The following is a 144179-nucleotide window of genomic DNA, read 5'->3' as shown; positions in this document are numbered from 1 at the left end:
TGCTAAGCTTCTAACCCTATCTTTGATTTTGATTTCTATTAGTTTTCTCTTTCTTTCTTTGTGTTTTATAATTTAGGTCATGAGCTAATGGAGGTAAAGCCATAGAGTTCGATGTATTTCATCATGAGATTCAATAATCAACTGGGTTAAATGACAAGATGGGTTAGTATGGTTATTATTATGATAGTCTGGTTCTTGATTAGATGCTACGAATTTGTCTTTATGAAATCTATTGTCAGTCCTCTTTCACTTTTTTGTTAAGAAGACAATGGTATAACTGTAAGTGTATTAAGGATTTTTGTGAGATCCTACTTTGTGTAGGGATTTGATGATACAAAGTGGTCTTCATTCTTTTCAAGTAAAGATTCTACTTCTTGGTTATTATCCTTCGTATTTGGCTCGGTATTAAAGATATTAAAAATGCTTTATCACAGTGAAGTCTTTTCTTAATGATGTTTATAACGAGTCTGTTAGATAGCCTCATAGGCTTTAATTCGGTACTAACCCATAGGAGTTTCTTGTTGGAATTAAAAGTATGTTCACTCTTCATGAAAAGTGTTGATATTCTTATCTACCCACTATCTAGTTAATTTTATATTAAGAGAGATAAAAAATCTTAATTAGTTCTCTAATTCTCTCTGTTAAGGGTGGATGCATCAGAAGTATTGATACACTTGGCAGGTTTTAGTTCCATGTTCAGCTGCTCTTTGATCTTCTGTGTTTTGAGAATAAGCATAATTGTGCTGTCAGTTGCATGCTATCAATGGTTAATTCACTCAAGCGTGAAGTTTATTGTCAGATGGGCAGTTTTTGTCATATGTCACTTCCAAGAACTGAGTTAATGTATTGTATCATTTCTTGCTGATCTATAAATGCAATGTTTTCTTCAAGTTCTACTCACTGCAAACCTTAGTTTTCCAGTAACTTTCTGAGTGTCTCTAGATGATTTTAAACTATGGCTTACTCTGCTGATCAGGTTAGAGTGCTAGATCTAGATGAGGATGTTGAAGAATTTCCTCATATTTTTGTTGCTTTACTTTGTGATAACTTACGTAGTTACTATAAAACCTATGTAAAACATCATCTTAACAGAATCTGGACCATGAACTCTTCAGACTTCAAACTTGCAAAACCTTATATCAAAGGGATGGGTATTCAAAACTTGTTTGTGGTCATGTTTAAGAAGTCTCAAGATAGAGATATTGCTTTTGCTTCTAGGCCTTCTTTGTTGTTTGGTAAGTCGTTTGCAGTGCAGCCATTGAGCAAGCTGGAATCAGTGTTTGATCTGGTCTGGGACACTAAATTAATGTCGGTGCAAGTTGATATACCTACTGATCTTTTGAACAAAGGTAAAGTTCGGGAGGTTTTTGATCAGGTTGGTACATTTGTTGTGGGTGAAACTCCAGCTGGAAATAGTTATGAAGCCAGACTCATGGTTCCTCTTAATTCTCCTTTAACTAGAAAGGTAGTTTTTAACACTAACTGTAAGACTTACTATATGTCTGCTTTTTATCCAAAACTTCCTTTCCGTGCTTGCAAGAGATGCTTTGTTCTTCTCCATGATGATGAAAAGTGTAAGGAAATTCAGTCGAGAATTTATGTCAGAGCACTTCCAGATCCTACTCCGAGAGCTACTCATGTTGTTGTTCCTAATCGAGGAGTGAACTTTGCTGGTGAAAGAAGTGCCAGGGTGGGAAGATCTGCAATTTCTAGTACTGATGCTAGTAATGCCCAAGGGCAATTGATGGTTTTCAAATAGTGATTGTAGTTGTAGTGGTAAAAGGGGTTCTTTTCGAACTTGTGAAGAAAACAATTTTTTTTTAGATTTAATTTAAAAAGGAAAATAAACAAAATAATTCAAACCTTTAGAGAAAATACCAAGACTAGGATTCCACCATTGACCAATTAAATAGTAAATTCTAAATAATATTCTTGCAATTCTATCTTTAAAAATAATTCTAATATTTGCCTCAAATATATTTTTGAAGTAATAATTGTAATCACAAAGTATAAAACATCAAAAGTTTTTAAAACCCAGCATGCTTCATCAAAATAATTCACAACTATTCAATAAAAACTAATATTTCAAATTCAATTCCATGCAAATAATCAAATAATAATATTGCAAATAAATAATAAAATTAGAATTATACCAATCAATATGGACCAATGGCTTCCTCCGTCGTCTCGGCTAATGGGTTTAGCTCCTCATCCCAAAGACACACTCACAAGATGTATTCATGGCTAAATAAGTGTTTTTATTGATGATTATATGATGAAATAGGAATTAGCAACGCTGTAAAAGTGTTACAGCGTCACTGTTACAAATGGTGTAAGTGCTGAGAAGAAACGATAGGACTAAAGTGCTGTAAAAGAAAACGACTGCTGTAAAGAACGATACAAGTCGTGTGCTGTAAACAGCGACACAGCGTTTCTGGTTTTAGACTGTTGAAGAACGACTGCCTTAGCAGGTCTGTTCTTCCTCTTCTTCTTCCTCCTCGAACAGCAGCAGCAGCAGAACTGTTTGGTCTTCAATCGATTCTCCACGGCTCTCCTGGGATCTAAACTCTCTCCTAAGGGTTTCCAAACTTTTCTCACCCTTCTTCTGACTCGAAACAACACTTATATAGCTATCAAACCCCCAAAAATCTCGAGTGAATCCGACTTCTTCTTTCTTCTCTCTTCTCTGCGCTGTTGAGAGAATATCTCTCCTGTCATCTCCCTGTACGCGTTTGTTGGCTATAAACTTTCCCCCAAGACTCTCCCAGGACTTGAATAATACTATATAGAGTCTATCCAGCGTGAGACTCGCCCAAAACTCTCTCAAAAAATCTTTGAAACTTCAACAGAAAGTACGTGTCCCTGTTTGGACTTTGTGTGATTTTTCCGACTTATCCAGCCCAATTGGCTGGGTCTAGACGATTTAAACAGGCCCCTTATGTCTTGTAGAGTCCATACATACCAAATACACCCATTGAATCACTCTAAAACAACTCCAAGATCGAACACAAAATCTGCCAGTTCTTGCATGCATTTTCCCGCCATTTTTTAGTTTGAAACTATGAAGATGACCTCCCCTTATCCAGTTCTGGTATCCCTTTAGCAGCTGCTTGGAAATGGGTCACCCCTTAGTAATTAGGTTACCCCTTAGTAATTAGGTTACCCCTTATCCAAAGTGAGAGTCCGTATAGTAATTTTCTCCCACGAGCGCAAAAACCACTTTTTTAGCCAATTTCGCCGCAAAAGCTTATTTCTCCAGAAATACCTACAGGGACATAAAAAGCCATAATAAGTACATAAATGAGTACTAACACAATATACAATTGGGCTATATTAGACACATAAATGCGTCTATCAAACACCCCCAAACTTATTATTTGCTAGTCCCGAGCAAATCAAAACTACAAAATAAAATCCTAACTCACTGTCGCAGGCATCGTCGATTGCATTTAGCATATGCAATAAGCCTTTAAACCCCTAGGTGGCCCTAGTGGCCGAGTTATAGTCTCGGGTGGGCTTACAAGAGGTATACCCACAAAACCTGTACTCCAGACCTTAGCTATCTACGCAGAACCTTGGAAGGCACTAAAGAATCTCCTTGGTTGGCATACTTATTGACTACAGGAAGAAGTACCCTGATGCGAAATTCCAATTGCTGTACACGAGTTTGCACTCAAGCATACTAAAATTCATATAAAGTGACAGAGCTCTACTCAGATAGTTGCACTATGGACATCATATTCGGAGTCAAAACTAATCACATGGATAGATCAAGAAGATGGATATAGAAAACATAGATGGTTTTGATGTTTACTAAGTGAACGACGTTTCCCATATCTGTCTGAAGGCCTCCGCCAAAATGAACCTATCCTAATGGATTGAGATACCAGTCTGACTAATATCAACACACTGGCATATACAAGGGTACCAGTGGTCGACTTTATTGAATTTATTCCTTTTGGTCAAATGGTCTGGTCTCAATTTTTTTTCATCTTTTTTTTTTTTTTTTTTTCATGGTATCTCAATCACTCTAATTCACCCTAGCATTGGTAACAACTTGAATCGTGGGCCCCACCTATCACTTAGAGAAACATAGTTTAAAAACAAAATAAAATAAAAATAGAAGTGAAAAGGACTCAACGAGATATGGTGAAACTATCATGTTATTTCTAACATCTGAGCTCTGTGCTTTTATGAATAGACTCTTTAGATGTTTCCATCTAATCAGATTGGTTCCTCAAACTCCTACAATCAAAATGCTTCCATCCACTTAGATTAGTTAGTGCAATCCTCAATAGGCATAAATTTCTAGGCTCTGGAGTTTATTTATTGCAAAAAGGTGACAAAAAAAATGTTTCTTCCCCACCCCCAAACTTAAATCTTACATTGTCCTCAATGTTCTAAAGATGAAATTAAAAGCATGAACAAGGAGAAACTATTACCACTGGAGGGAAAAGAAATAAGGAAGGATATTACCGTATCACATGAACGCGGGAGCCTCCCAGGAAACGCTAAATTTATAGTCATTAGCTAGACATAAAATACCTCAAAAAGAATTTTCACCTTCCAAAGTCGTATACCAATAGTCGAAACAATTGTGGGTCCATAAGACCAAATAGAACTGCCACGAATAGGAGACAAATGCTCAAGATTAGAAAAATGAGCAGATAGAGCACAACCTGATCTAAAGTTTCTCGCAAGACAACTGGATTTATCTCGGGTGACCACTTGGGATTCATATGAGTGTCTCGGCAAACAGCTTTATCCGAAAAACGGGTCTCTAATATATGGATTTTTTCCTGGACATTATCAGGAGGATCGGGTTGTGGAGTCTGAATAGACTCATGGAATACCTCACTAGGCTCGAGTCCCAAGATAGGGACTTCTATTGGGGATAATTGACAATCTCTACCCCCAAACTTAGAATTTTGGGTGCCTCTACAATGACTAGTCACAATGTTCCTAATTTCTAGACCACCGGGTTCTTGAAAAAGGTCAATTGCTTTCTCTAAGTCATAATCAGGTGGTTCATCCTCAGCTTGCTTCATATCTTCTATGGTCCACTCTAAGGCTTCCTTATTTTCTTGAAGCACGGTCTCTGGACTACTTTCCTGATCACTATCCAAATCGGAGGCTATAATCACAGGGAAAGACTCGGGTGGGCCTAAAAATGTATAATTAGACTCCAACTCAGGAGGCTCTTTTAAATAAGGTATTAAGATAAACTCAGAAGCTAGTAATGGTTCGAACCTATCTTTCCATATATCAATATCTAACATAGGAACAGAATCCAACAGAGCATTTACTTGTTCAATGTTACTATCATCGTCGAAATCCAGGCTAAAATGGGATAAACAACTCTCCAATGTATTTTCCGGTACGATGTTTGGTAATGACTCCTGAACTAAGGTTCCTATCATGTTCACCTCTTCAATACATGTGCTATCTAGCTCAGAATGTAGCTTGTTTACATTAAAAATATTCAACTCAATAGTCATATTACCAAAAGATAGATTCATAATACCATTTCGACAGTTTATGATCGCATTAGATGTAGCTAAGAATGGGCGACCTAAAATCACAGGTATTTGGTTCTCTGGGTCGGGGACAGGTTGGGTATCTAGGACCACAAAATCCACTGGATAAATAAACTTGTCGACCTCAATAAGAACATCCTCGATCACACCACGAGGGATTTTAACGGACCTATCAGCTAACTGGAGTGTTATCTGGGTAGGTTTCATCTCACCAAGTCCTAGCTTAAGGTACACATGGTATGGCAGTAAGTTCACACTGGCTCCTAAGTCAAGCAACGCTTTCTCAACACGGTACTTACCTATTGTACAAGAAATGGTAGGGGACCCTGGGTCTTTATACTTAGGAGTAGTGGTATTCTGAATAATAGAACTCACATGACTAGCTATGAAGGCTTTCTTCTGGACACTGAGCTTACGCTTTCGCGTACACAAGTCCTTAAGGAACTTGGCATAAGAGGGAATCTGCCTAATTGCATCTAATAATGGAAGGTTGATATTAACCTTCTTAAAAACCTCCAATATATCATTAAAGTTGGACTCCCTCTTAGTCGGAACTAGCAGCTGTGGGAATGGGGCTCTGGGAACAAAGCCGGGCTCAACAGGACCCTCATTGGTCTCCTTGGAGGCTCTATCAGTCTCCTCATTTTCTGGCTCAGCAGGGTGAACTACAGCATGTTCACTATCAGGCATGGCAACCTTGTTGTCAACTTTCTTTCCACTCCTAAGGGTTGTGACAGCATTCACATGATTGTACGATTTCTCTCCTTTTGGGTTGGGATCAGTACGACTAGGGAACCTTCCATCTTCTCTCTCACTTATGAACTTAGCTATTTGTCCTACTTGAAGTTCTAATTTGGCAAGACTCTGGGAATTATTCTTCAATTCTTGCCTAGTTTCTTGTTGAAAGCTCATGTGGTTCTTTGTTAGCATTTCATGGTTATTTGCTAACATAGTGAGAGTATCCTCTAAGGTAGAGATCTTTTTCTCGGAAGTGTTTTGAAACTGGGTTTGACCTGAAGAGTTCTTAAAACCAAAATCTGGGGGAGGCTGAGAATTACTAGACTGGCCTTGATTCTGGCCCTTGGACCAAGAGAAATTAGGATGGTTTCTCCAACCAGGGTTGTAAGTTTCTGAGTATGGGTCAAACTTCTGACGGTTCTCAAACCTAGCATTGTTATAGACAACATGGGCTTGTTCTTCACTAACTTGACCTTCCCAAAATGAATTATCGGGCTCTATTCCACAACTAGAGACTTGAGAGGCTCTATTAGGTTCAACAAGGGACCTATTTTTAGACTGACCCATTTCTAAAGCTTCTAACCTTCTGGACAAAGCAGCAAACTTAGTATCTGACGCAAAACTCGTATCTACCATATTGGTGCTACTTCTATTGACCAAGAGTCTTTTAGGGGGTTCAACACAAGATTCCCACTGTTGGGATTTTTCAGCGATAGCTCCTAAGAAGGTAAAAGCATCATCAGCATTTTTACTAGTGAACTCACCAGCGCACATAGATTCAACCATGGCTTTGGTCGAATAGTCTAAACCATCATAAATAATCTGTACAAGTTTCATATTATCAAATCCATGGTGAGGACACTGAGATAGGAGATCATTGAATCGCTCTAAAAACCTATAAAGAGACTCTCCCTCTTGTTGCACACTAGCACTAATTTTCTGCCTAACAGCTGCAGTTTTATGCTTAGGGTAGAATTTCATATAGAAAGCAGCAATAAGTTCCTGCCATGTTTCAATAGATTCAGATGGTAGATTGTTCAGCCATGTCTTGGCTTTATCTCTCAAGGAAAAAGGAAACATTTTAAGTTTCAAGACTTCATCAGTAAGGTCCTTTATCCTAATTGTCCCACAGATTTCCTCAAAGTCCCTAATATGAAAATAAGGGTTCTCATCATCTTTTCCTAAGAATATAGGGATCATTTGAAGAATACTAGGTTTTATCTCAAAATTAGCCGTAGTGGCTGGCAATTTAATGCATGAAGCTCGGTTGGTCCTAGTTGGGAACATGTAATCTTTCAAAGTTGCCATCGCTGGCACAACAGAAGTACTAGGGGTACTTTCCTCACAAATAGACAGATTCTCAAAACAGAAGTTTCCAAAAACAGGGCTCTCCAAAGAAGAGTCTTCGAGCTCCCTGCTTAATTCAGAAGAACTACTAGGTTTTTCGCTAATCAATCGACCTAGAGTATCTCTTTTCCAAGCCCTAACAAAATCGGGCATACACTAAAAAGAATTCAAAAAGAAATAAAAATCCTAACAGGAAGGTTCTAGCAAACACACAGCAGGCTGACTCGACTTTACCACAGCAAACCTAAAGATTTCTAGCAAACAACAAGCATGATGGCTCCACTTAGATTGTTTCTAGACCAGCTTATAATCCTTCGAAAGGGAATTCGTTACAATTTGAGCAAACCCCTCTGGAATCAATCCGAGTTAAAACAAGTTGAATCGAGGCGAGGGAAGCTCAGTGGAGCTTTGATACCCAAAACCTCACCGATCCAATGCGGCGCAGTCACGCATTCAACTCGCAGTAACCGTCAAGAACTTCAAGGTGTGCTTAAAAGAGTAACCAATATTTTTCGAATGATTGTCCTGTTAAGCTCGATACCCTATAGGTCTCTTTCTAGTCCAAATTTTAGGCTTAGGTTCGCTTTAGGTTTCGTTTTCCTAAGGCGGGCAAGAAGGGAGCGGTGATGAAATCCGAACCCTTATCTTATATGGTCCAGTCCTTGCCCTTTACTAGGAATTTAAAAACAGTCCATATTCAAGTCCTCAACATATATTCACCTTAAGGAGTCCAGTAACCCGCTTGCAGGAGATTCGCGGGTGTTTAGAATTTTACCTCCCGTACCAGACGGGCGAAGAACCGCTGAAGTCGACTCGGGCCACGACTCCTATGCCGTGTGCGAACCCGAGGGGCCGAGACGATATCGTAATCGTCGTCCTTCCCTGCAAACAATTTATATTTAAGGGTACCCTTCCGTAGGGTTTAAAAATAAAAATAAAAATGTCCCAAAATTAATGTCCAAAGTCCATAAAAAAAAATACAAAAAAAAAATGTCTCTCTTTTTATCAAAATAAATAAATAAAATTCTTCTTCTTTCGCTCCTTTAGCTTTGCTTTTCGCTCCCAAACTTTAAGTAAATCACCACAAGCTTTGGCAAAATTGTCTTTCGCTCCAATCTTCAAAAATCTGCAAGGAAACAAAAAAAACCAAAAACGTAAAGAAGAACAAAAATAATAAAAATCTAAAAAAAAAAAATGTTAACTAAACACAGGTCCCCGGCAGCGGCGCCAAAAATTTGATGGTTTTCAAATAGTGATTGTAGTTGTAGTGGTAAAAGGGGTTCTTTTCGAACTTGTGAAGAAAACAATTTTTTTTTAGATTTAATTTAAAAAGGAAAATAAACAAAATAATTCAAACCTTTAGAGAAAATACCAAGACTAGGATTCCACCATTGACCAATTAAATAGTAAATTCTAAATAATATTCTTGCAATTCTATCTTTAAAAATAATTCTAATATTTGCCTCAAATATATTTTTGAAGTAATAATTGTAATCACAAAGTATAAAACATCAAAAGTTTTTAAAACCCAGCATGCTTCATCAAAATAATTCACAACTATTCAATAAAAACTAATATTTCAAATTCAATTCCATGCAAATAATCAAATAATAATATTGCAAATAAATAATAAAATTAGAATTATACCAATCAATATGGACCAATGGCTTCCTCCGTCGTCTCGGCTAATGGGTTTAGCTCCTCATCCCAAAGACACACTCACAAGATGTATTCATGGCTAAATAAGTGTTTTTATTGATGATTATATGATGAAATAGGAATTAGCAACGCTGTAAAAGTGTTACAGCGTCACTGTTACAAATGGTGTAAGTGCTGAGAAGAAACGATAGGACTAAAGTGCTGTAAAAGAAAACGACTGCTGTAAAGAACGATACAAGTCGTGTGCTGTAAACAGCGACACAGCGTTTCTGGTTTTAGACTGTTGAAGAACGACTGCCTTAGCAGGTCTGTTCTTCCTCTTCTTCTTCCTCCTCGAACAGCAGCAGCAGCAGAACTGTTTGGTCTTCAATCGATTCTCCACGGCTCTCCTGGGATCTAAACTCTCTCCTAAGGGTTTCCAAACTTTTCTCACCCTTCTTCTGACTCGAAACAACACTTATATAGCTATCAAACCCCCAAAAATCTCGAGTGAATCCGACTTCTTCTTTCTTCTCTCTTCTCTGCGCTGTTGAGAAAATATCTCTCCTGTCATCTCCCTGTACGCGTTTGTTGGCTATAAACTTTCCCCCAAGACTCTCCCAGGACTTGAATAATACTATATAGAGTCTATCCAGCGTGAGACTCGCCCAAAACTCTCTCAAAAAATCTTTGAAACTTCAACAGAAAGTACGTGTCCCTGTTTGGACTTCGTGTGATTTTTCCGACTTATCCAGCCCAATTGGCTGGGTCTAGACGATTTAAACAGGCCCCTTATGTCTTGTAGAGTCCATACATACCAAATACACCCATTGAATCACTCTAAAACAACTCCAAGATCGAACACAAAATCTGCCAGTTCTTGCATGCATTTTCCCGCCATTTTTTAGTTTGAAACTATGAAGATGACCTCCCCTTATCCAGTTCTGGTATCCCTTTAGCAGCTGCTTGGAAATGGGTCACCCCTTAGTAATTAGGTTACCCCTTAGTAATTAGGTTACCCCTTATCCAAAGTGAGAGTCCGTATAGTAATTTTCTCCCACGAGCGCAAAAACCACTTTTTTAGCCAATTTCGCCGCAAAAGCTTATTTCTCCAGAAATACCTACAGGGACATAAAAAGCCATAATAAGTACATAAATGAGTACTAACACAATATACAATTGGGCTATATTAGACACATAAATGCGTCTATCAGCAATCCAAGCCGCCTGCCTTCTCAGTTTGTCTACAACCTTCATGGGCTCTAGGTAACAGGAATTCGACTCTCTCTTCTCATACTTTTTCCTCTGTGTTGCCAGCTCTCCCTACTTTTTCAATTAGAGAAAACTCTCCTTTGACCATTAGAGAAAGCTCAAATGTTGGAGGCTCATCACCTCGCCCTGCTCCTTTGATGTACTCAAATTTTTTGTCTCCTTTTGATAACTTAACTCATGCACTTGGTGGTACACCTTCTGATAGAAAAGGCAAAAGACCTAGAATTGTTTTTGAATCAACCTTACACTCTACTGCTTCTGGTTATTCTTCTTTTGTTTTCATGCCTACGCCTCATCGTCCTCCTATCTCTTCTTTACCACCTTTTACCCCTCCTTCAGATGTCTCTTTTAATGTTGGAAATATGGGTGAATCCTCTAGTATGGGCTCGTCAGGTGGAAATGTTTAATTGGATACTTCATGTTCCTCCTTTTCTCAGACTGTTGTCTCTTCGGGTTTTGTTTTTGGTTCCTCATCGGATATTAATTACTCTTCGGAAGCTTTTATGCCCCTCAACTCTGAAAGTGTCCTTTTGAGTGATATGTGATAAACACATTTTTGTGTCTACGTTGTCCTTAATTTCATGTATTGTTGGTACTCGATTTTTTGTACTTATTATGGTATTTTATGTGTTTTTAGGTATTTTTGGAAATAAACATTCTTGGAAAAATCGGCTCGAAAAGTCGTCTAAAGCACCAGAAGGAACGTGTTATTCAGACTCTCGCTTGTGGATAAGGGGCGCCCAAATGATAAGGGGTACCCAAAGGATATTTTCACCCAAGCAGCTGATCAGAGACACCCCTCATGGCATCTTCTATTCGCACCCCAGGACCGGATAGGGGGAACCCATCTTCTTCTTCATGGGAAAGATATTTGGCGGGAAAAGAAATCTCAACTGTGTGAGATTCTGGTCATGATAGTATGGGGATATTTGTGTCTTTAAGACATGATTATCTTCTTACCATGATAGTAAGATTTTGTACGAGTCTTGAATGGAAGGAAATCGTATACTTTTGCATATTTTCGAAAACAGGGAAGGAATTATTCACAGAATTAATTGAAGATATTCTCTTCATTATTTGGCTCAATTAAATGAGAAGATTTGGATATACCATACAACTCAGAAGACGTGTGAAAATGGAGAGGAAATATTCCCGTGAAATACTTTTATTAACTGCAAAGATCTTTTGGAGTAATTGAGATGATTGTCGACCTATGTTATGAGTATAATTTCGGTAAGTAAGAATTCGTTGCTCGGACTTGAATAGATTTTAAAACGAAAATATATGTACAAATTTGTCACAAGATGTTCGAGAGGTACTGGGACTAAAGATTCGGCCATTTTTCATTTTCAAGTGGTTCAGAATTTAATTCTAGGCGATTATAGTTCAAAACAAAACAAATATTAACTCTAGTTTATTGCCAAGATAGATTTTATAAAATATTACTTGTATTTCTTAAGCATGGCATATCAAAAATCCCTAGGACTAAGCATACTCCATCAAATGAAATCACAAGTAATTAATTTAAAATCTTAATTCAATTAAAATTAGTGCAAAAAGTAAATAAAAGAATTAATGAAATTACCCCAAGTATGAAGTTTGGCCTCCTCCATCGTCCCAGTGTTGGGTTTTAGCTCATCATAGTAAAAATGCTCTCAAAATAATTATTTATTGCTCAAAAAGTGGTTTACAAATGATGAAAAAGTGTAAAACAATTGAACAGAAAAATCGCAACAGAAATAACTGTTGCAAAGGCGCTATTCAACTGTTACAAGAAGAACGATACAAATGTTATGCTGTTGCAAGACCCAAACTATGACCCACACTACGACCCATTGCTCTGCGTCGTAAACACTGTTGGAGAACGACTGTCTATGCCAGTACGTTCTTCGTGTTCTTGGCCTTCATCAATGGCAGCAGCAGCAGAAACTCAACTCGTGATTTCTTCTTCCTGCGCTCTCCTATCTTCTCCTAACTCTCGACAGCCCTTCCAATCAACCACAGTAGACTATTTATACACAGCAGGACTTCGAATCTCCTCTAATAACTCCAAAAATCTCCGTGATAAATAAAAAATATTTTCACGGGATTATTCCCTTTTTTTTTTTTTCTGATCACGCATCTGCAGCATTCAAAACTTTCCTAAACTCTGTGGATGTGATATATATGATTACCCTGTGAATATATTCTTTCCCTGTTCTCACTTAGAATCGTATCATATCCTCCCTTTAATACGTGCATGAGTCAACTACCTTCCCTGTTTGAGTGAAACAGGCTGTTTGCAATCTAATCCCGTGAAAAAACTCACATAAAATCTCGTCCAATTCTGCTCCACAAAATGCTGCAGACGATAACTAAATTTCCCGCCAATTCGAATTTTCAAATGATCAAGAAGGGTTGCCCCTTAACCAAAGCTGGGGTGTGAATAGCAGATGCCTTGGGGGTGCCCCTTAGTAATTAGGTTACCCCTTATCCAAACCTGGGAGTCCGAATAACACGTGTCCTCCGGGTGCCAAAATCAACTTTTCGAGCCGAGTTTTTCAAAAAATATTTATTTCCAAAAAAATACCTACAAATACATAAAATAACAAAATTAGTACAAAATCGAGTGCCAACAATATATAGTATTGAGATCAAATTAGACACAAAAATGTGTCTATCAACCTAATATTGGCTTCACAGTATAAATAAGAGTGTTTGGGTATCAGTGAGGAGATAGAGAGTTTGGGAGAGTTACATAGCATCACAGAGCCGAAAAATCGAGTTGCAGAGAAAACCATTTCTGCTGGTGCAGAACTGAAGAACACGAAGAACAGACTCACGAAGACAGTCGTTTATCAACAGTGATAACGACACGGAGGCGGGGGTCATAGAAGCTGAACATCGACAGTTGGCTTTTATCGTTTTATGTAACAGTGTTTTGCAACAATTAAAAACGTTGCAAACACCCGATTTTTAATAGTTTTTCTCCAATTCATCATTTGTAAACACTTTGAGCAATGAAATCAACTTTTGAGCGCGTTTCCACAATGATGAGCTAAACCCAATCCTTGGGGCTATGGAGGAATCCGTTGTTTCGGTAAAAGTGATATATTTTTATTAATTAATTACAACAACTCTATTATGATTTTTGCATTGAACTAAAAATTGTTTATATGATTTTGATTAGTTAGGTGTATTTTCTCTTGATAGAATATGCTTGCTTTAGGGTTTTGATATTCTATGCTTGGATTAACATCTATTCTTTTGGAAATCTACATGTCTAGGCAATACTATTAGAATCAATTTGAATGTTGAGTTGCATAATTATTATTTTATTAAATCACTAATATCAACCAATGGTGGAATCCTAGTCCCATTCTCTCCATAATTTTCACAACATCTTTTTAATTTAGGTCGATATTTTTTTTTATTAAAAAATCTAAAAATCCGCTTTCACAAGTCTTGAACGAATCATATTACTAAAACAACTTGAGAACACATCAAATTTTTGGCGCCACCGACGCGGACTTGTCTTTAGGCTAGAGTTTTTAGATTTTTTTTTTAGGTTTTTATTTTTATTTGTTCTTCTTTACGTTTTGGGGTTTTTGTCTTTTTCTTTCAGGTTTTGGAATTTGAAGCGAAAGAAAATTTTGCTAAAGCTTTGGTGAATACTTAAAGACTGGAGTAAAAGGCAAAGCGAAAGGAGCGAAAGAAGAAGATTTTTTTTATATAAAAAAGAGAGAGACATTTTTATTTTGTAGATTTTTATTTTTTTTAGACTTTCTTTTTATTTTGCACTTTATATTTTTGGACTTTGGACTTTAAATTTAGGGACATTATTTTTAAACCCTACAGAAGGGTAGTTTAAATATAAATTGTTTGCAGAGAAGGACGGTGATTACGATATCACCTCGACTCCTCGGGTTCGTACGTGACATAGGAGTCGTGTCCGGAGTCAATTACAAAGGTTCATCCCCCGTCTGGTACGGGAGGTAAGTTTGTCGAAACACTCGCGAATCCCCTGTCAGCGAGTTACTGTCTTCCTTCGTATGCATATATGTTGAGGACTTGAAAACGGCTGCTTTAATTTCCTAGTAAAGGGAAAGGAATGGCCATAGAAGATAAGGGTTCGGATTTCATCACCGTTCTCTTCTTGCCCGCCTTAGGAAAACGACACCAAACGCGAACCTAAGCCTAACATTTTGACTAGAACGAGACCGATAGGGTAACGAGCTTAACAGGAAAGTCATTCAAAAAATATTGGTTACTCTTTTAAGAATACTTCGAAGTTCTTGACGGTTTCTGTAAGTTGAATGCATGACTGCGCCGCCTTGTAATACTGGTGAGGCCTTGGGTATCAAAGCTCCACCGAGCTTCCCTCGCCTCTATTCAACTTACTTTAACTCGGATTGATTCCAGAGGGGTTTGCTTAAATTGTAACGAATTCCCGTTCGAAGGATTAGAATCTGGTCTAGAAACAATCTAAGTGGATCCATCATGCTTTTTGTTTGCTAGAAATCAATAGGTTTGCTGTGGTGGAGTCAGCCTTGTTTGTGTTTGCATAGAACATCCCTTCCTTTTTAGGGCTTTTCTTTTTGATTTTGTTTTTCTATTGTATGCTCGAAGTTTTTAAACGGGCTTGGAAAAGAAACACTCTAGGTCGTTTGATTAGTGAAAAACCTAGTAGTTCTTCTTGTGAAGACGGCGAGCTCGAAGACTCTTCTTTTGAGAGCCCCGTTTTTGGAAACTTCAGTTTTGAGAATATGTCTCTTTGTGAGGAAAGTACCCCTAGTCCTTTGGTAGTGCCAGAAATGGAAACTTTGAAAGCTTTGTCAAACCCAACTAGGACCTCTCGTCCGTCTTGTATCAAGTTAGCTGAAACCGAGGCAAATTATGAACTGAAACCTGGGACTTTACAGATGCTCCCAATGTTTTTAGGGAAGGAGAATGAGAACCCCTATTTTCATGTTAGGTAATTTGAGGAAGTTTGTAGTACTCTGAAAATTAAAAACCTAAGTGATGATGCGTTGAAACTTAGGTTATTCCCCTTTTCCTTAAAAGATAAAGCCAAATCTTGGATGTATAGTTTGGACTCTGAGTCAATTGAAACCTATGACCAACTTACTTCTGCCTTTATACGTAAGTTTTCCCCAAGGCATAAAACATCGTCTATTAGGACACAAATATGTACTTTTGCCCAACAAGAGGGAGAATCTTTATATAGGTACTTAGAAAGGTTCAATGACTTGATATCTCAATGTCCTCATCATGGCTTGGATAAGGTTAGGTTAGTTCAGATCCTCTATGAGGGTTTATATTATTTAACAACAACCATGGTTGAGTCCTTATGCACAGGTGGGTTTGAGAATAAAACTGTTGATAAAGCGATGACATTTTTGAATGAAATCGCCGATAAGACCCAACAATGGTAAAATAGTAGGGAACCCCAGAAACAATTCTTATAAGTAGAGGAAATGTTAATAGAGTAGAAGGATCTTATGAGTCAGATGCCAAAATATCAGCTATAGCCAAAAGGTTATAAGCCTTAGAATTAGGTCATTCTAGTGGTAGTAGTGGAAGAAATGAGCCTTTTTGGGAAGGCCATGCTGTTGAAGAGCAAGCCAATGCTCTTTATAACAACACTAGGTTTGATAACCAACAGAAGTTTGACCCATATTCAGAAACCTATAACCCTGGCTGGAGAAACCATCCAAACCTTTCTTGGTCCAAGGGCCAGAATCAAGGTCAGTCTAGTAATGCTCAGGTTCCCCCAGATTTTGGCTATACTAAGAATCCTTCAGCTCCGGCACAGTTTCAGAACCCTTCGGATAAGAAGATTATGAGTTTAGAAGAGTCTCTTGCTTTGTTAACTCGTAACACTGTGCAGTTTCAGCAATCTGTTGCTCAAGGTTTAAAAGAACATAAGAGAATAGGTCAGGCTAACTCTCAGGCTATTTCTGATTTGAAAACCCAGGTTAGTCAGATGAATGAGACATTGAGAGAAAAAGGAAAGTTTCCTAGTCAACCACAACCCAACCTTAGGGAAGTCCATCAAATATCTTTAGCTGGTGAGAAATCATCAAACCATGTGAACTGGATAACAACCCTTAGGAGTGGTAAAACGGTAGACAATAAGATAGCCATGCCTAGTGGACATGCTGTAGTTTCACCTTCTACTTCCCAAGAGGAGCCCGTAGACTAGGAAACTGAAACAGTTTCTAAGGATTCCCAAGAAATTCCTGATAGGTCTACCTTTGTGCCTAGATCCCCATATCCACATTTGTTAGCCCCAACAAAGAAGGAGTCGACTTTCAATGAGATAATGGAAACATTTAAGCAGGTGAACATCAACATTCCGCTATTAGAAGCAATTAGGCAGATGCCTGCTTATGTGAAGTTCCTTAAAGATCTTTGTACACGAAAGCGTAAGCTTAATGTCCATAAGAAAGCTTTTTTAGCGGGTCAGGTAAGTTTCATTCTTCTGAACCAAACACCCCCTAAGTATAAGGATCCCGGATGCCCCACCATATGTTGTGCGATTGGTAATCACATGGTCGATAAAGCTTTACTTGACTTAGGAGATAGTGTTAACTTACTCCCGTATCATGTATACACCCAGCTAGGTCTTGGTAAGTTGAAACCGACTAAAATGACACTACAATTAGCTGATAGGTCTGTCAAAGTCCCTCGTGGTGTCATAGAGGATGTTCTGATTGATGTTGATAAGTTTATTTATCTTGTGGATTTCTTTGTTCTAGACAACCAGCCTGTTCAGGACCCAAGTCGTCAAATCCCAGTGATTTTAGGTCGCCCATTTTTATCCACAGCTAACGCTGTCATCAACTGCAGGACTGGGCTTATGAACATATCCTTTGGTAATATGACCACTGAACTAAATATCTTTAATGTTACTAGAAAACCTTCTGAGAATGATGATTCAGAAGAAGTGAACATGATTAGCACTTTAGTTCAGGATTTGGTTCAGGATAATTGGCTTGACACTTTACTGGTAGATTCTTTAGATGATTTTGAGGAAACCATTCTCTTAGATCAGATATGTGATCAACCTTTAGAAGAATCTCTTGAGTATTTTAAAGATTCTATGGACCCAGAAATTCAAGCAATAGTTTTAGGTTTTTCTGAGAATAATGATGACCCTAAGTTTGGGGGTAGAGAACTAGAAGAATCTCTTGAGTATTTTAAGGACTCTGAAGATCCGGAAATTCAAGAAATAGTTAGAGGTTTGTCTGTCAACCCTAAGTTCGGGGGTAGTGATGGTTCTTGTGAATGTATCGTATCCCTAATTAGAGTCCCTAACTTGGGACTCGAGCCTTGTACATCTGAGATATTACTTGAGTCTTTTCAGACTCCACAACCCGATCCTCCTGATACTGTCCAGGAGGTAACCCAGGTATTAGAGACCCTTTTTTCGGATGAATATATTTATCGACACACACATATGAAGTTCAATTACGCGTCGCAGATAAACCCAGTTGTCTTGACAGGAACCTTAGACGAGGACGTGCTCCTTCTTTTCATTTTTATGAATCAGTGCAGTTGTCTCATACTGGTGTCAGCTCTATTTGGTCTTATGGACCCACAATTGTTTAGACTATTGATATATGACTTTGGAAGGTGACAATCCTTTTTGAGTTATTTGATGTCTAGCTAAAGACTTTAAATTTATCATTTCCTGGGAGGTACTCATGCTTACGGTAATATCCTTCCTTATTTCTTTTTCCATCCATCAAGTGATAACAGTTTCTTATTGTTCATTCTTTTAATTTCATCTTTAGAACATTGAGGACAATGTTAGATTTAAGTTTGGGGGTGGGGAAGAAACTTTTTGTTAGCTCTTAGCTGCAACAAATAAACTCCAGAGCCTAGAAATTTATGCTTATTAAGGTTGGCACTAACCAATCTAAGTGGATGGGAACATCTTGGTTGTAGGAGTTGAGGAACCAATATGATTAGATGGAAACATCTAAAGAGTCTATTCATAAAAGCACAGAGCTCAGGTGTTAGAATTAAAAAAAACATGGTAGTTTCGCCATATCTCGTTGAATCCTAATCCTTCTGTTTTTATTTTTTAAGTGATTTGGTGGGGCACACGATTCAAGTTGTTACCTTTGCTAGGGTGGAATAGAGTGATTGAGATACCAACAAAAAAAAAAGAGACCAGACCATTAGACCAACCGGAATAAATTCAATAAAGTCGACCACTGGTGCCCTTGTATATGCCAGTTGTGTTGACCTAGAGTTAGGTTTATCGACCACTGGTCCCCTTGTATATGCCAGATGTGTTGATATTAGTTAGGCCGGTATCTCAGTCCATTAGGATAGGTTCACCTTGGCAGAGGCCTTCAGACAGATATGGGAAACATCGTTCACTTTTAACCATCTCTTTATCCATCTTCTTAATTTTTCCATGTGATTGGTTGACTCCGGTTATGATGTACAGAAACTATCTACGTAGAGATCTGTCACTTATATATGAATTTTAGTATGCTGAGTGCAAAATCGTGTACAGTAATTGGAATTTCACATCAGGGTACTTCCTCCTATAGTCAATGATTGTATGCCAACCAAGGAGATTCTTTAGTGCCTTCCAAGGTTCTGCGTAGATAAATAGGGTCTGGAGTAAAGGTTTTGTGGGTACACCTCTGGTAAACCCTCCGGAGACAACACTCCGCCACTAGGGCCACCTAGCAGTTTAACGGCTTGTTGCACGTTCTAAGTGTAGTCATTTTTATTTTCTAGATTTGCTCGAGGACTAGAAAATAATAAGTTTGGGGGTATTTGATAGACACATTTTTGTGTCTACGTTGTCCTTAATTTCATGTATTGTTGGTACTTGATTTTTTGTACTTATTATGGTATTTTATGTGTTTTTAGGTATTTTTGGAAATAAACATTCTTGGAAAAATCGGCTCGAAAAGTCGTCTAAAGCACCGGAAGAAACGTGTTATTCAGACTCTCACTTGTAGATAAGGGGCGCCCAAATGATAAGGGGTACCCAAAGGATATTTGCACCCAAGCAGTTGATCAGAAACACCCCTCATGACATTTGCTATTCGCACCCCAGGACCGGATAGGGGGCACCCATCTTCTTCTTCACGGGAAAGATATTTGGCGGGAAAAGAAATCTCAAGTGTGTGAGATTCTAGTCATGATATTATGGGGATACTTGTGTCTTTCAGACATGATTATCTTCTTACCATGATAGTAAGATTTTGTACGTGTCTTGAATGGAAGGAAATTGTATACTTTTGGATATTTTCGAAAACATGGAAGGAATTATTCACGGAATTAATTGAAGATATTCTCTTCATTATTTGGCTCAATTAAATGAGAAGATTTGGATATACCATACAACTCAGAAGACGTGTGAAAATGGAGAGGAAGTATTCCCGTGAAATACTTTCATTAACTGCAAAGATCTTTTGGAGTAATTGAGATGATTGTCGACCTAAGATTGGCTTCACAGTATAAATAAGAGTGTCTTGGGTATCAGTGAGGAGATAGAGAGTTTGGAGAGTTACAGAGCATGACAGAGCCAAAAATTGAGTTGCAGAGAACACCATTTCTGCTGCTGCAGAACTGAAGAACACGAAGAACAGACTCACGAAGACAGTCGTTTATCAACAGTGATAACGACACAGAGGCGGGGGTTGTAGAAGCTGAATAGCGACAGTTGGCTTTTATCGTTTTATGTAACAATGTTTTGCAACAATTAAAAACGTTGCAAACACCCGATTTTTAATAGTTTTTCTCCAATTCATCATTTTAAACACTTTGAGCAATGAAATCAACTTTTGAGCGCGTTTCCACAATGATGAGCTAAACCCAATCCTTGGGGCTATGGAGGAAGCCGTTGTTTCGGTAAAAGTGATATATTTTTATTAATTAATTACAACAACTCTATTATGATTTTTGCATTGAACTAAAAATTGTTTATATGATTTTGATTAGTTAGGTGTATTTTCTCTTGATAGAATATGCTTGCTTTAGGGTTTTGATATTCTATGCTTGGATTAACATCTATTCTTTTGGAAATCTACATGTCTAGGCAATACTATTAGAATCAATTTGAATGTTGAGTTGCATAATTATTGTTTTATTAAATCACTAATATCAACCAATGGTGGAATATTAGTCCCATTCTCTCCAGAATTTTCACAACATCTTTTTAATTTAGGTCGCTATTTTTATTTATTAAAAAATCTAAAAATCCGCTTTCACAAGTCTTGAACGAATCATATTACTACAACAACTTTAAAATTACATCAATATGGGTCTTAATGATGAATACAAAGATAATGTAATTCTTGAACCAACTCCAATTTCTATGCTACCTCCTGTACCTGTTGTCACCGATGAAGATTTCGAAAAGGAAATTGATCTCATGATGCTAGACTCGGACTCTATGGATGTTGATACCTCTACTGCTCATGACCTAGTAAGTTCATTCTTTGCTCTCCTTTTCTGTTTTAGAAGCTATTTCTGATTTCGCTTTTTATTCAATTCTGTCTTGTTTTTTTCTTACTTGAGTTAATATCTGCTGCTACTGCTTTTTAGAATTAGGATTACATAAAAAAATGAAGTTTACTTGTTGGAACATGAATGGTTGCTGCTCTGATAAAAAATGGTTACACTTATTGAACTTGTTTAAAAAATTCAGACCTACTGCTATATGCCTTATTGAAACCATGGTAGACTCTGATATGGTTAACAAGTACACTCATTTTTTCCTTATGATTCTTGGTATATCATCCCTGCGGTAGGAAAATCGGGAGGAATGGCTCTAGGTTATTTCAAGAACTCAAATATAGAGATTGTAGGTAGTGCTTGCAACATGATCCACATATTATGCGACATCACTCTTGTTATCAAGAATTGTCTCATTTCTTTCATCTATGGTTCGCTTACTTCTCTTGGCATTAGGAATCAATGGAATTATTTGCAGCAGATGAATGATTTGGATAGTAGGCCGTGGTTTTTACTAGGTGATTTCAATTTTATTTTGAATACGTCGGAAAAACTAGGTGGAATTCCTGAAAACTCTTTGGCTCCAGATTTTGTTAGAAACTGCCTTTCTCAGTTAAGAATGAATGAAGTTTTTTCTTTCGGAAATCCTTATACTTGGTGTAATGGAAGGTTTAAGAAGCCAGATGAATTGATTTTTGAAAAACTTGATAGAGAGTTCATGAATGATAAATGGGTTTCGATTCTTCCTCAATCTAGGATCACTAATCTGGGTAGAATTTATTCTGATCATTGTCCTATAATTCTGCAATGTTTCCACAATGTTAAGAGTCTCTCTATTCCTTTTAAATACTTTAAATGCTGGCAATCAAGTCCTGATTTTAAAAATATGATTGCAAATTCTTGGGAAAAGAATAATAGAGGATCTCCAAGTTATATAGTGGTTGGTAAACTTAAAAATCTCAAGCATGATCTTAGTAAATGGAATCTAAACACTTTTGAGCATATCAAAACAACAATCAATAGGTTGAATACTAAAATTGAAAGGCTTCAGACTTTGGTTTATACACCCGATATAGGTAGTTTCATTTTGAATTACTCAAAACAGTTAGACTTTTGGTATGAGATAGAAAACTCTTTCTATAAACAAAAATCAAGGATAGACTACTACACTCAGTATGACAAGAATACAATTTTTTTTCCATAATTCAGTTAAACTCAGAAACATGTATAACACCATCCACACCTTAAGAGATAGTCAAGGAAATTGGTTGGAGAATAGAGAACAAGTCGTGTCTTTGCTTTCAACGCATTTTAAAAGTATTTATACTTCTTCTTCGCCGTGTTCTGCTGACATTGATGATGTTCTTCAAGATATTAAGCCAATTATTACAGCTGATCTCAATGCAAAGCTTGTTGAGATTCCTAGTATTGAGGAAATTCATTCCACTTTTAATAGTATGGCGCTTTGGAAATCCCCGGGGCCAGATGGTTTCCCGGGGTTTTTTTTAGGGATAATTGGGATCTGGTTTCTGCTGAGGTAATTAATCATGTTCAAGGTTTTTTTCGTAGTAAGTTTCTTCTTAAGAAACTTAATCACTCCTTCATTGCTTTGATTCCTAAAGTTAGTAACCCCTCCACTCCAAATGATTTTCGGTCGATTAGTCTAACTAATACAATATACAAGATTATTTCAAAAATTCTTATTAATCGTTTAAAACCCCTTCTAGATTCCTTAATTTCGCCATATCAGTCTGCTTTTATAGCCAATCGTCAAATTCATGATAAAATCATCATAAGTCATGAAATCCTCAATTCTTTTAAAACTAGGAAAAGAAAAAATAACAAAGATGGCTTTATGGCCATTAAGTTGGATTTGTCAAAAGCTTTTGATCGTCTTGAATGGTCTTTCATAATGTCTGTTTTTAAGAAACTTGGTTTTTCGATTGACTGGTGTCAAATGATTTTCCAGTGCATAAGTATTGTCTCTTGTTCTATCTTGGTGAATGGCTCACCAGGAGATGTGTTTTTTCCTACTAGAGGCATTAGGCAGGGAGATTTTTTATCTCCCTATCTTTTCATCATTTGTATGGAAGCTCTTTCCAGCTTTTGTTGAAAGGTGAGAAAGAGAATGTTATTCAAGGTTTCAAATTGAGAAAGGATAGTCCTCCAATCTCTCATTTATGTTTTGCAGATGATTGCATGCTTTTTTTCAAAAGCTTCGCTTACCTATGCTAGAAATATAATGAGAATTATTAACAAATTTGCAAAAGCTTCTGGGCAAGCTATTAATCTAGAAAAATCGGGTTTTTTTACCAGCAGTAAAATGCATCATAAGCATATTAAGATGCTCTCAAAAACTTTAGGAATAAAATTCCTGAGTAGCTCTGAAAAATACCTTGGTACTCCTCTGTTTGTTAAAAGAGATAAAACTAAATCTTTACATTTTCTAATTCAAAAGTTCTATAATAGGCTCAGTAATACTAAAAGATCAAATCTTAATGGGACTGGTAGAACTATGGTTACTAAGCATGTTCTTTCTAGTCTAGTTGTTTACCATATGTCTTTTTTCCCATTTCCTAAAAAAATTACTTCTAAAATTGACTCTATTCAGCGAACTTTCTGGTGGTCTAAAAATAATTCAAGAAGAGGGGGTTACTTTCGTTCTTGGGGGGACATTGGGAAATCAAAACTGAATGGTGGTCTTTGTATCAGAAATACTTATACTACAAACAAAGTTCTTATAGCTAAGCTAGGGTGGAGAATTTGTAAAAACCCTGATCAGTTGGTTGTTATCTTCCTTAAAAACAATTATTTTCCTAATCAGAATATATTAGAAATAGATAAGGCGGCTAATACTCCTTCTTGGATCTGGAAAGGTATAGTAAATAGTTTGGTTTTCCTTAGAGCTAACTTGGTGTACAAGATAAACGATGGTAGCATAACTAGGATTTGGGATCATAATTGGTTGCCTGGTAGCTCTTCTCCTCCTACTTCTACAAATTCTAACTTTGGGAATTATATTTATGTTAGTGAACTTATTGATAGGCAAGTTAATGGATGGAACCTTGATCTTCTTTCTTCTCTGTTTTCGCATGAAGATGTTAAAAATATTAGAAATTTAAAGATAAAGGTCACTATAAAAGATGATATTATGTGGGCTCATACTTTGAATGGTAATTTTACGGTTAAGTTAGCTTATAAAGCTTATATGAATGAATCTTACTCAACTGATGATGCATCTTTCTGGAAAAAAGTTTGGTCCTTAGATTGTTTACCTAAAATAAAATTCTTCGTGTGGAAGATTTTTGCTCACATGCTGCCTGTAAATTCAGTTCTCAAGTTCTATAATACATCTATTGATGACTGTTGTCCGTTGTGTAGAAAAGAAGTGGAAACTGTTATGCATCTTTTTATTCAATGCCCTATTGCTTCTCACATTTGATTTGCTCGTTCCTTTCAACATTTAGTTAATTCTGCTTTTGAATGGATAGATGATATATTTATATCTTGGTTTGAGAATAATTTGGGTAACTCTCCCTATGCTGTGAATTGGCCAAGCATTGGTGAAATAGGTCAATCTGGAAATTAAGGTGTGATGTTGTTTTTAGAAATGATCAGGTGTCTCTTGACAGAACTATAATGGATATTAAGAGATCTTTAAATACCTATATAATTGCTCCCTATTTGTTTAAGATGGATGATATTTCTGTAAATAAGTTTACAATCCAGGATTTCGATTATATCATGTTCATTGATGGGTCTTTCAAATTTTTTGACATGGGTATTGGAATCATGCTTTGTGACAATGAAGGAAGAATAAAAAGGTGCAGACCGGACTTTGGACTGACTTCAAGTGCTTTTGCGGCATAGACAGAGGCGCTAATTTTGGCTTCTTCTTGGGAGGAGAGATGAGTCTTTCTAAAGTCCTTTTTCTAAGTGATTGCCTTCAGTTAATAACCTTTGTGCATGGAGGAAAGGGTGATATAGATTTGAGGTGCTTAGATCTCCTAGAAGATTATCAAATTTCTTTTTCTGCTTGTTTGAACTTTAAAGTAGGTTATGTGAAGCGTATTAAGAATAAGATTGTGGATAGACTTGCTCGTCGAGCTAGGAATGTAAGTTTAAGAAACATATGGAATTCTTCTCCTCAGTTCCTGAACAACGTAATGGGAGAAGATTCCTTAAGTGATATTTGTAATAGTCTTTTTAAGTAATGCTAAATTTGTTTTTCTCAGCAAAAAAAAGATTAATTATGGCTTCTCTTGTGATTAATCTAATTGAGTATTTTTGGATTCAAATTCATATTCGTATGTGATTTGTTGTGTCCAAATAAATCCTTCTTTTCTTTTGAAATTAAGGTCGCTCTTGTTGTTCTTTTGGGAATGACATTTTATGGGGGGAGAGTTCTTAATTGAACTTGTGCTTAATTGCCAAATCTTTGTGGGGAATGCGGCTATGGAATATTATAGGGGTTATCTTGTATCTTTAAATTCCTTGATGAATGCATTTAGCTTCGGCTTTATGATTGCATATAAACAAGTTGATATATGCTTTCTTTTGGTCATGAAATATCTCTTTTGGAAATTTCATTAGGATCCCGTTTTCGTACCTTTGCCAATTTTATTGACAAAAAGGGGGAGAATTAATATGTAGTTCACACTACAAATACATATGGTTTTCGGATCATTATGTAAGGGGGAGTGGTTTCCAAGTGAGATGGAGTATTAACTAAGGGGGAGTGATACATATCACCATAGTATTGTTGTCAAAGTTATGATACAATTGAACTTTGATGCTGTGTAATGATACTATGAAACTGTATAACAATGATCGAGAATTCTGTTTTTTTCCATTGTTATAGCTAAGGATTTTCAACAACGATGATAGTGAACTTACAACCTTTGAGATCATTGGAGTACTTGGAAGTGACGAAGATTTCGAGTAATTTTGAAGATTATACATGTGGAATAGGAGCTACAAAAGTTTATCTATCTTTTTTATATTCCATATGTATTGATTGTTTTGTTACTAAAATTGACAAAGGGGGAGATTGTTAGAGCATTGCTCGGTCGAACTCGCATGCGTTGCTATCTCAATCTTGTTTGTCAATGTTAGTGATCAAAACTATAAGTATTGATTTCTAGTCTGCTATAGCTAAGTCTCGGACTAGGATAGAAAATTTAGTTGAGCTTAAGAACTCCATGGCGGATCATCATACAAGACGAAGAACTACTCGAGGAACTGGTGGAACTTCATCGACAAAAAGGTATGTGAAGACTTGAACTTATCTATCACTCAAAAGTCTATCTACTCTATCTCCTATCTTGAGACAAAATTCGTTTTACTATATAGACTTTGATTATACAAATTTGTTATTTCGAGCTGAGTTTATCTCGCCTATCTATTTCTCGAAATATGTGTTGGTAAGCTTTCACTTTGTCCAATTTCATCTTTACCTAGTGACGAAAGTCATGTTATGTTTCAATCACTTTGTAAATTGCTTTGACGAAAAATGGTTTGTCAATAACAACTATATAACGTCCTCTAAGAATGTTTCAATGATTGAAATGAGAGTTTAGATTATATAACCATTGTTGGATATAAGCATTGTTGTGGAAACACATATATGTATAAGTTCTTATTCCTTGAACCGAAGTTTGCAAACTTTGTTGATCAAGAGAACCGGAACAAGAGCCGTGAGCTCAGTCCGCGAACCCAGTCCGCGAGCTGGCGGAAGTTCTCGACCCGAGAAAATCTGCTGGAGTTTGAAAACTCCTTCCGGGAACTTAAGTCCGTGAACCTAGTCCGCGAACTTGAGTTGGTTGTATCTAAAGACGATTGTTTGTGAACTCATGTTTATATAAACTAAGGAATGTTAATTGCAAACCGTGGATATAAAGTTCATGAACCTTTTCGAGTGAGTCAAATCGTTTTCGCTTCAATTGTGTCTTGTGTAGTTACATAAGATTTCCTTGCAATTGAACAACTCTCTAACTAGTTCATTTGAGTCATTTGAACTAGTTATGGTGAAGAAGAATATGTTGATATGAAAGTGCTCATATGGCTAACCATTTAGTTAACTATTGTTGAACCAACAAATGTACATGTTTGGGTACGGTTACACAAACCTAGAAACGTTCATTTCATTTGTGTGTAACAAGCTAGATTTTCGATCTAACGGTTGAAAGATATTAGCTTGAATCTAATCAGGTTTTCATCTAACGGTGAATATTGAATGCTTTGTTACCAAGCTAACATTGATTGCAAACCCTGATTTAAAATAATATATAAGGGAGAACTCTAGCAATTGGGAAACCTAATTCCCACACCTTACGTGTGATACTAGTTGTGTAAGCTAGAGTCGATTATCCTTTAACCTTTGGTTTCTTCTCTAAAACCAGGTTAACGACTTAAAGACTTCATTGGTATTGTGAAGCCAGACCGATACTACTTTCTCGTAGTTGTGTGATCTGATCTTGATGTTTCTATCGTACGAGTACAATCGCGAAGATTGGCTTGAGATTGATATCTCCGATAGGAAAGATATAAAAGTAGTCACAAATATCTTCTTCTCTTTGTTTGTGATTCCACAATATCTTCTTTTGCCGCGTCGATTAAGATTATTGTGAGGTGATCGATAATACTAGGTTGTTCTTCGGGAATATAAGTCCGGGTTATCAATTGGTTCCTGTTCACCTTGATTTATCAAAAGACGGAACAAAACTCGTAGGTATTTCTGTGGGAGACGGATTTATCTATTATCGTAGACTTTTCTGTGTGATACAGATTTGTTTATTAAAGTCTTCGACTTTGGGTCGTAGCAACTCTTAGTTGTGGGTGAGATCAGCTAAGGAATCAAGTGCGTAGTATCCTGGATCAGAGACGTAAGGAGCGCAACTGTACCTTGGATCAGTGTGAGATTGATTGGGGTTCAACTACAGTCCAGATCGAAGTTAGTTTGTAGTAGGCTAATGTCTTTAGCGGCTTAATATAGTGTGTGTTCAATCTGGACTAGGTCGCGGGGTTTTTCTGCATTTGCGGTTTCCTCGTTAACAAAATTCTAGTGTCTGTGTTATTTCTATTCCGCATTATATTTTGTTATATAATTGAAATATCACAGGTTGTGCGTTAGAATCAATCAATTGGAAATCCAACCTTTAGTTGTTGATTGAGATTGATTGATACTTGAACATTGGTCTTTGGTACAGTTCAAGTGTTTTCTCTTGTATTCAATTAGACTCGTAAATTTCTATTTTGCTTGAGTAAGAATTGAATCGAGAAAGAGAGATATTATAACTCTTTGATATACTGTTATCTAGATTGAGTCTGACTGTCTAGTTGATTCTTTAGAAAGTATATTGGAGTTAGTCCATAAAGATTGCTAAGCGAAATATTGGGTGTGGTTGTTGTACCCCCGCTTTTTCAGACATCGTGATAAACAAGAGCTTTTAGAGACACGGAGTACATGGTTTTGTGAGTCACACATTTTTGGTGATGGGAAGGAAGGTAAATTTCTATTTTCAAAACCTTTTTGGACCTCCGGTTAATCCCTTTTTGGCGCTGGATTATGGGATAAATAACACACGGGTTTTAGGACCAACCAACGAATTTCTCGAATCTAGGAATTACTAGAATTATGTTACAGGCACCTTACTATCGTAAATGAGGGGTACCAAACACCGGTCAGGCAAGTGACGCATAATGATTGCGCATTACAACTTAGTTGGCCAAGTTAGTGAAGCGCAAAGGTCGCGCGTTACTATATAGACTGTAAAGCGCTAAGTGATAGGTTCATTATTTGCACTAGTTAGGTACTCAACTGCTTTGTTTTCTTGGTAGTTTTTGTATCATTATGCTTTGATTTTGTTTATTTTGAGTTTCTTAGGTGTTTGAGGTCATCTTAACCAAAAGAAAGTGAAACTCGTTCAAATCCGGGATTTCTTTACATCATCTTGAAAAGGACGAAAAGACGAAGCCAACGGTGAAAGAATGGAGTCATTCCAACGTCGTATGAAGAAATGATGGGCGATTGAAGCAAGTCAAAGTCGTGAAAATGTACAAGAACGCAGAATTGCTTTTGGCACTCCAGTATACGTTAAGGGGCAGGCAAGCTTTAAAAGAAATTCAACTGTCAGTTTTGCAAAACTGGCAGTTAAACGGAGATTGTTTGAGCAGGACACCAAGGCAGTAAACGGCAGCTGCTTTCATGAAGGGGTCTCGATGATGGTCGTTGCTACTGGCAGACGAGAATGGATTGATTACTGCTGCTGATGGCAGCTGAGAGTTTGAGCAACGGAGAAGAGAATGGCAGCGATGGAATATGATGTTGTAGGTGTTGGCAGTGGTGACGAGAGTTGATGCTGCTGGTTCTTGCGAATCTGCTGCCAATGATGAAAGAAACTGCAGTCGATGTTAGAGATGAATAGAGCCGAGAGGTGCTGGCAGTTAATGGATATTGGAGCTATAAATTGGACAGGGAGAATGAGAAATATGGGAACTAAGAATGAACTGAGTTTGTTTACGGTGGTAAACCCAACCGTATTGGAACTCAGTAAAACTTACGGAGATTGTTAATGAAGAGAAGATGTTGCTTCTCGAGAGAGGTCAGTAAACTATGGTACAGAGTTGCTGTGATCGATGGTGGTGACTGAGACTGAGAGATGCCTCAGTTACTCATGATGGCTAATGGTTGAGGCTCGTGTTTGAGCTGGGAATGGAGTTGGTTAGTGGACTGTGGTTGCAGGCAGACGAAGCTCGAGTTGATGATTGTTTTCTGAGATGAACGGGAAGGAGTCTGCTGCCATTAATGGAGCTGCTAACGTTGATCGATGTTGCTGGTAATCGATAGAGTTGCGGTCTGTTGGGTTGAGTCTGAGAAGAGCACGAGTTTAGGAAACTCAGGAAAAGATGGAGCTTGACACTGAAGCAGAGAAAGTGTTGCTCACAGTTAAGAAGATGAGATGGAGAGTCGAGCTTTATGGAATAATCAGAGAACATGATGCAGTTGACTGTTGCTCGAGACTTTCATGGCAGCAATGGAATAATGAAGATATGGAATGAGTTTAGAAAACTCAAATGTTTAGAGTTTTCACGAAGGGTCCGGCATACGTGAGTGTCTGTTGAGAATAAGATAACTCAGGTGAAAATAATTTTCACGGAAGTGATATCGTGATTCTGACGGGAGGAGAACCAAAATCCAGGGAAAAAAATATTGGGAATTTTAATAAAATGCCACACTTTGCTTTTCCTGTTTAATAAAATGTCACACACGTTAAGTTTATAAAATGCTACACACGTTAAGTTTTCTGTTAAGGCCCACTTGATTAGTCAACTGTAATTGAAAAAATCCAAAACATGTGACATCATTACCAAACTAACCTTCTCAATTTCCTGACAATCTATGGCTGCACAGGACCGACCGACCTATTGAGTCGAACCAATAAACCAACTATATTATTAACCGTTATCTGATAAAATTTTCTAATCGTAGCCCTCTATTTCATCACACATATAATAACTTACCCCTAAACTAAGAGACACTCACTTCATCTTCTCTTCTCGGCTCTCTTTTCCTTTTTTCCTTCTTCTTCTTACAGTCACGACCACCACCAGAATCACCATTTTCTTTTTCCTCTTTCACTGATTACTTCAATTTGTTTGGGAAAGGGGTAAAGCTGTTCCTAATCAGATTTTTTTGGGAAAAAATGGGGAAGATGCTGTTAAGGTTTATTACATAAGGGGTTTTAATTGAAAGGCTGTAAAATCAGAAAGAGGGGTTTCATGATTTCCTGTTAATGGCTAAATTAATTGTGATTTTTAATTTTTTTATAAGAAAATCTTTAAGTGAAATAGATTTGTTTGATTGTTGGATTTGTGTGAATTGTGAAGTTTCATATCGAGAATTTGTGAAGGATTGAGTTTTTGCAGATTGAATTGCCATGGGGGTTTTAGAATTAGGAAGAAGAGAGAAATATTGGTTGGATTTGTTTGAGCAGGAAATGAAGAATTGATGTGGGTCTGTAATGAAATTTCTGTTGCTCATATAAGAACATGAGTTTGATACATGATATTGAATCTAAGATGAAGACAGAAGAAATTTGTGGTTTAAATTGATTTATCTGTGGCAGTCGAAAGAAATGGGTACTTGAGATGAAATTGAGAAGATGGCGGTGCTAGGATTTTGAGGTTGGTTGGCCTAGTGGATGTTGCAGCTGCAGTTTGTATTGAGTCTGTAGTTGAGAAATATGTTGAGATTCAGTAAACAATGAAGAAGAACTGGGATAGATAAATGCCTAGGTTTTAGATACAAATTGCAGCTGCTATTGTCGCAGCGATTGAGAGAAGTTGGAGATGAAATGTTTGAGTTACTGTTGTAGAAATAATGTGTTGATGCTCATAGTGTTGAGGTGATGCTCATAGTGTTGCAATGATGGAGAGATGTGTTGTAGCCTATGTATGACAGATAAGTATAGATTTGCTTTCGAGATGACAAGGAAGTGAAATTGGTGGAAGAATAGAGTTTGCAGAGTTGTAAATGATGATGTTGCACTAAGGTGTTGTTAGTGAAAGTGAGCTGAGAATGACGTTGGATTTACAGAGAAACAGTGTAATGCAGGAGGTGATGCAAGGAATAGGCTGCAATGCTGAGAGATAGCAGTTGCAGAAGCTACATGCAAAGTTCAAAAGAATTTGAGCAGCAAGAATACATCTGCTGGTGAACGCAGGTGCTATACTGGCTTAGTGAAGCACCACTATGATGCAACATCAAATTAGGCGTTGCAATGTTGACTTGGGATTTCACAGCCGATTTCCGTTTGTTTCAACTCTGTATTGAGTCACAAGTTAACTCCCTCTACTCAATCACTTGTTAACTCGTCCTAGTTAAATGATTCAGGGGCTTGAATGTCATTTTATACGGGCAATTTAATGACACGTATGCACTAACGACAATTAACCGTTTTCTCAAAAAAAACAGGATGGAAATAGTCAAATGTGTGGCATTAAATAAATTTTGAAAAAAAAACAGTGGCACTTTCTTAAACATGAAATTGGAAGTGTGGCACTTTATTAAAATCCCCAAAAATATTTCAAGGACACTGATCTATCCGGGAGAAATATGAGAAGCATAAGAAACATACCTTGTCAGTTCCACGGGACTGACATGCAAACAAGTTCAATGGGATGGACTATCCATTCTTGCAAGGGCCCATTTAAGCTTTGTTAACTTTTACTCACGGCCATACTTTGGCAGTGACTATCTTTGGAATTGTGGCGAGTTTTGGAAACCTACCTTGCACATGATTAATGCACAAATACATCATCACTTGGGCACTATATAAGGGATATCTTTTATCTTATAATTTTTTATCTTATACTTTTGGGGAAGAGAAGAAGAAGAGTTAGGGCTTGGAGTTGCGATTGACAATCACGATTCTAGGGTTTGCTTTACCTATTCTCTTATATTTTTCATGGGTTTTGAGAAATCCATGAGTAGCTAAACTCCTCATATTGGTTAAGGATGTAGTCGGATATTATAAACATGTCACTAAATTAATATATTGGTTTTGTTATCTCATTCAAATCATTATTGTCTTGTTCTACGATTTATTATCGCCATGTATGATTGTATGATTGTTTGTTTAAGAGCGCAAATAAATGACCATGAATGCATATCTATTGCTAGACTAGGGTTTTGAGATACGTAATAGTTGATAAACCTTGTCATAAGTAGCATATTGTGATTACCAATTGTATTCAAAACCTTTGTGTGATTGCAAGTAGAAGCTTGACCTATGTTAAATAGTTTACTCGTAGTATTTCTATTGCATGGATTAGTCTAATTCATAGAATTTAAGGCTCTTGGAGGATTAAACCTAATAGCACGTTGCATTAGGTTGTTCGATAAGAAGTATTCACATATTCATCGTTATGGTATGTGATGATATAAGGAATTTACCGGAGTATGCTCTCGATGGGGTACTTTAGGACTCTTGATAATGAATGAGAGTGACAACACCAGTTTTTAGTCGAAGTGCATGTATTATGATTGATGATGATCCCTTAACTAGTATTATCAACTTATTGATTCTCTTTATTCATTCTTTGCTATTATTATTAGTTTAATTATTTTCGACCAAAATCAAAAATCCCCCCAGGTTACTTAAGTTTTCAATTACGAATAACAACCCATATCTCCTTGTGGAACGAATCTGTTCTTATTGTTATACTATTATTTATAATTGTGAAGTGAAAGAACTTAAATTATTTTTGCGTCGGCTGACAACCAACCAAATTTTGGCGCCGCTGCCGGGGAGGCATAACGGATTGTTACTTTGTTATTGATTTCTTATTTTTAGTTTTTAATTTCATTTTTTGAGAATCTTGTTTCAGGTACTTATCTCTGGCATCCAAATGTTGGGATTACCAAATGTGCGAAATTTAAGCTTGCAGAGGAACAGTACTACAAGAACCTCGAAACTCACAGCAAGAAGAGATGGTTGGAGGAACAAACAACAATAACACTGGTAACCAGGGAAACCAGGGAAATGACGTTGCTCCACCACCTCCACCTCCCAAGAGGACACTCAAAGATCTGACATCCCCATCGTTTGATCAACAAAAGTTGTGTGTCAACTTGGAAGATTCAATTGAGCTAAAATCTCAGTTGATTCATTGGTTACCGAAGTTCAAAGGACTTCCAGGAGACGATCCAAATCGTCATTTACTACTGTTTCAACATAGGTTGACAAGTTTGAAGCCAACTAAAACTGATCAAGGAGGAGCTTTACTGACAGCTTTTCCATTCTCTTTGATTGATTCTGAAGAAGAATAATTTTATGGTCTTCCACCTGGAAGTATCACAACTTGGAACGAGATGCAGAGAGAATATTTAGAAAAGTACTTTCCCGCCTCTAAAGCAACAACTATTCGTAAAGCAATTAGTGGGATTGAACAAATTACTGGTGAGACTCTTTACGACTACTGGGAACCGTACAAGAAGTGTTAGCAAGCTGCCCACATCATAAAATCTCTGAGAAACTCATAGTGCAGTATTTTTACGATGGTTTGCTCAAATCCAAGAGAAATCTTATTGATGCAGCTATTGGTGGTGCTTTGACAAACAAAACCATTGACGAAGCGACAAAATTGATCGAGAATATGGATGTAAACACGCAGCAATTCAACACAAGAGGTATGTCAATGAGTCGAAAGGTTAATGAGGTTACTTCTTCACCGCACTTAGAACATAGGATTGGTAATATGGAGAAGATGATACAACAAATGGCCTCAGTAATCATTCCTTCTTACGAGGAAGAAGCTGAACAAGTCAATGCAGTATTCTCGAATCAGCAGAGACAACGGTATGATCCCTACTCCAACACTTACAATCCAGTATGGAGAGATCATGTAAAGACCCGCAAGTTTGTCAGCGCTAATAGACTAGTCAAGGGACGTCTTAGTCGCTAATTACTCGATTAATGTAACTCGAACGTCAACTAATAGAAATTAATCTAACAACGATTTAGATATGAAACTAGTATCGTTAGATAAATCTCGAAAAGTTATGCGAAATTGGCTACTCGAACGTGTCATTCGGATATCAGACGAAGAAGTTTTCGTCGGATAATTATGAAGGACAAAATAGTAACTTCACAGCTTAACCGTGTGGCTGGCCTTATCTTCAACAGGTGTCTTGGAACTTGGTGTGGTCGTGTCAATATCAAACCGAGAGGATAAACTTGCTCTCTTTCTCTTTTCTTCTTCTTCACTCTTCTTTCTTTCTTCTTTTTCCATTTTCTTTCGGTTGCTGACGATTGTGAGCGAGACTTGAGAATTGTTGAGAGAATCAATCGACGAGGAAGAACTGATGCAGTAGAGGTTACTGGTGTTGATGTATTTTTTAGCAGATTTCGGGTTTCTCAGAGAGATGATTTAAAGTTCGAAATTAGAAATGGATTCACGGGATCTTGCTAGGACTGAAGATGGGGTTTTGTGAGTTTTAGTTATGGAATTGAAGATGAAATCAAATATTTGAGTAATCGATTAATTAGGGTTGCTGTGAGATGAATTTGGAATTGAGATTTTGAGATCGGAAGAGTTAGGGCTCGATTAAGCAGTGATGTTTGTTGGTGTTCCTATTAATTATGAAGAGGAAGATTGAGTCGGTGTTATGAGTCGAGTATTAGGGTTTCTGAGTTTGATTTTGAGACGAATTTGAATGTGGAATTGATGGTCTACAGGATGAATTAGAGATGGGCTTGAATAATATGCTCTAAAGAAGAAGATTATTAAGTCAATTTGGAGTTTCGGTTTCAAAGAAGTTCTCAATCTGAGAAGTCAATGAACTTAGGGTTTCAGGTAAGTTCAGATGAAGATAATCAGGGTTTCTGCAATTGGTTTTGGTATTATGTTGAATTGATGAGTGATTGAGTTATTAAGAGATGAAAAATGAATGGGTATGTTTAATTGACATTGGGGAGATGTTTTGGTAGTGAATTGATGAAGTAAGGGTTGATTCTGGTTTGATTGTGCTTGTACGGAAGTGAGGAGATTGTCATGGATGCTGATTCGATCTTCATGGCCGACTCAGATGAAAAGGTAAGTTGAATTTAAGATTGCAGAGTTGGTTTATTATTAAGTTGTATGTATTGAGTTTGAGTTTGGAATTCGTTGGTTGGGTATGCTGTATATGATTGTGGTGATAACTATGCATGGTTTATGTGGTCTCTTAAATGAAATTGTTGAGATGAGTTTTAGTTGTGGTGAGTTTAGTTTTGGGGATGTTGTTGTGCATATTAGAGGTTGAATGGATGTGTAGTTGAGATTACTCTGTCTTGCAGATGAGTTAGTAGATTGTGGAATTGTGACAGCGGAACTGAAGTAGATGTGGTGATGTTGTGTTGTAATGCAATGTTGTGAATGTGCTGGGTAGAAGTATGAACTGTGCGGCTGAAATGGGAGTGATAGTGAAGTTGCAGAGCTGAGGTGAGATGAACTGAGGCAATTGATATTTGTAGGAATTGAGTCAGTCTGACATATAGATGAAGTGAGTTTTGTCTGAGAGGATGTAACTGGTGGTGTAGAGTATTGTTGTATCTTGAGTTGGGAGAGTAGAAGTTGTATAGGATTAATGTGTAGAATCAGAGTGGGATAGTCTCTTTGAAAGCCTGCTGCTACTGCATTCGCAGGAAAACTTAGTTTACTTTGGTAATTGAAATTCAAATTTGTTTAAGAATGAATATAATTTTAAGTTTGATAGAAGTTCAAATGTTAATGAAATAGAGTTGGAATGAAGCCTTGACAGGGAGGAATAATTATTTAGCTTGAGTTTGGCTTAGTGTATTGTTTCTTGTCATGCACTATTATGGTGCAGTTCAGTCTTAGTGACAGATAACTCAATAAATCCTGATCAACTCGTTGAGTTGACTCATTTCACCATTGACCCTGGACTTTGGCCTTGGACTGAGGTTGACCGTTATATGACTTTGTTGGCTAGACACTGACTATTAGTGACAGTCAATAGACTCAGATGGAGCAGGCTTTGGATTAGTGGGCTTGTTTAGTGAACTTGGGTTTAGAGTTAGTTTTCCTATCTTGATGAATTGGACCCTTATGATCTGATTTAGCCTTTGGCTTATTCTACAAAGTTATAGATATTCATAAGACTTAACTATGGATTATAGAATCAATCTAATTGGATTAGTTAAACCTTTAGATATGCAAGAGATGGATAATAAAGAAGTGTAGAACCATAAATGGGCTTAGAACCATTAGATAGACTTGTATAATTCTTGTGTGAGCCATCTTGGCTAGTTTCTTAGACTTCTTATGTGATTAACAGTTAGTTTGTATTAATAACGATCGATTCAAAGGACGAACCAGTGGATCGTGGATCTCGAGGTAGGCGTGGCTTGTCATCAAAAGAGGTGGGAATTTATATTTAACTCTATTGTGATTATTGTCGTTTTCCTTTACAAAGGTTTATGTTTAACAAATTCATGCATTGTATGGTTGTGCTTTCCATGCATTTGTTTAACTTGAATTACGAAAGTTATGTTATTTCTTTTAATCTTTCCATTGCTTGGAAAGGAATTGTAATGCTTTGTTCGTCTTTATGAATTGTTTGGGAAATGAGAATTTCCATCCGTGGTATATAGGATACTGCTCCTTCATTTATATCTACATAAATTCGAGCTTTTATGCAATCACTAGGTGCGGGACGTGTCAGCATATAGCTATCTAGGTGGGGGACGAGTCACCATTATTATATATTGTTTGGAAGGAGTTAGTTCCATATACATGATTGTTTACCTATGTGAAATTGATTGCGCTTTAGCGTTTAGGGAAAACATGAATTTTTTTCAAATCATTTTTAATGATTACATGAAAGTTAAATGTTAATTCCTGCGGGGCACCCCTTTTAGGGATGATGTGCTCACCCATTACTACTTTCAGTTTCAGAGACAGATAAGAGTTGCGCAGTGGAAGCTTCGAGGAGTTGAGTTCGTTAGTTGGTTAACATTTGCTATGTTTATTATGTTGTATATTGTATTTGTAACCAAATGACTATTGTATATGTATCATTTGAGAGAAGTTTTTGTATATATATATATATATATATATATTTCTGAGCGGGGCTAGTTTTGGGTTAAGTTTTGTAGCAGATTTCTTAATTGAATGTTTAAGTAACTGATTTAAATTTTAGTGCCTCTTATTTAGTTAATCTCTTGGATTAGTCAGCTGCTAGCTTAGGGGGCGCTACAATATTGGTATCAGAGCTCACTATTAGATCTTACATGGGAATAGATTGAAATAGCCAGTGCCAGTTAGTGAAATAGTTTAGTTTAGAACTGGGTTAGGTTGTGAGATAAATCTTAATCACTAAAAACTATCTACAATTAAAAGAATTATTTGATTGATTGATTGTTTGTTTGTAATGAAGTAAAAATTGTATGGTACATCAATAAATTTAGTTGATGAGGATTTGAGAGTAATTGATCTAAATAGTATGAACACGTAGACAATCTAATACTATAAAAATAGTGAGATTAGTATTATTTATAAATCTTGGAAGTCACGTATGAACTTATTAAGCACCTTGACTTACACGTAGGGTCAACAATTTATAATCACATAAATATTAATAATATTGTTGGGACTTAATAATATTCGTAAGAGTAGTTAGAATAATACTTCGATCATCAGTGTTAATAATAAAATATTTTAATAGTAATTATAAATGATAGTAAAATAATAATAACAATAATTTTGATAAAGTAATGTTAGCATTTCTCGATTAGTTACATATTGAACTTAAGCTAACTAAAATTTCAATAAGGATATATAATGGATAAAAATAATAATTATGGTTAAATAATTATGGAAAATGAATAACGCTTGTGTACGATGAAGTTTTATGAACTAAACTAATTAAAAATTAGAGATATATGTTTTATTTCTAAACTAGATAACTAATGTAATGCTTATTAGGCGCTAGACTTAAGAAAACGAGAATATAATATATAAAAATAAAAAGACACTTGTTAGAAATCTTGTACTGAAATTACCTTTCGGCTAACAAATGATCCAGTAAATTTTTCAATGAGGTAGTAATCATAGCATTCAGATACTTAGTGTAATATTAGAATTAAAAGAAATAAATTTGTAATTTGATAGGATCCTTCTTCGTAAATAGATTCAATCATATTTTGAAATGGAAAATTAGTATGACGAACTTAAACTGTTAGAATTTAAATTAGTATCATATTGAGCATAAATTAAATTAAATCTCATTAACAAATATATAACGATAAAATAATGATTATGATTAAATAGCTATGTTCTGCGTTTAAACCTGATAGATAATATAAGACTTATTCGGTAGAATTAAGAACATGAGATCATATAATGCATAAAATAGAGACTAAACTTGTTAACGACCTTATACCCGGATTTTCTTTAGTCCAATAAAACACATGAAGTGATATTTATAGTACATGAATGCTTAGGACAAAATTAGACTAAAAGGAGAATAAATTGCATATGAATAAGATACTTATTAATTAATAATAACATCTAAAGACTATTAAGACATATGCAGACTCAAATATAAATCGTATTAAGTTACCAACGCCTATAATTAACAAGATATAGTATACGGATTCAATCTGAATAAATAAAATATGTTATATCAATTTTTTCATGAAAGTAGAATTATATTTACAAGATTAAGGCTTAATAAAATTAAATTAAGTATCATTAATAAATAATTATTCCAGCCGTATTTTAGTTGCGCTGGTAATCAAATGGGAAAATTTTATAAAACAATAATGAAAATTATAATATAATTAAGACAATAATTTTCGATAAGATAAGCATATTATAATACTGTCTAATACTAATTATTATAAAATTTAGAGTTAGTGTAAATATCATTTGGATAATAATTATATGTTAGTATTGGATTAGAAAAATGAAATTTTTATTAATAATAGAACTTAAGGATTACTTAGCAATAATGAAATAAGCAAATAGACACGTTGAAAATAATAAGAATAACAATAATAGTAACATTTGGATAATGGATATAACATTAAGTTATTCTTAATAGTACATGAATTTAAAAATTATCTAGTTATAATAATATAGTTTCATTTGAAATTAAAATTCGATTTCATTAGAATAAATAATAATAATGATAAAATATATTTTGATGATTAAATTGCTTAAAATGATGTAACCTATTTATATAAATTATGAAGCAAAATTCTTAAGCTAAATTAGTTAAAATAGAATTTAGAGATTGTTTAGTCATAATAAGTTAGCATCTAGTTACTCCAGCACTGGGAAACAGTGAAGGTTGTGTTTTCTCTGTTCGTAGGAAGGCATTGTTGGGCTTGGCCAACCTTGACAGGGCAACTGCATTCAGAGATGACCGATCATAGAAATATACTGTAATTTAATTTATAAAACCAATAGATATAGTTTCACTTAGAAGATTTGTAAGATTCTTCCTTATAAGTAAGACAATCATCTTATTGATAAAAATTAGTGTCAGAAAAATTAGATTTCCTTGTATGATAGTCATTAAAATCAGTATAGTTGAACCTAGAGCCACAAACTTTAGTTGTAGACAGCCATATAGGTTTGTGCTTTGTTTCATGTTGTTTTGCGCTTAAACAAGAGATGGAATTATTCTTTAAGGTGGGGAGTTTTCAAAGACTAGAAGGATGGTTGATTTTCGAGGACGAAAATGAATAAGGTGGGGAGAATGTAAAGACCTGCAAGTTTGTCAACGCTATTAGACTAGTCAAGGGACGTCTTAGTCGCTAATTATTCGATTAGTGTAACTCGAACTAATAGAAATTAATATAACAACGATTTAGATACGAAACTAGTATCGTTAGATAGATCTCGAAAAGTTATGCGAAATTGGCTACTCGAACGTGTCATTCGGATATCAGACGAAGAAGTTATCGTCGGATAATTATGATGGACAAAATAGTAACTTCACAGCTTAACCATGTGGCTGACCTTATCTTCAACAGGTGTCGTGGAACTTAGTGTGGTCGTGTCAACACCAAACCGAGAGGATAAACTCGCTCTCTTTCTCTTTCTTCTTCATTCTTTGTTCTTTTTCCATTTTCTTTTTGTTGCTGACGATTGTGAGCGAGACTTGAGAATTCTGTTGAGAGAATCAATCGACGAGGAAGAACTGATGCAGTAGATTTTACTGGTGTTGACGAAGAGTTGATGGAGGTCTTGATGTATTCTTTAGCAAATTTAGGGTTTCTCAGAGAGATGATTTAAACTTCGAAATTAGAAATGGATTCGCGGGATCTTGCTAGGACTGAAGATGGGGTTTTGTGAGTTTTAGTTATGGAATTGAAGATGAAATCAGATATTTGAGGAATCGATTAATTAGGGTTGCTGTGATATGAATTTGGAATTGAGATTTTGAGATCGGAAGAGTTAGGGCTCGATTAAGCAGTGATGTTTGTTGGTGTTCCTATTAATTATGAAGAGGAAGATTGAGTCGGTGTTATGAGTCGAGTATTAGGGTTTCTGATTTGATTTTGAGACGAATTTGAATGTGGAATTGATGGTCTAAAGGATGAATTAGAGATGGGATTGAATAATATGCTCTAAAGAAGAAGATTATTAAGGCAATTTGGAGTTTCGGTTTTAAAGAAATTCTCAATCTGAGAAGTCAATGAACTTAGGGTTTCGGGTAAGTTCAGATGAAGATAATCAGGGTTTCTGCAATTGGTTTTGGTATTGTGTTGAATTGATGAGTAATTGAGTTGTTAAGAGATGAAGAATGAATGGGTTATGTTTAATCGACATTGGGGAGATGTTTTGGTAGTGAATTGATGAAGTAAGGGTTGATTCTGGTTTGATTGTGCTTGTACGGAAGTGAGGAGATTGTTATGGATGCTGATTCGATCTTCATGGCCGACTCAGATGAAAAGGTAAGTTGAATTTTAGATTGCAGAGTTGGTTTGTTATTAAGTTGTATGTATTGAGTTTGAGTTTGAGTTTGGAATTCTTTGGTTGGGTATGCTGTATATGATTGTGGTGATAACTATGCATGGTTTAGGTGGTGTCTTAAATGAAATTGTTGAGATGAGTTTAGTTGTGGTGGTGATTGTGAATGTAAGAACGGTTGCAGTTAAGTTTTGGTGGAATTACATGGGTCATGAATACATGGTGTGTGTGTGTGTGTGTGTGTGGGGGGGGGGGGGGGGGGGGGGGGGGGGGCTGAGAATGATATATTGCTGATGGATGTTGTTGTGCATATTAGAGGTTGAATGGATGTGTAGTTGAGATTACTCTGTCTTGCAGATGAGTTAGTAGATAGTGGAATTGTGACAGCGGAACTGAAGTAGATGTGGTGATGTTGTGTTGTAATGCAATGTTGTGAATGTGCTGGGTAGAAGTATGAACTGTGCGGCTGAAATGGGAGTGATAGTGAAGTTGCAGAGCTGAGGTGAGATGAACTGAGGCAATTGATATTTGTATAAATTGAGTCAGTCTGACATATAGATGAAGTGAGTTTTGCATGAGAAGATGTAACTAGTGGTGTAGAGTATTGTTGTATCTTGAGTTGGGAGAGTAGAAGTTGTATATGATTGATGTGCAGAATCAGAGTGGGATAGTCTCTTTGAAAGCCTGTTGCTACTGCATTCGCAGGTAAACTTAGTTTACTTTTGTAATTGAAATTCAAAGTTGTTTAAGAATGAATATAATTTTAAGTTTGATAGAAGTTCAAATGTTAATGAATAGAGTTGGAATGAAGCCTTGACAGGAAGGAATAATTGTTTAGCTTGAGTTTGGCTTAGTGTATTGTTTCTTGTCATGCACTATTATGGTGCAGTTCAGTCTTAGTGACTGAGATAACTCAGTAAATCCTGATCAACTCGTTGAGTTGACTCATTTGACCATTGATCCTGGACTTTGACCTTGGACTGACGTTGACCGTTATATGACGTTGTTGACTAGACGTTGATTGTTAGTGACAGTCAATAGACTCAGGTGGAGCAGGCTTTGGATTAGTGGACATGGGTTTAGAGTTAGTTTTCCTATCTTGATGAATTGGACCCTTATGGTCTGATTTAGCCTTTGGCTTATTCTACAAAGTTGTAGATATTCATAAGACTTAACTACGGATTATAGAATCAATCTAATTGGATTAGTTAATCCTTTAGATATGCAAGAGATGAATAATAAAGAAGTGTAGAACCATAAATGGGCTTAGAACCATTAGATGGACTTGTATAATTCTTGTGTGAGACATCTTGGCTAGTTTCTTAGACTTCTTGTGTGATTAACAGTTAGTCTATATTAATAACGATCGATTCAAAGGACGAACCAGTGGATCGTGGATCTCGAGGTAGGCGTGGCTTGTCATCAAAAGAGGTGGGAATGTATATTTAACTCTATTGTGATTATTGTCGTTTTCCTTTACAAAGGTTTATGTTTAACAAATTCATGCATTGTATGGTTGTGCTTTCCATGCATTTGTTTAACTTGAATTACGAAAGTTCTGTTATTTCTTTTAATCTTTCCATTGCTTGGAAAGGAATTGTAATGCTTTGTTCGTCTTTATGAATTGTTTGGGAAATGAGAATTTCCATCCGTGGTATATAGGACACTGCTCCTTCATTTATATCTACATAAATTCGATCTTTTATGCAATCACTAGGTGCGGGACGAGTCACCATATAGCTATCTAGGTGCGGGACGAGTCACCATTATTATATATTGTTTGGAAGGAGTTAGTTCCATATACATGATTGTTTACCTATGTGAAATTGATTGCGCTTTAGCGTTTAGGGAAAACATGAATTGTTTTCAAATTATTTTTAATGATTACATGAAAGTTAAATATTAATTCCTGCGGGGCACCCCTTTTAGGGATGATGTGCTCACCCATTCCCACTTTCGGTTTCAGAGACAGATAAGAGTTGCGCAGCGGAAGCTTCGAGGAGTTGAGTTCGTTATTTGGTTAACATTTGCTATGTTTATTATGTTGTATATTCTATTTGTAACCAAATTACTATTGTAGATGTATCATTTGAGAGAAGTTCTTGTATGTATATATTTCTGAGCGGGGCTAGTTTAGGGTTAAGTTTTGTAGCAGATTTCTTAATTGAATTATTAAGTAACTGATTTAAATTTTAGTGCCTCTTATTTAGTTAATCTCTTGGATTAGTCAGCTGCTAGCTTAGGAGGCGCTGCAGATCATCCCAATTTCTGTTATGCAAACAAGCAAGCATCAGTTCTAGGGCCGGTTTTTAATCGCCTTAGTGGTTTTCAACAACAACAACAACCACAACCAGTGCAGAACTCAGAATCATTAGAGATGCTTGCTATGATGAAGAATATTACCACAATGGTGCAAAAGAATCAACAAACGACTGATGGTGCAATCAAGGAGTTGCAGACACAAATGAGCACCATGGCAGGTAGATTGAACCATTTGGAGACTCAGAATAGTGGGAAACTCCCTTCTCAACCTCTTAACCCAAGAGTTTCTGTCAATGCTGTGATATTGAGAAGTGGTACACGAACTGTGCAACCAGAAGATGCTAAGAAAAGCAAAGACCCCAAGGGGACGGTTTTAGAGAAAGATGTTACTGACTCTTCCCAAACCGATGAGGTATCTAAAATGAACTCTAAACCTCATGTTTCTACTTAAGTTCCCCCTTTACCTTTTCCTTGCAGGTTTGTTAATTCTAAAAAGGTGGAACAAGATAAGGAGATTTTAGATATTTTCAGGAAGATTCATGTGAACATTCTATTCTAGATGCAATTAAACAAGTCCCAAAGTATGCGAGAATTCTTAAGTACTTGTGTACCAATAAACAAAGGTTAACCGATATGAGGTAATGAAAGTGGGGGGAAATGCTTCGGCTATCTTGTAAAAGAAACTCCCACTTAAATGTAAAGATCCCGGTAGTTTTGATATTCCTATTTTTATTGGTAACACTAAGTTTAATAAAGCATTGCTTGCTTTAGGAGCATCAGTAAATGTAATTCCTGCATCTATATATGAGTCTCTCAAGTTAGGTCCCTTGAAAGAAACTGGAATACTTTACAGTTAGCTGACCGTTCTAATGTATACCCTAGAGGTATTATTGAGATGTTCTTGTGCAGGTGAACCAACTAATTTTTCCAGCGGATTTCTGTGTGTTGGAGATGACAGAGGGATCAAGTGACACATCTCTACCTTTGCTTCTTAGTCAACCATTTATAAGCACGGCTAGAACTAAAATTAATGTGCATGATGGTTCGTTGACTATGGAATTTGATGGAGAACTAATACGTTTCAACATTTATGAAACGATGAGATATCCTAGTGATGTCCATTCTTGCTTCTCTGTTGATGTGATTGATAACTTGGCTCAACAGTTATTCAATATGAATGGGGAGGATGTGCTTGAAACCGCGTTAACGACACCCATTGATGGTAGATTTGAGTGCGGAGACGAAATCAAGGAATCCTTAGGCTTTCTCAATTCTTTACAAGAAGTACCACAAAACTCAAATATTTCTTTTATCTCTTTGCCCTGCTCTGATGAAAAATTATTGCCATCTATTTTGTGGGCTCCGAAACTTGAACTGAAGCCTCTTTCTGATCACCTAAAATACATGTATTTGGGTGATAATGAGGAGTTGCCAGTAATAGTTTCGAATGCACTAACTGAATTGCAGGAACAAAGACTTATTCGAGTTTTGAGGGAGTACACACTAGTGGGAAATAGGTTTTTTACTACTTCCTGAGTTTTTATAAAACCACTGTTGTTGGGCAGTAATTACACATAGTTCTGTGATTCCCAGTGGTTTTATAAGAAAAAAAACAAAAAAATTAAACGTTTTTCCTTCACAGTAGTATTATAGATGGGTATTTTTGTAAAAATAATGGTCTCTTGTAAAACCACTGGTGGAGAAAGAAATTTCTATAAAACTTTTTATATTTTCTCTCTCCCACTCTTGTTTTCCTCATCGTTCTAACCTAGCTGAATCGCTAGTTGCGCCTCTCTCTTCTCTATCTTCTTTATCTCCTTCATGGAACCAGAAACTGAAAAATTCAGAAGAAATCACTTCAATCCTTGCTCCTTATCCCAACCCCCTTTCTCCATCTTATCTTCTCCAAAAAACTCAAACTCTCCGATAAACCCAAATTTAACAACAACAGTTTGTTTCTCATGAAGCAAACTCCCTGATTCGCGTATGATTCTTCATCTTCGCTTTCTCTTGTTTAATTTGGATTTGGTTAGATCTAATTTTCTTGTAAGATTCTAGGATTTTCATAAGATAAATCCAATTTGGAGACGATTATTGTAAAAAAATTAGGGATTTATGTGAAATTGGGGATTGTTTTTTGTATCTGGAATTTTGTAGGGATTTTGATTTCTTCGTGTTTTTTAATATACTAAGAACTAAAACTAGTAGATTTAAATTGATCATATTTAATATTTGTGATTTCAGTAATATGGAGGGTCTTACGAAGATAAAATCGATTATTGATTGCTTTTAGGTTACATATATTTTCATAGCTTAAAAACTTTCAATGATTACTGGGTTTCTTTATCTTTTCAATTAGGTTGATGGAACAACCCAAGTCTACATGGGTGAAGCAAAAAGTTGAAATTTCCAAAGAAATTAGATCAGGAAAAAAAGTTTCATGTGAAAAATTAGACCGGGTTAGTCATATTTTTTTGTATATTCAAAATCCAAATTGAATACTTTGTCGTTCAGAGTGAATTTCATGTTTTTTCTGTTGTATAGATACTTAATTATGAAATACTTTTGCTATGCAGAATAGCTTAAATGACATGTTTGGATCCTAGTGGAGCAAAGAAGAGCTTAAACACTTTATGAAGCATATTGTATGAGAAAGACTGGGAAGGTTTGCTGGCTTCTAAAAGTTTATTTCTATGTCCTGGTGAATTGCTTAACATGTTTGTATTCATATCCATTGTTTTTGTGTTGTATGTGTGTGTTCAAACATCTTATATTTCAAGTTAGAAAATAAGGTTGTTTTTTCGCATTATGTCTTATTGGTTCATTTGGATTGTGTCATGAAGTTTAAGAATTTCTCATATGAAGTTGGAAAATGCACAAGAAGCTTGTCAATTGTTTGAGATGATATTGTATACTTTCTAAAATTAATGTGCTAAACTGCAAAGTCCTACTTTGGTCGAGTAATGTCGGACCATAAATAGCTAGATGTAGAGTATCTTTATGTTGAATTCTTAACGAGGAAACCCCAGTTTGAATAAGTTCTTGAAACTCTTTGTAGGAAGTTTTTATTATTACTGAATTCTATTTTTAGTTGTGTTTCTGCTAAAAACTCTTCTTTATTCTACGTTGTGTGTGAATTGAAACCTAGTTTTCATCTTAACTGTTGTTGTGCCATAATGGAGGAATATAATCCATCCTCATTCGACTATTCTTGTAAAAGGTTTTCCAATGTCACAGCATTGGGTTCTGTCCTGCGCATTGCTATGATGTGTTAAGAGGGTCGACCCCAACCAAACTATGTAGTCAAGCTAAGCATCTGGATTATAGTTTGCCTTCCTAGAGATGATATTTATGCATCATATCCTAAAAAATTCTACTGAATTGATCTTTTTCACGACACTCTTGATCTTCTGAAGAGAATCTTAGTTTATCTTGAATTTTGAGCATTTTTCTTTTTGTAGTACGTAAGTGTGAATCAAAGAGAGATTAGTAAAACTATGAATGAATTTGATTGTAGATTGCACCAAAATCCAACCAATATTTTGTCCCTGAAGAAGAAATTCAGATCGGTTCTCTGGTTTCTCATCAACAATGGAAAGTGATAGGAATCTAGGTGAAATTCGTGTTACAGCTCCTTTACAAAGGGGGTAATCATTATGGTTTACATAAAACATCAACATATATATAGGATAAGGCACCTTTCATGTGCGAACAAAATGTATCTTATGCGGTGTTTCTTTAGCAGGACTAGTGACCCTAAAGGACGTTCTACGAAAGGTCATTGGACAACTCAAGAGGTAATTTCATGACACATTAATGTCTATGCTTATTCTGTAAACTTGTACTATATTTGTCTGGCTCAGTTCAAAAACATTTCAAGTAATTTTTTGATTTTTTAACTTTGTCATATGACATTATTATTGTGTCTATGCAGATGAATGTATAAAGGGTTGAACAGATGTACAGTGCCTACGTTGGTGGAAGAAGGTCTTGAATCCATAGATTGTTAAAGGTCCTTGGTCGAAATTCTACATGGAGAAATTTTGCATATTAAGTGCAAAGGATATTGATAAATCCAAAGATGACGTTGTAAGTAATTCAACTGGTATTTGGTTTCTAGATGAACCAGAATTTGAAGTTGTTGCGTATCTGTTCAATAAGTGGGACTCTAAAATTTTGCGTTATGCCCTGTACCAGTTCTATTTGAATATCATGTTACAATTTTCTATTTATCTATTGACTTATAGTATATGCTAGAATTGAGCATTATCTTTTTCCTTTGGTAGAATCTGGATTATACCTATTTGTGGTGGAGTTGCTGCAGTTCTTTTTCCTTGAAATTCATTTCCGTTAGACCCATTGTCATGTTCACTCTTAAATTCTAAGCCTCCCGAGTCCCTGACATGTGAATCATCAACTAAACTTTTATGTTGTTAAGGTTTAAACTCTAACCCCATTTTTTTTGGATAATAAGATAGGTGGTGTTGATAGGAATTTTGTTTCTTATGACTGGAATCTAAGTATTTCACTCATGGTGCATTCTTGGTGGGTGGTTTGATTGATTTTAAAGTACTCAGCCAAAGAAATATCTTGCATTATATTCGCATCAATGCCTTGATGAAATATTTTGTTTATAGTTGCTCTCTAATTTTCATCAGAAGCTTTTCGTTTATCCTCAAGGATTTTGCTGTTTCAATAGGGAATTTTTTTCCTTAGTATGCACTACTTTATTCAGGATATGCACATGCAATGGACTCAGTTGCTCAAAGATGTCTTGTTACTAATCTTGACTTGAGATGGATGGCATAAGTTATTTTCATTTACAGCCAAGTTTGAGCATTGTGGTGTGCTAATGTTCATATGTTTCTTTTGTAGGGTTCTGAAGTTCAACAAGGAATGACATTCTTTGGGTGGTGGAGCTACAACAGAAAGAACAATAGATCTGGTGCAGCTACAAACACCACAGTCTTGCAGTTGGATTATAAAACTTGCATCTTTCACGGATTGTACAAGCCTACCACTACAACAAAAATAGGTATTACCTTACCTACTTAACTTAAAAAATTACAAAAATGTTTGCAAATTTTTAGAAAGGTCCATTGTAGCTCCAATCAAGCTTTAGCAAATACTTATGCCTTGTCCCATGTGAACACTTATTTTGCATAACTTACAATTAAATATCTCGGAATATTTATTCTAATGGTAACAAACCCACGCTCTTGAAGATATTTTAAATGTTAATTTCAAGATCAATTTCTCTCCGCTTAACACTGTTAAATGTGGCTTATATAACCAACCTAATTGCATCATGATTTGTAGCTTGGCTGGCTAATGCATCTAATAGTCTGGTCGATTGTCATTTGCAGTGACCATTTAAAGAACTATGACGCAAAGCATGTTATGTGGAATGAACCAGAATGGGATAGGAGGAGTTATAGCTAGTGGTGAACTGTAACAATAGCTACAACAGTCAAAGCTTGCTGCAAGACAAGCTACATAGAGTCATCGTGGTTAGATGCAAAAGGGAACTTTATCCAATTTCACATTTACCTAGGGTACCTTTCTTCAATATTATTTCTCTTATGTTATATGACGCAGTCTTGAGGGTTGAGTGCTAAACTGTATGAAGATATTTGAAGTATTTTTGAGGTTTAACATTGTTGTTAGTGCTGAAATTTTCATATTATAAACTTTGGGTAATTTAAAGTGACTGAATTTGTACATTGAATATATCATTCAATATAAATCTTTACTTGGGTTTTGTTTTTAATTTTAGTTTTGATGTTACTTTTGATTCAGTTGAATCAAAGCCCTTTTTTTTATTGAATATAATCAAAATAAACTACTGTGAACATCAGTGCTATCACTTAACTGTTGAAGACAGTGGTTCTTAAAGAAATCAAGGAATGTGAGACACAGTCGTTTTGGAAAAAACCACTCCAAAATTAGAGCTGAGGAACACAGTCGTTTTTTGTGATATTACCTCCTGTACTAGCAGTGGTTTAACTTCCATTTTCCACTAGTGACAAAACTGTTATAGGATGGACAATTGATGATATCAAGGGAATAAGCCCATCAACGTGCATGCATAAAATACGTCTTGAGGATGAAGCAAAACCTACAAGGGAGGCACAACGCCGCTTGAATCCTACAATGATGGAATTCGTAAAAAAAGAGATACTAAAGTTATTAGACGTGGGAGTTATCTACCCCATTTCTGATAGTAAATGGGTGAGCCCGGTACAAGTGGTACCAAAGAAGTCGGGCGTCACAGTGGTGCAAAATGATAATAACGAACTTGTCCCAACTCGTGTGCAAACCGATTGGAGGGTTTGTATAGATTACAGAAAACTGAATGCAACCACTAAAAAAGATCATTTTCCTTTACCTTTTATGGATCAAATGTTGGAACGGTTGTCTGGACAATCTCACTACTGTTTTCTTGATGGTTATTCAGGTTACAATCATATTTCTATAGCACCTGAGGATCAAGAGAAAACTACTTTTACTTGTCCGTTCGGAACATTTGCGTATAGAAGGATGTCTTTTGGTTTGTGTAACGCACCCGCTACCTTCCAAAGGTGTATGGTAAGTATCTTTTATGAATATGTCGAAAACGTTATCGAAGTTTTTATGGATGATTTCAATGTGTACGGTGATTCATTTCACTTGTGCTTGGATAACCTTACATTAATTCTTAAACGATGTTTTGAGACTAATCTTGTGCTAAATTGGGAGAAGTGCCATTTTATGGTAACTCATGGCATTGTTTTATGCCATATTATATCTTCTAAAGGATTAGAAGTTGATAAATCTAAGATTGATCTTATTCGTGCTCTAACTCCTCCCACTACGGTGAGGGAAATTCGTTCTTTTCTTGGTCATGCGGGATTTCATCGCAGGTTTATCAAGGACTTTTCCAAGGTTGCAGCACCATTATGCAACCTTTTGCAAAAAGAGGTGGTTTTTAACTTCGATGAGAAGTGTTTGGCGGCATTCAGTCGTTTGAAAGAACTTTTGATAACAGCCCCTATTATGAAACCACCAAATTGGAGTAAGCCATTCGAGCTAATGTGTGATGCTAGTGATTATGCGGTCAGTGTTGTATTAGGCCCGCGTACTGGGAAGTTGCCCCATGCCATTTATTATGCTTTCAGAACGTTGAATGATGCTCAGAAAAATTACACGACTACATAAAAGGAGTTATTAGCAATATTTTTTGCATTGGAAAAATTTCGTTCTTATTTAATTGGTACAAAAGTTGTTGCGTTTTCTGATCATGCAACACTTAGGTACTTACTTGCAAAAAAGGAGGCAAAACCACGACTCATTCGATGGATATTACTCTTACAAGAGTTTGATCTCGAAATTAAAGACAAGAAAGGCATTGAGAATACTGTTGCGGATCACTTGAGTCGTCTTACTGTAGACGAAGAAGCTATCCCGTCGCGTGAAAGCTTCCCAGATGAGCAGCTTTTCTCAATTGCAGTTTCAGAACCATGGTATGCTGATGTTGTCAATTATTTAGTGTGTAAACAAATCCCAAAGAATTTGTCTCGTGCTGAGAGGGACAAACTTAAGATATTATCTTATCAATATATATGGGATGATCCATACCTATGGAAACATTGTGCAGACCAAGTTATACGAAGGTGCGTACTCGAATCTGAATTCAATTCTATCTTGTCTTTTTGCCATTCATATGCTTGTGGAGGACACTTTGGGTCTAAAAGAACCGCACTCAAGGTACTTGAGAGTGGATTCTTTTGGCCGACTTTATTTAAAGATGCATATACATTTTTCACTACTTGTGATCGATGCCAGAGAACGGGGAATCTAGGTGCTAGAAATCAAATGCCACAAACTCCCATACTCTTTGTTGAAATATTTGATGTTTGGGGAATTGATTTTATGGGGCCTTTTGTTAATTCTTTTGGTAAATATTATATCCTTTTAGTTGTTGATTATGTCTCAAAATTGGTGGAAGCTAAGGCCACCCCTACTAATGATTCTAAAGTGGTTAAAGATTTTGTTAAAGAGTATATTTTTGCAAGGTTTGGAACTCCAAGATCCATAGTAAGTGATGGAGGATCGCACTTCCGAAACAAGTTCTTTCAAGGCTTGTTGAAAAAGTACAACATATCTCACAAGATTTCTACAGCATATCATCCACAAACAAATGGGCAAGCAGAAGTTTCTAGTCGAGAAGTGAAGTCTATTTTGGAGAAAACAGTAAATCCTACACGAAAGGATTGGAGTTTACGACTCGATGATGCATTATGGGCGTATAGGACTGCATACAAAACTCCTATCGGGATGTCTTTTTATAGACTTGTGTGCGGTAAATCTTGCCATCTTCCTGTTGAAATCGAGCATAAGTCTTTCTGGGTTATACAAAAATGCAACATGGAAATGGATGGGGCTGGTAATCAACGGAAGCTTCAACTAAGTGAACTGGAAGAAATTCGTAATGATGCGTATGAAAGTTCGCATATTTACAAGGAGAAAACAAAGACTTTTCATGATAAGATGATTTCTAGAAAACACTTCCGTGTTGGACAGAAAGTTTTGCTGTTTAATTCTCGTCTTACTTTATTTCCTGGTAAATTACGTTCTCGTTGGATAGGTCCTTTTTTTGTGCTTCACATTTTTCCTCATGGTGCAGTAGACATTCAAAGTTTAGAAACGGGAAAGGAGCTAAAGGTGAATGGAAATCGATTGAAACCGTACTATGAGACGTTCACATCTGAAGTTGTGAAAGAGATCAACCTTGTTGATGCACTCCCTCTGGAGGAGTAGTAAGGCGAATGCCAAGTCGAGCTAACGACGTTAAACCAAGCGCTAATGGGAGGCAACCCATAGGTTTTGTATCTTAATCCCTTTTATTTTATTTTTTATTATTTTAATATCATATTTTCATCCCCATGTTTAATTTCGTAGAGTCCGGAATCTATTTAGAAGAAAATTTTGACGAATCCCTTTTCGTCAGAAAAATTAAGACTGCGCGTAGTTCAGTCCAGAGACAATAACTGTCATACCGTTTGTCGAAACACTGTTACCTTTTGACACTGTGTAGAAAAGACATAGGCGAACAACGTTTGTGAAATGGTGTTTTTCCAAATTCCTTACCAATTTGTACAGTTTTCGTGTTTAATCTGCTGCTACGTCAGAATTCAGAATTTTCAGTTTTGCACATTGAGGACAATGTGAAGTTTAAGTGTGGGGGAGTATTTTGCATATAGAGTTTTTAGTTTTTTTCCTAGATTTTTCAAAATTTTGTATATATTCGCATAAAACCTACAACTTTTACAGATTTTAGAGTCACTAGCATGCTTCTAGGTATGTTAACATAGAGTTTCTGACCGACATAACTGAACTTGGAAGTGTTAGGAAACTACATTCGGATTTCTTACGAATTGGAGTGTTAAATAATGGATTTAATCATGTCGGTGATTTAAATGAGGTGCAGGGATAAATGCATTATTAGAGATGTTGATCAATCATTAGTGGAGACTACCCATTTTCATATCAACCGAGGCACCATACCAGATTTCATTATAAATGACTAAAGAGCTTTCTTTTGAGTGTGTGTCACCGTACGTTAATTCCGGGTAGAATGGTGAGCTACCCAACCTCCCACCAATAGAGGCACTATTTTGATCTCTTGAGTGCTAATTTTGTCAATCATGAGGGTGACGTCTATAGACGAAAACAACCTTCTTGTAGTTTGATTTGCAGTTAGCACCATTCTCTCTCTCTCGCCAACAACAGGTCCATAGAAACACATCATCATCATCAACAAGCGGACCGACATCAAAATCTACAAGGAAAGTTGAAGACGGTTTGAGGTTTACAAGCAAAAATACAGGGAAGAGAAAATTTCATATCCAAGTAAAGAAACATACAATGGGCAGACTTTATATACATGTTGAAGACTTATTTACAAGAGCGAAGAAAATCAAAAGATGAGAATTATATTGAAGTTTATGATACGAATACAATACAAGTTGTGAAAAAAGACAAGAGAATTATATTATTATCCAATGGCCATAACAATTTCATTATTTATTTTATATTCAGTTTGTAGTTATTTCTCTTGTCAAAAAAAAAAAAAAAAAAAAGACAAGAGAAATTCTTCGTATTATTTTGGTTTGTATTTCTTTTTGTATTCGTTTAATAAAGCCATGGGGAAGAAGAAAAATCTATGAAGAATTTTCAAGCAACAAGGAATTGAAGAGAAAGAGTTACAAATTGTCGAAGTTCTACGAAGTTCAAGAGTTTATCATCAATAGTTGAAGACCGAAGACGAATACCAAGAAGATGAAGAAGACGAGCTGAAGACTACATTTCTATTGGATGCTGTGAGAGTGGTGTTATCATCATTGCAATCAGATGTGAAGGTGGTAAATACTCTCATCCTCTATTTTTAATAATAACGATTGATTTCCTTTCTTAGAGATCATCAGAAATATCCTTGTTTTCCACGATTTTGTGGAGTCTCCAAAAATAATTCGGAAGGTTTCCTTCCCACCATTCAACGTGTGTAGGATTCTCTCTTCATTCCTACTTACACACATGTAAGTCCCATAAAAAAGCCGTCTTATTGAGTGCAATTATCATGAAATCCTTTTAAGTGAGGCAGAAGTCGAGGCGAAATGTTTATTGATCGCTCTCAAACACGCATTCTTTCATTATGGTGTGGTTATTTCTCACTCAAGATTTAAGAATGAATATGTTCTTTGGTATTTCTAACTTCTTATTACTAGCATGCAGAAAATCTATGTCCTCATAGCTCTTTGGATGCTTGGGACGCTGGAACGCTTTGAAGTTGGAGTAGGTTTTGTAGGTATATCTCTCGTAAGCCCTCACGAGACTATAACTCGTCCACTAGGGACACCTAGGGGTTTAAAGGCTTGTTACATATGCTAAATGCAACCGTGTCCTTGGCGATAGGGAGTTGTTGTATTTCATTTTATTTTTGTAGTTTGCTCGAGGACTAGCAAAAGGCAAGTGTGGGGGAATTTGATAGGTGCATTATTTTCACTAGTTAGGTACTCAAATGCATTGTTTTCTTGGTAGTTTTTGTATCATTATGCTTTGATTTTGTTTGTTTTGAGTTTCTTAGGTGTTTGAGGTCATCTTAACCAAAAGGAAGTGAAACTCGTTCAAATCCGGGATTTCTTTACATCACCTTGAATAGGATGAAAAGACGAAGCCAACGACGAAAGAATGGAGTCATTCCAACGTCGTATGAAGAAATGATGGGCGATTGAAGCAAGTCAAAGTCGTGAAAGATGTACAAGAGCGCAAAATTTCTTTTGGCACTCCAGTATACGTTAAGGGGCAAGCAAGCTTTAAAAGAAACTCAACTGTCAGTTTTGCAGAACCAAGGCAGTAAACGGAAGCTGCTTTCATTAAGGGGTCTCGATGATGGTCGGTTCTATTGGCAGACGAGAATGGATTGATTACTGCTGCTGATGGCAGCTGAGAGTTTGAGCAACGGAGAAGAGAATGGCAGCGATGGAATATGATGTTGTAGGTGTTGGCAGTGGTGAGGAGAGTTGATGTTGTTGGTTCTTGCGAATCTGCTGCCAATGATGAATGAAACTGCAGTCGATGTTAGAGATGAATAGAGCCGATAGGTGCTGGCAATTAATGGATATTAGAGCTGCAAATTGGACATAGAGTGAGAAATATGGGAACTAAGAACGAACTGAGTTTGTTTACGGTGGTAAACCCTAATGGCAACTGCAAGATGAAACTTAGCTTATATAAAGACAACTCTATTTATTGATGTTTAGAAAATCTCTCAAAACTAAACACAAGCTCTAATCTTGCTCATATGATCAACCACAACTTTGGTGATCATATATATATAGAACTATGAATTCCTTTTCCTAGTCCTATTACCTTATTACATGTCTTTCCTTTTCTTAGAACTAGATGACTTCTAATTCCCTTAGGATTACATCAATTTCCTAATCTTGTCCTAACCAGCTTGTTAGTGACTTCTATGTTGAAGTTTAACCAACATTCTCCCCGTTAAGCTTCAACCTTACCCGTGAAATATCTTGTACTCCAATCAGTTGTCTCATTTCTTCAAACTTGATCCGAGATAATGCCTTTGTCAATATATCTGCTTTCTGCTCAGTTCCTGGTATGTGTTCAACGTTGATGATCTCCTTCTCGATACATTCTCGTATGAAATGATACCTTTTGTGAATGTGTTTCGTCTTCCCATGAAACACTGGATTTTTAGTGAGTGCAATTGCAGACTTATTATCAATCTTGATGAGAACTTTTTCAGGTTATCTTCCTTTGATTTCACCCAACAGTTCTTGAAGCCATATTGATTGTTTAGCTGCTTCTGTTGCAGCCATAAACTCAGCTTCACAGGATGAGGGCTACAGTGTCTTGCTTCTGTGAACACCATGTAATAGGTTTCCTAGATAAAATATATGACCAGTTGTACCTTTTCCATCATCTTGGTCAATATTATGACTGCTGTCACTATACCCAACAATTCCTTTTGATCCTCCTCGACCATACTTCAATCCACAGCTGATTGTTCCTCTTAGATATCTCAATATTGCTTTATTACATCACCATGAGACTTGCGTGGACTCTGCATATAACGGCTTGCTACTCCCACAGAGAGAAATCTGGTCTTGTGTGTAACAAGTATCTAGGCATCCAACATTTCTTCTATAACTCGTTGGATCAATCTGCTTCTTCTTGTGCCTTTGAAACTTTAAGTCCAAACTCCATTGGTATCTTAGTTGGATTACAAGTTTCAAGTCCTGCTTCTTTCAGAATTCTCCTTGCATAAGCTTCTTGTTTAATCTGAATCCCATCTACTCCTTGATGGACTTCTATGCCAAGGTAATAAGTGAGTTTTCCGAGGTCTGACATCTCAAACTTTGATGACATTTCTCTCTTGAACTCATTGATCACCTTAAGGGAGTTGCCAGTCAAAAATAGATCATCTACATAGACTGCAATCACAAGAAGCGTTCCCTTTTCTTCTCTTCTGTATACTGATGTTTCTTTAGAGCACTTAACAAATCTGATTTCTCTTAAGATTTGATCTAACTTTGTATTCCAGGCTCGAGGAGCTTGTCTTAGACCATATAGAGCTTTTGATAACTTATAAACCTTATGCTCTTGTCCTTTTACTTCAAAACCTTCTGGTTGTTCAACATACACATCTTCTCGCAATTCACCATGTAAGAATGTTGTCTTAACGTCTAAGTGGTGAATTTCCCATGAGTTTGATGCTTCTGCTATTAAGAGACGAATTGTCTCTAGTCTAGCAACTGGTGCGAAAACTTCATCAAAGTCTATGCCTGATTCTTGAACGTATCCCTTAGCTACAAGTCTTGCCTTATATTTGTTAATAGTCCATCAGCATTTTTTATTTTGAAGATCCACTTAAGACCAATCACTTTTACCCCACCTGGCTTATCAACTAGAAACCAAGTCTTGTTTCTGTTGATTGAAATAATTTCTTCTCTACATGCTTGTGTCCATTTAGTCGAGACCTTTGCTTCCTGAAAATTCCTTGGTTCATCATTAACAGAAAGTAGCATAATCTCACATTCTTCTGCAGCTTGAAGAACATAATCCTCCAGATACTGTGGCTTTTGTATCTGTCTTGTTGATTTTCGCAGTGGAATGGGTTGAGTTATTTCATCGATCTTTCTTCTTCTTCTTCTTCTTCTACTTCTTCGTTATTCTCAGTGTTTTCATTATTCTCTTCTTCTTCTTGATTAACATCATTGTTTCCATTGGTATTGATGATTATGGGTCCTTCGCCTTCATCAATTACTTGACCCCATCTCATGTGAAACATTCCTGGATCCCTACTTGGTCCATCATTAGTTTCTTTCCAGTTCCAGTTTGTTTTTTCATCGAATACCACATCTCGACTCACTATTACTCTTTTCGTTGTTGGATTGAATAATCTGTAAGCTTTGGATCCAGGCTCAATTCCTAGATGCACAAGAGTCTGAGATCGATCATCCAGTTTCTTAAGAGTTGCAGAATCAACTTTTGCGTATGCTTTGCAACCAAACACTCTTAAATGATCTATGTTTGGTTTTCTCTTTCGCAAACTTTCATATGGAGTCATGTCTTTCAGAGCTTTCGTAGGTATCCTGTTTATTAGGTATGTGGAGTGTCGTACAGCTTCTCCCCATAGATAATTAGGTACCTGCATAGCTTTAAGAACTTCGTCATCTCCATTAGAGTCGGTTTCTCTCTCCACCACTCCGTTTTGTTGTGTGGTGTAATAGGACCACATAAATCAGCATGAAGAAGCTCTAATGGCTTTGAGGCTCTGAATGTTGTTGCTTTTGGAAAACCTTGACGCGTTTGTTTCCCAACTAAACATGATTCACAGATCCTTGATTCATCATTTATTTGTGGTAGTCCTCGAACCATCTTGTTCTGAGACATTGCCTTTAAATTTCTAAATCTTATGTGTCCTAATCTTGCATGCCACTTCCATGTCTGATCTTCCAGTCTCATATTCAGACACAATGGCCTTCCAATCATGAGACTTATCTTGTAGAGTCTATTCTGTGAGCGTGATACTCTAACTAAAAGTCTTCCACTTGGGTCATGAACCGTTAGATAATCTTGTCGCATTCTAACATCACATCTGACTTCTGTAGCTTGTCCTAAACTTAAAATGTTGCTTTGTAAGTTTGGGATGAAGTAGATGTTTGTAACAAGCTTCTGTTCTCCGGTCTTTCTCTAAAATAGAATTGATCCTTTCCCTTCAATTTCTACAGAAGATCCATCCCCAAACTTCACTTGTCCTTTGATTTTCTCATTGAGTTCAGAAAAGTAGTGTCTCTTACCAGTCATGTGATTGTTGGATCCATTATCTAAATACCAGATTCCTTCTTCTCCATCCTTTGATTCGTAGTTCTTTGGTATTAGTTTCCCTTCGTTTAAGAATACAACTTCGTGCATGAAGAGAGCTGTATCTGCTTCCCTTGTTTCATTCTTGTTTGTTTCTTCCATCTTTTGTATTCTTTCAGGGCATACAGAGGAGAAGTGTCCTGGTTTATCACATCTGTAACAAATAATGTTTGATCTATCCTTCTTTTGTTTCCATTGGTTTTGATCATTCTGACTTGTTGTTCTATCTTGTGAGTTAAACCTTCCTCCCCTTCCTCGGCCTCTGTTTACTCTACCACCTCTTCCACGACCTCTTCCTCTTGTCGTAGAGTTTTGTTGGTAAGAGTTTGTGAACAAGAGTTTTCCTTGAGTTTCTCCATTGTTTTCTTCATCAAGGATTCTCTCTTCATATGCTTTCAATCTTCCAATTATATCTTCATAGCTAGTCTTCTTTAAATCTAAGACTTGTTCGAGAGAAGCTATGATATGAATATACTTGGATCTTGGTAAACTATTGAGAAACTTCTTTACCAGTTTATCTTCATTGATGGATTTTCCAAGTGACGAAGCTTTTGAGGCTATCTCTGATAGCTTTCCTGCAAAGCTATCAATAGTACCAGTGTCTTTCATATTCATTCTTTCAAATTCAGACATTAAGGTTTGCAAACGGGCATCTTTAACTCAATCAGCTCCGAGATGACATGCCTTTATTGCATCCCAAATTTTCTTTGAAATTTCCTGTTCACCAACTTGTAGAACAAGACATTCTGATATTGCTTGAAAGAGTAATCCAATGGCAACATTGTTTTTGTCTGGGTCCAATGTACCAGGATCAATTGTTTCCCAAACTTTGTAGATTTTCATCAGTACCTTCATTCTCATGGCCCATACTGTGTAGTTTGTGGCGTTGAGGATTGGAACTTGTACTGATGGTGGCGTGAACTTTTTTGCACCCACAATGGTGGTTTCGTTTTCCATGGCTCAGAAACAAGCTCTGATACCAATTAATGGCAACTGCAAGATGAAACTTAGCTTATATAAAGACAACTCTCTTTATTGATGTTTAGAAAATCTCTCAAAACTAAACACAAGCTATAATCTTGCTCATATGATCAACCACAACTTTGGTGATCATATATATATAGAACTATGAATTCCTTTTCCTAGTCCTATTACCTTATTACATTCTTTCCTTTTCTTAGAACTAGATAACTTCTAATTCCCTTAGGATTACATCAATTTCCTAATCTTGTCCTAACCAGCTTGTTAGTGACTTCTATGTTGAAGTTTAACCAACAAACCCAACCGTATTGGAACTCAGTAAAACTTACGGAGATTGTTAATGAAGAGAAGATGTTGCTGCTCGAGAGAGGTCAGTAAACTATGGTACAGAGTTGCTGTGATCAATGGTGGTGACTGAGACTGAGAGATGCCTCAGTTACTCATGATGGCTAATGGTTGAAGCTCGTGTTTGAGCTGGGAATGGAGTTGGTTAGTGGACTGTGGTTGCAGGCAGACGAAGCTCGAGCTGATGATTGTTTTCTGAGATGAACGGGAAGGAGTCTGCTGCCAATAATGGAGCTGCTAACGTTGATCGATGTTGCTGGTAATCGATAGAGTTGCGGTCTGTTGGGTTGAGTCTGAGAAGAGCACGAGTTTAGGAAACTCAGGAAAAGATGGAGCTTGACACTGAAGCAGAAAAGGTGTTGCTCACAGTTAAGAAGATGAGATGGAGAGTCGAGCTTTATGGAATAATCAGAGAAGATGATGCAGTTGACTGTTGATCGAGACTTTCATGGCAGCAATGGAATAATGAAGATATGGAATGAGTTTAGAAAACTCAGATGTTTAGAGTTTTCACGAAGGGTCCGGCATACGTGAGTGTCTGTTGAGAATAAGATAACTCGAGTGAAAATAATTTTCACGAAGTGATGTCGTGATTCTGACGGGAGGAGAACCAAAATCCAGGGAAAAAAATATTTCACGGACACTGATCTATCCGGGAGAAATTTGAGAAGCATAAGAAACATACCTTGTCAGTACCAGGGGACTGACAGGAAAACTAGCTCAATGGGCTGGACTATCCATTCTTGCAAGGGCCCATTTAAGTTGTGTTAACTTTTACTCACGGCCAGACTTTGGCAGTGACTATCTTTGGAATTGTGGCGAGTTTTGGAAACCTACCTTGCACAGGATTAATGCACAGATACATCATCACTTGGGCACGATATAAGGGATATCTTTTATCTTATAATTTTTTCTTATACTTTTGGGGAAGAGAAGAAGAAGAGTTAAGGCTTGGAGTTGCGATTGATGATCACGATTTAGGGTTTGCTTTACCTATTCTCTTTTATATTTTTCATGGGTTTTGAGAAATCCATGAGTAGATAAACTCCTCATATTGGTTAAGGATTTAGTCGAATATTATAAACATGTCACTAAATTAATGTATTGGTTTTGTTATCTCATTCAAATCATTATTGTCTTGTTCTACGATTTATTATCGCCATGTATGATTGTATGATTGTTTGTTTAGGAGCGCTACTAAATGACCATGAATGCATATCTATTGCTAGACTAGGGTTTTGAGATACGTAATAGTTGATAAACCTTATCATAAGTAGCATATTGTGATTACCAATTGTATTCAAAACCTTTGTGTGATTGCAAGTAGAAGCTTGACCTATGTTAAATAGTTTACTCGTAGTATTTCTATTGCATGGATTAGTCTAATTCATAGAACTTAAGGCTCTTGGAGGATTAAACCTAATAGCACGTTGCATTAGGTTGTTAGATGAGAAGTATTCACATATTCATCGTTATGGTATGTGATGATATAAGGAATTTACCGGAGTATGCTCTCGATGGGGTACTTTAGGACTCTTGATAATGAATGATTGAGTGACAACACCAGTTTTTAGTCGAAGTGCATGTATTATGATTGATGATGAACCTTTAACCAGTATTCTCAACTTATTGATTCTCTTTATTCATTCTTTACTATTATTATTAGTTTAATTATTTTCGACCAAAATCAAAAATCCCCCAGGTTACTTAAGTTTTCAATTACAAATAACAACCCATATCTCCTTGTGGAACGAATCTGTTCTTATTACTATATTATTATTCATAATTATGAAGTGAAAGAACTGAAATTATTTTTGCGTCGGCTGACAACCGACCACTAAGGTAGCGCTATCCTGAATGTCCAGTAAAGCGCAAGGATTGCGCTTCACTGTAAAGTCAGTGGCAAGTAATGGATCTTATTGGACGACACAATGAAGCTTCATTGAGGGAAAGACAAGGCAAGGCCAAGTTGACGAATGCAACATGCGATGTTGGCATTGAGGCATATCCATGGAATTGAGTTGGCCCGAACTCAAGGATTATGCAAGAGTGTAGAATATCCCGAGAGTTGGCCTATGCATTAGGTCAAGGTTGGTCAAAGCTTGAATAATGCAAACAAGCTAGTAATGCAAGAGTAGCATAGCTATTGTCGATCAAGTTGGATAAGTGGAGCATATGGCACATAAATAACCAGATTGAGCTAAGGAGTTGGTCAATATGATTGAAGAGCAAAGATTGATGTACATTGGCTAGGCAAGAAGACTGCATGCCATGTTGGCCATGCATTGGATGAATGCCAAGTCAGTAATGCGAAACAGTTGTGCAATATAGCTCAAGTGACGGTTAGGAGTTGGTTTTGGATTTACAAGCATGCCAAATGTGTGAGACAAGGGAGAACGGTTATAAAAGGAGTTTATAACCATGTGGGAGTGTTCATAACCACCAAGAACAGGTGTGGCACTAATTGTCTTGACAACACAAAAGGTGGACGTTGAAGTTGGCGGTTATGGAAACTACCTGGACACTTGGCTGTCCAAGGCTTGTGCAAGCGGTTGCACAAAAGTTTTGGCCCGATCTTTAGCATTATAAATAGCCTAGAGATTAATAAGGTTGGTGTTGTTCATTTTGATAGAAGAACCACTAACGTAGAGAGAGTTAGGCATTCACCAAGAGGGTGAATGGACTATTTTGGTCCATGTGATGGACTTGTTTATGTAATCTTCCTTAATGCAATGAAATGGGTTTATTATGTTATATCTTTGTGTTCTTGTGTTGCTGATTTGTGTGAGATTATCAATTGGATTTGATGTATGGCAAACCTCTTATGCTTATGGGGGTATGAAGAGTTAGAGAGAAAGAAGAAAAGACTTCCGTTGCGAAAAGCCTTATGCGTGAAGACAAATGCATACTTTGATGCAAGTATGCAAGGCTGAGTACTTGTGGGTGAAGTTGATTCACTGAACCACATTGTATTACCGGTCATGTCCCATGAAAATTTTAGGCGATTAAATGGGCATGTGACAGCAGGTACCAGAGCCGTGTTTGGGGACACAGTTCTTTATTTTTCTCTCTTTTACTCAAGTTGGTGTCATTTGTTTGTCGAATTCAGTAGTGAAGTATTTGGGTTTCTTTACTATTGAGACTAGAAGAAGTTGGTCTTGTATGGAAAGATCAAGAACTTTAAAGTTTGCAATAGCAACAGGCCATGAAAAGTTCATGGCAAAGGTGCCTGAATTCCAGCCCAAAATGTTAGACAAACGCGCAAGAATCATTGAAAACCGGGTTTTCAAGTGATGGCATGACATAACTTAGGAGTATGCTGACTTTTATAGTGCAAGTCATGTGTTTAAGTCCATGTTTCTAACAAGTATGCGAATATTATGCATTAGAATGCATATATTCGTAGTGTTATCAATAGCGAGTACATTACGTGTTGTAATAGGAACATTCGTGAACTCAAAGATGTTATTGGCATTTGCAGTGGAAATGAGAATTAAAAACCTGTCTATGCGAAAGAATTGAAGGTGTCTCATGGTAGCCAGTTGGATGGAAGAATAAAGTTATCTCTACCTTGGTGGTGATGCAAAGTCTGGTTGCGAACCAGCATTTTTGTGGCAATGTGATGCCATGAAAGAAGAATTGGATGGAGAATTCTTATCTAGCATAAAGCTTATGGAAAAGCTGAAGAAATAAGCGCAAGTTAAGGAAAAACCGATACACCACAATCTTGCGTTTGCTAAGTATTCTTCGTTAATGATAGATGTGCACAAGGAGTGTGCTTGCACCTGGTTTATGAAAGTGGGATCAATATGCTTGGAAAAGGGTGTCCAAAGACCTGTATTTGATCATAACCACAAGCAGATGTTCTTGTCGACTATAAATCAGTATTGCTTGATCACGTATTTTGATTTGCTTGATCAACTTTGTTGGATTCAAGATGATTGTAGCTTCTGTTAGCCATCCTACCAGCTCAAATCCGAGCCTTGTCAAACCTATTTCCTTTGATGATACGTGAAGGGAAGCAAAACCCTAAACCCTAATGTTGATGGTGGTTTTTAGCTTAGGGTTAAAATTGTAAAACCTTACATCTGATATGACGTCACTCTGTAAGGAAACGGATCCATGAGTCTCAACCTCTCCACTGACACACCTATTGAACCGGTACAATATATTTACATGAAATCTATCCAGACTGGACATGTAGCAACCATCCCAGATGACCTGTAAATTTCGGCACCTCGCCAATACAAGACTCAAGCTCCTAGATGAATTGTTCACTAGTATAGATCTTAATGAGTGTATAAGCTCCTAGATGCATTAATCACAAATGCCGGAGCATGCTGAGTACTTTTCTTGTGATATGTTCCCCAGTAGAACCCTTAACATCTGTATGGCATGACGGATTTATGTTCGCTCGCGGCAGAGTAGCATGAACCTCCAAGTACCAAAGCTAAAGCCATTGCACAAAATGCTCAGACGGAAAGCACACTGCATTATGTAGATAAGGATTTTTATGGAAGCATACAAAATCCAGCCAAATATTGTGGTAACTCAACAACAACTCATAAACCCGACTAACTTGCAAAAATTAGGGTTTCGCGCCCCGCGCAGCACACTAGACCCCTTGGTTGAAACTATGTTTATCCAAACTAGCAATTAAATCCGCCACAGCGCACTAAAAGTGTGGCCACGCCCTAGCTTTCCGGACCCACTTCCCATCGACCAATCAGGTCTCTCTAAAGCCGCCACGCGCACTAAAAGGGGAGCCACACCCATGCTTGGCCACTCCCTACTTTCATTGACCAATTAGGTTGTTTCAAACCTGCCACAACCTTAAAATAGGTTGCCATACTAAGTTGGTTTCCCAAAAACCTGCGCCAACATGCCAATCGGCATGCCAAACATGCCAAGCAGCATGCCAAACTCGCTAAGCACGCATGCCAGACGCACATTCCAAGTAGCATGCCAAACTCTCCAAGCGCGCATGCCAGACGCACATACCAATCGGCATGCCAAACATGCCAAGGAGAATGCCAAACTCGCCAAGCGCGCATGCCAGACACACATGCCAATCAGCACGCCAAACATGCCAAGCAGCATGCCAAACTCGCCAAGCGCGCATGCCAGACGCACATGCCAATCGACACGCCAAACATGCCAAGCAGCATGCCAAACTCGCCAAGCGCGCATGCTAGATGCACATGCCAAGCAGCATGCCAAACTCGCCAAGAGCGCATGCCAGACGCACATGCCAATCGGCATGCCAAACATGCCAAGCAGCATGCCAAACTCGCCAAGAGCGCATGCCAGACATACATGCCAATCGGCATGCCATACATGCTAATTAGGGTTTCAGCATGATAAACCCTAATTTAGACAAAATTGCCAGGCGCCGACGGAAGGTAGCCATAATTAACGGCTATCCTCCCTCATGAGATGCAATCTCAGCCATCCAAGTTTGCTACTGAGCTGACAGACTTGTGGAAACTTTCAGGCGACCGCCTAAAACTAATGTCCATGGCTACGTCAGGTGCCACTTGCATTACCAAGCCACTGGCATGCACGAGTCATGCCAGCCATGCCGCATTGCCACTGGCGTGCACCAAAACGCCACTGCGGCATCTTCAGGCGCCAACACAAGGTAGCCACAATCAACGGCTACCCTTATTTCATAAGATGCGATCTCAGCCATCGAAGTTCGTCACCAAGTCGACAAGCTTATGGCAAGTTTTAGGCGACCAGCCGAGACGAGCCTAATAGCATCACATGCTATTTACCTGCGGCAAGCCTCTCAATTTCAACTTGCCACACGTAGCAAAGTGCTACATGTTTTCCACGAAAACACCTGAGACATCAAAACATGTCACAAACTGGGGGATACTCATCAGGGTATTGGTCTGGCGGTTTACAGCGTGCAGCATGCAATATGCCCGTTACAAGAAAGTGTCATGAAGCGAGGCGGTTAGTAATGGAAAGAAGTAATGGTGAAACGTTTCCTTCATTATGGAAACATCAATTCCAGGCGTTACCCGTTACTCTTTTCTTCAACCACTCAACGGTTTTCACTTCCTACGAGACCAAGGTACGTTTTATTGCGACTTGTATAAATAGGTCTCACCTATTTCCACCAGACACAAGTTTTGGTCAGGAGAACAATACCACATCCAGAATTCATATGACAACTTTTCATTCAGCTAGTCAGTCCAATTTTTTGATACAAGTCGCAAAACACCCACATCTCCAAAATAAACTATTCTGGTCTCAACACTTTCTTCGCTTCCATCCCTAAGACTAACCCTTCTCCTTCACTTTGTGACTGAAGCAAGCTTGGAACAGCCATTTCTTGTCTTAGGCCAGGATTGTACAGATTGATCTCTCGAATCAAAAGTACTCTCGTGCAATACATTGTTTAATTTTTAGACTAAGTTTCTCACCCACTCACACGAAATTACCAAAATCAGCATAAACGGTTTTCACCCACAAACAATTAGCGACCGCAGTGGGAGATTAATCTCTCGGTTACAATATCAACTTCGAATTCCAAGTTTCATTCTTCAACCCGGATATCAAGATGGTAGAATCAAACGACGCAGGGTTCAAAGGCTCAGTTTTCAGTTATTACACAATGAGGAATGACTGGGGACTTCTCACAGTCACAACGGCGTCACCCATAAAACTCAGACTTACGCCCGGAGGATCCATTTTGTCGGGAGGCCCTAAAAGCGAGTAAGTCTTGTTAGAAAAAGTACATAATCTACTACTTCAAGTTTTCACGTTGATAATAGAAACCGATAGCCATGTTACCCCCAAAATTTTATCCTATACTTTCTAGCGTCATACAACATTCACGGTTCCATGACTCTCCTGGAATATTCATGCTACTAACAGTCATGACCAAAACGGCATTATTCTAAAATTCATTCCAAAGAATAATCCAAAACTCTCATAGATAACAATTATCTATCAATCCAAAAATATCAAACCATAAACTAGGCGTTTCGTTTGCCTTTCAAAAATAAAAACCTAAGCACAGGAAGTTCAGAAGACAAGAGATATTCAAGGAAAATCATTTAGCAACTGCTTGCTCTTCTTGGAGAGAGCCTCCTTCGCGCTTTGGAGGGCCGCCCGTTTCAGCTTCAACTTTCTGGACAACCTTTCGATTTCTGCTTCTTGTTGATTGATCACATCTGTGGAGGGGCCTTCAGTCGCATCATCCTGTAACTTTTGGATCTCGGAAAAACCCTCAACAAACCAGGGAGCGTTGAACTAAAGTTTACGTACATGTCCTGGTGAAACTTCCAGCTCGAGATTACATCCTCGGAAACGGTGTGGCCAGTCACATTGCACATGTCGTCAATCAAAGATAAGGCTTCTTCCACGCGCTTGACTAGTGCGAACAGGCTAGTGATATTCTTGGTTGTGGCGATATGTCTGTACCTTTCCCATATCTTAGTGTATAATTTCGCATATTTCCTGGCACACTGAAGCCTCCAATCAGCACATGATCTGGAAAAGGAACCAAATATGGAGGAGCAAAAATGGCGCCCGCAACTGAATATGTGACCGGCAGAGGATTCCTGACTATAATTGCGCCAACGGTCGCCGAAGTACTTTGCACCATCTGGGTTGCAGCGACATCTTCAACCTCCATTTCCAAATCACCAGCAGGCGCGGCTTCCACGGTTGGGGTCAAAGCTACATCCTCACCGTGACGAGTCTCCACCTCAGAGCCATATTCAGAAACGCTTCCTCCCTGCGATATTACGGTTAGTTTCGTTTAAAAAAAATAAGAAAGAGAGAGGAGAATAATGCGGAAAGTTACCGTCTCATTCGCGGACTCGCTGGAGGAAGACTCAGCGCTACTTTCAGAAGTACTTCCATCATCACCGCTGGATACCGAACGCTCCTCTTCTCTGGATCCTTCTTCATCTTCAGGAAACTTAGAGGCCGACTTCTGACTGTGCGCGAGTCTGGCAAAGGGGTTCATGTTGTCAAGACCCTGAGTTGTGAAAGAAAAGAAGAAAATATATTCAGCGACGAAACAGAAGATTTGTGTGAACCTGTCAAATCAAAAGGAGCCATGCATACCCGTATGTTGGAAGAAATGAAAGTCACGAGAACTGACGAATCCGACTGAAAACTACCCGCACGGTTTTTAGACCTTTGCTCCTTTTCCTGGGGACTGTCCACATCCGGGCTGGGAGATTTCCGCTTAGACGTAGGAATCTCCCTCAACGATGGATGTTTCGCTAAAACCGCAGGAGAAGGCTTGCCAAGAGGATCTTTCACCACGTCATTCATAAATCCATGGATGGCGAGAAACTCATCCTGCCAGAACATATTGTATTTGGAGATCGTTTATGGGCTCCGTTCTGAGAGCAGGAAAGGTAGGCTTCTACTCGGCGCAAGAACACTGGCATCAAGAGAAGCTGACAACAATTCTTTCGGAGCCGCCGACTGACGAATAAACGAGACTCCTTGGTCAAAACCCATATGCCGAGAAGCCCTGTCAATATTATAAGGAATCGCCTCATAAGATCCCCTAAATAAAGATGGCACGTGTCCAGGTATACAGCTCCGCATGAATATGATTTCTCCAACGCTCATATTCTCTCCAGCAGAAAGAAAAGTCATATTTGGAGCATCAGCAAAAGTGTTCGACTGAACTATGGACGCATGGACCGGAGCCCAAGGACGGAAGCTAACTGCATATGCATTGCCAATTAAGTCGACGAGATTTTATCCAAATTTCGGACGCTTGTTCAACCAGCGGAGTATCCTGGAACCACCATAGGATTCAGGAAGTGAAGCCAGTGGCTTGGGAGCATAATTTTTGAAATGCTCCCATAACCACGTTTGAAGAAAGGTGATGTGGACATACGAGTCTACTTTCATGTAACCGTTAGAAGCATACATATCCGCGGCCAAGTGATCCAGATGGGTATATAAATATCCAAGATACAAACTACCGATAGGGAGGACGACACTTTTTTCCAATTTGATAGCCAGTTTATGAGCTCATGTATTATCTCTTTCTTGCCGGAACCGTCATCAAGAATATCTCTAGATAACCACAGAGCCAGAAATGCCGCAACGTGGAGTGTACTGTTCATTTGATCCGGCTCTGAGTCTTTCGAGAACCATTCAGACACCCACCAACTGTAGAAGCACTTCGTTTCGTAATCTTTACGAACAAACCCTTCCTACTTAACAACAAGAGTGACGCGCATTTCTTCTTCTTCATCAGACAAGGTGATGTCAAGATTCCCTGTTATTCGAAGATTCAGCAGGACGGCTACACTCTCTAAAGAAATAGTCATTTCGTCCCACCTACATATGGTCGTATGAGTGTCCGGACACCATCTGGAGATTAAAGCGACCAAACCCACGATGTCCTTCCTGATTTGAAGTGTTGCAGAAGCCGTGACCGCATTGATGATTTGCGCCCTGGTCAAACTGTCTCTTACGCAGTCTTGACTTATCATGAACTGCATTCATTCATAAAAAGAACGCAATGGACTCTGAAAAGCCCTGAAGTATATAGGAGAAGCAGGATACTCATTTTCTGAAGACAAAATCGTATCATGCACCCTGGCCGAACAGATGGGGTGTCTCCTTCATTTTTTGAACCACCCAGAAGGATAGCCACATATTTGGGATGGTTTCTCTTAACTGTGGCGGACCTTGTAAAAAATTCGTCGCTCATGTTGGGCTTGGATTTGCTAACGTTTTTCGACATGGCGGCGGGACTATCTTTAGATGACATCCTAACAAAATTTTCTTATGCTGCTTTTGCCTTCAAAATAACTACAACGGAGCAAAACGAAGAAAAGTTACTAAAAAAAGAGGAGAGTGCATGAATCCTACTTTATCACCGGCGGAGAATCTATTTTGGTTACATGCCAATTTATTTTGGTCACAAGTCATAGCACACATGGCCAAAAGGAACACGCATAACCGAAGGAATGGGGACTAATGCTCGCTTCAACAAGCCGTATTTTTCCGCGGAAAACACGCCCTTATCCAGAGCCGTGTCTAGCAACAGGAGATGTGCTCTCGGTAAAAGAGAAGAGTGCATCCCACCACGGAAGTTATGATCACGACCGCAAAAGAAAAGGGAAACCCTAAAGCTAGGTTTTCATGGGAAAAAAATTAATAGCAGTCATCCGCCCGTGCATGCCTACTTTGCGTAATATTCATTTTCTTCGTTACTAATGAGGTGACTAACATTACTGCGGTACTACTGATAAAGGGGCATCATTCATACTGAAGCATTTCTACAAACTTACGGAAGATATGCCTGCTAGGGTTTACACCAACACAAAAGAATGAGCTAAAGAAGAAAAGCTGGAATATGCTCGCCTGCTTCATTCCTACCGCTCTGCCAATAACACCAAGATATGGAAATAAAACCAATAATACGATGTAAAGAGGAGGGGTGACACCTTTTATAGGCATGTCACCTTTTGGAGTTCGAATAGGGGACGTTTTCTTATTTTTGGGCCGTGCATGGAAAGAGGCAACCGGACCCGTGCACGGCCAAGCCAAACCAACAACTCCGCGTCCCAAGCCGAGCCAACAGTTTCGTGTCCTAAGCGTGCCAAGACAGCGCCACGGCCAAGCGAAGATAGCACACGGCCAAACCAAGCTAACAACGCCATCTTAGCCGTTCAAAACAGCGCCATCTTAGCCAAGCCAGCAGCGCCATCTTATCCGTTCAAAGTCACACCATCTCCGCACTTCCGTGACCAAGCCAACGATGCCATCTTAGCCGTTCAAAAAATCACCATCTTAACCAAGCCAATGGCGCCATCTTAGTCGTTTGAAGCCGCACCATCTCCGCACTTCCGTGACCAAGCCAACGACGCCATCTTAGCCGTTCAAAGCAGCACCATCTTCACCAAGCCAACATCGCCATCTTAGCCGTTCAAAGCAGCACCATCTCCACCAACCCAAAACCGGCGCCAATAGTCTGCGTTCCAATCCAATCCCGCCAGCAGTCCGCGTCCCATCCATCAGTCTGCTCTATGTCCAACGCCAGCAGTCCGTGTCCTAGCCAACAATACGCTCCATAACCAGTGCCATCTATCCTTCTGAGCCAGCCAGTGCACGTTCCGCGGACCAGGATGCAGTGCCACTTCTGCCGATCAGCAATCCAAAGCTGCAACGTTGATGTCAACACCCATGGCCTAGCCGAATTTATGTAAAGCCACCAATGAAAGGGTCACAGATTCCCCAGGCCTCTCGAGAAAGGTTAGACAAATATTCTTGAAAATCTCTTCATGAATTGTCGTTTCGATTTTATCCTTGTCCATCACCATCTTATGCTTACCCCGCAACAATGCCACTGTTCCGAGCTAAACAGGGGACTTAAAATTGATGGTGGTTTTTAGCTTAGGGTTAAAATTGTAAAACCTTACATCTTATGTGACATCACTTTGTAAGAAAACGGAGCCATGAGTGTCAATCTCTCCACTGGCACACCTATTGAACCGGTTCAATATATTTACATGAAATTTATCCAGACTGGACATGTAGCAACCATCCCAGATGACCTGTAAATTTCGGCACCTCGCCAATACAAGACTCAAGCTCCTAGAAGAATTGTTCACTAGTATAAAGCCTAGTGAGTGTATAAGCTCCTAGATGCATTACTCACAAATGTCGGAGCCTGCTGAGTACTTTTCTTGTGCTATGTTCCCCAGTAGAATCCTTAACATCGGTATGGCATGACGGATTTATGTTCGCTCGCAGCAGAGTAGCATGAACCTCCAAGTACCAAAGCTAAGGCCATTGCACAAAATGCTCAGATGGAAAGCACACTGCATTCTGTAGATAAGGATTTTTATGGCAGCATACAAAATTGAAAAAGCGGGGGTCTAACAACACCATCCAATATTTCGCTTAGCAATCTGTATGGACAAACTCGAATATACTTTTAAGAGAATCAACAAGACTCAATCAATTAAAGTATATCAACGAGTTTATCAAGCAGGAACTGTGAGTTCTAATCAAATACAAGGAATAACTTGGATAGTACCGAAGACCAATATCCAAGGATCAATCAATGACAATCAACAACCAAAGGTTGGATTACTCTAATTGATGATCTAACGCACAACCTGTATTATTTCAATTATAAAGATAAACAATATAATGCGGAAAATGAAATAACACAGACACCTGAAATTTTGTTAACGAGGAAACCGCAAATGCAGAAAATCCACGGGACCTAGTCCGGATTGAACACACATTGTATTAAGCCGCTACAGACACTAGCCTACTCCAAGCTAACTTCGGACTGGACTGTAGTTGAACCCCAATCAATCTCCCACTGATCCAAGGTACAATTATGCTCCTACCCCTCTGATCCCAGCATGATACTGCTCACTTGATTCCCTTAGATGATCTTACCCACAACTAAGAGTTGCTACGATCCAAAATCGCAGGCTTTGACAATAAAGAAATCTGTCTCACACAGACAAGTTTATCAAAGGATCAATCTGTCCCCACAGATAAACCCTAAAGGTTTTGTTCCGTCTTTTGATAATAATCAAGGTGAACAGGAACCAATTGATAATCCGGTCTTATATTCCCGAAGAAAAGCCTAGAGTTATCAATCACCTCACAACAATCTTAATCGTATGGTAGCAAAATAAGATGTTGCGGAATCAAAAACGATGAGAAGAAGATGTTTGTGATTACTTTTTATATCTTTCCTATTGGAGATATCAATATCAATCCAATCAATTTGATTGTACTCGTACGATAGAAGATGCAAGATTAGATCACACAACTACGATAAAAGTAGTATCGGTCTGGCTTCACAACCCCAATGAAGTCTTTAAGTCGTTAACCTAGTTTTAGAAGAAGAAAACCAAATGTTAAAGGAGAATTGACTCTAGTACGCAAACTAGTATCACACGTAAGGTGTGGGGATTAGTTTTGCACAATACTAGATGTCTCCTTTATATATTCTTTCAAATTAGGGTTTGCAATCAATGTTAGCTTAGTAACAAAGCATTCAATATTCATCGTTAGATGAAAACCTGATTTAGATTCAAGCTAATATTTCTCAATCGTTAGATCGAAAACTGAGCTTGTTACACACACTTGACAATGCATGCTTCTAGGTTTTTTAACCGTACCCAAACGTATACACTTGATGGTTCAACAATAGTTAACCAATTGGTTAGCCATATGAGCATTTCATATCAACCATGTTCTTCTTCACCGTAACTAGTTCAAATGACTTCAAATGAACTAGTTAGAGAGTTTTTCAATTGCAAGGAAATCTTATGTACTACACAAGACACAATTGAAGCAAATATGATTTGTTCACTTGAATCGGTTCATGAACTTTTATAGCCAAGGTTTGCAAACTGCATTCCTTAGTTTTTTTAAGTTTAAGTTCAGAAATCATCTTCAGATATATAACCTTCTCAAGTTCGCAGACTCTGTTCGCGGACTTAAGTTACCGGTCTGAGTTTACAAATTCCAGGAGAAATTCTCGGGTATGAGAACTTCGCCGGTTCGCGGACTGAGTTCTCGGACTTAGCTTCACGCAAGTAGTTTGTCAACTCTAGCAGAAATTTTCGGGTTTGAGAACTTCGGCAGTTCGCGGACTGGCTTCACGGACTTGGCTCACGCCATTCTTCCGGTTCTCTTGATCAACAAAGTTCGCAAACTTTGGTTCAAGGAATATGACTTATACATAAATGTGTTTCCACAACAATGCTTATGTCCACCATTGGTTATGTAATCTAAACTCTCATTTCAATCATAAACATTCTTAGAGGACGTTATATAGTTGTTATTCACAAACCATTTCTCGCCAAAGCAATTTTCAAAGTGATTGAAACATATCATGACTTTCGTCACTAGGTAAAGATAAACTTGATCGAAGCGAAACGCTTACCAACACATATTTCGAGATATAGATAGGCGAGGTATACTAGGCTTAAAATAAAAAATGTGTATAATCAAAGTCTATATATATAGAGCATACGACTTCTTGTCTCAAAGAGTAGGAAATAGAGTAGATAGACTTTTGAGTGACAGATAAGTTCAAGTCTTCATATACCTTTCTGTCGAGAATTTCCACCGGTTCCTTGAGTAGTTCTTCTTCTTGTATGATGAATCTACATGAATTCCTTGAGCTCAACTACACTTTCTATCCTAGTCTGAGACTTAGCTATAATAGACTAGAAATCAAGACTTATAATTTTGATCACTAACATTGAAAAACATGCTTGAGATAGCAACGCATGCGAGTTCGACCGAGCAATGCTCTAACAAAAATCCAGCCAACTATTGTGATAACTCACAAACAACTCATAAACCCGACTAACTTGCAAAAATTAGGGTTTCGCGCCCAGCGCAACACACTAGACCCCTTGGTTGAAACTATGCTTAGCCAAACTATGCAATTAAATCCTCCACAGCGCACTGGAAGTGTGGCCACGCCCTAGCTTGCCGGACCCACTTCCCATCGACCAATCAGGTCTCTCTAACGCCTCCGCGCGCACTAAAAGGGGAACCACGCCCATGCTTGGCCGGCCCCCGACTTTCATTCACCAATTAGGTTGCTCCAAACCCGCCGCAGCCTTAAAAGAGGTTTCCATACTAATTTGGTGTCCCAAAAAACCGCGCCAACATGCAAAGCAGCATGCCAAACTCGCCAAGCGCGCATGCCAGACGCACATGCCAAGCCGCATGCCAAACTCGCCAAGCGCGCATGCCAGATGCACATGCCAATCGGCACACCAAACATTCCAAGCAGCATGCCAAACTCGCCAAGCGCGCATGCCAGACGCACATGCCAATCGGCACCCCAAACATGCCAAGCAGAATGCCAAACTCGCCAAGCGCGCATGCCATACGTACATGCCAATCGGCATGCCAAACATGCCAAGCAGCATGCCAAACTCGCCAAGCGCCCATGCCAGACGCACATACCAATCGACATGCCAAATATTCCAAGCAGCATGCCAAACTCGCCAAGCGCGCATGCCAGACGCACATGCCAATCGGCATGCCATACATGCTAATTAGGGTTTTGACATGCTAAACCCTAATTTAGACAAAATTTCCAGGCGCAGACGGAAGGTATCCATAATCAACGGCTATCCTCCCTCATGAGATGCAATCTTAGCCATCCAAGTTCGCTATAGAGGTGAAAGAATTGTGGCAACTTTCAGACGACCGCATAAAACTAATGGCCATGGCTACGCCAGGCGCCACTTGTACCACCGTGCCACTGGCATGCACGAGCCATGCCAGCCATGCCGCATTGCCACTGGCGTGCACCAAAACGCCACTGCGCCATCTTCAGTCGCCAACACAAGGTATCCACAATCAACGGCTACCCTTATTTCATAAGATGCGATCTCATCCATCCAAGTTCGCCACCAATCCGGCAAGCTTGTGGAAAGTTTAAGGCGACCAGCCGAGACGAGCCTAATAGCATCACATGCTATTTACCTGCGGCAAGCCTCTCAATTTCAACTTTCCACACGTAGCAAAGTGCTACATGTTTTCCAAGAAAATACTTAATACATCAAAACATGTCACAAACTGGGGGATACTCATCAGGGTATTGGTCTGGCGGTTTACATCGTGCGGCGTGTAATACACCTGTTACAATAAAGTGTCATGAAGCGAGGCGGTTAGTAATGGCAAGAAGTAATGGTGAAACGTATCCTTCATTATGGAAACATCAATTCCAGGCGTTATCCGTTACTCTTTTCTTCCACCACTCAACCGTTTTCACTTCCTACGAGACCAGGGTACATTTTATTGCGACTTGTATAAATAGGTCTGACCTATTTCCACCAGACACAAATTTTGGTCAGGAGAACAACACCACATCCAGAAGTCATCTAAAAGTTTTTCATTCAGCTAGTCAGTCTAACTTTCTGATAGAAGTCGCAAAACACCCACATCTCCAGAATCAACTATTTTGGTCTCAACACTTTCTTCGCTTCCCTCCCTAAGACCAACCCTTCTCCTTCACTTTGTGACCGAAGCAAGCCTGGAACGACCATTTCTTGGTTTAGGCCAGGATTGTACAGATTGATCTCTCGAATCAAAAGTACTCCCGTGCAGTACATTGTTTAGGGTTTAGACTAAGTTTTTCACCCACTCACACGAAATTACCAAAATCAGCAGAAACGGTTTTCATCCACAAACACCTACCACCATTGATTTATCAACCTTACCAAACCCTACTCTCAATGAGGGAGAGCCGGCTCCGGAAATACCTACAGATCTGTTTCCAGAGGAATGCAAGCGTTTTCAACACAGTCTCATTGCGAGACTTGATTTCACAGGCTTGAAATTCAACGAAATTAAAAAACCCCTAATGGAGCAGTGGAAGTTTTCTTCCACTCAATGCAGTTTTATTCCGATGAGTAAAGGTTTTTTCATTGTTAGGTTAACAACTGAATCAGACAAGGAGATGATTTTTGGTTCAAAATGGATCGTAAATCAACGGCAGTTGAGGATAATTGACTGGTATCCGGGATTCAACCAAGAAAAACAGCGAACGTCCCATGCTGCTACATGGGTAAGATTTCCGGGACTTCACATGGAACTATGGACTGAACTATCTCTGTTGGCAATGAGGAAGGCTCTCGAAACTCCAATAGTGGTATATCAAAGAACTCTCGATCTTGAGTATGGCCATTTTGCTGTTGTGCTTGTTGATATAGATTATGCAAAACATATACCAGAACGTATCCGTCTTTCGGCAGGAGGAAGGAAGTTTTGTCAATACATACATATACCTTTATATCCTAAATTATGTTCAATGTGCAATATCATTGGACATGTAGATGATGAGTGCAAAAGGAAAGCTGCAAAATCGCATGTTGTGAAAATGCCTACTAAAGAAGATGATCACCAGTTGGTACATGTTGAGAAACAGCCTGAAACTACTGTGCATTCAAAACAAGTTTGGCAACTTGTGAAGAATAAAAAGTCAGGAACTAACGGACCTGAGAAAACTATTGATGTGGTAAGTGATGAGGTGCATGCTGATAGACACATTTTTATGTCTAATTTGATCTCAATACTATATATTGTTGGCACTCGATTTCGTATTTATTATGGTGTTTTGTGTATTTGTAGGTATTTTTGGGAAATAAACATTTTTGGAAAATTCGGCTCGAAAAGTTGCTAAAGACATCTCCGGAGGACATTTGCTAAAGGGACCCTCAGTTGGATAAGGGGCACCTAGACGATAAGGGGCACCTACCTGCTATCAGCGCCCCATCAGAGGATAAGGGGATGACAACTTCAACAATTCAAATATCAAATTTGGCGGGAAAGTTTTGGCAGCAAAGTTCAGACTTAGGGTTTGATTTTCGGAAAGATTTAGAGAGACTCAATCGTCAATTTTGGTTGGGATGGAATTCTTAAGGTTGAACATGGGAGGTGTAAGTCTTCGATTTGATCAGAAATGGTCGGATCACTGAGTTCCATGAAAACAGAGGCGAGAAGAATATGTTCCAGCTGCGTAAATATCTGGACACAATTTCGATGAGATTTTCTTGGTGTTTCTCACGGGCTTGGACTGGAATTTTCCTGTTGCGGTCAAATAGGCTAGCTAATGGACTTGACGCACAAAAATAAAATAAGATGATTCTCATGCGGATTCGATAAAACAGGGAAGTTTTTGTATGTCGGGTCTGTGGTATATGTTAGGCAATTACGTGGAATGGGTGAATCAATATTATCCCTAGGATTCGTTTCTGTATGGTTGGAGAGTGTGGATTGAATTCATAAAACGCGTGAAGGAGATTCAGTGAGATAAAAAGGGGAATAAAAAGATATTCATCTCGGTAACGTGCAGAGAAGGAAAATGGAAGATTTCTCGGGATTGGATTGTGTTGTTGTGTATATATAGCCTGTTGGAAGTTCGAGCAGAGGTTATCGGGAGTTGGGGGACCGAACGGATGGTTTGGAGGAGCTGCAGAGCAAAAATAAATAGTTGCAATTGTGTTCATCATCAACAGGAACGAGGAAGAAGAAGGCCAGAACCGTCGCCTAATATTTCAAACTCAATATCTTTGTAACAGTTTTGCAACAATTATTCATGTTAGCATTTTCTCTGTAACACTGAACTCTGTAACAGTGGATTATATAACAACTATATGTGTTACAGATTCTCTTCTTCAATAAAAACACCTATTTAAGCCATGATTAAATATTTTGAGCGTGTTTCTACCATGAAGAGCTAAACCCCAACACCGGGATGACGGAGGAAGCCAATTTTCATACGTTGGTAATTATACTTAATTCTTATATGACTTTTGCACTAATTAAAATTGAATTATGATTTTGATTAATTAGTTGTCATCTCATTTGATGGGTCATGCTTGCTTAGATGTTTTGATGTCCCATGCTTAGGATTTACAACTAATATTTTGAGAATCCTCCTTGACAAAAATAAGAGTCCATGCCTTTGTTGAGTTATAATTGTTAAAAGAATTAATATTTAAACCTTATGTTATGAGTTTGGTGGAATTCTAAGTCCCAGTTTCTCCGATATTGCTATCATCTTTTTGTATATATTTATTAGAATTAATATTTAAGTCTAGAACCCAGTCTTATCAAGTCCGAGTTGAAAAAACTCTTTTTACCACTATCTACAAACTACTTCAGTTTTTGGCGCCGCCGACGCGGACTGTATATAGACTAGGTTTTAGATTTTTTTTAGTTTTCACTAGAATTGTTCTTATTATTTTTATTTTTTCTATTTTACGTCTTTGGATATTTTTCTTGTATCTTTGGTGTGCAGATTTTTGAAATTAAAAGTGGAAAGTGGAATAAGCAGTCAAACAGGTAAGTATCCAAGATCTTATTTTTGTTCCTTTTTGTAAATATTTATCTTTGGAAATATTCTGATTTTTTTAGATATATATATATTTAATTTGTACAGAATTAGATTAGGTTTCTTTTTATTTGTAAATATTTTACTATATTTATTTTTATCAAAAAAAAAAGAAAAAAGAAACACGTTGCACACACCAATTGCATCGTCAGACTACCGAGTTTAGGAAAACTCGTGGATTAGTAAGCTGAACCCATGCCTTGGGCCTTATGGGAGTTACCAGCTGAAAGTCCACAAACCTCAGCCTCGTACCTTTGGGTATATTTTGTTGTAGGTAACCTGAGCCTACCCAATTTAGTCGACCCTGCATTTGCATGTGCACCAAAAATAAGATGTCGAATTGGTATTTTAAAGACCAACATAATGATTATCGACCAAAATTTCAACATGGGCATCATTCTTTTTATGACCATAATGTGGATAGTGTTTGGGAGCACCGAGATTTTCAAGGTTATGGTCCATAACATAGTGATCCCAATTACTATTCGCATGCGTACTGGTCTTCCGAGCAAGAAAATAAGGAATATCATAGTACTAGTTACTCGTCTTTAGACGACTTAATTAAACAGTCAAAAACTAGTCCTTCTTATGATCCTTATGTTCCTATTTTCCTCTAGAAGAGTCTCTCAAGATCATTCTGGTCATATTCTTCCTCTAGAAGAGTCTCTCAAGATACTGCTATCTGAAAATACAAATAGATTTGCGTTAGAGACGAACGAAATAATTGCTCGAAATAAACTTAATTTTCAATACAGTGTTCCCAATACCACCCTTGAAAATGAGGAGAGTTATAATTCACCTAATCAAGATGATGAGGTTAGAATTAGAAACACTACTTTAGATAAGGTTCGACCATCTTCATATTATTATGATAGTGAGGATAATGCTGATGAAGAATCTGAAATATATAGGCATATTGATCAAGAATTCACTACTCCATTGAACTCCATGATGGAAACATTATTTCTAGTTCAAATCCAAATAATTTTAATAATTATTCACCTATTCAAAAGGACGAGGATTTGACTAGGGATATCCCCGTTTTAGACGATGTAGTATTTCCTTTTGATTAAGAAGCCGATAATGGTTTAGAGGAACGAGTTTATTCTGAGAATAATATTCTAGAGTCTACAACATTCTTAGACGAAGAAGATGAACTCGTAGTGATTTTAAATATGTGTGAGGATGCATCACCTAAGCATAACCTACAAGAAGCAATTGACCATTTTCAGGGTTCTGATGATCTAGAAATTAGGGAAATTGTAGCTAGTCTATCTAGAGACACCCAAATCTCTAAGTTTTAGGGTGATTATCATTCTCCATGTGCTTTATCTTTAGCTTTTACAAAGATTCCTAACTTGGGACTTGATATATGTGCCTCAACCATTGTGCCAGATTACCTTCATACTAGCTCTCCAGAACCTAATGATGTCCAGGAAGAAGTTCAGTTGATAGAAACCCATCCTCTGGTTGATGTGGTTTACCCAGGCTATAATACCCAGAGTAATTTTGTTTTCCCACCAAAAAATTTTCTTCCAAATGTGGGAACGTATAAGTTTCAAATGTGTCAGTTATTAAGTTTCGAGACTAAACCTAAACACTTTAGGAAAATAGAAATGACACATTTGCTTAAGAATGACCACCACTTTCATTGTGGTCAACTGTTTGAGTCAAATATGATTGACTATGAGAATCCTCAATTATTCAGGTTATTATTATGTGCTTCTAAATTATTATTTGAGTATTTGCAGACTTTACAACCTGATATTTCGGATCTTACTTATGAGGAGGTGCAACACATAATTTTTTTTATTTAGACCCCTTTATTGAACCTGAACCACAACTATATGTAGTTGTTTTAAACAGGAAACTAGGCAAGGGTGTGCTATATTTATTCACTTTCTTGGTTTGTTGCAGTTTCCTCTTGTCTGTGATAACACTTTTTGATGCAGAAGATCCTCAATTGTTTCGGTTATTGCTATATGATTCGAGGTGATTAATTCTTTCTTATGTCTGGCTGAAGACGTTAAACTTAGCACTTCTTGGGAGGTAACCCATGCTCATGCAACACAATAATATATTTCCTTAACTCTTTTTCTTCAAATGGTAACAATTTCTCCTTGTTCATGTTTTTAATTTTATCTTTAGAACATTGAGGAAAATGTTAGATCTAAGTTTGGGGGTATGGGAGAAAGTTTTTAGTTGCATTATATTACACTCCAGAGCCTAGAAATTTATGCTTATTAAGGATGGCACTAACCAATCTAAGTGTATGGAAGAATCTTGGTTGTAGGAGTTGAGGAACCAATCTGATTAGATGGAAACATCTAAAGACTCTATTCATAAAAGCACAGAGCTCAGGTGTTAGAAGAAAAAAAATGGTAGTTTCGCCATATATCGTTGAATCCTTTTCACTTCTGTTTTTATTTTGTTTTATTTAAAAAAAAATGTTTCTCTAAGTGATTAGGTGGGGCTCACGAATCAAGTTGTTACCACTGCTAGGGTAAAATATAGAGATTGAAAAAAATAAAGAATGAAAAAAAAAGAGAAAGAAAGAGAAAATGAGACCAGACTATCAGACCAACCGGAATAAATTCAATAAAGTCGACCACTGGTACCCTTGTATATGCCAGCTGATTTGACCTAGAGTTAGGATTATCGACCACTGGTTCCCTTGTATATGCCAGTGTGTTGATGATAGACGCATTTATGTGTCTAATATGTCTCAATTGTATGTATTGTTAGTGCTCGATTTTGTATTTATTTTGTTATTTTATGTCTTTGTAGGTATTTATAGAGAAATAAGCTCTTGCAGCAAAATTGGCTCGAAAAGTGGTGTTTTACACCCCAGGATAATGCACCGGAAGCACCCCAAAAATGTGCCGGAGAAACCCCATAAATGCACCGGAAGCACCCAAAAATGTGCCGGAGAAACCCCAGAAAAATTACTATTTACGCCCAAAAATTACTATTTGCACCCCATAAGGCAAGTGCTAAAGGGAAACCCGTACAGGATTAGGGGGAGGACATCATCTTCTCAAATTCAAAACCAATTTTGGCGGGAAAACATTTCGCTTCACTGGAAGAATTTCGATCGAATGTTTGGAGGAGTTTTTTTGTGATTCAATCGCTGAAACTTCATGGGTAGTTGTCATATGACCTAACAGAGCTAGTGTGGGTGTTTGTTTCGATCAAATTTGGCTGGATAACTTGGTTTAATCCAAACAGGGAGTTGGAGGAAAAACATGAGCTTGCACGAGTTGTGAGGAATTTAAACGTGTACTGCACGTTGGAAGAGTTGATCGATATTCTGGAGCGTGAAGAAGGTATAGAAGGAAAGAAATATAGCTGCAGACGCGTAGGAAAACGATTTTTGGAAACAATATATTTTCGAGAATAAAAGAAATAATGGGATTAAATAAAGAGATTTTGGGAGATTCAATGTCGCAATGTGTATAAATAGGTTCCTAGGATCACATAGAAGTGGAGGGGAGAGTTTGGGGTCGAGAGGAGAGCTCAGGAAGCGTGAATCAAGAGTTTTCAGAACTCTGTTGCTGCTGCTCGTGAAGAACAAGGAAACAGCGACGATTTCTTCATCTGTCGTAACGGTTTCTTCAAATGCTTGTCACAGTTTCTTCAACTGGTTTGCAACATTTATCTTCATTGTAACAGTTTCTTCAACTGGTTTGCAACATTTATCTTCATTGTAACAGTTTCTTCATCCTCCTCTGCAACATTTAACTTCATATTTGTAACGGTTATCTTCATCATAGCAGTTGAGAGTTGAAACAGGCGGTCTGCAACGCGCATGTGTTGTTGCAGATTTCCTGTTTCACTATTTTCTCTTCTTGTAAACACTTTTTGAGCCATGAATACATATTTTGAGTGTGTTTCCAACATGATGAGCTAAACCCAATCTTCCGGGGCGATGGAGGAATCCATTCTTCCAAAAGTTATGTGGTAAAATTTATTTGAATTTATTTATGCAATTCTTTTATGATTATTTGCACCGAATGAAAATTGAGTAATGATTTTTATTAATTAGTTGTGTTTTCTCTTGATGAAGTATGCTTAGTTTAGGGCTTTTGATACTTCATTCTTGCGATTAACAATTGATGTTTTGAAAATCTAATTTAAAGCAATGATTAGAATCACAATTTCTTTTTATTGGAGTTATATTGTCTAGAATTGCATGATAAAAATTAACATTAAATTACATGAATTTTGGTGAATGGTGAAATCTTGAACCCCGGTCTCTCTAATATAATCAGTTTAGTTTGCTTTATTTTCTTTAGTTTTAAAATTTAAATCTAAAAGCACAACCTTCACAAGTCTTGAACGAACTCTATTATTTATTACTACAACAACTTTGAAAATACATCAAATTTTTGGCGCCGCCGACGCGGACTTGACTTTAGGCTAGAGTTTTTAGATTTTTTTTTAGGTTTTTATTTTTATTTGTTCTTCTTTACGTTTTTGGGGTTTTGTCTTTTTCTTTCAGATTTTGGAATTTGGAGCGAAAGAAAATTTTGCCAAAGCTTTTGGTGAATACATAAAGACTGGAGTAAAAGGCAAAGCGTAAGGAGCGAAAGAAGAAGATTTTTTTTTAATAAAAAAAAGAGAGAGAAAAAAAAAGAGACATTTTATTTTTTGTAGATTTTTATTTTTTTAGACTCTCTTTTTCTTTTGCACTTTATAATTTTGGACTTTGGACTTTAAATTTTGGGACATTATTTTTAAACCCTACGGAAGGGTAATTTAAATATAAACTGTTTGCGGAGAAGGACGGTGATTACAATATCACCTCGGCCCCTCGGGTTCGTACATGACATAGGAGTCGTGGCCCGAGTCGACTACAAAGGTTCATCCCCCGTCTGGTACGGGAGGTAAGTTTGTCGAAACACTCGCGAATCCCCTGTCAGCGAGTTACCGTCTTCCTTCGTATGCATATATGTTGAGGACTTGAAAACGACTGCTTTAATTTCCTAGTAAAAGGCAAGGACTGGCTATACAATATAAGGGTTCGGATTTCATCACCGTTCTCTTCTTGCCCGCCTTAGGAAAACGACACCAAACGGGAAACTAAGCCTAAAATTTTGACTAGAACGAGACCGATAGGGTAACGAGCTTAACAGGAAAGTCATTCGAAAAATATTGGTTACTCTTCTAAGCATACTTCGAAGTTCTTGACGGTTTCTGTAAGTTGTATGCGTGAATGCGTCGCCTTGTAATACCGGTGAGGCCTTGGGTATCAAAGCTCCACCGAGCTTCCCTCGCCTCTATTCAACTTACTTTGACTCGGATTGATTCCAGAGGGGTTTGCTTAAATTGTAACGAATTCCCGTTCGAAGGATTAGAAGTTGGTCTAGAAACAATCTAAGTGGAGCCATCATGCTTTTTGTTTGCTAGAAATCAGTAGGTTTGTTGTGGTGGAGTCAGCCTTGTTTGTGTTTGCATAGAACATCCCTTCCGTTTTAGGACTTTTCTTTTTGATTTTGTTTTTCTAGTGTATGCCCGAAGTTTTTAAACGGGCTTGGAAAAGAAACACTCTAGGTCGTTTGATTAGTGACAAACCTAGTAGTTCTTCTTGTGAAGGCGGGGAGCTCGAAGACTCTTCTTTTGAGATCCCCGTTTTTGGAAACTTCATTTTTGAGAATCTGTCTCTTCGTGAGGAAAGTACCCCTAGTACTCCTAGTCCTTTGGTAGTGCCAGAAATGGAAACTTTGAAAGCTTTGCTAAACCCAACTAGGACCTCTCGTCCGTCTTGTATCAAGTTAGCTGAAATCGAGGCAAATTATGAACTAAACCTGGGACTTTACAGATGCTCCCAATGTTTTTGGGAAGGAGAATGAGAACCCCTATTTTCATGTTAGGGAATTTGAGGAAGTTTGTAGTACTCTGAAAATTAAAAACCTAAGTGATGATGCGTTGAAACTTAGGTTATTCCCCTTTTCCTTAAAAGATAAAGCCAAATCTTGGCTGTATAGTTTGGACTCTGAGTCAATTGAAACCTATGACCAACTTACTTCTGCCTTTATACATAAGTTTTTCCCAAGGCATAAAACATCGTCTATTAGGACACAAATATGTACTTTTGCCCAACAAGAGGGAGAATCTTTATATAGGTACTTAGAAAGGTTCAATGACTTGATATCTCAATGTCCTCATCATGGTTTGGAGAAGGTTAGGTTAGTTCAGATCCTCTACGAGGGTTTAGATTATTCAACAACAACCATGGTTGAGTCCTTATGCACAGGTGGGTTTGTGAATAAAACTGTTGATGAAGCGATGACATTTTTGAATGAAATCGCCGATAAGACCCAACAATGGGAAAATAGTAGGGAACCCCAGAAAATAATTCTTCTAAGTAGAGGAAATGTTAATAGGGTAGAAGGATCTCATGAGTCAGATGCCAAAATAGCAGCTATAGCCAAAAGGTTAGAAGCCTTAGAATTAAGTCATTCTAGTGGTAGTAGTGGAAGAAATGAGCCTTTTTGGGAAGGCCATGTTGTTGAAGAGCAAGCCAATTCTTTATAACAACACTAGGTTTGATAACCGACAGAAGTTTGACCCATATTCAGAAACCTATAACCCTGGCTGGAGAAACCATCCAAACCTTTCTTGGTCCAAGGGCCAGAATCAAGGTCAGTCTAGTAATGCTCAGGTTCCCCCAGGTTTTGGCTATACTAAGAATCCTTCAGCTCCGGCACAGTTTCAGAACCCTTCGGATAAGAAGATTATGAGTTTAGAAGAGTCTCTTGCTTTGTTAACTCGTAACACTGTGCAGTTTCAGCAATCTGTTGCTCAAGGTTTAGAAGAAAATAAGAGAATAGGTCAGGCTAACTCTCAGGCTATTTCCGAGTTGAAAACCCAGGTTAGTCAGATAAATGAGTCTTTAAGAGAAAGAGGTAAGTTTCCTAGTCAGACTCAACCCAACCCTAGAGGAATTAATGAAATAGGTGAAAGACCATCTGATCATGTGAATGCTATTAAAACCCTTAGGAGTGGTAGAGAGATAGACAACAAGGTTTCCATGCCTGATAGTGAACATGTGTAGTTCACCCTTCTGAACCAGAAACTGAGGAGACTGATAGAGTCTCTAAAGAGACCAATGAGGGTCATATTGAGCCCGGCTTTGTCCCTAGAGCCCCATTCCCACAGCTGCTAGTTCCAACTAAGAGGGAGTCCAATTTTAATGATATATTGGAGGTTTTTAAGCAGGTAACTATCAACCTTCCACTACTAGATGCAATTAAGCAGATTCCCTCTTATGCCAAGTTTCTCAAGGATATGTGTACGCGAAAGCGAAAGCTTAATGTCCAGAAGAAAGCCTTTCTAGCTAGTCACGTGAGTTCTATTATTCAGAATACCACTACTCCTAAGTATAAAGACCCAGGGTCCCCTACCATTTCTTGCACAATAGGTAAATACCGTGTTGAGAAAGCGTTGCTTGACTTAGGAGCTAGTGTGAACTTACTACCATATCATGTGTACCTTAAGCTAGGACTTGGTGAGATGAAACCTACCCAGATGACACTTCAGTTAGCTGATAGGTCCGTTAAAATTCCTCGTGGTGTGATCGAGGATGTTCTCATAGAGGTTGACAAGTTTATTTATCCAGTGGATTTTGTTATCCTAGATACCCAACCTGTCCCTGACCCAGAGAACCAGATACCGGTAATTTTAGGTCGCCCGTTTTTAGCTACATCCAATGCGATCATTAACTGTCGAAATGGTATTATGAAATTGTCTTTTGGTAATATGACTATTGAGCTGAACATTTTTAATATTAGTAAGCTACCCTCCGAATGACTCGAACTAGATGACTCGAACATAGAAGAGGTGAACATGATAGGAACATTAGTCGAGGAGTCATTACCAAACACTTTGTTAGAAGATCCATTAGAGAAATGCCTAGCTCACTTTGGGATTGATTTTGATGATGATAATGTGATTAATGAGGTGAATGCTTTGTTAGATTCAACCCCTTTGTTAGATACTAGTAATGGATGGAAACCTAAAGTCGAACCACTACCAGTTTCTGAGTCTACCCTAGTTCCTTCGTTAGAAGAGCCTCCTAAGTTGGACCTAAAACCATTGCCAGATTCCCTGAAATATAGGTTTTTAGGCCCGTCTGAGACTTTACCTGTGATTATTTCTTCCGTCTTGGATAGTGACCAGGAAAGTAGGCTAGTAACCGTCCTTCAAAACAACAAGGAAGCTTTAGGGTGGACCATAGCTGACATTAAGGGTATAAGTCCCACTGTTTGTATGCATCAGATCTATTTAGAGAGTGATACCAAACCTTCTAGGGAGATGCAACGTCGACTAAACCCTAATATGAAAGAGGTAGTTCGAAACGAGGTCCTTAAGTTGTTAGATGCAGGCATTATCTACCCCATTTCAGACAGTAAGTGGGTCAGCCCCGTTCAGGTTGTTCCCAAGAAATCCGGTATTACTGTAGTCCAGAATGATAACAATGAGTTAATCCCGACCCGAGTGACCACGGGTTGGCGTGTTTGTATTGACTATAGGAAATTGAACAAGGTCACTAGGAAGGACCACTTTCCCCTTCCCTTCATCGACCAGATGCTAGAGAGATTAGCTGGACATAGTCACTACTGCTTTTTAGATGGCTATTCTGGATATAATCAGATCGTTATTGCCCCAGAAGACCAGGAGAAAACCACTTTTACCTGTCCCTTTGGTACCTTTGCGTATAGACGCATGCCTTTTGGGCTTTGTAATGCCCCTGCGACTTTTCAGCGTTGCATGATGAGCATATTTTCTGACATGGTAGAACGGTTCTTAGAGGTCTTTATGGATGATTTTTCAGTGTTTGGTTCGTCTTTCGATGAGTGCTTGCATCATTTGTCACTAGTGTTGGCTAGGTGTAAGGAAAAGAATTTAGTGCTTAATTGGGAGAAATGTCACTTCATGGTTCGTTCAGGAATTGTTTTAGGGCATATCGTATCTTCTAAGGGTATAGAGGTAGATAAAGCCAAAGTTGACCTGATTAAAACTTTACAGGTCCCAAAAACCGTAAGAGATATTAGGTCATTCTTAGGGCATGCAGGTTTTTATCGTCGATTCATTAAGGATTTTAGCTTAATTTCTAGACCTCTTTGCAATTTGCTTGCAAAAGATGTTAAGTTTGTCTTTGATGATGCTTGTTTAGAGGCTTTTGAGAAGCTTAAGAATTTACTCACTACCGCCCCCATAGTCCAGGCACCCAACTGGAACCTACCCTTTGAGATCATGTGTGATGCTTCAGATTATGCTATTGGTGTAGTGCTAGGTCAGCGAGAAAACAAATTACTTCATGTGATTTACTATGCTAGCAAAACTCTGAATGATGCCCAGTTGAACTATACCACTACTGAGAAGGAACTGTTAGCCATTGTGTTTGCCTTAGACAAGTTTAGACCCTATCTCTTAGGTTCTAAGATCATCATATATACTGATCATGCTGCTTTGAAATATCTTTTGTCTAAGAAGGATACAAAACCTAGATTGATTAGGTGGATCCTTTTGTTGCAAGAGTTTTCTCCAGACATTAGAGACAAAAAGGGTGCCGAAAATGTTGTAGCAGACCACTTGTCTAGGCTAGTTGTTAGTTCCCCTGATGATTCCCTTCCTATAAGGGATAGCTTTCCTGATGAACAATTGTTCTTTGTTACCCAATTACCTTGGTATGCGAATATAGTGAACTATCTTGTTACTGGTCGAATGCCCCAACATTGGGGTAAACAAGATCGTTCTAGGTTTTTAGCTGAGGTTAAGCACTTCTTCTGGGATGATCCTTATTTGTTTAAGTATTGTCCAGACCAGATTATTAGGAGATGTATACCTGAGAGTGACCAGTCCAGTATTATTTCCTTTTGTCATGATCATGCTTGTGGGGGTCACTTTAGTGCTAGGAAAACTGCTGCTAAGATATTGCAGTGTGGATTCTATTGGCCTTCGTTGTTTAAAGACTCCCACAGTTACTGTGTGACTTGTGAACGTTGCCAGAAATTAGGAACCATTTCCCGTAGGAACATGATGCCCTTGAACCCTATTTTAGTTGTGGAGGTCTTTGATGTGTGGGGTATTGACTTTATGGGTCCGTTTCCTAATTCTTTTGGTAACTTATACATCCTTGTCGCTGTAGACTATGTCTCTAAGTGGATTGAGGGGCTGCGTGTAAAACCAATGACCATAGGGTTGTGATTGAGTTCTTGAAAAATAATATACTTACACGTTTTGGTACACCGCGAGCTATAATTAGTGATGGAGGGTCGCACTTTTGTAATGGACCTTTTAGGCTTTTGATGAAGAAATATGGTATTACACATAAGGTAGCTACCCCGTATCATCCACAGACTAGTGGTCGAGGTAGAAGTTTCCAATAGGGAGATAAAACGTATATTAGAGAAAACAGTTAATCCTAATCGTAAAGACTGGTCGTCTAGGCTTACTGATGCGTTATGGGCTTACCGTACTGCGTTTTAGACCCCCATTGGAATGTCACCTTATCGACTTGTGTATGGAAAGGCATGTCACTTACCTGTTGAGTTAGAACATAGAGCTTATTGGGTTGTTAAGCAGCTAAATTTTTCACTTAACAAGGCAGGAGCCCAAAGGAAACTCCATCTCAATGAGTTGGAAGAGATTCGTAGAGATGCATACGATAGTGCTAAGGAGTGTAAGAACAAAATGAAACTTGTTCATGATAGAAATATCTTAAGAAAGACATTTTCTCCAGGTCAAAAAGTTCTTTTGTATGATACCCGCTTGCATCTTTTCCCTGGGAAGTTACGTTCTCGGTGGACGAGTCCTTTTATTGTTCGCACTGTCTTTCCTCATGAAGCTGTTGAGATCGAGACACCGGATGGTAGTAGTTCTTACGGTCAGAGATTGAAACCCTTTTTAGAGCCCTTTCCTACAAGAGATATTGAGGAGGTCCCTCTGGAGGACCCTGTTTACCCTTGATTGACCATCGAGACGATTGTATGTTGTTGTATATTAGTTTTTTATTTCTCTCTTCACCCAGGTACTATCTTTCCGACTTCTCTCTTTACTAATTCCTCATGTTACTTTACTGTTTGGTATTGCTCTTTCATTAGCAACATTGAGGACAATGTTAGATTTAAGTTTGGGGGTAGGGAAGAAACTTTTTGTTAGCTTTTTTGCAATAAATAAACTCCAGAGCCTAGAAATTTATGCCTATTAAGGATGGCACTAACCAATCTAAGTGGATGGAAGCATTTTGGTTATAGGAGTTGAGGAACCAATCTGACTAGATGGCAACATCTAAAGAGTCTATTCATAAAAGCACAGAGCTCAGGTGTTAGAAATAACATGATAGTTTCACCATATCTCGTTGAGTCCTTTTCACTTCTGTTTTTATTTTGTTTTGTTTTTAAACTATGTTTCTCTAAGTGATTAGGTGGGGCTCACGATTCAAGTTGTTACCAATGCTAGGGTGAATTAGAGTGATTGAGATACAAAAAAAAAAAAAGAAAAAAGAAAAAGAGACCAGACCATTAGACCAATTGGAATAAATTCAATAAAGTCGACCACTGGTACCCTTGTATATGCCAGTTGTGTTGACCTAGAGTTAAGATTATCGACCACTGGTTCCTTTGTATATGCCAGTGTGCTGATATTAGTCAGACCGGTATCTCAGTCCATTAGGATAGGTTCATTTTGGCGGAGGCCTTCAGACAGATATGAGAAACACCGTTCACCTAGTAAACATCAAAACCATCTATGTTTTTCTATATCCATCTTCTTGATCTATCCATGTGATTAGTTTTGACTCCGGATATTGATGTCCATAGTGCGACTATCTGAGTAGAGCTCTGTCACTTCATATGAATTTTAGTATGCTTGAGTGCAAACTCGTGTACAACAATTGGAATTTCGCATCAGGGTACTTCCTCTTGTAGTCAATAAGTATGCCAACCAAGGAGATTCTTTAGTGCCTTCCAACGTTCTGCGTAGATAGCTAGGGTCTGGAGTAAAGGTTTTGTGGGTACACCTCTGGTAAACCCTCCGGAGACAACACTCCGCCGCTAGGCCACCTAGCGGTTTAACGGCTTGTTGCACGTGCTAAGTGTAGTCATTTTCATTTTTATTTTGTAGTTTTGATTTGCTCGAGGACTAGCAAATAATAAGTTTGGGGATGTTGATAGACGCATTTATGTGTCTAATATGTCTCAATTGTATGTATTGTTAGTGCTCGATTTTGTATTTATTTTGTTATTTTATGTCTTTGTAGGTATTTATAGAGAAATAAGATCTTGCAGCAAAATTGGCTCGAAAAGTGGTGTTTTACACACCAGGATAATGCACCGGAAGCACCCCAAAAATGTGCCGGAGAAACCCCAGAAAAATTACTATTTACGCCCAAAATTACTATTTGCACCCCGTAAGGCAAGTGCTAAAGGGAAACCCGTACATGATTAGGGGGAGGACATCTTCTTCTCAAATTCAAAACCAATTTTGGCGGGAAAACATTTCACTGGAAGAATTTCGATTGAATGTTTGGAGGAGTTTTTGTGTGATTCAATCGCCGAAACTTCATGGGTAGTTGTGATATGTCCTAACAGAACTAGTGCGGGTGTTTGTTTCGATCAAATTTGGATGGAACTTGGTTTAATCCAAACATGGAGTTGGGGGAAAAACATGAGCTTGCACGAGTTGTGAGGAATTTAAACGTGTACTGCACGTGTTTGGAAGAGTTGTTCGATATTCTGGAGCGTAAAGAAGGTATAGTAGAAAAGAAATACAGCTGCAGACGCGTAGGAAAACGATTTTTGAAAACAATATATTTTCGAGAATAAAATAAATAATGGGATTAAATAAAGAGATTTTGGGAGATTCAATGTCGCAATGATGTATAAATAGGTTCCTAGGATCACATAGAAGGGGAGGGGAGAGTTTGGGGTCGAGAGGAGAGCTGAGGAAGCGTGAATCAAGAGTTTTCAGAACTCTGTTGCTGCTGCTCGTGAAGAACAAGGAAAGCGACGATTTCTTCATCCGTCGTAACGGTTTCTTCAAATGCATATCACAGTTTCTTCAACTGGTTTGCAACATTGATCTTCATTGTAATAGTTTCTTCAACTAGTTTGCAACGTTTATCTTCATTGTAACAGTTTCTTCATCCTATTTTGCAACATTTATCTTCATATTTGTAACGGTTATCTTCATCATGACAGTTGAGAGTTGAAACAGTCGGTCTGCAACGCGCATGTGCTGTCAGATTTCCTGTTTCAATATTTTGAGCCATGAATACATATTTTGAGTGTGTTTCCAACATGATGAGATAAACCCAATCTTCCGGGGAGATGGAGGAAGCCATTCTTCCAAAAGTTATGTGGTAAAATTTATTTGAATTTATTTATGCAATTCTTTTATGATTATTTGCACCGAATGAAAATTGAGTAATAATTTTTATTAATTAGTTGTGTTTTCTCTTGATGAAGTATGCTTAGTTTAGGGATTTTGATACTTCATTCTTGCGATTAACAATTGATGTTTTGAAAATCTAATTTAGGCAATGATTAGAATCACAATTTCTTTTGATTGGTGTTATATTGTCTAGATTTGCATGATAAAAATTAACATTAAATTACAGGAATTTTGGTGAATGGTGAAATCTTGAACCCCGGTCTCTCTAATATAATCAATTTTAATTTGTTTTATTTTCTTTAGTTTTAAAATTTAAATCTAAAAGCACAACCTTCACAAGTCTTGAACGAACTCTATTATTTATTACTACAACAACTTTCGAGCCGAGTATACCTCGCCTATCTATATCTCGAAATATGTGTTGGTAAGCTTTTCTCTTCGATCAAGTTTATCTTTACCTAGTGACGAAAGTCATGATATGTTTCAATCACTTTGAAAATTGCTTTGACGAGAAATGGTTTGTGAATAACAACTATATAACGTCCTCTAAGAATGTTTCAATGATTGAAATGAGAGTTTAGATTAGATAACCAATGGTGGACATAAACATTGTTGTGGAAACACATTTATGTATAAGTCCTATTCCTTGAACCAAAGTTTGCGAACTTTGTTGATCAAGAGAAACCAGAAGAATGGCTTTGCCAAGTCCGCGAACTTCCGAACTTCTCATCCCGAGAAATTCTGCTGGAGTTGACAAACTAGACTAGTTCACGAACCCAGTCCGTGAACCGGCGGAAGGTGTTTGCGGAGATTTTCTGCTGGAGTTTGTAAACTCTACCGGTTGCTTAAGTCCGCGAACCTAGTCTGCAAACTTAAGAAGGTTATGTATCTGAAGATGATTTCTGAACTTAAACTTAAAAAGACTTCGGAATGAAGTTTGCAAACCGTGGCTATAAAGTTCATGAACCGATTCGAGTGAATCAAATCATCTTTGCTTCAATTGTGTCTTGTGTAGTACATAAGATTTCCTTGCAATTGAACAACTCTCTAACTAGTTCATTTGAGTCATTTGAACTAGTTATGGTGAAGAAGAACATGGTTGATATGAAATTCTCATATGGCTAACCTTTTGGTTGACTATTATTAAACCAACAAGTGCATACGTTCGAATATGGTTAACAAAACTATAAACGTGCATTGTAAAGTGTGTATAACAAGCTAAGTTTTCGATCTAACGGTTGAGAAGTATTAACTTGAATCTAAATTAGGTTTTCATCTAACGGTCGATATTGTTTGCTTTGTGACCAAAGCAAAACCCTGATTTGAAAGACTATATAAAGGATACATCTAGTATTGTGCAAAACTAATCCCCTCACCTTACGCGTGATACTAGTTTGCATACTAGAGTCGATTCTCCTTTAACCTCTGGTTTTCTTTTCTCAAACCGGGTTAACGACTTAAAGACTTCATTGGGATTGTGAAGCCAGGCCGATACTACTTTTATCGTAGTTGTGTGATCTGATCGTACGAGTACAATCAGATTGATTGGCTTGAGATTGATATCTTCTATAGGCAAGATATAAAAAGTAATCACAAACGTCTTCTTTTCATCGTTTGTGATTCTACAACATCTTGTTTCGCTACCATACGATTAAGATTTTTGTGAGGTGATTGATTAATCTAGGTTGTTCTTCGGGAATATAAGACCGGATTATCAATTGGTTCCTGTTCACCTTGATAATTATCAAAAGACGGAACAAAACTTTTGGGGTTTATCTGTGGTAGACAGATTGATCCTTTGATAGACTTGTCTGTGTGAGACAGATTTGTTTATTGTCAAAGCCTGCGATTTTGGGTCGTAGCAACTCTTAGTTTTGGGTGAGATCACCTAAGGGAATCAAGTGTGCAGTATCTTGCTGGGATCAGAGGCGTAGGAGCATAACTGTACCTTGGATCAGTGAGAGATTGATTGGGGTTCAACTACAGTCCAGTCCGAAGTTAGCTTGGAGTAGGCTAGTGTCTGTAGCGGCTTAATACAGTGTGTGTTCAATATGGACTAGGTCCCGGGGTTTTTCTGCATTTTCGGTTTCCTCGTTAACAAAATTTCTGGTTGTGTGTTTGAATCAATCAATTGGAAATCCGACCTTTGGTTGTTGATTGATATTGATTGATCCTTGGATATTGGTCTTTGGTACCATCCAAGTTATTCCTTGTATTTGATTAGAACTCACAGTCTTACTTGAGTAAATCAAATCAAGAGAGAGATATAAACTCGTTGATGTACTTTTAATTGATTGAGTCTTGTTGATTCTCTTAAAAGTATATTCGAGTTTTTCCATACAAATTGCTACGTGAAATATTGGGTGGTGTTGTTAGACCCCCGCTTTTTCAATTGGTATCAGAGCAGGAAAACACGTTCAAGACCTTACAAGTATGTGTTTTTAGCGATCTGACTCTATGGACATAGGTGATATCTCTGTTAACGTCCCACCAGTCTTCGATGAGTCTAATTACTTATGGTGGAAAATTTCTATGCGAGCTTTTTCTTCAAGCACGTGATTTTCAATCATGGGTATATGTTGTTAATGGATATGATGCTCCCGTTGTGGCAGATGGAGATGTAAACGTTCCCAAGAATATTGGTGAATATAGTCATGCCGAGATACTTGCTGCAAAGCCAAATTCCGACGGTTTGAACGCAATCATACATTCCATTACCCCAAATCTTCAGCACCATGTGTCAAATTGCACTAGGTCCAAAGATGCTTGGGATATCTTAGAAACCGTATTTGAAGGTAACTCCAGTGAAAAGGAAGTTAGACTTCAAAATCTTAATTCCGATTGGGAGAACCTTCGTATGGAAGATGAAGATACATTTGATGAGTATAATCACAGAGTGTATGAAATTGTTAATGCATTTTTTGCATTGAGTAAGACTATTCCTGAAAAGGACATTGTGATGAAAATTCTCAGATCGCTGCCATCTAGATACGAGTCTAAGAAGCATGCCATCGTTGAGGGAAATAACCTTGATAATATTTCCAGAAATACATTGGTTGGAAAGCTAAAGATCTTTGATCATGAGAAAACATCCAAAATCGGAAAGGATGTTGCCTTTAAAGCACTAAATAACACTAAATTACTTGATAAAGGTAAAAGTGTTTATGTCTCTAAGGATGATTAGTTAGGATGGTTTTTCGGATGAATATCTTGACAAATCAGTCTCCTTGATCACAAGACAGTTTAGGGATCTTATATTGAAGAGAAGTAAACGGTTTTCAAGAGACAAACCTAGGTCATCAGATAAACCTCACAATCGCGCTCCTCCTAAAACAGGGATGCTGACGAGGATGATGAAGAGGATATGCCACAGTACTTTAAGTGTAAAGGCTTTGGTCATTTTGCAAACGAGTGCCCAAATCGTAGAAAATACACTAGAACAAAGGTCTTGCTATAACACTTGATGAGATGTCTGAGATCTATGATTCTGAGGAAGACAAGAAATCAAGTGTCGATCTTCTATGAGAAAACGTTTATTTTGATAATTGTAGCAATACATATATCAATATTGATGGTTTCGGTGAAGAAGATAATCCAATCAAGCTGGAAGAATCAATTGACCCATCCTTTGGAAACTCTGGTTGTAATGTTTCAGGATCTATTATGTGTTTAGCTGCGTTCACACCACAGATGCCTGAATACTATCTAAGTTCGACGTGCTCGTTTTGTTCTAAGAAGGTTCATGAACTATCAAGATGTTACAAGTACAAACATCAAGTGAGGCACGCCAACAAACTTCAACGAAGAGCAAATCGATTGGCAAGGAAGCTTAAACTTGCTCAGAAGACTGCTGAGGTATGTAGGATATTCTCTTCGTCTAAGAAGTTGGTTTCCAAAGATAAAATAAGACCATTAGAGAATAAGGTATGGTCAAATCGCTTTGATAGACAGAAGTCTGAGGATTCCTCTCTAGAGGAAAATGGTGGACAAATTGTTCACCACAACACAAATTGATTGTGTTGTTTGATAAATCTTGTCTCATATGCCTGATCAAAAGAGATAAGATTGTGTACCGCTCATGCTTTAGGAAAAGTTTTTCTTTTAGTTTGTCTATCAAATAAAGTAAAGGGTTATTATCGATAATTGTACTCTTTATAGGGTTTAGAGTTGGGCGTCCACGAACCTGTTTAAAGGTTGCGAACCCTACATTCCTTTTTCCTCTCTGATATTTTTTATATCTTAAGATTGTTTGATGAGATCGTGAATTCCACTCACAAAAACCAATTGTTTATAATTGTTATCTGAGCATCATGTATTTGGATGGAAAATATGTCAATATGATTGTTAAGCCACCAATCAAGGAAAAATAAAAATCTCCAGTAACTCCTTCCTTGAAAATAAAGAGGAGGAATACAAGAAAGCCAAGGTTTGTCCCTTCTAACTCTCAGAAGGTTTCCGATGTTCTTGATGAGTTGAAGGAAGTAAGAAAGGAGATTAGTGAAATAAAGGCTTGCATTTTAAGATCTTTGAAAATTCATAAGGCCCTAGTTCGACATCATCAGCCAAGACGGTTCGTTGGTATTGACTCCTTCCTCCATGAACCTTACATTCCAATGGCTGTTGACGACAAGGAGTTCGGGAATGATAAGGAATTTCTCAAAGATATTGTTGCCTAGTATGTATTCTTTTTGATTTAGTTGGGAGAATAACTAGTGCTTGAATAGCAATGATTGTGATTACACATAGGTATTATTTTTCATCTTCTTGTTCTTTTTTAGGTTTATTTGTTTAAATTCTAAAAATATTTGGAGGATGATGTTTTTGCAGTATTAATCTTTATGATTTTTTATATTGCAATTTCTTATAGGATATGTATGTTTACGTCCGTGAACTTGAAGGTCCCATATATTGTCAAAAGTAAAGTCGTTCATGAGTTGGTATTCACGTACTTGTAAAAGAATGAATAGACTTTTGACAAATACAAAATTTAAGCCTATATTGTCAATTCTTTGATGGAAGATAGGTTAAAATCTTTTGTTTTCAAGGATTATGTCAATTAATATCGTTATGCAAATAGTGATTGAAGATAGAATGAATCCTTGTGTATTCCGCAGTATTGATCATCCCTGATCCATATTTTATGTATTACTGTGAGGCTCCGTAGTGTGTCTTATGTTGAGCACGATACAACCAAGTTGATTAATTTTTTGATTAGCTTTGTTGGTTGTTCCGTAAGGTACTTTATGTTGAGCATTTTTGAACTAAATTAATCATCTTGTTTGGTTATTTAATTATTGCTCCATAAGTTTTTTTATGTTGAGCAAAACAATTGACAATTGAATTGATTACTTTTGTAATTAGTTTGGTTGTGTATTCCCATTAGATTAATTATGGATTCACTTGTAATTAATCTAGTTGAGTATCTTCATACTCCGTAAGATTCCTCTTATGTTGAGTATATGAACGACTATCCTATTCATTTTCTAATGATTATGTTAGTCGTATGCTCCGTAAGTTCTCTTCTGTCGAGCATAGTCAATTAAGTTGATCACTTTTTGTGTTTAACTTGATTGAGCATTCCGATTAAATTAATCATGGGTTTTCTTGTGATTAATTTGATTGAGTTTTTGGATATAGAAAATCATTCTCATGGTTTTTGGTGTCCATTAAAATCCTTATTTTCTTTTGAAATTAAGGTCTCTCTTGTTGTTCTTTCGGGAATGACATCAAATGGGGGAGAGTTCTTTTAAACTTGTGCTTAATGGTAATATCTTGAGTGGAGTGCGGCTGTGGAATATTAGAGGGGTTATCTTGTATCTTTAAACTCCTTGATGAATGCTATTAGCTTCGGCTATATGATTGCATCTAAATTAGATGGTATATATTTTCTTTAAGTCATGAAATGTCTCTTACAGAAATCTCATTATGATCCCGCTCTTGTACCTTTGCCAATTTTATTGACAAAAAGGAGGAGAATTAATATGTAGTTCATACTACAAATACATATGGTTTTCGGATCATTGTGTAAGGGGGAGTGGTTTCCATGTGAGATGGAGTATTGACTAAGGGGGAGTGATACATATCACCATAGTATTATTGTTGAAGTTGTGATACAATTGGACTTTGACACTGTGTAATAATATTATGACACTGTATAACAATGATCGAGACCAATGCTTTCTCATTGTTATAGCTACGGATCTTCAACAACGGTGATACTAAACTTACAACCTTTGGGATCATTGGATTACTTGGAAATGACGAAGATTTCGAGGAATGTTGAAGATTAGACATGTGGAATAGGAGCTACTAAAGTTTCTTTATTTTTTTTGTATTCCATATGTATTGATAGTTTTGTCACTAAAATTGACAAAGGGGGATATTGTTAGAGCATTGCTCGGTCAACCTCGCATGCGTTGCTATCTCAAGCATGTTTGTCAATGTTAGTGATCAAAACTATAAGTCTTGATTTCTAGTCTATTATATCTAAGTCTCGGACTACTCAAGGACTTCATGGCGGTTCATCATACAAGAAGAAGAACTACTCAAGGAACCGGTGGAACTTCTCGACAAAAAGGTATGTGAAGACTTGAACTTAACTGTCACTCAAAAGTCTATCTACTCTATATCCTACTCTTTGAGTCAAGAAGTCGTATGCTATATATATATAGACTTGGATTATACACATTTGGTATTTCGAGCCGAGTATAACTCGCCTATCTATATCTCGAAATATTTGTTAGTAAGCTTTTCGCTTCGATCAAGTTTATCTTTACCTAGTGACGAAAGTCATGATATGTTTCAATCACTTTGAAAATTGCTTTGACGAGAAATGATTTGTGAATAAAAACTATATAACGTCCTCTAAGAATGTTTCAATGATTGAAATGAGAGTTTAGATTACATAACCAATGGTGGACATAAACATTGTTATGGAAACACATTTATGTATAAGTCCTATTCCATGAACCAAAGTTTGCGAACTTGATCAAGAGAAACCGGAAGAATAGCTTTTCCAAGTCCGCAAACTGCCGAACTTCTCATTCCGAGAAATTCTGCTGGAGTTGACAAACTAGACTAGTCCGCGAACCCAGTCCGCGAACCGGCTGAAGGTCTTTGCCGAGATTTTCTGCTTGAATTTGTAAACTCTACCGGTTGCTTAAGTCCGCGAACCTAGTCTGGGAACTTAAGAAGGTTATATATCTGAAGATGATTTATGAACGTAAACTTAAAAATACTTAGAAATGCAGTTTGCAAACTGTGGCTATAAAGTTCATGAACCGATTCGAGTGAATCAAATCATCTTTGCTTCAATTATGTCTTGTGTAGTACATAAGATTTCCTTGCAATTGAACAACTCTCTAACTAGTTCATTTGAGTCATTTGAACTAGTTATGGTGAAGAAGAACATAGTTGATATGAAATGCTCATATTTCTAACCTTTTGGTTGAATATTATTGAACCAACAAGTGCATACGTTTGGGTACGGTTAACAAACCTGGAAACGTGCATTGTCAAGTCGGAAGTTAGCTCGGAGTAGGCTAGTGTATGTACCGTCTTAATACAGTGTGTGTTCAATCTGGACTAGGTCCTGGGGTTTTTCTGCATTTGCGGTTTCCTCGTTAACAAAATTTCTGGTGTTTGTGTTATTTCAATTTCCGCATTATATTGTTTTATCTTTATAATTGAAATAATACAGGTTGTGCGTTTGAATCAATCCATTGGAAATACGACCTTTGGTTGTTGATTGATATTGATTGATCCTTGGATATTGGTCTTTGGTACCATCCAAGTTATTCCTTGTATTTGATTAGAACTCGCGTCTTGCTTGAATAAATCAAATCAAGAGAGATATATAAACTCGTTGATGTACTTTTAATTGATTGAGTCTTGTTGATTCTCTTAAAAGTATATTCGAGTTTGTCCATACAGATTGCTGCGCGAAATATTGGGTGGTGTTGTTAGACCCTCGCTTTTTCAAAAACCATCTACGTTTTTCTCTTCATCCATCTTCTTAATATATCCATATGATTGGTTGACTCCGGTTATAATGTCCAGAAACTATCTGAGTAGAGCTATGTCACTTATATATGAATTTTAGTATGCTTGAGTGTAAACTCGTGTACATCAATTGGAATTTTGCATCAGGGTACTTCCTCCTGTAGTCAATAAATATGCCAACCAAGGAGATTATTTAGTTCCTTCCAAGGTTCTGCGTAGATATCTAGGGTCTGGAGTAAAGGTTTTGTGGGTATATCTCTGGTAAGCCCTCCCGAGATTATAACTCGTCCACTAGGGCCACCTTGGGGTTTAAAGGCTTGTTGCATACTCTAAATGCAACCGATGATGCCTGCGACAGTGAGTTAGGATTTTATTTATTTCAGTTTATCTCGAGGACTAGCAAATAATAAGTTTGGGGGTATTTGATAGACACATTTTTGTGTCTAATTTGATCTCAATACTATATATTTTGGCACTCGATTTCGTATTTCTTATGGTGTTTTGTGTATTTGTAGGTATTTTTGGGAAATAAACATTTTTGGAAAATTCGGCTCGAAAAGTTTCTAAGGACATCTCCGGAGGACATTTGCTAAAGGGACCCTCAGTTGGATAAGGGGCACCCAGACGATAAGGGGAACCTACCTGCTATCGGCACCCCATCAGACGATAAGGGGCACCTACATTTTATCGGCACCCATCAGAGGATAAGGGGAGGACAACTTCAACAATTCAAATCTCAAATTTGGCGGGAAAGTTTTGGCAGCAAAGTTCAGACTTAGGGTTTGATTTTCGGAAAGATTTAGAGAGACCCAATCGTCAATTTTGGTTGGGACGGATTTCTTAAGGTTGAACAGGGGAGGTGTAAGTCTTCGATTTGATCAGAAATGGTCGGATCTTCGAATTCCATGAAAACAGAGGCGATAAGAATATATTCCAGCTGCGTAAATATCTGGACACAATTTCGATGAGATTTTCTTGGTGTTTCTCATGGGCTTGGACTGGAATTGGCCTGTTGTGATCAAACAGGCTAGCTAATGGACTTGACGCAAAAAAATAAAATAAGATGTTTCTCATGCGGATTCGATAAAACAGGGAAGTTTTTGTATGTCGGGTCTGTGGTATATGTTTGGCAATTACGTGGAATGGGAGAATCAATATTATCCCTAGATTCGTTTCTGTATGGTTGGAGAGTGTGGATTGAATTCATAAAACGTGTGAAGGATATTCAGTGAGACAAAAAGGGGAATGAAAAGATATTCATCTCGGTAACGTGCAGAGAAGGAAAATGGAAGATTTCTCGGGTTTGGATTGTGTTGTTGTGTATATATAGGCTGTTGGAAGTTTGAGAAGAGGTTATTGGGAGTTGGGGCACCGAACGGATGGTTTGGAGGAGCTGCAGAGCAAAAATCAATAGTTGCAGTTGTGTTCATCATCAACAGGAACGAGGAAGAAGAAGGCCAGAACCGTTGCCTAATCTTTCAAACTCAATATCTTTGTAACAGTTCTGCAACAATTATTCCTGTTAGATGTAACACTGAACTCTGTAACAGTGGATTCTTTAACAATTATATCTGTTACAGATTCGCTTCTTTAACAAAAACACCTATTTGAGCCATGATTAAATATTTTGAACGTGTTTCTACCATGACGAGTTAAACGCCAACACTGGGATGACGGAGGAAGCCAATTTTCATACTGGGGTAATTATACTTAATTCTTATATGACTTTTGCCATAATTAAAATTGAATTATGATTTTGATTAATTAGTTGTCATCTCATTTGATGGGTCATGGTTGTTTAGATGTTTTGATGTCCCATGCTTAGGATTTACAACTAATGTTTTGAGAATCTGCCTTGACAAAAATAAGAGTCCATGCCTTTGTTGAGCTATAATTGTTAAAAGAATTAATATTTAAACCTTATGTTATGAGTTTGGTGGAATCCTAAATCCTAGTTTCTCCGATATTGCTATCATTTTTTTTATATATTCATTAGAATTAATATTTAAGTCTAGAACCCAGTCTTATCAAATCCGAGTTGAACGAACTCTTATTACCACTATCTACAAACTACATCACGTGTTGTTTGGAAAAATCCAAACAGCTTGAAGAGGACGTAGCAAATTCTGAAGCTACATTACGGAAGGCGGCTAATGATTTGGAAAGAGCTAGGCAGGCTGTTAATGCGGGTTAAACGAGCCTTTTGGTCAAGTTGAAGATGAATTTGAATCAACACATTCGGGTCAAGTTATTTCAGCTGTACAAGCAGCATCAGGCGTTAAAGGGAAGAAGTGGGGGGATTTACCTCCAGGTCGGGACATTGGTCGTGAAGTTTCTTTGGTGGACAAGGAAAATAATGGGCTTTTACACAAGTCCAATAACAATGAAAATCATGATATGGACAGTGATGCCAGGCATGTGGTAAGTGCTACTAATTCTGTTCAGTTAACTAATGAGGAGCATGAGGTTCTTTGTACAATAACAAAGTTTGATATTCAACAAAAAAATTTTTGAAAGATTTATCTCTTCGAAAGGAGTATTTCAAGGAAGTACAAGATCAATCAAAAAGAATGAATTTTTTTTTCTTTTTTTGTTAGGTCAAAACGGTTTATTAAGCAAAAAAACGTAATTACAAGAATTACAAAATGGGATGCTCAAGGCCTCCCCACCCCCATAAACCAAAGGGGAGAGAAAAAAAAATCAAAGAACTAATAGGAAAAAAATATAAAAAAGGCAAAATACCTAATTCCTATTCAACTCTAAACCAAAGAACTAAATTGTAGAATTAGCTTTTAAACTCAAATTTGTAGAACTAATTTGCGTTTAAGCTCTTAAACACAAAGAAGAAAAATAGAAAAAAGGCAAAATACCTAATTCCTATTCAACTCTAAACCAAAGAACTAATTTGTAGAATTAGATTTATGTTGTTGCAAGAAAGAGTTGTGTTCGGCTATAGATTTCCCAATACTACGCAGACCCGGAGATCTCCCTTGTTGCATTTTAATACCCAACTCACTACTATCATGTTTTGAATTTTTTGGAGTCTTCATTCTTATTGCTTGATCTTGTATTTCTTTGAAATACTCCTTACGAAAATCTAAATAATTCAAAAACTTTTGTTGAATGTCAAAAGCTTTTATTCACAAAGTACCTCATGTTCCTTTTTGGTTAACTTAGGAAAATTCCCTTGTTGGGTCGGAGAGGTGTCAGGCCCACTATGCTTAACTGTTTCCGAAACCCGGTTGGTTTCCAAAACCAAATCTGAGTCTGTCCCTTTTAAAGAAACCAAAACTTTATCTGAAGCACACTCGGGTTATTTTGAAACCGTTGGTTTGTTTAAGCTTGCAACTCTCTTTGCTTCACTTTTCTCACGCTCAAGAAAAACTACCTTCTTCATTGCAACTGAATTCACCTTGCTATTCTTGTTTTTATTGTCATCCACATTTGTACCCCAATCTTTTGAATTCTTAACTTCATCTGCCATACTATTCACGTCCAAAACAGTACATCGTCCTTTTCAGAATCACATAGTTTCACTTCCTCCTCATTATCATCCCTAAAACCCATTTCTGAGCTTAGAGAGCCATATTTGTTTGTGCAAACAATTTCAGAAGGACTGAGCAATGCATCAGTGAAGGGAGTAAAAGTAAATTTGGTTGGAGAGTTCTTACCCTTAACTTTTGTCCAATCCTTATTAGAAGTAACTACAGACTTGCCATCCAAATTGGAGTTCTCCAAAGAGGTCACAGAATTACCTTCTGAATTTAGCTGGGACACGGAATCTGACATGGCTGGGGACTGAGCTTTCCTTACCAGTCTTAGCTATTGCTTGGATACAAAATCTGATTTGGCTTCGGAATAAGTTTCCAGATGTTGTAAAACTACCGTACCATCCTTGCTCACAGTTTTAGAAATTCTATCAGCAGCAAGAGCCTCTTGCACTGCAATAGCGTTTTTACATTTAATCAAATTCATCTGAGCTTCACGAAACTCTTCTTCAGAGCTAGCAAGATCCTTCTTCAATTGTTCAACACTTATTGAAGCATCAGAAGTATTTTGAAAAGCATCATCTCGTGCAGCATCATTCACCAGCAAACTGTTAACTGACCCTGCATTGGCTGCATGGGCTGCAACAGCATTATCACGTATATCTGTAGCATCTGTATTACTATCTTTCTGATTATTTAAAGCAACTTGTTTATCAACAGCAATAACATGAAGAGCTTCAACTACGACTGGAATAACTGGAGCGGTCTTACCCTTGTATTTATTACTCGCAACTTGCCATTTCATGCCTGGAGGATTATCATTCCTTACTCTAGGAATTTTCTCAATTGCAGACACCTGAAGTTGGTTATTTTTCACTTTGTTGCTTGGTTTCTTTCTAGAATCATCATCTTCGTGACCAATAATGCTGCATTTACAACAGATTTCAGGACGTTTATGAATGTCCATATATTGCCAGAATTCCCTTCCATTAGCTTTCAGCAAATTCTTTCAGGGATGTGCTTTGAGAAATCAATATCAATAAGAACTGAAGCAAAATAACCATATTCCAGCCTTAGGGTTTTTTCATCAACTACAATTGGAGTGCCAAAACTCTTACCGATTGAAAGAAGGGATTTTTCAGTCCATAACTTCATTGGTACTTCAGGGAACAAGACCCATACAGCAGCATGAGAAGTACGCTGCTTATTTGGGTTAAAACTAGGATACCAATCCTGTAGCTGAAGAACCTGATTTTTAATGATGGCTTTTGGACCATTACGAATTCTTTCTTTTTCTTCAGTTGTTGATAACTTGATTATGAAAAACCCTTTGCGCATGGGAAGAAACTTCACGTCTTGTCCAAGATGCCACTGTTCAACTAGAGCGTGTTTAACTTCAGGAAACTTCACGCCTGTGAAGTCCAAACGAGCTATGAAACTATGCTTGAATGGATTACATCCTTCTTGAAAAAAATCCAAAGGGATTTCCAAGCTGGCTCTCCTTCTTTCAAAGTAGGATTAGGAAGAGAGGAAAGATCAATAGATGTAGGGTTTAGGGTTTTCTTTCCTTTGAGAATATCCACAAACGAACTAGGTTTGGCTGCACCAGCTGATGTAGTCATTAAACCCGTGTTATTAGAAGTTGACCCATGTTGTTCTCCCATTGCCGATCATCCAAAGATGATCAAACAAGGGAGAAAACATGAAAAAAATTAAAAACCCAAAAGACTCAAGCAAAAATCGCCAGAGCACTTTCAAAAAAAAAAAGTGAAAACTCCAAAGAAGAAAACTAAGAACAAAGGAGGAGGTGGTGACACTTGATCTCTTGAAAATCATTGGTGTTAAAGGAAGCAAAGAAATTTAGGCGTTTAGTCTTTTTTCTTTGATTTAATTTTTTTAGTTATGAATATCTTGAGATTTTTTGGCTTTTAGAGAAGTTATTTTTTTAACCCCTTTTTTAGGGGTGGGGGGCCTGGTGCCCCCTTTTTGTAATTCTTGTAATTACTTTTTTTGCTTAATAAATTTTTGGACTTAACAAAAAAAAATACAAATCAGTATTGCTACTTGTTATAGCATAGATCGGTTGAAATCACCAAGCGTTGGTATGTCAAGTTTGGTTGTCATATTTTAGTATCAAAACTCATTTAGAGTCGCTTGATTAGATACTAGAGTCAACTTCGTTTAGGTTAGACTAGAAAGTCTAGGAATGTTAAGACATACAAGTATTACTCCGAAGACCTGAAGAATGTGAAAAAATAACGAACTACAACGACGACATCATCCTTCCACTTGAGATTAGTAATATTGACTTGAATTGTTTCATTCCTAACGTATCTTTCAAGTCGTGCTATATTGAAAACATAACTGCGAAGTTGTATATACTCTATATATTTTATAATAACTCTAGTAATGTGACATGATCATAATAGTATGACCATAGTATTAAGGAATTAGACTACGAAGTATAACACTTTTTATTGAAATTCGTAGATATGACATCGATATAATCTTGTATATAGTGTTATGATTATGTGAATGGGTTATGGTGAAGATTTCATCCTAGGAAACAATGCTTTACATTTGTTTAAAGGAAGTACATTCATGAACTTGTTTCGTAAATCGAAAGGGAAATCAATTAGGCTTATCGTTCCGGCTATTCATTACATATCTTTGTATGACCGATATGTGTGAGTTAGTAGAACCGATCTTAACTCAGGTTATGTATCTTGGTATAACTGATCATAATTCTTAGACTTATGATTTGGTATGACCGGTCTTGGTAATTTGTGTAACTTATCCTAAGTAATCACTATGATTTGTCACGATCGATCCTTGTAATTGGTGTGACCGATCCTAGTAATTGGTGTGACCTATCATAAGTGTTGTGTGACAGATCCTTGTAATTGGTGTAAACGGTCCTGATAACTGGTGTGACCGATCACAAGTAGATACCATGTGTAGATGAAATAGATCCTTGTAGCTGGTGTAACCGATCCTAGTGACTGGTGTGACCGATCACAAGTAGGTAACAAATTTAGGTATAAACGATCCTAGTGATTGGTATAACCGATCTGAACCCATGTATGTGACTTGGTAAATCTGATCACAACTGACCATTGTAATTTGGTATGACCAATCACATAGTAGTCTTGGAATACTGGAAAACCAATTCTAAACTTGTTTGGAAGTGTGGTATAATCGATTCCAAGAAAGCAAATCCATGTAAATATGAAATAAGGATTTCCAGTGAAAACATGTCAACATACTTTGAACATGAGCAATAACTCTTATCATTTATTGTTCAAAGATATTCCTTGGTACTCAAGGTGATCCTGTGCCAAAATAAATTAAGAATCTTTTAATTAAGGTTTTTGGTTTTATATGCTTTAATTACCAGCAATTAATGCATAGCTCTAGAGAATAAAAAATTAGTAATGTGCATTTAATAATTGGAGATTCTCTATTGAAAGATTTCAGAAATATTGGACAAAGCATTTATCGGAATTAGGAAAACCGAATTTGGCATTCATTGCATATCTTGAGAATATTTTCGGTTTTGGAAATTCCTTGGTGTCCAAATACCTTGGTGTATAAGTACCTAAGTTTACATTTCTAAGAAACTATCCTAAGGGCCAGGCAAACTTCATTTCTTGTTGTTTCTGGTGGATCCCGTCTATTCGGAAAGGAAAGTATCCTAATTAGGTAAAATCTCTTACGATCGCTCGTTTAAATACTTTTGTGTATCACGAAGCTCTACAAGTACCATTGGTGGGAAACTAGATAATTGCAGTGTTATTAGTTTTCAATTTGATTTGATTGACGAACGGTTGTTGAAACTTTGATTGCACCTAGTTTGTTTATGCTCGAGAATCTTCTCTTCTGATATAAGATTCACTCAAACTAGATCAGAGTATCGACGGTATCTTTAAAACTGTTGTTAGATCTAAAGACATCTTGTGATAATCCATTGTTAACAGACTCCGTTCTGTGTGTGATTGATCACAGGAGATTTAGGTGGTGTTGTGCTTGTATTTTGAAGATAAAAGAAGATGAAGAAGATGAAGAAGATTTCTTATTAGTTTTCGTATCTTGTAAATTGTGTGCACAAACCTTGATCGGATATGATCCAACTAGAATCGATTTATCTTTGATAGATATGATTGATTAGTTGCGTGATATCAGAATTCTCTATATTTCTCTTTTAGATATATATTGATTGAGTGTGAATCTATACTTGACTATTTCGGTAGTTAAAGTTAGATTGATCTAACCAAACAAAGGAGTTTATCAGATTAAACGGAAAAGCCTTTATCAACGACTCATTTATATCTTGTAGCAAGATTGATTAGAGTGGTTACCAAACAGATTCTTTCTTTAATGTTTGGAATACGATCCAAAGGACTTGCTATTCACGTGCGTGACTATAGAAGTCAAAGGTGCAGGGATACTGAAGGAACTAAGTACCTAGGGGTAGTCGGATTGGTCTCAACTATACGAAGTTGGTATTAGATTTTGTATAACGGCTTAATTCTGAGAGTATTCAAAACTAGACTAGGTCCCGGGGTTTTTCCGCATTTGCGGTTTCCTCGTTAACAAAATCTTGCTGGGTCTTTTACTTTGATTTCCACATTATAATTGTTTATTATAATAAAGTAAAATACACTTGTACGTTAACTCGTCAATACTTGATAGTGATCCTATAAAGTTTTTTTTAATACCGAACCTATTATCAAGTAACACACTTTGTTGTTGTATTGTCTCGATCTTGTATCCATATCACACAAGTTATCTTGTTGTTGTATTGTCTCGATCTCGTATCCATAGACGATCACAAGTGTGAACCGAATTGTCGTATTGTCTCGACTCTGTCCATAGACGATCACATTCGGTAGAGGACTTATAGGTTGATAAATAAAAGATTGTGGTGTATTTGGTACCCTCGTCTTTTCACTACTAAGATGATTTTGGAGAAGAAGAAATATAAGAGTAGCCAGATGTGCATGGACAGTAAAAATGAGTTCCAAATTTGAAGAAATGCGGCTTGCTTCATGGAACGTAGGCAGTGGGTGCCTCATTTACAAGGATTATGGCCTTGTTGAGATTGTCCAAGGAATTTATCCGCAAAATTCATTGAGTAATATGACTTGCTGAGCTCTATGGTGATGCTCAGGATCACCAAGTTAAGTCCAATTCAATTGTGCAAAGGTGCACAAGTTTGTGTCAAAATGTTGGTGCTAATTGGCATGTCCTAACCGTTGAGAACAAGTGTGGTCTGCAAGACAGTAAAAAAAAAGGTAGTAGTTGAAGAAGCTTGGTTGCGGTAGGATAACTGATAGTAGTGGTGATGCACAAGAATGTATGTAGTCATTCTTGAAGAAATCTTCACGAAAGCTAAAGAAACATGATAGCCTCAGTTTGAAGGAGTATTCAACTAAATGTAAGTTATATTGCTAATCATTGAGTTTGTTATTTGAATTCAATAAGGCCTTCTATAATTAATAGGAGCAAACAGGCCATTACTATTGAGGTTGATGGGGTTCATATTTCTTTTGTTCATGCTAATTATGTTCAAGTTACTAGGAGAAGACTTTCGCAGCAACTTAATTTCCAAGATGATTTTATTCCATGGCTTGTTATGGGTGATATCAATTGTATTCTTCGGGATGATGAGAAAAAGGGAGGTCTTGAACCAAGAACTTCAGCTATAAATGAATTTTCAGATTGGTTAGATGACAATGATCTTTTTGAGGCAGATTCTTTGGGTACAAAATTCACGTGGACAAATAGGCAGTCGGGTACTAATAGAATCATTAGTAAACTTGATCGTGATGTTATTAATGCTGCTTGGATTGCAAATTTTGATAATTGCGGTGTAAAGCTCTTCCTAGAGAAGTTTCCGACCATTCTACTCTCTTGGGTTATCCTTTTGCTGTTCCAAAACCTAAGAGAGCTCTGTTTTGTATTCAGAAGATGTGGTTCTTGCACGCTGATTTTCTTCGTATGGTCAATGAAAGTTGGAATATTCCATCTCATGGTTCTCTTGACTTCATATTTACTTATAAACTCAAGAGACTAAAGGGGGAGATCAAGGAATGGAATCTTGCGGTTTTTGGTAGTTTTTATTCTCGGTTGAAACAAGATCAACTGAGGTTTGAATCGGCTTCTCTTTACTCGGATGAGGATCCAAATGATGTTACCAAACTTAATATTATGAAAGATGCTATGGCTAGGCTTAGTGAAACTCGGCTTCAGCACAACACTATGCTTAAGCAAAAGGCAAGGAATCAGTGGCTTGTGGAGGGTTCAAGCAATACTACTTTCTTTCATAATAGTATTCGCATTCGTAGAAGTTCTAATACTATTTCTGAATTAGTAGATGGTGCTGGCAATACTATTTCAGACTATAACCAAATTCGAGATCATGTTGTGCATTATTATGAAGACAAGTTCAATGGCCAAGAGCTGGACTATGATGCTAGCTCATTTGATTATGAGCATCCTAGCATCTCGGAGGCGGAGAGTCTTGCCATGGACATAATTCCTTCCACGGATGATATCAAACAAGCAGTTTTTGATTTAGGAGCGGACAGTGCACTGGGTCCAGATGGTTTTTCTGGTTGCTTCTATCGTCATTGTTGGGATATTATTCAGGATGATTTGATTAAGGATATTACTTATTGTTGGGGTACTGGTCACATTCCAAATGGCATCAATTCAAGCCTTATCATTTTACTTCAGAAGGTAAGAGGTGCAAATACTCTTCGTAATTTTCGGCCTATTGGTCTTAGTAATTTTTTTCTTTAAAATTTTTACTAAGATTCTTGCTACTAGGCTAGGCAGTATTTTGGATAATATTGTTTCTGAAGAACAGGTTGCGTTTATGAAAGGGCGTAATATCCATGAAAACATTAGTTTGGCTTCTTAAATGGTTAATGAGCTTCACCTTAAGCGCAAAGATGGTAATATTGGCCTCAAGCTTGATATTTCTCAGGCTTTTGACACTGTGAGTTGGGCTTTTGTGTTGGAGGTTTTTCGTAGATATGGTTTCTCGGAGCAGTGGTGCACGTGGATTCTTAATATCTTGAAACTGCTAGAATCTCTATTCTTTTGGATGGGTCCGAAGGGTTATTTCAAAATTAATAGAGGTTTGCATCAAGGGGATACCCTTTCTCCTCTTATTTTTGTGTTGATTTAAGATGTTCTTAGCAGAAATATTACGAAGCTTTTTCGTGATAAAAAGATGTCGCACATGGTGACAAGAGGTGGTATCTCTCCTACTCACCTTTTCTTTGCAGATGACATTATGATTTTTTGTACAGGCAATTTAAAAAGTCTTCATAACCTTTTGGACTTGTTGGGAAAATATCAGAGAGCTTCAGGGCAAACTGTGTGTAGACAAAAGAGCAAGGTTTATCATGGAGGTGGTTCTTTGAGTAGAAGAGCATACCTTGTGGATTACTTGGGGATGAGTGTTGCCACTTTTCCGGATCGCTACCTGGGAGTTCAAATTATGCCAGGTATTGTTCGCTACCATCACATTTCTAATGTAGTTGAAAAGATAAAATCTCAACTAGCTGGTTGGAAGGGGTTTTCTTTATCTTTTCATGATCGTATTGTGCTTGTTAAATCTGTTATTGCTAGCTACTCTATTCACAACATGTCTATATATGGCCTCGCAAATTTATTTTGCAATGTGAAAAAGCAATAAGGAATTTTATTTGGACGAGAGATTCAAATATTAGCTGAGCAGTGGTTGTGGCTTTTAATAAAGTTTGTTGTCCTTTTGAGGAGGGGGGCCTAGGCTTAACTCGTATGTCTACTATGAATGAAGCTCTTACCATGAAACTTTGGTGGAATATTCGCACATCTAAGAAGAAATGGGTTGTTTTTCTTCGTGCCAAATTTTTTGGCAGGAATGGTTGTATCAAAATGGCAGGGGTCAAGTCTTCTATTCTTCCCGGTATTACGAAGGTTTACAAGACAGTGAAGTCAAACACCAAAGTTTTTCTAGGTGATTGAAGAACAACTTCTTTGTATTATGATGCATGGTACTCAGAAAGGTGTATTTACAATATTCTTAATGACCAAAGTCTGGATAGAAATGTGCTGGTAAGTGATGTTTGGTTTGCAGATCATTGGAATATTCCTCAAGCGCATCTGGATCGTATGTTAGCTGCTGGTTTGGATGTTGCTAATCTTCCAATTCCCACCGGAAAAGACTTAATTCACACAAAATATGCGACTCTTGAGGGGGCGTCTCTTATATGGAGGAAGGAGATTCATCCAAATCTGGCTGCACAGAATTGGAAATTCATTCGAGGCGCTTGTGATACTCTTGACGTTATTAGCAACAGATTCAAAACTCAGCTCGCCAACAAATGTAGCTTGTGTGGTATTGATGAAGAAACGCTTCGCCATATCCTTTTCCATTGCAGTTTTGTTGGCCGCGTTTGGAACTGGATTAATGATGTTTTTGGTTTAAATGCTAATGAAAATCTTGTATTTTCCGTCAAAGCAGCAAAAGGAATGAGCGCGATGGTGCGTGATCTTTGGCTGGTTGCCAATCTTGTCATCAGGTCTGAACTGTCGGCAGTACGCAACAAAGCACTTTTTGAGCATAAAAAAGCAAACTGGAGCTTGTTTTTCAAGAGAGTGCTAAAGCTAATTCAAGAGTATGTTGTTTGGTTGAAGGGATACATGTGAAACAGTGCTGAAGACGTTATTATTCTTGATTATTTTCGTGTACATCACAGAAAAATCAAAACTCTACAACCAACTGAATGTTTTTGGCAGCCTCCGGAAGATAATGCAGTGCAACTTTGTTGTGATGGTGTGGCGCGTGGTAATCCAGGTGTTGCGGGTGTTGGTGTGGTAGCAAGAGATGCTAATTGTTCCTTCCTTGGAGCAATGTCTATTGGCCTTGGAGTTACTACAAATTACTTGGCAGAACCCTATGGTATAATTGTGGGAATGGAGTGGGCTATAAGATGGGGTTTCAGACGAGTTTGCATTCGGTTTGATTCTTTTGGTGTGGTTGAAGCCTTTAAAAATGCTAATCTTCCTTGGTTTTCTAGACAAAGGTGGATGGATGTTTGTAGGCATTACGAGGCAATAAGGTTTATTCGTACTTATAGGGAGGCGAACTTCTCTACAGATATATGGAAAAACAAGGGTGTTTTCTTAATGAGGATGAAGGTTTACATTATGATGGAAGACCTCATTTTTTAATTTCAGTTGAATATCCAAATGTTTCTTATTATAGATTCAAGTAGTTTGCAAGTTTTTGGGGTTGCTGTGACCTCTTTTCTTGTAAACTCTTCTTTGTAAATTTGTTATCTATTAATACAAATTTTTGACTTATCAAAAAAATATATATATCGTGCTTTGTTACGGGAGTGGCATAAGAACTTTGATAGTTAGAATAATGCACGTGGCAATGTATTTGCAACATTGGGGACAATAGGTACTTTCTCGCTTCCTTAATTGTTACTTAGAAGCGAAGATTGAGTCAGTATTGCAGGGCTTGTTAGGTCTTACAAGTTGCAATCAGTTGGTGCGAGTATTTGCTGAAATTTGACTATACTTTCAGTTTAGGGTCGAGTGGACCTTGGGGTTGGGAATTGTCTCTCTATGTAAGGTAGTATCTGAAAACGCGGGGTATAACAACCACACCCAATATTTCGTTCGGTAGTCTGTATGGACTAAACTCCAATATAATTCCGAGAGCACCAACTTAAAAGTGAGACTCAATCGTGAAAGATATCAAAGAGATTTATCTCTTTCTCAATCTAATCAGTAAATCAACTAGATAGAAATCCGTGAGACTGATTGATATGAGAATAACTTGGACGGTACCAAAGACCAATGTCCAGGTGTCAATCAAGTTCTATCCAACAAACAAGGTCGGATTTATCAACTGTAATTGAACTACGCACAACCTATGATATTTCATTTATATAAACAAATATAATGCGGAAAACAAATAACACATACACCAGAAATTTTGTTAACGAGGAAACCGAAAATGTAGAAAAACCCCGGAACCTAGTCCAGCTTTGAACACCACACTGTATTAAGCTGCTAAAGACTCTATCCTATTAGGACTGAAATGTAGTTGAGACCTAACCAAATATCACACCGTTTAACGTACCGTCGCGTTCCTTACGCCTCTTGAATCCACCAGGACTCTGTGCACGTGATTCCCTTAGCTGATCTCACCTACAACTAAGAGTTGCTAAGACCAAAGCCGAAGACTTATAAACAAATCTGTCTCCCATTGATATGTCTATTCTGTTTTTGTTTCCGTCTTTAGATAAATCAATGTGAACAGGAAACTCAACTAATAATCGGGTCTTATACTCCCAAAGAGCATCCTAGAAATATTAGTCACCTCACAATAACGGAATTGATTAACAGAAGAAGTTATTGCGGAATATTAGTCACCTCACAGGAGATAAATCTCGAGTAAATCTTAGAGAAGATAAAACTCAATACAATAGAACATGTAAGACCAGAATACGCAACTACGGAGAAAATAGTTGGATCTGGCTTCATGAATCCAAAATGAAGTCTTCAAGTTGTTAACCTAATAATTGTTTTGTAAAACCTAGGTTAAAGGAGAATCGACTCTAGTTTGCAACTAGGACACACGGAATTGTCGGGATTAGATTTCCCATATGCTAGAGTTCTCCCTTATATAGTCTTTCAAATCAGGGTTGCTTACAATCAAATATAAGATAGCTTAGTAACAAAGAAATTGATATTCACTGTTAGATGAACTCCTGATTTAAGATTCAAGCTAAGTTTGCTTAAAAATTAAGCAATCAATATCCACTGTTAGATGGTATTAGATTGATACACACAAATAAAATATACCTATATTTAGATATGGATGAACCGTACCCAAACGTCTATACCTTGTTGGCTCAATAATAGTTAACCGAAGTTAGCCATATTAACACGTATAACTTAGCTACATTCATCTAACACTTCTAGATCAAATATGATGATCAATAAATCATGATAGATAATCAAATGAATTTAAATGTGTTTCAAAAAAATTGTTCAAATGTTCACTATCTCATACAAATATATAGGAACCATTTGAAACAAAATCGGTTTGGTTTGTTATTGTACAAAGTACTTATACAAGAACCAATTCATGAACATATGCCATGGTTTGTATAACTAGTTCACATACCTTATTCCATTAAAGTTCCAGGGACTTTAGTTAGCAAACTGAGTTCGCAAACAAAACTGAGTTCATGAGTATGTATGTCATACTTACCGATTTTAGAACCTTACCACTGTGTTCGTAAACAGACTACGTGAACAACAGTTCCGGACTTTGGCCTTGCCGTGCCGTTCGCAAACAGAGTACACAAACAACAGTTTCGGACTTTGGCCTTTCCGTGCCATTCGCAAACAGAGCACGCGAACAAAAGCTCCGGACCTTTTCACAGGTAAACCCGTTGGCAAACATAGTTCGCAAAGAAGAGTTCCGGACCTGAACTAGAGATACACAGTGCACATACAAAGTATACATACTGTGATATATCCAGGCATTGGTAGTCGTTCTAAACTCTCACATAATCATTGAAACATCCTTAAAAGACAACAATAGTAATCTTACACATACCACTAGCTTCAAGTAATTTTCAGGTGATTAATCGGTCATGAACCGCCCCCTAAGCTAGCAGCTAACTAAACCAACAGATTTAACTAAATAAAGAGGCACTATGAATCTAAATCATTTACTTAAACATTCAATTAAGAAATATGCTACAAAACTTAACCCAAAACTAACCCCGCTCAGAATATATATACATGAACTTCTCTCAAATGATACATATACAAAATTCAATTGGTTTACAGATACAACAAACAACATAATAAATATAGCAGAAGTTAACTAATTAATAGAGTCAACACTTGTGGCTTTCGCTGTGCAACTCTGATCTGTCTCTGAAAACTGAAAGTGGAAAAGGGTGAGCACAGAGTTCCCAGTAGGAATAACATTTAACTTTCAAGTAATCACTGGAATGATTTGGAAAACAATGAATATATCGGATGTCGACCAATTCCTTACACATCCCATATTATACACTGATAATGAAGTCTATTGAATGTCGACCAATTCCTTACACATCCAATAACAAATCATGTTTTTCCCAAAACACTAAAAGGCATCCAAAATACAGAAACAAACAATCATGGTATATGGAACTAACTCCTTCAACAAAACAATGTATTATTGGATGTCGACCAATTCCTTACACATCCAATTGTATACATTGACAATGAAATATATTGGATGTCGACCAATTCCTTACACATCCAATATTATGCATTGATGTCGACCAATTCCTTACACATCAATGTTGGTGTCGACCAATTCCTTACACACCAAAATGAAGGAGCGTATTCTATATACTTTCGGAATTTAAATAAAACAATGCACAATCAGATAATGCATGAATTTGTTAAACATAAACTTTAGTAAAAGAAAACAACAATGGTTTCAAAAGAGTTAACGTATTCCCACTGGTTCGTCCTTGAATCGATGACAAGCCACGCCTACCTCGAGATCCACGATCCGCTGGTTCGTCCTTGAATCGATCGTTGTTAATATAGACTAACTGTTAATCACACAAGAAAACTAAGAATCTAGCCAAAAGGCTCATACAAGAATCATACAAGTCTATCTAATGTTTCTAAGCCTATTTGTGGTTTAACACATCTTCATTATCCATCTCTTGCATATCTAAGATTTACTAATTCCATTAGGTTGGTTCTATAGTCTATTAGCTAAGTCTTATGAATGTCTACAAATTTGTAGAAGAAGCAACGTTAACTTGGACCATAAGTGGTCCAATTCATCAAAATATGAATACTAGGTCTAATCCCAAGTCCACTAAAAAAGCCCATACACAAGGCCTGGTCTATCTGGTCACTAATGGTCAACGTTTGGTCAGAGGAAGTCAACAACAGTCCACGTCAAGTCAAAGTCCATGGTCAAATGGTCAAGTCTAACTCGATCAACTGAGTCGAGACTGGTCCACTGAGTCAAATCGGATCAACTCAATTAGATACCCTGAGTCAGCTAGGTATAAAAACAGTCAGATAATCTGACTGGGATGTCTAACAAGCCTAATACCCAAGAACCTAAGTTTATACAATCATTATACATTTCATTCATTCAAAACAAACTTCAAGATTAGTACACAAATACAACTGCAATTTAAGACTACCTGGAATTGCAGTAGCAAGCCTCTAGTGTAGCTATAAGCTATTCCCTACAATCATCAATGTAGTTACAATCTTTCACTAGAGAGGTTCAACTAACCACCCTCATCTAACCTTCATCCCTACAACATATCCACATAACTCATTAAATTTCTTTAGTCATAACTTTTAACTCTTCCCTGCAACATCCAGCTTCCACTAAAACTACAACTGCAGTTCATAAACTACCATCACCACAATAACTTCAGCTCCATTCTGAGCATGTCTTCATCTAAACTCAACTTAAGTAGCACTGCCATATCAACTGAATCTCTACCAATTCAATTGCAATATCAAAACTAGTAACTCACACCTCATCTCGACACACCATTGCCAGGATCCTATTTTATTCTCATTTCACCTGCAACTTACATTAACTATCACCACCAAAACAACACCACCACCACCATTTCACATCTCAAACATGATCTACACTTCAACTTCCATTCAAAATACAACAATCACAACCACCTTCACAATTACAATTTCCTCCCCAGTTCCCATTAGTGAATCAGGCAACCCCTGCACCAACTCTGTAAGAATTATACGTCCACCACTATTGTAGCTTTCACTGTATCCACCATCAGTTTGTTGTAATATAGTTCCTCATCCAGTTCCATACACACACCACAAACATTTAACATCTTCATTACAATATGAAATTCACCTTCTCAAACACAATTCAACAAATAGTTCGATTAAATTCCACTAACCCTGATTTCTATATTGGGGAAGAACATATGAAAATCTGAATTCCTAAGGAACCAAAATTAAACTTCAAACACTGAAATTAAGCAACATAGAGACTTACCCAATTAACAGCCTCTTCCAATTTATCTTGGTTCATTAACAATTAAATATCAAACCAGCAGAATACCCTAGTTCTTTGAAGCTTCACAGGACAACTTCATAACTTCCATCAAACACCAAATAAGAGTAAACCCGTCTTCTAACTTCTTATTGTTCATCCTTAATCGAATTCTGATAACCAAATTCATCTCTGAATCAAACTCAGAAACCCTAATATCAAATTCGAATCACTCTTAAACCTTATATTTTAATTCGTGATAAACCCAACTTAGTTCAATCCTCTAAACCGTCGTCTTCATCTTCTAATTCTGCTTTGAGCCACAACTGAAAACCTAATTCATGATTCATTATATTCTTCAAATCTGAATCAACAACAGATAACAACATCATCATCATCACTACTACTACTCCAAGTTCTTATCTACCTCTTACCGATAACAAAACTTCCATTTGATCTCTCGAATTCGCCAGAGAAGGAAGTACAGGAGAAGAAGAGAAAAGAGAAGAAGAAAGAAGGAAAGAAAAATAGAAAATGAAAGAAGAAGGAAGATGAAGACGAGTTTATCTTCTAGATTGGGTAGATAAGACCAAGGAGATTTTCTAAACCAAACACTCAGCTGGATAAGGGAATCCCAGGTCGGCTAATCTGCAAATTAACTATTTTGCCCTTCTCACAATTTCGATGATATCTTCTTCATATGATACTCAATTGACATGTTCGAGTAGTCCATTCTGCGCAACTTTTCGGGATCTATCCAGCGGTGCTAGTTTCGTATCTAGATCGTTGTTATATTAATTCATATTAATTACTGTTCGTGTTAAACTAATCAAGTCATTAGCGACTAAAACGTCTCTTGACTAGTCTAATAGCGTTGACGAGCTTGAGGGTCCTTACATTCTACCCACCTTATATCATTTTCGTCCTCGAAAATCAAACTATTCTTTTGGTCTTCAAAAACTCCCCACCTTATAGAATAACCGCATTTCTTATCTAAACGCAATCAACATAAACAAAGCACAAACCTATATGGCTCTATAACTAAAATCTAAAATTTGTAGCTTTAAGTTCAATTACACTGAGTTAAGTTCTATCAAATACAGAAGTCTAAGTTTCTTACACTAATATCTATCTTATAAAATACTTGTCTCTAAATACAAAGGAGATTCCTACGAATTTATTTCTAAGTGAATTTATTTCTATCGGTCTCCTAAGGAATTATATCAAGCTTCTATGATCAGTCATCTATTGGTTTCTAAAATAATTATACTAAACTTCTATGATCGGTCCTCTATGAATGCAGTTGCCCTGTCAAGGTTGGCCAAGCCCAACAATGCCTTCCTACGAACAGAGAAAACACAACCTTTCTCTAGTCCCCAGTGTTGGATTAACTAATTATTAGTTTATTAAAATTAATTAGTCTCTAAACTTTTATCGTAATTGGTGTAAGTTTGATAAATTTACTTCATAAAATATATAAAGAGTTTACATCATTTTAAACAATTTAGTCCTCTTAATTTATTTTTATTTATTTATTTATATATATATATTTTTTTCACTATTATTATTCATTTATTTTAATGAAATTGAATTTTAATTCCAAATATTATCTATTATAAATTTACTACCAGCTTAATTACTCGGATACTATTAACAACTGTGTCATTATTCTCATTATTTTTAAGTTGATAGTCCAATTGGTACATTAAGTCTTAATCTTCTAAATACCATTCTACATTCACCTAAAGATTGATATAATATATTTTATTTATTCACATTGAACCGTATAGTATATCTTGTTAAACATTGACGTTGGTAATTTAATATGATCTAAATTTGACTCTGCATAAAATTATAATATATCTTAATAGTCTTTAGATTTTGCTAATAATGTAAAACATCCTATTACGAATTTATTTCCTTTTAATTCTAATATTGCATTACATCAAAATTCTATTATTACTATTTCATGTATATTTGTTTCATTTAAAGATTTGCTGGATCATCTATTAGACTAAAAAATAATTTCGATACAAAATTACTAACAAGTTGGGTCATTTTATATTATATATTATATCCTTGCTTTCTTAAGTCGATATAACGCCTAATAAGTATTATATTAATTATTAGTTTAGACGCAACACATATATCTCTAATTTGACATCAGTTTAATTTTACATAATTTATCCGTACATAAGCGTTGATAATTTTCCCTAGCTATTTAATCATAATCGTTATTTTTTCTTCATATAACCTTATCGAAATTTTTGTTAAGTTAAGTTTAATATGATACTAATTGAGAAATGCTAACATTACTTTGCTAAAATTATTACCACTATTATTATCATCTTTAATTGCTAATATAATATTTTATTATTGATATTGATGGTTTCTAACTACTCTTACAAAATTACTGAATCCCGAAAATATTATTAGCATTTATGTGATTATAAACTGTTGATTCTACATATAAGTCAAGGTACTCAATAAATTTCTATGCGATTTTCAAGATTTATCAATAATACTAATCTCACTATTTTTAGTATTGAATTGTGTAAGTGTGCATACTTTTTAAATTAATTATTCCCAAATCCTTATTAGTTAAAGTTATTGGTCTACCCTACAATTTTTACTTCATTACACAAACAAACAACCAAACAAGCAAATCAATCAATCAAATAAATCTTTTAATTATTGGTAGCTTTTAGTTATTAAGATTTATCTCACAATCTCAACCCAGTTCTAAACTAATCTAGTTCGTTAACTGGCACTGGCTATTTTTATTGTTTCCCATATAAGATCTAATAGTGAGCTCTGTTACCAACACTGTAGCGCCACCTAAGCTAGCAGCTAACTAAACCAACATATTTAACTAAATAAAGTGGCACTATGAATCTAAATCATTTACTTAAACATTCAATTAAGAAATACGCTACAAAACTTAACCCAAAACTAACCCCGCTCAGAATATATATACATGAACTTCTCTCAAATGATACATATACAATAGTCAATTGGTTTACAGATATATAATAAACAACATAATAAATATAGCAGAAGTTAACTAATTAACGGAGTCAACACTTGTGGCTTTCGCTGCGCAACTCTGATCTGTCTCTGAACTGAAAGTGGAAAAGGGTGAGCACAGAGTGCCCAGTAGGAATAACATTTAACTTTCAAGTAATCATTGGAATGATTTGGAAAATAATGAATATATCGGATGTCGACCAATTCCTTACACATCCCATATTGTACACTGATAATGAAGTCTATTGGATGTCGACCAATTCCTTACACATCCAATAACAAATCATGTTTTTTCCCAAAACACTAAAAGGCATCCAAAATACAGAAACAAACAATCATGGTATATGGAACTAACTCCTTCGACAAAACAATGTATTATTGGATGTCGACCAATTCCTTACACATCCAATTGTATATATTGACAATGAAATATATTGGATGTCGACCAATTCCTTACACATCAATGTTGGTGTCGACCAATTCCTTACACACCAAAATGAAGGAGCGTATTCTATAAACTTTCGAAATTTAAATAAAACAATGCACAATCAGATAATGCATGAATTTGTTAAACATAAACTTTAGTAAAGGAAAACAACAATGGTTTCAAAAGAGTTAAAGTATTCCCACCTCTTTTGATGACAAGCCACGCCTACCTCGAGATCCACGATCCGCTGGTTCGTCCTTGAATCGATCGTTGTTAATATAGACTAACTGTTAATCACATAAGAAAACTAAGAATCTATCCAAAAGTCTCATACAAGTCTATCTAATGTTTCTAAGCCTATTTGTGGTTTAACACATCTTCATTATCCATCTCTTGCATATCTAAGATTTACTAATTCCATTAGGTTGGTTCTATAGTCTATTAGCTAAGTCTTATGAATGTCTACAAATTTGTAGAAGAAGCAAAGGTTAATTTGGACCATAAGTGGTCCAATTCATCAAAATATGAATACTAGGTCTAATCCCAAGTCCACTAAAAAAGGCCCATACACAAGGCCTGGTCTATCTGGTCACTAATGGTCAACGTTTGGTCAGAGGAAGTCAACTAACAGTCCACGTCAAGTCAAAGTCCATGGTCAAATGGTCAAGTCTAACTCGGTCAACTGAGTCGAGACTGGTCCACTGAGTCAAATCGGATCAACTCAATTAGATACCCTGAGTCAGCTAGGTATAAAAACAGTCAGATAATCTGACTGGGATGTCTAACAAGCCTAATACCCAAGAACCTAAGTTTATACAATCATTATACATTTCATTCATTCAAAACAAACTTCAAGATTAATACACAAATACAACTGCAATTTAAGCCTACCTGGAATTGCAGTAGCAAGCCTCTAATGTAGCTATAAGCTATTCCTACAATCATCAATGTAGTTACAATCTTTCACTAGAGAGGTTCAACTAACCACCCTCATCTAACCTTCATCCCCTACAACATATCCACATAACAACTCATTAAATTTCTTTAGTCATAACTTTTAACTCTTCCCTGCAACATCCAGCTTCCACTAAAACTACAACTGCAGTTCATAAACTACCATCACCACAATAACTTCAGCTCCATTCTGAGCATGTCTTCATCTAAACTCAACTTAAGTAGCACTGCCATATCAACTGAATCTCTACCAATTCAATTGCAATATCAAAACTAGTAACTCACACCTCATCTCGACACACCATTGCCAGGATCCCATTTTATTCTCATTTCAACTGCAACTTACATTAACTGTCACCACCAAAAAAACACCACCACCATTTCACATCTCAAACATGATCTACACTTCAACTTCCATTAAAAACACAACAATCACAACCACCTTCACAATTACAATTTCCTCCTCAGTTCCCATTAGTGAATTAGGCAACCCCTGCACTAACTTTGTAAGAATTATACGTCCACCTCTATTATAGCTTTCACTGCATCCACCATCAGTTTGCTGTAATATAGTTCCTCATCCAGTTCCATACACACACCACAAACATTTAACATCTTCATTACAATATGAAATTCACCTTCTCAAACACAATTCAACAAATAGTTCGATTAAATTCCACTAACCCTGATTTCTATATTGGGGAAGAACATATGTCTAAATTCCTAAGGAACCAAAATTAAACTTCAAACACTGAAATTAAGCAACATAGAGACTTATCCAATTAACAGCCTCTTCTAATTTATCTTGGTTCATTAACATTTAAATCTCAAAACAGCAGAAAACCCTAATTCTTTGAAGCTTCACAGGACAACTTCGTAACTTCCATCAAACACCAAATAAGAGTAAACCCGTCTTCTAAATTCTTATTGTTCATCCTTAATCGAATTCTCATAACCAAATTCATCTCTGAATCAAACTCAGAAACCATAATATCAAATTCGAATCACTCTTAAACCTTATATTTCAATTCGTGATAAACCCAACTTAGTTCAATCCTCTAAACCGTCGTCTTCATCTTCTAATTCTGCTTTGAGCCTCAACTGAAACTCTAATTAATGATTCATTATATTCTTCAAATCTGAATCAACAACAGATAACAACATCATCATTATCACTACTACTACTCCAAGTTCTTCTCTACCTCTTACGGATAACAAAACTTCCATTTGATCTCTCGAATTCGCCAGATAAGGAAGAACAGGAGAAGAAGAGAAAAGAGAAGAAGAAAAAAGGAAATAAAAATAGAAAATGAAAGAAGAAGAAAGATGAAGACGATTTTATCTTCTAGATTGGGTAGATAAGACCAAGGAGATTTGCTAAACCACACACTCATCTGGATAAGGGAATCCCAGGTCGGTTAAGCTGCAAAATGTCTATTTTTTCCTTCTCACAATTTCGATGATATCTTCTTCGTACGATACTCAATTGACATGTTCGAGTAGTCCATTCTTCGCAACTTTTCGGGATCTATCCAACGGTGCTAGTTTTGTATCTAGATCGTTTTTAGATTAATTCCTATTAATTACTGTTCGTGTTAAACTAATCGAGTTATTAGCGGCTAAAACGTCTCTTGACTAGTCTAATAGCGTTGACGAGCTTGAGGGTCCTTACAGATCAATACGAAACTTCCCAAGTTAACATCAAATGACTGTCTCACACAAATCATATAAGATGTTCAAGGTAATTTTCACATGATCAACTTGACTTAAGATTATTTTCCAACAAATGGATTATCTACACTAAACTCGTCAAGTAGATGATGAAATTTAGCTAAAGCTAAAAGCTTCCAGCACGTATTTCGAGAAATAGATAAACGAGATAAACTCGGCTCGAAATATCAAATGTGTATAATGTAAAAGTCTATATAGCTATACCACTTAGTCTCACTAGAAGATAAAATAGAATAGACTTTTGAGTGATAGATAAGTTTTATTCTCCACATACCTTTTGTTGATGAAGTTCCTCCAAGCTCTTCAGAAGATCTTCGTCTTCAATTGGTGAACGCCGTGAAGTCTAATGCTCAACTACACGCTTGCGAGTTTGACCGAGCAGTGGTCTAACAACCTCCCCTTTTGTCAATTTTAGTGACAAAACTATCAATACATATGGATTACAAAATAAATAAACTTTGTAGCTTCTGATCCATCATGCTTGATTTCCTTGGATCTTTAACTTCCTTGAATACTTATTTACTTAAAGTTCTCCATCGATTCTAAATGTGTTCAGCTCAGCATCATTGTTGTTGAAGATCCGTAGTAATAACAATATGAAAACGAAAGTTCTCAAACATTGTTATCCACTGTCATAGTATTGTTATATAGAATCAAATTCCAATTGCATCACAACTTTGAAATAATACTATGGTGATATGTATCACTCCCTCTTAGTCAATACTTCCATCTTATAATGAAAACCACTCCCCCATTACATAGTTATCCATAAACTATATGTATATAGTGTGAACTACTAAATAATTCTCTCCCTTTTTGTCAATATAAATTGGAAAAGGTATGAAAACTATGGGATCATAATGAATTCTCAAAAGATAATACTAAAGAGAACATACCAACTTTGTTTCAATGATTTCACATAATCGAAACTTAATGTTTTCATCAAGGAGTTTATTAAGATACAAGTTAACCCCTTCAAATTCCACAACCGCTCTTCCCACAAAGATATGGAAATTAAGAAAAAGTTGACTTAAGAACTCTCCCCCATTTGATGTCATTCCCAAGAGAGCAACATGAGTGACCTTAATTTTACGAGAAAAGAAGGATTTCTTTGGACATTAACAATTCACATGGATTTGTATCCAGTAAACTCGAATAAATTAATCACAATGAGATCTTATTGATTAATTTAATCGGAAACACTCAACATAAGAAAACTTACGGATCCTACAATACTTTCACATAATAGTGGATCAGAGAAAAATCAATACTGCGGAATTTTCTCAAAAAGTTCATTTTATCTTTTATCAATATTTGCATAAAGACATAATAGACTTAACTTTTGAGCACATATGAGATAAGCACAGTTAATAAATGTAAACACATATATATCTCATAAGATATTTACAATATATAAAATCAATAAGATTAAATACTGCAAGATTATCTTCCAAATAACTTAGAATTTAAATAAATAAATCTAATAATATTACAAGATGAAAAACGTTGGAAATAGAAATGTGCAATTGATAGGGTGTGGAATACATCCTATTTATTATCTATTGTTCATGCTTTCTCTGCTATTTTTCTTGTAAATTATGTATTTTACGTGTGTTTTGAGTTTTATAGCTACTTTGGAGTCATGCGGAAGAAAAGAAGAAGAAATCATCCAAATTGAGCGACAAGGGCAAACTAGTCATTTCAGAGGCGAACACAATTCAGAGCCAGTAAGATTGAGCTGACTCGGCTAACTCCCTTCCTTGACCCAGCTGACTAACAGAAGACCGTTAGATTGACAGTTAAATATAACGGTACCGGACGGAATATTCTGTTAGCGGCAATAAAGATTCCAGCGACCGGCAGGGAGCTTTCCGGTGTCGTATTCCGGTGGTACCATTGAAGTTCCGGCGACTCAATTAATGAAGAATTTTCTAGACTCATCTAGACTCATGGGTTTGAAGAATTGGGCTTGGATTTGGAAAGAGAAGATGGAAGATTTGAGAAAGACTTGGATTTGGAAGTTGAGCTACAAAGGGAAAGTGGTGTTATTATGGAATGAGGATTTTATTCCTAAGAGGATTGCTAGGAAATTGAAGCCTATAAATAGAGAAGTTCTCTACACAACTTTTACACACAGCTCTACACACACAACACTTCTCTTTTCTTTATTCTTTGTGTGAACTCCTTAACATGAGTAGCTAATTTTATTATTGATTGGGGATGAATTCCTAGTTCTTGACATGTTTTGAGTTTTGTTTTAAATCTACCTTGAAGTTTTTCACATGATTATCCTTTGTTTTTACTAATAGGAATGTTTATACATTCATGGTTTATTGATAGATTGTTTAGAGTGCACGCTAAATTGATTTGTTAATTTGATCTAAAGCTAGTGAAAGTTAGGGGATAAGTAATCGTTTCTTGACTCTTTACACAAGTAGCAAACACGAGACCTTGCGGAGGGATTCCGTTGAGTAATTGTGTGTGAAAACAACGCTAGAAAGTGGACCAAGCGAACCAAGTTTCACTACTAGTACTAAACCTAAATTCATAAATCTTAATGCGTTCTTGGAATTACATCTTGTAAGCGAACCTCAAGGTGGTTATTTTGAATAGAATCTGATAACTAAGCGGACCTGTTACTCAGTGAAATAAGGAGTTTTGGGGTTAGCTAAGCGAACCTGCTATCCTACGGTTGGTGATAATCTATGACTAATAACATGTGGATGAAAAACATAACTTGAATCATTGTTTTGCAACGAAGAAGGATTCCTTGATCTTGTCTCTCTTATTGATTTCAACATACACTTTTAATTGCTTTGTTTATTTCTTTTACTTTATAAAATCTAAACCCCCCCCCCTTTTTTTGTGACATTATAAGACAACTAAAACCTCTTGCTCCTCGTGGGAACGATCCTTACTATCGCTATATTACTTGTTAATTAGTGACAAAAATATTAATTAATTTGTTGTGGTTAAGACACGCATCAGTAATCACAATAATTGTTATACCAAACCCCAGTGATCCTTCTTAAACATAAGAATAAATTCTCATAAGAAGTTTCCTAGACATTGTAGAGATTTCGCAAGGCATCTACAGAGAATTCCTTTTCATTATTGAAGAATTCATTGATGATGGGATCATTAAATTCTTCTAAATCTTCAGAGATGTCAGTTAACTCACTAAGCTCTCTTTTAAGTTCACACAAGGTGTTCTTAGTCAGAGACAACATTTGTTCATAGTGAGTTATCCTTTCCAAGGATAAAATGATTCGAGATTTCAAATCATTTCTTTGACTGATAAAATTCTTCAAGGCAGCCATAAAGTTATTACATGGTGACAAACAGACAAGAGGTAGTTAGAGGGAGAATCTTATTCATCATTTGAAGACTTATCCTTCTTCTTTTCTTGAAGATTTGATTCCTTCACAAAGATACACGTTATCCGCTTCTACTGCATCCCTTTGTGTGGTACCTATGGTTACATGAGCCATTATTATTTATCTTTCAGGAAATAAAGGGTGAAAGACATTTTTCACAAGAAGAAGGAAATGAAAATAGAACGCGGGATATAGTAAAACCCTAAAGACGTTTTTCGTATAGGAACCTTGAAAAGGTCTTCACGGTCCGTGATCCATTACCTGTTTTTGATAATATATAATTCATTCTGCAAAACTTATCTTACATGTCCTTATATAAATTTCTCATGATCAACATAAGCAAGGGATTATTCTTATCTCAAAAACAGAGTTTGGAGCATAAGAGATGTTGATACACACATCAAGTCTTTTGTAAACTAGAAACGATGTGTATGATAATAAGGGTGATACACAAGTTTGTGTATGATTTTGAATATTTGGAGAAAATTCACCAAACACATCTAACTTATTATCCATTTATGAGAATACTTAAAGGAATTTCAAGATAAAATTGAAAAATAATATACAAGACTTGAGCAACCTTGATGCAATCCTCATATTCTTCAGTTAATAATGAGGATACAACTATCACTACAATCAGGTAGAAATAGAGTGAGCAGAATGCTCACTTATTGTGTTACAGGGTGACATACCAAGTTTTATTGTATAAACATGCTTCTTACCTCTTCAAGCTCTGGTTCTTCAAGACTTCTTCTTGGATTTTGAGGTTCTTTGTTGGTTACTGAAGGCTAAATTCATCCTTTGCATGTCATTCTGAAGCTTGGTAATTCTTTTGTTGTTTTTCTTGAATTTCGAACACTTACTTTGAACATAATTTGCATTTCCGCAAAATAATCAATTCAGAGAGGAATTATTGTTTTGGAGATTGGCCTCATGTTTATCACAGCACTCTACATCCACCTTTTCAGAGCCTGCTGGGACAAAATTTTTTTTTGTGATTACAGTCTTGCTCTTGAACCCAATACCATTTGTGTTTCCAAAGGACTTCTGACCAAACAACATAATTGATATCTTGTCAGTGCTTCCAGACATCCTTTGCAAGTCACACTTAAGCGTATCAATCTCTTTTTCCTTTAGAGATAGGGTTTTGGTGAGATCATCATGAAGTTTATCAACCTCAAAATTCTTCACCTGAAGTGATGGTTCAAGTTTCTCCAACTTTAGTTGAAGATTTTCTCGGCGAATTTCTTCGCATTTATCCAAGAATTCCAAAATCCCAGTGTCAGACTCGTATGCTGAATCAGAATTTGAGTTAATAGAAGTTTCTGCAGAGAGAGCAGAATTTTCTATGCAAACTTCGGAAGTATACGTATTATTGACAAACTGGCCAGATCTTACTTCTTGTGGTAAATAATCTGAAGCCTCAAAGAGAGAATACCATTTCTCATATCTTTTGCTTCTCTTCACAATATCTTTGATCTGTTGCGTAATCAAAGACCAATTTTGATCATCATAATCAGTGCAACATTCATCATCCCACGAAAAGTTTGAAGATTCACTTGTAATATTGGTCACAGCATTGAACCCAGATGTTCTGACTGTATTCTGATCATTATCAAGCATTTTTTAACTTTCCAATAAGTGAGTTTCTGGAAAGTGTTTCAAGGTTATTTCCCTCAACGATGGCATATTTCTTAGAATCGTATCTAGCTGGTAGAAATCTGAGAAATTTCATCATAATATCCTTTTCAGGAATAGTCTTACCCAACGCAAAAGATGCATTAACAATTTCATACACTTTGTGATTAAACTCATTAAATGAATCTTCATCATCCATACGAAGTTTTTCCCAATCAGAATTTAGGTTTTGAAGCCTAGCTTCTTTCTCAGAGGTAATCCCTTCAAATACAGTTTCTAAGATATCTCAAGCATCTTTAGACCGAGTGCACGTAGTCACATGGTGCTGAAGATCTGGGGTAATGGCATGGATGATAACATTTATTCCGTCAGAATTTTACTTTGCAGCACTAATATCGACCTCGTTATAACTACCAATATCCTTTGAAACGGTTACACCGTCTACTATAACCATTGGAGGATCATAGTCATTTACAACACGAACCCATGGTTGAAAATCACGCGCTTAAAGAAAAGCACGTACAACAATTTTCCATCATAAGTAATTTGATCCATCAAAGATTGATGGTACGTTTATAGAGATAACACTTCTGTCCGTAGAGTCAGAGTCAGATTGCTACAAACACAGAATTATGAGGTCTTAGAGTATTTGCCTGCTCTGATACCAATTGAAATCGCGGGGGTATAACAACCACACCCAACATTTCGTTCCACAATCTGTATGGACTAAACTCCAATATAATTTCGAGAGCACCAACTTAAAAGTGAGACTCAATCAAGAAAGTTATCAAATAGATTTATCTCTTCCTCAATCCAATCAGTAAGATAGAAATCCATGAGACTGATTGATATGATAATAACTTGGACGGTACCAAAGACCAATGTCCAAGTGTCAATCAAGTTCTACCAAACAAACAACGTTGTATGTATCAACTGTGATTGAACTGCGCACAACCTGTGATATTTCAATTATATAAACAAATATAATGCGGAAAAGAAATAACACAAGCACCATAAATTTTGTTAACGAGGAAACCGAAAATGCAGAAAAACCCCGGGACCTAGTCCAACTTTGAACACCACACTGTATTAGGCTGTTACGGACTCTAGCCTAGTACAAGTTAACGTCGGCCTGGAATGTTGTTGAGCCCTAACCAAGTCTCACATCGATTAAGGTACAGTCGCGTTCCTTACGCCTCTTGAATCCCAGCAGTTCTGCGCATGTGATTCTCTTAGCTGATCTCACCCATACCTAAGAGTTGTTACGAACCAAATTCGAAGATATATAAAAAAATCTGTCTCCCACAATTATTTGTATTCTGGTTTTGTTTCCGTCTCTAGATAAATCAATGTGAACAGGAAACTCAACTAATAATCAGGTCTTATACTCCCGAAGAGCAGCCTAAAAATATTAGTCACCTCACAATAACGTAACTGATTAACAGAAGAAGTTATTGCGGAATCACAAGAGTCTGAGATAAAGAACTGTTGTGATTACTTTTTATATCTTACCTATCAGAGATAAATCTAAAGTAAATCTTAGAGAAGATAAAACTCAATATATAGAACAAGTAAGATCAGAATACGCAAATACAGAGAAAATAGTTGGATCTGGCTTCACGAATCCCAAATGAAGTCTTCAAGTCGTTAACCTAATAATGGTTTTGGAAAACCTAGGTTAAAGGAGAATCGACTCTAGTTTGCAACTATGACACACGGTAGTGTCGGGATTAGGTTTCTCAGATGTAAGAGTTCTCCCTTATATAGTCTTTCAAATCAGGGTTGCTTATGATCAAAGCTAATATAGCTTAGTAATAAAGAAATTGATATTCACCGTTAGATGAACTCCTGATTTAAAATTCAAGCTAAGTTTGCTTAGAAATTAAGCAATCAATCTTTACCGTTAGATGGTATTAGCCTGATATACTTATATTTGGATATGGATGAACCGTACCCAAATGTGTATACCTTGTTGGCTCAATAGTAGTTAACTGAAGTTATCCATATTAACATTTATAATTTATCCACATTCATCTAACACTTCTAGATCAAATATTACGATCAATCAATCATGATAGATAATCAAATGAATCTAAATGTGTTTCAAAAGATTTGTTCAAATGTTAATAATCTCATAGAAATATATATGACCATTTGAAACAAAATCAGTTTGGTTTGTAATTGTACAGAGTACTTATACAAGAACCAATTTACGAACATAATGCCACAGTTTATAAAACAATCTCACATACCTTAATACATTAAAGTTCCAAGGATTTTAGTTCGCAAACAAACTTGAGTTCATGAGTATGTATTTCATACTTACCGATTTTAGAACCTTATCACTGTGTTCACAAACAGAGTAAGCGAACAACAGTTCTGGACTTTGGCCTTGCCGTGCCGTTTGCAAACATAATACGCGAACAACAGCTCCGGACTTAGCCTTGTGTAGTCGTTCACAAACAAAGTACGGGAACAACAGCTCTGGACCTGAACTAGAGCTACACAGTGCACATACAAAGTATACATACTGTGATATATCCAGGAATTGGTAGTCGTTCTAAACTCTCATTTAATCATCGAAACATCCTTAGAAGACAATAATGGTAATATTACACATACAACAAGCTTTAAGTAATTTTCAAGTGATTAATCGATCAATACGAAGCTTTCCAAGTTAACATCAAATGACTGTCTCACATAAACCATGTAAGATGTTCAAGGTAATTATCACATGATCATATTGACTTAATATTTAGTTTCCAACAAATGAATTGTCTACAACTAAACTTGTCAAGTAGATGATGACTTTAGCGTATTTCGAGAAATAAATAAACGAGATAAATTCGACTCGAAATATCAAATGTGTATAATGTAAAAGTCTATATAGCTATTGTTGATGGTGGATTTTTGGCAAGGGTTAAAATCGTAACCTTACATACTCCTGATCCAATAGTTAGATGAATATTGAGACTTATGTCTCTCATTAAAGCATGACAACTCATGCCACAAGAACCTCTGACTGAGTATACTGTCTCTCAGAGCATGCCGCTGTGGCCGGATCCACGCCTCTTCCCATATTTTATCTTATTTTATTATTTTCCTTGATATCATGAAAATTTCTTTGTTTGAACAAACTCCTTCGTTTTAAGGAAACTCCTCAGTTGCATGGTGTTTCCTTCATATCAAGGAAATAATATAAAATTAGAAAAGGTGTCACGGGACCGGGTTTACTAGCCGGTCGGACATGCCCTAGCTTTGGCCGCTCCCACACCTTGTAATTCCTTATTATTTTTTATTATTATTTCCTTCATCTTATGAAACTCCTCAGTTTCATAATATTTCCTTCACATCAAGGAATTAATATAAAATTAGGAAAGGTGTCGCGGGACCGAGCCACTAGCCGGCCGACCATGCCATAGCCATGGCCGGTCCCACACCTTGTGACCCCTTATTTTATTGTTGTTATTGTTATTATTATTATTTCCTTCATCTCATGGAAACTCCTTCATTTTAAGGAAACTCATTCGTTTCAACAAACTCCTTAATTTCATGATACTTCTTTCACATCATGAAAATAATATACAATTAGGAAAGGTGTCATAGGACCGGGCTCATTAGTCGACCGGCCATGCCTTACCCATGGTCGGTCCCACAACTTGTAATTACTTATTTTATTATTATTATTTCCTTCATCTTATGAAGTTCCTCAGTTTGAGCTAAACCCTGATTTCTTTATATTTTCTCATATGTTTCTCAAACGTGCATCAGAAAATATCAAATTTCTTAGGATTCCGGCACGGACACTATGGTGACATGAGCATATTACCTTGACCGACCAAGGTTGGCCCTTTGGCTTGCAAGAGGCTGGTCCCACACATTTTCATCATTTGACCTAATTTGTTCGCATTAGGTTTAAACTCTTCAAGACAACTTGGAATTCATCAAACGATCGTCAGTCGGTCCCATGACCAACCAGGGTCGGTTCCATGACCCCTTGGTCAGTCCCTCATTTCTTCATAATTAGGTTTTATTTCCTAACGTTTAATAAATGATTAAACCGGCATTTAATCATCTTTTCACCAACTTGTCTTTAAGAGACTTTGGCATTTTCCCGCTCGAGAATCTGGGCGCTACATGATTGGCCCATCATCCCATGTATCCGGTCCCTCCTTCACTCTGTGGTTGATTTTCAATAAATGATCAGCAATTGATCAGAAATTGATCAATTGATCAGCAATTGATCAGAAATTGATCAAAATTAGGGTTTCGAATCCAAGGTTCATAATTCCTGATTCAAACACTAATAATTTTATGTTGATCCCGTATCAACACTTTAATAGTTATACTCGGTCCAGTTGCCAGTATCTTAAATTAATATTTTATTTGGTCCCCTACCGAATAATTCATCAAATGAGAAAAATTTGCTCAGACGAGCAATATTTACTCAGACTAGAAATATTGGTTCAACTATCAATATTCAACAGTTCATCGAATGAGCAATATTTGCTCACTTTAACCATCAACATTCATTCGACAATTGTACCTCTGTCTCAACAGACATGTTCAATTCATGAGTCCTAGAACATTTGTAAATCATGTTCAACTCAGCAATACAAAAACTCATCGTCTCATCAAGTCAACAACTGACTAACTAAATACACATGTGCCTTGCAGACTCCACAATCACGAGACATCAATCCTGTCACATGGGGGATATTAACTAGGGTTTTGGTCTGGCGGCCTAAGGCACGTGTGTTCATCCATGATGAGAATGTGGCTAAGTCGTGCAAGCAGTTGAAGGAGTTAACGAAGTAATGGGTGGACAATCAACCAAGTCTCTGCACGATGAGTAACTGATTTTAACACGATTTCCACTTTCCAACTCCTCGACTTTAGCAACCATCACACTTACTGGGATCAATGTGTTTACTACTTCTTGCAATATAAATAAGTCTCTGAACCCATGATTGAAACAAGAGAAAAATTCTAATCCGAGCAATCACTCTCAAGAATTCGATCAATCAACCAGAATTTATTCGAACTCAAAAGTTCACAGAAAACTTGCGGAAATCTTAAATACATTCACAATCCTTGATCACCATTGATCCCATACATTTCTCAGCTTCCCTCCTACAGATCGACCCATCCTTTCTTGTGACCGAATTGACTTTGGAACGGCCATTGTCTTGGTTTAGACCGGAGTCTTACAGATTGACCTCTCGAATTCAAGCACTCCCTTTGCAGTGCATCTGTGTGAGGTTAAGCAGTTTGCTCGGTTCAAGAAGTCTCCTCCGCACGGTCGTCTCCTCAATTCTTTAAAAACCAGCAAATCGTTTTTCCCCATCTACATATTGGCGACCACAGTGGGAGATTAATCTCTCGGTTGCAATCTCAACTTTCACAAAATGGTTGATCTTAGGTCAGGTTCAGTTACAAACCCTAACCCAAACAATGCTAGCACTAGCAACAATACTGGTGGTACTCCAGAAAATACTCCCGATTCTAACAACGGAACTAGCGGTACCACTCCTCCTCAAGCCAACATCGGAAGCAATCCTCTCTTCGGCCGATCTCCCGAAGAAATCAGAGAAAATCCAACTACTATAGGTGATCTCATGAAGGTGCAAGAGACTCTTTCCAAGAATCAGATTGACATGGCTGGCACTCAGAAGGAGTTATTAAATTATCTCAAGACTCTTACAGACAAGATGTCAGAGAAAACTCAGGAGAAGGGAAAAGCTAAAGAAACATCTTCGGCGGTTGATCCTGAAGTCACTCCAATTCATATAGTAGATGATGATGAAGTTTACAAGGCTGCAGACAACCCACCGGCGAAAGAACCATCCAATTTCATCACTCGTGAAGACCTAGAACACCTCTTGGAGGACCTTGGAAAAGATAAGACGTCTTATGTCCATCGTCACCAACCTCCATACCATGCTGCTACACAAAGGATTCCTCTGCCAAAAGGTTATACCTCTCCAACGTCCACCCTTTATGATGGAACATGCAATGCTCGAGAACATGTTTCTCGGTTTCTGGAGGTATTGGGTGAACATGAGCACAACCATGTCGTCCACTTTCTTTTTTCTTTACCTCTTTTTTCTTAAACTACTTCTTCTACGTTATTTATTTATCTTCTTCCTATGGTTGAGAACTTCCTCACAAGTCCTCTGCAGTAAGTTCATATGTTGATATGGTTCTAGGGTTCCTTAGGACATCCACGTGATCAGTACCTCCATTTTTTCCCCAATCATTCAGGGTGACCATGACGAGAAGGAATGGACTCAAGAGAGGCAAGAGAATCCTTTTCCTCTAAATGCAATTTCCTTTGATTCTCTCTTGGCTTTGCTCTTGGACCTAAATCGTAAGGCATAAGTAGCAAATTATCTATTAAAGCAAAAAAAAAAAAGAGCATTTTACAACCTAAAATCGGCATCGAAAACCTCACATCTCTCAGAAGTTCGGAAGTTCAAGAGATCATGGAAAGGAAATCAAAGAAAATCAGCAAAGTAAGATTTTTGCTCCTCTGCATCTTTCAAAACTTATAAATCCGCCTTCTCCAGCACTTCAGTCAATCTAGAAATATTGTCTTCCTACTCCATTACAGCATCATTGGGAAATGGTATGTTATTCTCATATGAATCCTTGATGGCATTTATCTTCTTACGAAGCCACTTCATGTTGAAGTCGGGTCTCTCAGAATTCTCCAAGTTGAACTCCCAACCAAAGAGTACATCTTGAGTAACAGTATTTCTAGACCTAGTGCATATATCATTTATGACACGCAAGATAACACTTGCATTGTTAAAGAATATGCACGTTTAGAGTCTCTGGTAAGGATGATGTGACCAAACTTCCTCCATATCTTCTCGTACAAGCCTGCATATCTAGTAGGAATGCTGAATCCTCCAACTAGTTCGTGGTACGGGAGTGATTCACCAAATGGAGGATCAAAAGCAACTCCTGCACTCGGGTATTCATGCACCATTATGCGAGTTTCCATCATTGGAACAGTCTCGTCTATCTCAAGAGCAGTCCTCTCCATCTCTGGGGAGGTTTCTTTTATCATTGGAGCAGCTTCTTCTATCTCCGTCGATGGATCAAGATCAGTTTGGTTTATCACAGTTTCTTCCATACGAGGCGTGGTTTCTTCTATCCCTGGAGTAATGACGATTTGAGTCTCGTTTTCCTTACGAGCTTCAACAATGACCTCTTCATGATCTTGAGGTGCAGAAATGGTTGTGTTTCCACTTTGATTCAAAATGCCGCTCGTACCGTCGTCATCAACTTGGTATTCTCAACTTCATCATTTGGCACCTAATATGATGATTACATTAGATTAGAGCACTCCAAGCATGAAAAGCAAAGGTAATTGTAAATTCAGGATGTAAGTGATCTAACATCATCAAAGTTCATAATTATGCATTCACAACATGAGAAAATAGCGTGAAAGTCATAAAAATATATTTTACAACAAGCTCGTCTGAGGAGATTTTACACTACCCTGTATAACACGACGAACTGGAGTAATTGATGAAGAATATAAGGTTGAGTTATATACCATTATCTTCGTATGGATGTTTTCTACAACATATCAAAATTTCATAACAATTGGATAAACAAGCAAAGAGATGTAGCCAAAACATTGGACTACATGACAACTGAAAAAATTCTGGAAGTCTCCTGGAAGTTTAGTGTTTCATCGATTTCGACCTCTAAACATGCTCAAAACTCAAAAAGTTTTTTCACTAAATCTTGTAAATATCCTGGGCATAATAAAAGTTGGGTAAACCATAAAAATCCGACATTGTACGAAGATTCTACAACATTTTTACTAAAGGGCTGAATTCTGGATTTTCTGGTGACGTATTTCGGCAAAAAATTTCGTGTATTCACATGGATTTCATTCATTAATTCATTCACAAATCAACAATTTTATGCTTCTTTTAATAAAATACAAGAGAAATACTTACTTGGGTGGTCTTTGAAGTGTTCAAAGAACCAGAATTTCCAGTATCAGCACCAGGAGCATCATTGCTTTCATTCGGTCTTGAGTTTTGGGAATTTTCTTCATCACAATCCTCCGAAGATGAAAGAGCATCCCCAGTACTCTCCACTTCCATGGAAACATCCTCCTGGGTGCATTCATAACAATTAGAATTTTATTCACAAACGTTGTAATTAAATGTGCGAAGAGATACTTACATCAACTTCTTCTTCAACACTCGATTCAGCAACTGTTTGCCCAGCAGATAATTGAAGGCCATCGATACTTGACGGGGTAAAGTTCTGTAACGGAGTAACAAACGTTGGTTTTGTGATCCTAATTACACGGATGAGAAGAAGTCATGGCGAAAGAAATATTGACAACTCATCAAAGAAACCACTGGGGACTTTATGGTGTTAGGCAACAGCTTATAATTTTCGCTCCTGCCTTCTCCGTCGTGAATAATTGCTTCCATTTCCGAGAAATCTACATCCATTCGAGGTCTCACAATGCGACTGTCCTGTGAAAAAATTGATGAAATAATCAAGATACAATTATCATGTCCTTATGAAGATTATAAGAAGGATACATACTTGTGAACACCCTGGAGATGTCTTTCGCTTATCGCCGGAGAGATGCTTCAGTATGGGTCGAGTAGAAATCATCTCAACAGAAGGAGGATCTTTCACCAAAGGCTGAACGACCATCAGGAAATCATGCAAACGCTCAAACTATTGAGCCCAGAAGTTTATGTTACCTGGAGTTATGTATGTAATTCGGTCAGAGCAAGGGAACTAGTAATTGCTTCCTTCCACATGCGTACGGTCTAAGCGGGTCTTAAGTTGTTCAACTGATGGTTTTCTCCTTCGAAAAGTCGGAACACACTTATCCATACCCATTTGTCGAGATGCTCTATCGATGTTGTATTCTTCTACTGAAAGGAATCCATATATCGCTGATATTAAGTAACCAGGAGTGCAACTCATCATAAAAGATCTCTCGCCATCACTCAGATCTGCACCATATTTCAAAGTAATACTTTCTCCAGCATTGAAAGTTGTCAATTGAGAAATATAAGAAGGAATTGACACCCATGGACGAAAAATTAAACTCAGACTCATTGTCTAATACATCGACGAGATGTGCCTTAAGTCAAGGCTGTTTTGTGGACCAGGGCATAATCCTGGCATTATCCTTCTCAGAGAAAAGACGAGCATCAGCATTCGGCCCTTGCAAAATAGTACTAAGGATTGAAGAAACATTGTATTGGCATAGCATTCAATCTTCATGAAGCTGTTTGAGATGCTGGAATTTATAACCAAGGAGTCTAAGTTAGAGTACAAAGAGCCCAAGAATAGGCTACCTATAGGAAGTTGCTCACCTTGGGCCATCTTAATGGCAAAGGGAATCGCGAACGGCTTAAACAAATTTCCACTATCTTCAAATACATCTCTGGACAGCCATAACCACAAGAAAGAAGCAATAGATAACGTACCATCGACAGGCATGTCAGGAGCATTATCTCTCGACCACCAGTGTGTGAACCAGTGAGCATAACAATATTTGTTGGATACTTTGTTAATTTTATCCATTTCAGATATCAAGATGTTAGAGATTGCCATTTCTTCGGCCGAAAGACTCTCAGGAAGATTGCCCAAGATTGGGAGATGCAATGAAGCAACTACATCCTCTAAAGTGATGGTAAAATCTCCTCAACTACATATGAAAGTATGGGTTGGAATGCACAAGCGAGAAAGCAGAGCTACTATACCTGATGAGTGCTAAAAAGTGCATATTTCTATATACTTTTCTTGGCATTTAACTCATCTTTTGTGCATTAATTCTACATTTTATCCCATATTCTGTATTTTCGTTGTTTTCAAGAATAAATATATTTCTTAATTAATTTTGTATTTTTAGGTACTAAATAAAGCCTGGTTAACTCACGGAGCGAAAAGAGCAAAGAAACGGCAAAGACTCCCGCAGAAAGGCAGCGAAGAATGATGTTTGCAAGAGCCGGATCAACTAGAAGTGGGCTTAAAGAGGAAGAATTGTTCTTAAAGAAGATATGGGCTTGGCATACCCAAGGCCCAAAACCCTTACCCAAATCCATTTCCAATATCCATACCCATTTCCATGAGAACCGTCAGATTGGATCCACCACATCATCCCACGGTCGCCTCATCACCGAGCATCAAATCTTGAAGCTCCTGTCAAACACTACAGCACCTAACTCCATCTTGAACCGTCAGTTTTGATGTATCTCACATCCAACGGTCGCTCCACGCCTGTTTCCCTCGTGCCGTTCGATCCAATCCAGATTCGATCATCCAACGTCTTTCATTCGCTGTTCATCAAACTTGATGTTCCGCTCAACACCATAGCAGAAAACACTATCACCCTCAAACAAACACCCCTTATCCCCAAACTGTCGACTGCATCTCCCCAAAAAACTCCATCTCCTCCCTCACCGTCTGCAGAGAAAACTCTGCCATCACCTGCTCTCTGCCTCCACCTCGAGCTTCACCACTTCCACCTTCACCCGACATCCCAGAAACCAAAACCCATCACTCTAAACTCTATCTCTCTCACCTCTATCTCATTCATCCTATGAGATAAATCTAAGAGAGCTAGGGTTTGAGTACTAGTCGATATGAGCATCAGAGAGTATGGGAAAAGAAGGAGAGGACGAGAAGGAAGCATGGGTCGAGCACAGGGGAGACAAATTCAGAGAATCAGTGAGTTTAATTTCCAATTTAAAAATTAGGGTTTCTGAAAATTTGGGTATTTTGTAAAACTATAAAAGGGAAGTGTTAGGGATGTAGAAAGTATGCCTGGGCTAGCCAGAGCACCAATTGAGACTTGGGTTAGCCAAGCTCAAGGGTCCAGTTCAATTCCAATTTTTTTTTTCAATATCAGTTCATGTTTATGATGTTATGATGTTCTAAATAGTTCACTAGGGTTTAGATGAAGCCCTAGATTTCTGCTATATTATTCACGTTATTTATATTGCTCTTTAATGCTTAAACTGTTGTATGATAGATTTGATCTTAGTGCTCAATACTTGGCTCTCACAGTGTATGTCAGGCATCCATTGTAGTTAGAATAAAAACTGTGTTGATTGTGCTGCAACTCATGCTTAAGAGACTATTGTTAATCCCTTGACTAGTTGTGCTTAATTAGACAGTTAGTGCTCCGGATTGATACTTTAGTTGTGATTGAATCATCCATTGGTGAAACACCTAAGGTAAGTAGTAGACTTGACACTTCTCCCTTATCTGTCACAAGGACAAGAGTAGTATAATTAGCTGAATATTATAGTGTGAGTTAGTGGTAGATTTGACAATCCTAGTATCTCCATTCTCAGTGTTAACATCTTTGTTATTGCGTCTTTATTTTACTGTTGTAATCTCTGCCAACATCTTTGTCGTATCGACACAAATCCCCCCTTTGGTTACTCTCAATTTAAATAAGTAGTAGTTAAATTGTAGTTTCAACTTACACCCACCTTGTCCCTGAGGATCGACCTGTGCTTGCCCTGTGTTGCATATCGACATTGTGCACTTGCAGTTATACATAGTCGTAGGCTTCTTTCAAGTCCTACCAAGTTTTTGGCGCCGCTGCCGGGGACTTGGCTGCTGTTTTGTTGAAGTTTTTCTTGTATCTTAGTTTGATATTCTTGCATAACTTGCTGTGCATCTTACTGTTTTGCATTGCATCTTAGTTAACTGCATCTTAGTGTAACTTGCATATTGCATCTTAGTTTGCATATCTTGCATTTAGTGTAATCATTTAGTGTAAGCATTTAGCTCATCATAACTTGCATTCATTACTGCATATTCATCTTTGCATTGCATACTCATTGCAATCTTGCCATTATGCGGTGCCTAACCTTCTTCTCCCTTGGCTGAACCCTTGCTGTTGCTGCTGTTGAGTTGCAGCTGGGCCTGCCACTTGCTGCTACTTTCTTCCTCTTCCCTGTGTTGCTGGCCTGTGCAGCTTGCTTATGTGCTGAACCTCTGCTGCTGCTGCTGCTGAGTCCTTGCTGCTGCTGGGAGCTTGTTGCTGCTGTGAACCAAATCCCAACTGGGCTGTGCAACCAAAATCAGAGCAGCTGGGCTGTGCTTAAAGAGTAAGCCTAAACCCATTAAGAGAACCCAAATTGTGGGCTTCCATTTTCTATTGGGTTTGTAATTTGAGTTGAACTGTGGGCTTGACCCAACAAAAATTTGAAAAACGTTTTCAAAGCCCATTTGGGCCTGGCACTTTGGCTCTTTGAGAGCCCAAAAAGAAATCAATAACTTAGCTGGGCTTGTCCCAATAAACCAAAAATTCTCTCTTTGACCCAATAAACCAAAGTTTTCTTTTCAAAGCCCATTAAAAACCAAAGTTCTTCAAACCCATCATAGTCCAAATTTTCTCCAAAACCCACAAAACCAAATGTTTCCCATCAAAAACCAAATATTTTTCATTCCCAACAAAACCAAATGTCTCCCAACAAAAACCAAACTTCAAAAATACAAACCCATTAAAACCAAAGAGTGGGCTTTGTAATATTTTTACTTAGCTTTTGAGCCCAATCATGTTTAGATTTTTGTCTACAATTGGGGATTACAACAAATCCCTTAGAGAACTTGCTTATGGACATACTTCACGTTATGAACCTCCAATAGACCATGATGTCAATAATCGTAGGAATTATTATGGACATTTTCAAAGTCCTGAGCCTCAATACATGAACCCTAATGACTATTCACACATGCATCATTCACCACAACGTGAAAATGAACATTTTTCTAATGCCTCACTCACACAATCATCTCTTGTGGATCAATTAGAGGCTCGAATCGCAGCTTTAGAAATGCAATCACATGAGGAATCTGTCACATCTAATTTTCTTAGGCAACCTGAAATCTATGCATGTCCCGCATGTGGTAGTTTAGACCACCCTGTTGAGAATTGTCATATTTTGCATAATTTTAGGCAATCTAGAGAAAATCTAAGGTATGAAATGCCCATAAATTGTGAGGCTGGTAGTCATTGGGACCATAATCAATCCTTTGAGGGTTGCGATCAATCTTTTATAAACCCTAATGACCATGCACACATGTACCATTCACCACAATTTGAACATGAAGAATTTTGTACTCCCATGAATTTAGACTCCACCACAGAAGCTTTCAGACTCAGTGAGCAAAACTTTGCTAGATCTACATCACGAATTCAGGCATATTTAGATCAGATTTTGCTTCACCTACAAAAGGAGGAAATTCATGAGGAAATGTATGTTATCCCTAATGAAGTGTCTAGTCCCATTCATGTAAATGATGTTGAATATGAACCTAATTTAGAGGAACATGAATCGACTAATGACACCACCACTGTTAATGAGGACCAATATGCATGTTACCATGATGATGATTATGAAGATTATGATGATAATGATGTTATGTTAGAAGAACATGAAAATATTGTGGAACCTTTTGGTGCAATAACATATGGCTTCTCGCCCTCGACCTTCATGAATGTTGTTTCTTCTAATACTCATAGCAAATCATATGATTTTGATATTGATATGGTACTCATACAATTGTTCTTCGAAGATGAGCATGACATAGGAATAGTTGTAGACACTAATGTTAATATGCATGAAAATATATTTGATGTGTCTGATTCTCTACCTAGGTCACATTGTGATATTTCTCCTGATTTGCCGATGCATGAGAATAAATCTGTTGATGATGTTGATTCTGATTGTGGACTTGCTAATTTATTTGATGAATGTGAGCATGTTGTGACACTTGTAGAAGACTTAGGAGATATTGATTTGATTAATAATGATGTTCCTATCGTCCTACCTGAGTCACAATCTAATGGCCTTCCACCCAACCTAGATTTGGTTTGTACCCATATTGTCAAACCAATTTTTCTGAAAATACCTAATCTAGGGTTGGAACTGTGTGCTTCCCAAGTCCTCTTGGACTATTTCGCATCTAAGTATAATACTTTTGAGGAACCACAGTTGGAATTAGCATGTGTACCCGTCCCTAGCACAGTTCACTTTGAGTTAGACCTCATACATGATGAACCCCCAAAACTGCGAGATTTTGTATCCAAAATTTTATCTGTTGAAAAATCCAGGTTTGGGGGTAGCTCATTTTGTTTCACAGCTTCACTTGCATGTCTATCATATTATTATTGTGTGAAGCTGTTGAAATGTCTACACTTCGTCTTTTGGGTTGATCCTCAACTCTTTAGATTGTTAGTGTATGGTGAATTTTCTTGTATATAATCCAGTAGATAATATTCTAGATAAATCTTTTGTTTCTTTTGTATATATTGTGCTAATCCAATATGATCTCGGCTAAAAAATGTTGGATTCTAGCCTTGAATAACGGAGTTCTAATCTTGCATTCGCCGTCAAATTGGGTAATCTCTTTCCTTTTTCTCTACTCAGCATGATCCTCTTCGTATGTTGTATTACATTTTTGTTCATCTTTTGAAACATTGAGGACAATGTTTATTTTAGGTTTGGGGGTGAAAAGTAGATACTTTGATAACATGCTATAATCGAAAAATAGAACTCTTTCTTTTTGAAAAAAAAAATCAAAAAATCAAAAAATCAAAATAAAAAATTAAAAAATTGAAAAAACATAAAAATGGAGCTCATTTACCTTGAAATGTTGATTCTTGTGCATGTATGTAAACATAAGGATTCTTAGTCTAGATATTTAGGCACCCTGATTCTAGCACAATTCACATAGTGATAAGAAACTTGCACGCGCACGATCTACCAATACATGTATAGCCTCATCCTTGAGGTGTTCTATCGGAAGTCACGATTGTCAATCACTTTAGAATACTGAACGAAACTTGACTAGCTTGTTCTTTGGTTGGTTGGGATAGAAGGTGGAGGTTACATTAAGAAAGACAACCATCGAATTTAACTGGGTGCATCAAAAAGGGCTACCTCTTGCAAAGTGTCATGTAATTTTTTTCTTTTTGTTTATGTATCAAAAGAGTTACATGTTGAAAAAAATCAATTTCAAAAAAAAAAAAAAAAACAATGTGTATATTCAGAAAAAAATCAAAATAAAAAAAATCAAGTATTTATCAATTCCATCCTCTCTTGTTCCAAAAATAAAAGAGAGTA

At 37.2% G+C, this 144179-nt stretch overlaps 2 protein-coding genes across 2 annotated transcripts; both read left to right on the top strand.

Moving 5' to 3' along the window:
* The first annotated feature begins 76413 nt into the window (after positions 1 to 76413).
* Positions 76414 to 102813, top strand: LOC113316025. The gene is made up of 3 exons (XM_026564259.1): positions 76414 to 77022; positions 102404 to 102488; positions 102557 to 102813. The coding sequence occupies exons 1-3, from the start codon at positions 76414 to 76416 to the stop codon at positions 102811 to 102813; spliced, it is 951 nt and encodes a 316-aa protein (XP_026420044.1).
* Positions 102814 to 108800: 5987 nt separating this feature from the next.
* LOC113316024 lies at positions 108801 to 110712 on the top strand. Its single transcript, XM_026564258.1, has 5 exons — positions 108801 to 108842; positions 108958 to 109052; positions 109290 to 109582; positions 109666 to 110528; positions 110605 to 110712. Exons 1-5 carry the CDS (start codon positions 108801 to 108803, stop codon positions 110710 to 110712), a joined length of 1401 nt encoding a protein of 466 aa, XP_026420043.1.
* The last annotated feature ends 33467 nt before the right edge of the window (positions 110713 to 144179 follow it).

Source organism: Papaver somniferum, chromosome 10 (assembly GCF_003573695.1).
Source record: "Papaver somniferum cultivar HN1 chromosome 10, ASM357369v1, whole genome shotgun sequence".
Lineage (NCBI taxonomy): Eukaryota > Viridiplantae > Streptophyta > Magnoliopsida > Ranunculales > Papaveraceae > Papaver > Papaver somniferum.
Note: the sequence above shows the minus strand (reverse complement) of the source record. Positions and strands in the feature narration are given on the sequence as shown.

What these genes read in the sequence shown, in the direction of transcription:
- LOC113316024 (XM_026564258.1), top strand. Translation starts at nt 108,801, where the DNA reads ATGAGTTCCAAATTTGAAGAAATGCGGCTTGCTTCATGGAAC. An exon ending in TGCGGCTTGCTTCATGGAAC is followed by an intron (nt 108,843 to 108,957) that starts GTAGGCAGTGGG and finishes GGTGATGCTCAG; the next exon opens with GATCACCAAGTTAAGTCCAA. An exon ending in GTGGACAAATAGGCAGTCGG is followed by an intron (nt 109,583 to 109,665) that starts GTACTAATAGAA and finishes TGCGGTGTAAAG; the next exon opens with CTCTTCCTAGAGAAGTTTCC.
- LOC113316025 (XM_026564259.1), top strand. Translation starts at nt 76,414, where the DNA reads ATGAGTAAAGGTTTTTTCATTGTTAGGTTAACAACTGAATCAGACAAG. An exon ending in CTGAGAAAACTATTGATGTG is followed by an intron (nt 77,023 to 102,403) that starts GTAAGTGATGAG and finishes AAATCCAAACAG; the next exon opens with CTTGAAGAGGACGTAGCAAA. An exon ending in TAGGCAGGCTGTTAATGCGG is followed by an intron (nt 102,489 to 102,556) that starts GTTAAACGAGCC and finishes AAGTTATTTCAG; the next exon opens with CTGTACAAGCAGCATCAGGC.